General features: G+C 43.2%; 10 protein-coding genes across 34 annotated transcripts in view; 4 read left to right on the top strand and 6 right to left on the bottom strand.

Annotated features, from left to right (window-relative positions):
* LOC118112639 (protocadherin beta-1-like) overlaps positions 1-560 on the top strand; it is a 1572-nt gene extending 1012 nt beyond the window's left edge. Inside the window, exon 2 of the mRNA XM_047340497.1 lies at positions 509-560. Within this exon, the coding sequence (XP_047196453.1) occupies positions 509-560 (52 nt within the window). The remainder of the gene's footprint in view (positions 1-508) is intronic.
* Positions 561-28724: 28164 nt separating this feature from the next.
* On the top strand, positions 28725-32360 carry sqstm1 (sequestosome 1). 2 transcript variants are annotated; one of them, XM_035160763.2, is made up of 8 exons: positions 28725-29063; positions 29465-29560; positions 29836-30101; positions 30495-30699; positions 30779-30847; positions 31014-31132; positions 31752-31926; positions 32000-32360. In XM_035160763.2, the coding sequence occupies exons 1-8, from the start codon at positions 28904-28906 to the stop codon at positions 32161-32163; spliced, it is 1254 nt and encodes a 417-aa protein (XP_035016654.1). In that variant the 5' UTR covers positions 28725-28903; the 3' UTR covers positions 32164-32360. The 2 variants fall into 2 exon arrangements, with proteins under 2 accessions (XP_035016654.1, XP_035016653.1); XM_035160762.2 differs by having other exon boundaries at positions 28726-29063; positions 30492-30699.
* Positions 32361-32414: 54 nt separating this feature from the next.
* LOC118111929 (MRN complex interacting protein) lies at positions 32415-37235 on the bottom strand. Of its 8 annotated transcripts, none has more exons than XM_035160764.2 (8): positions 36902-37190; positions 36567-36722; positions 36467-36526; positions 33641-33738; positions 33538-33565; positions 33339-33448; positions 33183-33227; positions 32415-32898 (listed from the first exon to the last, which is right to left on the bottom strand). In XM_035160764.2, the coding sequence occupies exons 1-8, from the start codon at positions 36959-36961 to the stop codon at positions 32592-32594; spliced, it is 864 nt and encodes a 287-aa protein (XP_035016655.2). In that variant the 5' UTR covers positions 36962-37190; the 3' UTR covers positions 32415-32591. The 8 variants fall into 8 exon arrangements, 7 of the variants coding, with proteins under 7 accessions (XP_035016655.2, XP_035016657.2, XP_035016656.2 ...); XM_035160766.2 differs by having other exon boundaries at positions 33207-33227; positions 36902-37174; XM_035160765.2 differs by having other exon boundaries at positions 33207-33231; positions 36902-37150.
* Positions 37236-37306: 71 nt separating this feature from the next.
* LOC118111927 (TBC1 domain family member 9B) lies at positions 37307-51981 on the bottom strand. Its single transcript, XM_035160760.2, has 23 exons — positions 51558-51981; positions 50560-50670; positions 50358-50476; positions 50049-50280; positions 49662-49920; positions 49057-49264; positions 47282-47479; positions 45726-45872; positions 45434-45584; positions 45135-45349; positions 44806-44923; positions 44521-44723; positions 44307-44389; positions 43967-44096; positions 43762-43860; positions 43614-43682; positions 41267-41507; positions 40219-40284; positions 39964-40032; positions 39698-39751; positions 39438-39482; positions 39258-39355; positions 37307-39160 (listed from the first exon to the last, which is right to left on the bottom strand). Exons 1-23 carry the CDS (start codon positions 51673-51675, stop codon positions 38561-38563), a joined length of 3633 nt encoding a protein of 1210 aa, XP_035016651.1. The 5' UTR covers positions 51676-51981; the 3' UTR covers positions 37307-38560.
* Positions 51982-53795: 1814 nt separating this feature from the next.
* Positions 53796-69845, bottom strand: rnf130 (ring finger protein 130). The gene is made up of 9 exons (XM_035161549.2): positions 68837-69845; positions 67689-67974; positions 61930-62121; positions 59465-59715; positions 58850-58921; positions 58469-58551; positions 56576-56672; positions 56278-56464; positions 53796-55597 (listed from the first exon to the last, which is right to left on the bottom strand). The coding sequence occupies exons 2-9, from the start codon at positions 67939-67941 to the stop codon at positions 55485-55487; spliced, it is 1248 nt and encodes a 415-aa protein (XP_035017440.1). The 5' UTR covers positions 67942-67974; positions 68837-69845; the 3' UTR covers positions 53796-55484.
* Positions 69846-71777: 1932 nt separating this feature from the next.
* tbc1d2 (TBC1 domain family, member 2) lies at positions 71778-82675 on the top strand. 10 transcript variants are annotated; one of them, XM_035161717.2, is made up of 18 exons: positions 71778-71951; positions 72615-72698; positions 72884-73919; positions 74074-74185; positions 74698-74818; positions 75043-75152; positions 75569-75759; positions 76007-76276; positions 76520-76648; positions 76722-76832; positions 76940-77112; positions 80082-80193; positions 80455-80655; positions 80760-80947; positions 81061-81181; positions 81283-81468; positions 81628-81749; positions 82039-82675. In XM_035161717.2, the coding sequence occupies exons 3-18, from the start codon at positions 72885-72887 to the stop codon at positions 82238-82240; spliced, it is 3384 nt and encodes a 1127-aa protein (XP_035017608.1). In that variant the 5' UTR covers positions 71778-71951; positions 72615-72698; position 72884; the 3' UTR covers positions 82241-82675. The 10 variants fall into 10 exon arrangements, 9 of the variants coding, with proteins under 9 accessions (XP_035017608.1, XP_035017607.1, XP_035017611.1 ...); XM_035161716.2 differs by having other exon boundaries at positions 72253-72698; XM_035161720.2 differs by having other exon boundaries at positions 71778-72698; positions 72884-73098; positions 73237-73919.
* A 4795-nt stretch (positions 82676-87470) lies between these two features.
* On the bottom strand, positions 87471-97569 carry slc44a1b (solute carrier family 44 member 1b). 3 transcript variants are annotated; one of them, XM_035161601.2, is made up of 16 exons: positions 97108-97569; positions 95816-95905; positions 93876-94018; positions 93603-93739; positions 92652-92745; positions 92340-92509; positions 91914-92003; positions 91656-91813; positions 91328-91514; positions 90959-91127; positions 89697-89853; positions 89529-89612; positions 89319-89456; positions 88883-89119; positions 88583-88678; positions 87471-87712 (listed from the first exon to the last, which is right to left on the bottom strand). In XM_035161601.2, exons 1-16 carry the CDS (start codon positions 97162-97164, stop codon positions 87689-87691), a joined length of 2031 nt encoding a protein of 676 aa, XP_035017492.1. In that variant the 5' UTR covers positions 97165-97569; the 3' UTR covers positions 87471-87688. The 3 variants fall into 3 exon arrangements, with proteins under 3 accessions (XP_035017492.1, XP_035017489.1, XP_035017490.1); XM_035161598.2 differs by having other exon boundaries at positions 87471-88678; XM_035161599.2 differs by lacking the exon at positions 97108-97569 and adding an exon at positions 96284-97084 and having other exon boundaries at positions 87471-88678.
* A 134-nt stretch (positions 97570-97703) lies between these two features.
* Positions 97704-121840, bottom strand: abca1b (ATP-binding cassette, sub-family A (ABC1), member 1B). Of its 2 annotated transcripts, none has more exons than XM_035161595.2 (49): positions 121738-121840; positions 120075-120199; positions 119574-119667; positions 116670-116811; positions 115851-115969; positions 113950-114071; positions 113376-113579; positions 112620-112709; positions 111311-111551; positions 110990-111129; positions 110785-110901; positions 110309-110503; positions 109713-109918; positions 109086-109262; positions 108775-108997; positions 108454-108675; positions 108161-108365; positions 107904-108017; positions 107610-107784; positions 107313-107444; positions 106815-107092; positions 106516-106736; positions 106369-106444; positions 106039-106289; positions 105908-105959; positions 105679-105795; positions 105327-105475; positions 105131-105255; positions 104932-105030; positions 104663-104852; positions 104488-104582; positions 104372-104404; positions 104192-104297; positions 103858-103932; positions 103512-103681; positions 103247-103424; positions 103060-103175; positions 102505-102649; positions 102308-102431; positions 102065-102194; positions 101808-101934; positions 101380-101442; positions 101061-101167; positions 100277-100418; positions 99994-100128; positions 99435-99538; positions 99231-99323; positions 98831-99074; positions 97704-98659 (listed from the first exon to the last, which is right to left on the bottom strand). In XM_035161595.2, the coding sequence occupies exons 2-49, from the start codon at positions 120138-120140 to the stop codon at positions 98510-98512; spliced, it is 6879 nt and encodes a 2292-aa protein (XP_035017486.1). In that variant the 5' UTR covers positions 120141-120199; positions 121738-121840; the 3' UTR covers positions 97704-98509. The 2 variants fall into 2 exon arrangements, with proteins under 2 accessions (XP_035017486.1, XP_035017488.1); XM_035161597.2 differs by having other exon boundaries at positions 106387-106444.
* Positions 121841-128584: 6744 nt separating this feature from the next.
* On the bottom strand, positions 128585-130736 carry nipsnap3a (nipsnap homolog 3A (C. elegans)). Its single transcript, XM_035161129.1, has 6 exons — positions 130603-130736; positions 129675-129882; positions 129437-129598; positions 129217-129366; positions 128986-129072; positions 128585-128912 (listed from the first exon to the last, which is right to left on the bottom strand). The coding sequence occupies exons 1-6, from the start codon at positions 130666-130668 to the stop codon at positions 128836-128838; spliced, it is 750 nt and encodes a 249-aa protein (XP_035017020.1). The 5' UTR covers positions 130669-130736; the 3' UTR covers positions 128585-128835.
* A 261-nt stretch (positions 130737-130997) lies between these two features.
* Positions 130998-134925, top strand: part of noa1 (nitric oxide associated 1) — a 7089-nt gene continuing 3161 nt past the window's right edge. For 3 of the 5 annotated variants that reach the window (XM_035161122.2, XM_035161126.2, XM_047340506.1), the window contains exons 1-4: positions 130999-131275; positions 132660-133601; positions 133838-134002; positions 134073-134183. In XM_035161122.2, coding sequence (XP_035017013.2) covers positions 131077-131275; positions 132660-133601; positions 133838-134002; positions 134073-134183 — 1417 coding nt within the window. In that variant the 5' untranslated portion in view covers positions 130999-131076. Of the gene's footprint in view, positions 131276-132659; positions 133602-133837; positions 134003-134072; positions 134184-134925 lie in introns of all 5 variants that reach the window. The other 2 variants (XM_035161123.2, XM_035161121.2) reach the window with 2 other exon arrangements.

The following is a 134925-nucleotide window of genomic DNA, read 5'->3' as shown; positions in this document are numbered from 1 at the left end:
CCTAACTCCTAACTCCAATCACTGTTCCCCTAACCTAACCCTAACCCTAACTTAACCCCTAACCCTAACCCTAACCCTAACCTCAACCTCAACCTCAATCCTTAACCCTAACCCTAACTCCTAACTCTAACCCTAACCTCTCAACCTCTAACCTCAATCCCTAACCTCAACTAACCCCAACTCCTTAACCCCAACCCTAATCCTAACCCTGATCCTCCTAACCCTAACCCTAACCTCAACCCCTCTAACCTCCTAACCCTAACCTCAACTCAACCTCAATCCTCTAACCCTAACCTAACCCTAACCCTAACCTCCTAATCCCTAACTCTAACCCCAACCCCCAACCTAACCCCCTCACCCAACCCTAATTCCAACCTCAACTTAACCCCCAATCCTAACCCCACCCTAACCTAACCTGTAACCAGGTAACCTCTAACTCCTAACTTTAACTCAACTCAAACCCTAACCCTAACTCTAACCTCACCCTAACTCCTAACCTCAACCTCAGTAACCCAACCTCAACCCCAACCCTTAATCTCAACCCGAACCCTAACCCCTAACCCTAACCCTAACTCCTAACCCTAACCCTAACCTAACCTTTAACCTTAACCCTAACCTAACCCTAACCTCAACCTTCCACCAACCTCAACCTCAACCCCAACCCTAACCCCAACCTAACTCCTAACCTCAATCTTAACCTCAACCCTAACTCTAACTCCTAACTCAACTCAACTCAATCTCTAACTCCACCTCAACCCTAACCTCAATCCTAACTCCTCAACCCTAACTCCTAACTCCTACCCTAACTCCTAACCTCCAACCCTAACCTCAACCTCTAATCCCTAACCCTAGACCTCAACTCCTAACCCTAACTCCTAACCCTAACCTGTCCCCTAACTCCTAACCTAACCTCAACTCTAACCTAACCTCCTAAAATTCTAATCCCAACTCAACTTAACCTAACCCTAATCCTCCTAACTAACCTCAACTCCCAACCCCCTGTAACCTAACTCCTAACCCTAACCTCTAACCCAATCTAACCCTTCCTAACTCTCAACTCCTAACTCCTAACTCTAACCTCAACCCTAACCTCAACCCTAACCCCAATCTCTAACTCTAACCCTAACCCTAACCTCAACCCTAACCCTAACCTAACCTAACCCTAACCCTCCTAACCCTAACCTAACCCTGAACCCTAACTCCAATCCCTAACCCTAACCCTAACCCTAATCTTTAACCCTGTAACTCCTCAACCCTAATCTTTAACCTCTAACTCCTAACTCCTAACCTAACCCTAACCTGGCTAACTCCTAACCCTAACCCCTAACCCTAACCTAACCCCTACCCTAACCTTAATCCCCAACTTAACCCCAACCTCAACCTCACCCTAACCTCAACCCTAACCTAACTCCCAATCCCTAACCCTAACCTTTTAACCTTAACCCTAACTCCTAACTCTAACCCTAACCCTAACCTCCTAACCTAACTCCTAACCCCAACTCAACCCTAACCCTAACTTAACCTTTTAACCCCTTAACTCTAACTTAACTCCTAACTCCCAACTCTGTAACCCTCAACCCCAACCCAACTCAACCCTAACCTAACTTTGCAACTCAACTCCAACTCCAACCTGCAACTGCCTGTCTCCTAACTCCTAACCCCAACCCTAACCCCGCTAACTCCCCCCAACCTCAACTCCTCAACCCTAACCTCAACTCCTAACCTCAACCTCCCACTTAACTAACTTAACCCAACCCTAACCCTAACCTAACTTCTAATCCCCAACCCCCAACCAATCCCCAATCTCAACTCCAACTCAACCTAACCTCAACCTAACCCTAACCTCAACCCAACCTCTAACCCCCAATCAACCTAACCCATCCTAATCCCTAACTCTAACCCCTGTAACCCTAACCCTAACCCTAACCCCAACTCTGTAACCCCTAACCCTACCTAACCCCCCAACCCAACCCTGTACTCTCTAACCTAACTCAGTCCCCTAACCTCTCAACTCCTAACCCTAACCCTAACCCTAACCCCTAATCTCACCGTAACCCTAACCCTAACCTCTAACCCTAACTCAACTTAACCTTGACTTTTAACTTTTGACTCACTTTACTTCAATTTTAATTTAACTTTATAATTTAATTTAACTTTAATTTGTTTTTAATTTTTAATTTAATTTAATTTTTAACTGACTCAACCCCAACCCTAATCCCTAACCTCAACTCCTAACTCAACCCTAACTCAACCTCAACTCCAACTCTAACCCTAACTCTAACTCCTAACCCTAACCTTAACCTCTAACTTCTAACTCTAACCTCCCACTTCTAACCCTAACCTTTAACCCAACCTCCCAACCCCTAACTCCTAATCCTAACTCCTAACCCACCCTAACTCTAACCTCAACTCAACTCCTAACCTCAACCTAACTCTAACCCTAACTCAACCCTAACCCTAACCCCACCTTAACTCCAACTTTAACCTCTGACCTAACCTAACCTAACCCTAACCTTAACCCTAACCTAACCCTCTAACCTCTAACTCCTAACCCCTAACCCCTGACTCCACCCCACCCAACTCCTAACCCCCTAACTCCTAACCCCTAACCTGTAACCCTAACCCTAACTCCTAACTCCTAACCCTAACCCTAACCCTTAACCTCTAACCTCCTAACCCCAACCCTGCAACCTCCCAACCTCCTAACCCTAACCCAACTCCTAACCTCACCTTAACCTCACTCAACTCCTAACCCTGCACCCAACCTCAACCCTAACCTAACCCTAACCCTAACCCCAACCCTAACCTCTCAACCTCAACCCTAACCCAACTCCTAACCTCAACCCCCAACTTAACCCCTAACCTTAACCCTCTCAACCTCTAACTAACTCCCAACCTCAACTCCTAACCCCTAACCCTAACCTCAACCCTCAACCTAACCTCAACCTCCAACTCAACCCTGCAATCTCCCAACCCTAACCCCAACCTCCCAACCCTAACCCTAACCTCAACCTCAATCCTAACCTCAACCTCTAACCCTAACCCTAACCCTAACCCCTAACCCCAATCTAACTAACCTAACTCACTAACTCTACCCTAACTCAACTCTAACCTCACCCTAACTCTCTCTAATCCCTAACCTCAACTCAACCCTAACCTCGAACCCTAACCCTAACCCTAACCTCCTAACCTTGAACCCTAACTCCAACCCTAACCTCTAACCCTAACCCTAACTCAATCCTAACCCCAACCTCTAACCCCTAACCCTAACCTCTAACCCTAACCCCCTAACCTAACCTCCCTAACCCTAACCCCTAACCCCAACCCTAACCTAACCCTAACCTCAACTCTAACCTCAACCTCCAACCTCTAACCTGTAACTCAACTTAACCCCAACCCTGCACCTCTAACCTCAACCTCACCCTGACCTAACTCCCAATCCTGCACCCTAACCCTAACCTTAACCTGTAACCCTAACCCTAACTCAACTCTAACCAACTCAACCCTAACTCTAACCTAACCCCCAACCCACCAACTCCAACTCCTCAACCTAACCTTAACCCTAACCCTAACCCTAACCCTAATCAACCTAATCCCTAACCCTGTAACCCTAACCCCAACCTTCCTAACCTCCAACCTCAACCCTAACCTTTAACTTCCTACAACCCTAACCCCTAACTCCAACCTGTAACCCTAACCCTCCTAACCTCCTCCAACTTCCTAACTCCTAACCCTAACTCCTAACCCTAACCTAACCCTAACCCTAACCCTAACCCTAACCTCAACCCTAACCTAACCCAACTGTAACCCTCCTAACCCTCAACCTCCCTAACCCTAACCTCACTTAACCCCTCTCTCAACCCTAACCTCAACCCCTAACCTAACCCCAACCTTAACCTCTAACCTCAACCCTAATCCCTTCCCTAACCTCAACCCACCTCTAACCCTAACCCGAACCTCCTCAACTTCAACCTCAACCCTAACCCCCTAATCCTAACCCCAATCCTAACCCTAACCCTAACTCCTAACCCTACCCTAACCTCAACCCTAATCCCCCAACCCTAACCCCAACCCCTTAACTCCTAACTCCTAACCTAACCTCTAACCCTAACCTCAACTCCAATCTAACTGCAACCTCAACCTCCAAGAACCCAACTCTAACCTCCCAACCTCAACCTCCTAACCCTAACTCCTAACCCTAACCTCAACCCCTAACTCCTAACCTCAACCCCAACTCCCCAACTCTAACCCCTAACCCTAACCCAATCTAACCTAACTCCCCTAACCCTAACCCTAACCCTAACCCTAACCTAACCCTAACCCTGCAATCCAACCCCAACCCTGCTAACCCTAACCCCAACTTAACCCTAATCCTCTAACCTCAACCCTAACCCTAACCCAACCTTGTAGAACCTCATAACCCTAACCTCAACCCTAACCTAACCCTAACCCCTAACCCCAACCCCCAACCTCCAATCCCCACCTCAACTTCAACCCTAACCCCCAACCCTAACCCTAACCCCTAACCCCAACCTCAACTCCTAACCCTAACCTCAACCTCCTAACCTCCTAACCTCCTAACTTAACCTAACCCTAACTCAACTGGGACCCTAACTCCTAATCGCTAACTCCTAACCTCTAACCCTAACTCCTAACCCCCTAATCCCTAACTCAACTTAACTAACTTAACTCCTAACTAACCTAACTCCTAACTCTTAACCCTAACCCTAACCCCCTAACTCCTAACTCCCAACTAACCTCAACTCCTAACCCTGTAACCCTCTCTCACCCTAACCCTAACCTAACCCTAACCCTAACTCAACCCTAACCTACCCCACTTAACTCTAACTTAACCTCTAATCCTCAACCCTAACCCCCCTCTAACCGCCAAGCAGGGGAGTCATCAGATATTTTTCTAACCCCAACCCAGCCAGAGCCATCGACGGTCTGTGTGCTCTCTTGAAAACCGATTTGCCTTACCCCTTCCGTAAAACGTTTGGTTTCTGCAGCCAAAGAATCAAGATAAGACGAACTGATGGGCACACAAAGGAGAAAAGAACAGTCCAAGACCCAAATCTACAAAACAAAACCCAGTTCAACTAACAACGATACTTCTAAAACCACAACATATAAGCTGGGAGCAAAGATCAGAACCAGCAGATTGTGGTCACAGCAGGAGACAGAACAAACTCAGATCTGAGCTCTGCCCTCAACCTGAAAAGATGGAAAATCATCTTCAGAATATCAGACCACATCCAGACTTACTGAGGTCAACTTTTAAAACTAATCTCTAGAGGACATAAATAATACTATAATTTATTATATGGAAAACTTCATATAAATAAGACATATTTATAAGACCCTGACCTATATATAGGGTATTAATATAGCAAAATTCCTCTTTCTTCTTCCTCTTTTCCTCACTTAGTGAGGGAGGAGTAAAGTGGGAGACAGAGTCCACAGCCTGTCCGGCGCGTGGGAGGGTTTGACCCGCATAAAATTTCCTGACTCTGTTTCTCATTACAGATTACAGAAAATTAAGAATACATTGCTTTATCATTTTACAAATTTAGAATTAACAGATAATTTCAGTGGAATAATTAACTAATAAATTGATTATTTAGTAAGGATGGACCCTACTTTAATCTTACTCTAACATTTGATTAAATTCTTATGATAAATAATTTTTGATGACATTACAGTTATGTTTTAATCCTAATAAAGAGACCGCACCCACTGATTGGTCCATTACCCTAAAGGATGATGGGATTGGTTTATAAAAACATAAGCCTAGTCAAATTACTCTCCTCTTTATCTGTGTAGACAAATCCAAAACGCCTGTGAAAATATCACCAGAGGAATTTCTAATTTTAAGATTTTTAATGGTTTAATTATTTATTTATTTATTAATTGAATGATTATACTAATTTATATTAGTTTGTCAGACAAACACTACCCCCCACTGGGCAATACTACATAAGGAAGAGATACTAATTAAAACCACTCCTAACTGAATAAATAAACTCAATGTACGTAGATAATCCAAGGAGACCATTAACCAATTGATACACCATAGATGGGTCCCACCTTAATTCACTCTAATAGCTTGACTTGTTTTAGGTCACATAAACAGTTCAATTTTACTGTTGACATGTTTCTATAGACCTTTACCAGGTGACACTTCCTGCAATGCATTATGGGATTGTTTCCTTAACACACTTTTCTTAAAATATCTCTGCATATAAGCTACCCAAACAAAATTATAGATATTACCTACATCTCCAAGAGGGAGTTTTAATTACATCTTTTATAATATAAAATTCCAAACTCAGCAAAAACCATGAGTATGAGTGTACACACAGACTACACCTGCCCCACAGAGAATCAGTTTTGATCAATCTATGAGAAATTCAAGATGAGTCTGTTGTAAATAATACTAAAGCATGTCTGGCGGGGAGGACACAGAGCATTGCCTGAAGCTCTGAGTTAAGTGTGGTATGGGACACAGGGAACTTAGAGCCCATCATTCTAGTGAGGACTTTGAGCTTTGAGGTTTGAGCCACGGCGCGTGGCCTTCTCCAAAACCAACAGAAGGATGAACCATGTTCCAACCCCGACTGGGCACTGAGCAGATGAGTATGACTCAGTTATTTATCCAACTCCACCTTACTGAAGAGAACCAGAATTTGTAAAGGATGTCATCCCTCAGAGTCTCCACCTAGCTGAAACTCGTGAGCCAGAGCCAGAGGCCCCAACATGACTCCACCCTAATCTTAACCATTATCCTAACCCTTAATCAATACTTTAACTCTAAACCTAACCAGTTAATTTACGCCCAATCCAACCATAGTTACCCCCATGTCAAATCCCAACCAGACAACCCATGCCTAAACTCAACCTTAATCCTTTATACACTCCAATTTCTAATCCAAACCTAAACTATTTTATCTCACATTAATTCTTAATAATATAATCAGTTGATCCTTAATAAAAACCGTATGAATCCTTTTCAAATTATCTTTAGAATTAGATTATAATAAAACTTAGTTGGACACACCTGTTTGATCACTGCATGGGCCTTCTCGGGAGAGGGGTGTCTATGATGATGAATAAACACCTGATGATCCTGAGGTCCATCATTGATGATGTAAGGTTCCATAACAAAATTAGGAAATTAAAATAGTATCTATGAAATAATAGGTCCAACCAACTGTCAAAACCAAACAACCAATAATTCAAACAATGGTATGAGAAGTACACCGCGAACATTACCAGTAGAAATAAAAACAGAAAGCACTTACAATGAAAGATTAAAATATCAACAACTTAAATCATGTTTTTAATGGAACAATATTCCCAAAACAATAACGTTTGGTGAAAACCAATCATTTCAAAGCTATTTGTGGCAGGGGATAGTAGAACAGAGAGGTCAGATGACGTATGTAAGCGTGTATTGTTTTGGCTTTGTTCAAACTGCCTAGTCGTTGCCGACGAAGCAGGGGGAGTCATCTAGATATTTTTCTAACCTCAACTCAGCCAGAGCCATCGGATTTAACGTTTCTCTTGAAACCGATTTGCTTGCGCAATACTCTTCCAAAACGCTTGCTTTCTGCAGCCAGCAATCAAGACAAGGACGTGAACTGATGGGCGACACTAAAGGAGAAAAGAACCAGTCCAAGGACTCCTAAATCTTACAAAACAAACCCAGTCTAACTAATAACGACACTTCTAAACTACAAGAAAAGCCGGAGCAAAGACTGAACCAGCAGATTGTATCTACAGCAGAGACAGAACAACCCAGATCTGACTCTGCTCTCAAAACCTGAAAAAAGATGAAAATCATCTTCAGAATATCAGACACCATCTGTGATTTACTCTGAGGTCAACCTTTTAAAAACTAATCTGTAGAGGAAATCAAGCAAAATACCACAATTATTATATGGAAAACTCTTTACAATTATAAATAAATATTACTACATATAAATATCCCAACTCATATAAAGTATTTATTATATAAAAATCCTCTTTCTTCTCCTCTCTTTCCCTCACTAGAGGGAGTAAAGGGGGAGACAGAGTCCACAGCCCGGTCCGGGCGTGGGGAGGGTTTTGACCCAAGACAGGTCTTCCTGACTCTGTTTCCTCATTATGTTATCACAGAAAATTAAGAATACCAGTTTTATCATTTTTAACAGCTAAATTTAATTGTGATGGAATAATAACTAATAAATTATTATTTAGTGATGTAACCACTTAATCTATTTCTAACATTTGGATTAATTTTGAGGGCATTAAATAATTTTTACAGACATTACAAAGGTGTTTTTACAACTTTAATAAAGAGACTTGTCTACTGATTGGTCCATTACTTCCTAAAGGATGATGGGATTGGTTTATAAACAAGTCTAGTCAAATTACTCTCCCTTATCTGCAAAATAAATCCAAAAACGATCAGAAAATATCACCCAGAGGAATTTCACTTAAGATTTTAATTATTTAATTATTATTTATTTATTAATGAAGGATTACCACTTATATTAGTTTGTCAGACAAACACTACCCCTACTGGGTAACACCAAGGAAGAGATACTAATAAAACCACTCCAACTGAATAAATAGAAACCTAATGTACTTCGCAGATAAAATCCAAGGAGACTATTAACCAATTGGATAAACACTTATATATAGATGGGTCCTACCTAATTCACTTCCCATTGCTTGACTTGTTTGTGTCACATTTATTCAATTTTAAACAAGTTTGACATGTTTCTCATAGACTCTTTACCAGGTGACACACTTCTCCCTGCAATGGCATTATGGGATTGGCTTCTCAATATCACTTTTCTAAAATATCTCTGCATATGCTTGCCCAAACTTAAAATTACAGGATATTTACCATCCTAAGAGGGAGAGTTCTCTGTTCAAGATCCTTTTATAATATAAAATTCCAAACTCAGCAAAACCATGTGAGCAAGGAGTGTACACACAGACTACACCTGCCCACAGAGAATCAGCTCTTTAGATCAATCCATGGAGAAATCCAAGATGAGTCTGTTGTAAATACTAAAGCATGTCTTGTGTAAAGTGACACAGGCATTGCTCAGAAGTTTCCTGAGCTAAAGTGCATGGGACACAACGTAGGGAGCTCCATCATTCAGTGAGGACTTTTGAGCTTTCTTGAGGTTTGACACAAGGCAGGTGGCCTTTCTCCAAAACCAATAGAAGGATGAAACCGATGTTCAATCCTGACTACACTGAGCAGATGAGTATGACTCAGTTATTTATCCAACTCCACCTACTAAGAGAACCAGAATTTAAAGGATGTCATCCCCAGAGTTCCCACTTGTGGGGCTGAAACTCAGAGCCAGAGCCAGGCCTCAACACACCCAATTCTAATCTTAACCACATCCTAACCTTAATCACTTAACTCAACCTAACCAGCACTTACGCCTAAACCTAAACCAAAGCAACCCATGCAACAAATCCCAACCAGTTAACCCCCATGCTCAAACCTAACCTTTAACTTTATATTAATCTTAACTCTAATCAAACCCAACCATTTTATCCTTGACATTAATTCTAATACTAACTAGTTGATCCTTAACAAACCGCAGAATCCTTTTTTCTAAATTATCTTAGAATTAGATTATAATAAAACTTAGTTGAGACACACCTGGGCTTGATCAATGGCATGGCCTCTCGGGAGAGGTGTTCCAGGATGAGGGTCAAACACCTGATGATCCTGAGGTCCACTACTGATGATGTGTTCCATAACAAATGGGAAATTAAAATAGTATCTATAGAAATAATAGTCCAAAACCAACTCACAAAAATCAAACAACCAATAATTCAAACAATGGTATGAGAAGCACAAATCATGAAATATCAATACAGAAAACAAAAATAGAAAGCACTTATAAGCAGATTTAAAATATCAACAAACTAGTTTACTGAACAATATCCCAAACAAAAATAATGTTCATATATTAAAAACCAACTCATCAAAAAGCCATTTCAGGCAAAGGGGATATATGAGAATGGAGAGTACTGAAGAGGTATGGGCCAGTGTGCATTGCCTTGGCCTCCGTTCAAACTGCCCAGTCATTGGACGGGTTAGGGGAGTCATTTGTGATATTTTTCTAACTCAACTCAGAGCTATCGGACGAACGTTTTTGAAAACCGATTTGCCTACTCTTCCAAAACGCTACTTCGTACAAAGAATCAAGACAAGGACGTGAACTGATGGGCGACACAAAGGAGAAAAGAACCATCTGGCGACCCCAAATCTTACAAAATAAAACTTGTCTAATCTAATACCCATAATTTCAACCACAAGAAAAGCTGAGCAGATTGGGAACCAGCAGATTGTATTCCACAGCAGGAGACAGAACAAACTCCAGATCTGAGCTCTGCCCTCAAACCTGAAAAAGATGTGGAAAATCATCTCTTCTAGAACATCAGACACATCCACTTTCACCTGAGGTCAACTTTAAAACTAATCCTAGAGGAATCATGTACATACTACAATTATTATATGGAAACTCTTACAATTATATAAATAACATACTATAAATATCCCAACTCATATAAAGTATTTAATATATAAAAATTCCTCTTCCTCTTTCCTCACTTGCAGTGAGGGAGTAAAGGGGAGACAGAGTCTCACAGCCTTGGTCCGGGCGTGGGGAGGGTTTGACCGCATATAAGGTCTCTCTCCTGACTCCAGCCATTGGTGTTATCACAGAAAATTAAGAATATATATCGTTTTATTCATTTTTAACAGCTAAATTTAATTAACAGATACTTCAGTGAATACTACCACAAATTGATTATTTAGTAAGGATGGACCCTACTGCATCTACTCTTAACATTTGGATTAAATTTTTATGATAATATAGTAAAGGTCAATTTTTTAGCAGACATTACAAAGGTGTTTTAACTTAATAAAGAGACTTGTCACATGATTTTGGTCCATTACTCAAAGGATATGGGATTGGTTTATAAAACAAGCTCAGTCAAATTATCTCATCTGCAAAATAAACCAAAACGATCAAGAAAATATCACCCAGAGGAATTTCACACTTAAGATTTAATTATTTTTTTAATTATTTATTTATTTATTAATTGAATGATTGAGTACCACACTTATATTAGTTTGTCAGACAAACACTACCCCTACTGGCAATACTACAAGGAAGAGATAATAATTAAAAACCCACTCCTAACTGAATAAATAAGAAACCTATCACTACAGATAAATCCAAGGAGACTATTAACCAATTGGATAACAATTTATATGTAGATGGAATCTGTTCTTAATAGTTTGACTTGTTTTAGGTCACAATTATTCAATTTTTAAACAATATATGTTTCTCAGACTCTTTTGCATCAGGTACACACACTTCTCCCTGCAATGCCACATAGATTACTCTTAACATCACTCTTTCTTAAAATATCTCTGCATATAGTTTTTCACCCAAAATCTCTAAAATTGAGATATTTACCATCCTAAGAGGAGTTCTCTCTTAATTAAGATCCTTTTATAATATAAAATTCCAAACTCAGCAAAACCATGAGCAAGGAGTACACACAGACCACACCTGCCCTACAGAGGAATCAGCTCAGATCAATCCATGGAGAAATTCAAGATGAGTCTGTTGTAATAATACTAAAGACATATTCCTATGTGTGTAAGTATAATACACAGATTGCTCAGAAGTTTCTTGGGAGTTGTGCGGTGCATGGGACACAGGAACTTTTAGGAGCTCCATCATTCCCAGTGGAGGACTTTTGAGCTTTGAGGTTTGAGCTTCACGGCGTGTGGCCTTCTCCTCCAAAACCAACAGAAGGATGAAATCCGATGTTCCAACCTGGATTGAGCAGGAGTGAGTAAGACCAGTTAGTTGTCCAACTCCACCTACTGAAGAGAACCAGAATTTAAAGGATGTCATCTCAGAGTTCCACCAAATGAACTGGAGTTTAGAGCCAGAGGCCTCATAACATGACCTTAATTTAATCTTTAACCACATTCCAACCAATCAATTAACTTCAGTAAACTCTTAACTAGCATCACACGCCTAAATCTTAATCAGTTAATCATGCCAAACCTAACCAGTTAACCCTGATGTTTAATCCAACCTTAACTTTATATTAATTTTAACTTAACTAAACCGTAACTTATTGACCACACACTTTAATATCAACCAGATCTCCAATAAAACCGTGAATCCTTTTCTAAATTATCTTAGAATTAGATTATAATAAAACTTGCTGACACACCCTGGGTTGACTAACACAAGGCCTTCTCGGGAGGGCCTGCACATGGTCAAACACCATGATCTCTGAGGTCTTAATATTGAGGGTTCCACAAGGTAAATGAGAAATTAACAGTATCATAAATGGTTAGTCCAACCAATCATTAAAAATTAAACACAACCAATAATTCAAATAATGAAGAGAAGTACAAATCATGAAATATCAATACAGAAAAATAAAAATATAGGCACTTTGCTAATGAAAGATTAAATATTTAATAAAACTTAAACCAGTTTTTTTTAATGGTAAAACAAAATAACGCTCATATTAAAAACCAACTGGCATCGGAAGCTATTTCAGGCAAAAAGGGGACAGGGTGAGAATGGGAGAGTACTCGGCGACGGCGCGGGCCAGTGCATTGCCTTTGCCCTGTTCAAACCGCCCACCGCCGGACGAAGCAGGGGGGAGTCAATGTAGATGGTTTTTCAACTTCCTAACTTCCAGCTAGAGCCATCGACGAACGGCCTTTGAAACCGATTGCCTACTTTCCAAAACGTTTAAGAACTGCAGCCAAAGAATCAAGACAAGGACGGAACTGATGGGCTTACACAAAGAGAAAGAACCAGCCCAAGACGGCAAATTCACAAACAAAACTCCAGTCTAATCTAATAATCGATACTTCTAAACTACACAAGAAAGCTGGAGCAAAGATTTGAACTCAGCAGATTGTATTCGGGTAGAGTACAGAACAAAACCTGATCTGAGCTCTGCTCCTCAAACCTTGGAAAAAGATGGAAATCATCTTCTCTAGAATATCAGACACTATCCAGACTTACCTGAGGTCAACCTTTAAAACTAATCCTAGAGGAAATCGGCAAAATAATTACAATTATTATATGGAAAACTCTACAATTATATAAATAAATATTACTATAAATATCCCAACTCATATAAAGTATTTAATATATAAAAATCCTTCTTTCCTTCTTTCCTCATCAGCAGGGAGTAAGGAGACAGTCCACACCCGGTCCGCGGGGGAGGGTTTGAATCTGGGTATACAGGTCTTCCTGACTTGTTTCTATTATGTTATCACAGAAAATTAAGAATATATCAGTTTTATCATTTCAACAGCTAATTATCATAGAGGTTAATTTCAGTGGAATAATTAACTACAATAAATTGATTATTTTTAAAAGGATGGACCTCATTGATCTACTAACATTTGGATTAAATTTTGATAATAAAGAATTTTTAGCAGACATTACAAAGGTGTTTAACTTAATAAAGAGACCGTGTTCACTGATTGGTCCAATAATTCCTAAAGGATGATGGGATTGGTTTATAAAACAAGTCTAGTCAAATTACTTCCTCTTATCTGCAAATAAATCAAAACGATCAGGAAAATATCACCTAGAGGGAATTTCTAATTTAAGATTTTATAATTATTTAATTATTTATTTATTTATTAATTGAATGATTGAGTACCAATTTATATTAGTTTGTCAGACAAAATTACCCTAATGGGTACACTAAGGAAGAGATACTAATTAGAAATCCACCCAACTGAATAAATAGAAACCTAATGTTTCTCGTGATAACCAAGGAGACTACAATCAATTGGATAATAATTCATATAGATGGGTTCAATTTAATCTAATTTTATTGACAGTTTGACTTTGTTTTAGGTTGCCATAATTAACAATTTAAACAAGTTTGACATGTTTCTCATAGACTCTTTTTACCAGGTGATACACTTCTCCCCAGCAACAACGCACATGTAAGATTGTTTCAACATCACTTTTCTTAAAATATTCTGCATATGCTTGCACCAAACTTGAAATTACAGGACATTTACCATCCTAAGAGGGAGTTCTCTTAACAAGATCCTTTATAATATAAGCCCCCAAACTCAGCAAAAAACCATGAGTAAGGAGTGTACACACAGACTACACCTGCCCACAGAATCAGCTCTTAGATCAATCTGCTGGAGAAATCTTGAGATATGAGTTCAAGAACAATACTAAAGTATGTCTTATGTGTAAGTGTGACACAGAGTGACACAGCTTAGTTTCTGAGCAGCGGCAAAGGGACAGAGTTTTTAGGAGCTCCATCATTCCCAGTGGAGGTGACTTTTTTGAGCTTGAGGTTTGAGCCACGCAAGGTGGCCTTTCTCCAAAACTAACAGAAGGATGAAACCCGATGTCTCCTGCAATCCCCCATCAGCACTGAGCAGAGTGTGAGTATGACTCAGTTATTTAATCCAACTCCACCTACTGAAGAGAACCAGAATTTAAAGGATGTCATCCCCAGAGTCTCCACTAGGGGCTGAAACTCAGAGCCAGAGCCAGAGGCCCCCACACGACCTTAATTTAATCTTAACCATTATCCTGTAACCTTAATCAATACCTTAACTCTAAACCTAACCAGTTAATCCCACGCCAAACCTAACCAGTTAACCCCATGCTCAAACCTAACCAGTTAACCCCATGCCTAAACTCTAACCTTTAATCTCTTATACACTCAACTCTAATCCAAACCCAAACCATATTTTATCTCCACACACTTAATACTAACCAGTTGATCCTTAACAAAACCGTGAATCCTTTTCTAAATTATCTTAGAATTAGATTATAATAAAATTAGTTGGACACTTAAGCTTGACTGGCCCTGGCGGGCCTTCTCGGAGAGGGTGTCTAGTGATGATGGCTTAAACACCCGATGATCCTGGGGTGAGGTCTACTACTGATGATGTGTTCTATAATGTAAAAATTAGGAAATTAAAATAGTACGATAGAAATAGTCCAACCAATCCCGTCAAAATCAAAACAAACCACACCAAACAATGGCATGAGAAGCAATAAACCAAGAAATATCAATACAGAAATGCAAACAGCACTTACAATGAAAGATTTAAAATATCGTTAAAAATTCCTAAACCAGTTTTTTTTTAATGGAACAATATCCAAAACAAAATAACGTTCGTATTAAAAAACCAACTCAATAAAGGAAGCCATTTAGTAAAGGGGATAGGTGGAGAATGGGAGAGTACTCGGCGACGCAGCGTGTCAGTGCACGCTGCCTTTGGCTCCCCAGTTCAAACGTTCGAAGTCGCCGGACGAAGCAGGAGTCATCGGATATTTTTCGAATCTAACCCAGCGACAGAGCTATCGGATTTAACGTGCCTTCTTGAAAACCGATTTGCCTACCCTTCAAAACGCTTGCTCTCTGCACAAGAATCAAGACAAGGACGGGAACTGATGGCTAATAATAAAGGAGAAAAGAACCAGTCCAAGGACCCAACCACAAAAACAAAATCAGTCTATTCAATAACGACACTTCTAAACCACAAGAAAAGCCGGGAGTAAAAGATCAGAACCAGCAGAGATTGTATTCACAGTAGACAGAACAAACTCACCAGATCTGAGCTCTGCTCAAACCTGAAAGATGGAAAATCATCTTCAGAATATCAGACACTATCCAGACTACCTGAGGTCAACCTTAAAAACTAATCTCAGAGGAAATCACAAAATAATGCATACTATTATGGCGTGAAACTCTTACACTATATAAATAAATATTACTATAAATATCCCAACTCTATATATAAAGTACGTTTAATATATAAAATCCTCTTCTTTCCTCTCTTCCTCACTTCAGTGAGGAGTAAAGGGGAGACAGAGTCCACAGCCCGGTCCGGGTGGGGGAGGGTTTGACCTGTACAGGTCTCTCTCCCCTGACTCTATCATTATGTTATTGTCACAGAAAAATTAAGAATATATCAGTTTTATCATTTTTAACAGCTAAATTTAATTAATATATAATTTCAGTGGAATAATTAACCAATAAATTGATTATTTAGTAAGATGGACCCTACTTAATCTACTTCTAACATTTGATTAAATTTTATGATAATAAATAATTTTACAGACATTGCTAAAGGTGTTTAACTTAATAAAGAGATCAAGTTTCACATTGGTCCATTACTCCTAGCGATGATGGGATTGGTTTGTTGTTTCAGTCAAATTACTCTTCTGATTTTATAGGTACAATCCAAAACGATCAGACAAATATCACCCAGAGAGGAATTCTCTAATTTAAGATTTTTAATGTCAATGTTTATTTATTTATTAATTGTTACTGAGTACCACTTATAATATATTGTCAGACAAACACTACCCTACTGGCACACACTAAGGAAGAGAGAGATACTAATTAAAACCATCTAACTGAATAAATAATAGAAACCTAATGTACTTTAGATAAATCCATGAGACTAACTACTGGATAAATAATTCATATAGATGGGTCTCACTTACTCACTCTAATAGTTTGATCGAGTTTAGGTCACACTATTCAATTTAAAATGTTGATGATGTTTCTCATAGACCTTTTACCAGGTGACACACTTCTCCCCCTGTAATGCATTATGGGATTGCTTCTTAACATCACTTTTCTAAAATATCTCTGCATATAAGTCACCCAAACTTAAAATTAGGATATTGTCATCCTGTATAGGAAGCCTTCAATTAAGATCCTTTTAATATGAAATTCTAAACCCAGTGAAACTATATGAGCAGGAGTGTACACATGACTACACTGCCCACAGAGGTCTGTTTGTGGATCAACCATGAGAACGTAAGATAGACCTGTTGTAACAATATAAAGTATGTCTTGCGGTGTAAGTGACATGGGAGCATTGCTCAGAAGTCGGAGCAAAGTGTATGGGACACAGGAATCTTTAGGGAGCTCCATCATTCTGCAGTGAGGACTTTTGAGCTTTGAGCTGAGTTTCATCGCCACAGGCCTTCTCCAAAACTAACAGATGAAACCGATGTTCCCAACTCTCAGATTGGGCACTGAGCAGAGTGAGTATGACTCAAGTTATGTTTGATTCAACTCCACCATTTGAAGAGAACTAGAATTTCTAAAGGGAGGGTCATCCTCAGAGTTCTACTAGGGGGCTTGAACCTGAGAGCCAGAGCCAGAGGTCAACATGACCTTAATTTCACCTTAACCATTATCCTAACCTTAATCAATACTCTAACTCTAAACCTAACCAGTTAATTCTATCACCAACCCAACCAGTTAACCCTAAGCTTCAACCCAACCAGTTAACCTCCATGCTCAACCTAACTCTTTAACTTCATGTTAATCTAACTCTAACTAAACTCAAACCATTTATTCCACATTAATTTAGACAACTATTGATCCTTAACAAAACCGTGAATCCTTTTCTAAATTATCTTAGAATTAGATTATAATAAAAACTATAGTTGACACACCTCTGGGCTTGATCACTGGCGTGGCCTCTTCTCGGGAGAGGGTGTCTAGTGATGATTGAAACACCGATGAGATCCTGAGGTTCATCATTGATGTATGGGTTCATAATGTAAAATTAGGAAATTAAAATAGTATCTATAGAAATAATATTAGTCCACCAACTCGCCAAATCAAACAACCAATAATTCAAACAATGGTATGAGAAGCAAATCATGAAATATCAATACAGAAACAAAAGACAGAAAGTACTTATAATGAGATTTAAAATATCAATAAAATTAAACCAGTTTTTTAATGGAACAATATCCCAAAACAAAATAATAACGCCTTTACATACAAAACCACAATCATACTGCAGTTACCAGGCAAAGGGGGAAGAATGGAGAGTACTATGACGGCGGCTGCATTGCCTTTGCCTCTAGAATTAAACTGCTCATTGCCGGATCAAGCAGGGGAGTCGGTGATATTTTTCAACCCAACTCCCACCAACCCCCAACCTAACCCCAACCTCAACTCCTGTAACCCTAACCCCAACTTTAACCCAACTCTAACCTCTAACCTCCTAACTCAACTTAACCTGCAATTTCTAACCCTAACCTCAATCAACCTAACCTCTAACTTCAACTCCAACTCCTCACCTTTCAACCCCCAACTCTAACCTCTAACCCTAACCTAACTCCTGTAACCCACCTCTAACCTAACCCTAACTCTAAACTTCAACTACAGTTAACCCCCATGCTCAACCTAACTGTAGTTAACCCCACGTCAAACCTTAACCTTAATCCTTTTTATATATTAATCTTAACCTAATCCAAACCAACCATTTTATCCCACACACTCTAATACTAACCAGTTGATCCTTAACAAACCGTGAATCTTTTCAGCAATTATCTTAGAATTAGATTATATTAAAATTAGCTGGACACAATTCTCCTGCTTTGATCAATGATGTGGGTTTCCTCTCGAGAGGTGTCGATGATGGACAAAAAACACCTGGCGATCCTAGTCCAAGATGATGTGTTCCATACTGTAAAATTAGAAATTAAAGATATATCTATAGAAATAATAGTCCAACCAACTCGCACAAAATTAAAATAACCAATAATTCAAACAATGGAATGAGAATCAATAACCAGAAATATCAAATATGCAAAAATAAAAACAGAAAGCACTTACAATGAAAGATTTAAAATATCAACAAAACTTAAACCATGAAGAACAATATTCAAAACAAAATAACGCTCATATTAAAAAACCAACGGCTCCTAGTTCAAACTGCCCAGTCGTCGGACGAGCAGGGAGTCATCGAGATTTTTTCTACCTACCCTCAACCACCACCCTACCACCCTACCCTACCTAACCCTACCCTACCCTAACCCAACCCTAACCCCTAACCCTAACCCTACCCTAACCTAACCCCTAACCTAACCTAACCTAAACCTAACCAGTTAACCCCATGCCTAAACCTAACCAGTTAACCCCATGCCTAAACCTAACCTTTAATCCTTTATATTAATCTTAACTCTAATCCAAACCCAAACCATTTTATCCTTAATATTAATTCTAATACTAACCAGTTGATCCTTAACAAAACCGTGAATCCTTTTCTAAATTATCTTAGAATTAGATTATAATAAAACTTAGTTGGACACACCCTGGGCTTGATCAACCCTAGCGGGGCCTTCCTCGGGAGAGGGTGTCTAGTGATGATGGCCGAAACACCCGATGATCCTGAGGTCCACTACTGATGATGTGTTCCATAATGTAAAATTAGGAAATTAAAATAGTATCTATAGAAATAATAGTCCAACCAACTCCGTCAAAATTAAACAACCAATAATTCAAACAATGGAATGAGAATCAATAAATCATGAAATATCAATACAGAAAACAAAAACAGAAAGCACTTACAATGAAAGATTTAAAATATCAACAAAACTTAAACCAGTTTTTTTAAAGGAACAATATCCCAAAACAAAATAACGTTCATATTAAAAACCAACTCATATCAAAAGCCATTTCAGGCAAAGGGGATAGGTGAGAATGGAGAGTACTCGATGACGTGCGTGGGCCAGTGCATTGCCTTTGGCTCCCTAGTTCAAACTGCCCAGTCGTCGGACGAAGCAGGGGGAGTCATCGAGATATTTTTTCTAACCCTAACCCCCTAACCCCCTAACCCTAATCACATTAATCACAGGGTGGCTCATTCACCATTTCTAAATGCCCGAAAAATCCCCATTTTCTATGTATATTGTTATTGGAACGGAAAGATAAATGACAGAAGGCGGATATATACATCTAACATTTGTTTTTTTATTGATGACAAGTCCAAATGATAGTTATTAAGATTGAAAAATAAAATCAAACAAAAACATACAACACCATAATTAAATGTGTCTGTCTCTTTGCTTTGCCTCTGAGCAAACAAAGGATGATGTTATTTAGAACATTTTTTTATCAAACTCAAAGAAACTTTATCCAAAACAATTGGGGCATCTTAGACTTTGCTCTTTTTTAGCAAATATAGGATGGTTGAATAAAACTTGTTTCTTTTCTTTTTAAATCAAACAAACAGCCAAACATTTACACAATTAAATGTGAATGGGAAATCTGAATCTGAGCCCATCTAAAAAGAATGAGTTCCCAGTTCCGTTCATGCAGATGAAGATAAACTAGTTCTCATTTTATTGGGAGGATTCAGGTGACAAACGTCCGGTCGTGTGTTTGGTTCTGAGTGGATGAGTCGGATCGTGTCTGCGTGTCGCTCATTCTAACACTGAGTCCTGACTGAGCGTCTCGTGTTGAACTGAACATGTTGACGAGTCATTTTCATGATGTTTCAATGAGTCTGATAAACTGCGGAATCAAACCAACACTCAGTGACTTCCTGTGCTGATCAGGTCCTGAGAACTAGTGATGAGTGTGTATTAGTTCCAGTGAAGCCGAGTGGAGGAGGACACAGAAACTCCAGCTCGGTACAAACCAGCTGCAGCTTCTGCTCTGATCCTGAAGCAGTGTGATCGGGCACATGTATAAACTCAGCCTGAGTACAAACAACAGACTTTATAAACTTAGTAAATGTATGTAGAGCCGGAGGAGATGGTGTCGCTCCATTTGGTTTGACGCTGTTGGCGCAGCGCACAGCGCGAATGACAGAGGAGCGGAGCGGCTAAAAACTTAAAAATAAAAAAATTTAAAAAACTTTTCACGGCCCAAACATGTATGGAAGACTCCAAATTAACACTGTAAGTGGACTTAGTGGAGCTGTGTATGGCTCCCTGGTGTCTACCGCGGACTTGGTGTCGCTGTGGCCGGGCTGTGCGCCTTCTCCCGGCTGTGGAGCGCTCCGTGATCTCTGCGTCAGTATTCAGGGACTGTTGATGCTTATTTATTGCAAGTCATATCGTCATCGATATATTAACAATGCTATCGCATCTTTGTGAAGCCCCAGTGTGAATAATAAAATAATTTAAAATATTTTTTTCCTTGATAGGTAATTGGTGCAGAGACGGTTGACGGTTCCTCTGAACATTGTCCCACAGGCTCTGTAGTAAATGGTGAGTATTCAAATGCTTTTATTGATTGAATGGACCTACAGTATGTAAACTTGATTTTGAAGACATTCAAAATACCTTGGTATGACAATGTTGCTGTCAATTTCTGAATATTAATCTGTAACATTTTGCATAATGTATGCTAACATTGCAGGAGTATACATATTTTCTGATTTATTAGGTCAAATTAATATGAGATAATGTGTATGTGGGTTTAATTTTTTTTCCTCTCTCCCTCTCTCCAGTGAATGTGGCAGTGTAAGGGGTGTTCAGTTGCAAGTAGGTCTGCACTACTTAACCATTATAAACTCAAACATCCACATTTTGGGCACACCATTCGCTATCCTTGTACATATTCAAATTGTCCATGCACATTTACAACTTGGGAAGCTTTAATTGTACATCAAAGTAGAGTGCATTCCACACAAGTTAGTCGGACTCAAAAATAATTATCTACTTTCAGCTGTCACGTTTGTAAATGCAAGAATTTATCTAATGAAAGGGAGTACTTTGTTCATATCAACACACATGTGAGGAGAAATGAAAATGTCTCTTGCTGGTTTGTTGGCTGTAGTTTTCAAACCAGTATTTATGGAACCTTTAGTCTCATAAGAGTCGCCGACACACACCTCACAATCTAACTGATTTTAAACCTGGTGATAACAACTATATTAGCATCACAATCATTACATGATTCGTTTGCTGATTGCCAGGACGAGGAGTGTGTGGAAGAGGAAGTTGTTGGTACATCCCTAGATTGGAAAGGCCAACACAACTCACCCCCAAGTATTGTTGAGCAGCAGCTTGCCGCAGCCTTGTTCAAGTTGGAGTATTTAGTGCATGTGCCAGATACAGCTATCGATGAATTTTTACAAGAACTTTACTACTTACTAAGCTCTGCATCAGTCCCACTATCCAGAGGTTTTGTAAGTGAGATCTTTGAGCGTCATAACCTCCAAGTTGGTGACTCTGTAGTTACTGAAATCACCACAGCGGTTTGCTCATCTAACCCAGTTCATAGAGCAATTGAGAAAGGTGGCCCTCTTAGCACTTCATATCAACGTAAACAATATTACAAAAAAGGGTTAGGGTTAGGGTTGTGGAACCAATTACCTACATACTTGTTCATTAAAAAAAACACACCTTTCAGTATGTCCCACTGTTAAAATCTTTGCAGCAAATATTAAATTGCAAAGTCATTCTTGATAAGATTATTGAAAATCATAGAGGACAGCAGGACATTGAACTTGACCCTTCGTTTGAATTCAGGTACCCTGAAGATGGTTTGCATTTTAATGAAAACAGCTTTTTGAATGCTGAGGAATTACGAATATCTGTGCGTCTGTATGTGGACGATTTTGAAACCTGCAATCCCTTAGGCACCTCTCGGAAGAAACATAAGCTTTGTGGTGTTTATTGGGTACTAGGTAACCTGCCACCAGGCTCTCACTCATCTTTATCATCTATTTTTCTTGCAGTACTTTGCAAAAGTGTTGATGTAAAAATATATGGTTATGACAAAGTGATACCTTTTATGCAAGATCTTAAAACTCTGGAGGACCTTGGTGTGTATGTCCCTTTGTTAGGCAAGTCTCTTAGAGGTACAGTGCAGAGTGTTGTCGCTGATAACTTGGGGGCGCACAGTATTGCAGGCTTCACTGAAAGTTTTTCAGGTGATTTCTTTTGTCGGTTTTGCACTGCAAAAAGTTGTGATATTAGGTTTGACTGTGTTGCATCTGGTGCTTTTAGTCTAAGAACTAAAGAGGTTTACGCGGATCATTTGAAAGCTGCTTTTGAGAATAATGCCCATTGCTTTGGAGTTAAAAGAGAGTGTGTTTTAACCAAAAATCTGTCTCATTTTCATGTTGTCTCTGGTTTTCCTCTTGATGTTGCTATATCAAGTGTGTCCACAGTACCAGTTGATGTACTGAAAGAGGAAGTGGTTCAGGCTGTTAGGTCAAGATACCCCAACACATCTGAAGTGCATCTTGCCAATAATGCATCAAGTAGTGACAGCCTACAGCAAGGGTATGATAGTTGCCCATGGATCAGCAAGTGGGTTGCCAGAGTTTGCTGAACTCATTCAGATATGTGTTATAAATGAGGAGTTGTTCCTCATTGTGAAAGTGCTGTGTGGGTGGTACACACTACAGAGCCTTTGAACTAAGCTTGTCACCATCAAGAGAAATAAAACTTGTGGCACTCAGTGATCTCACTGACACCTATCCATTGGCCGATTATATGGTTGGATCAAGCTGCATGGTGACTTTAAAAAGGCATATCCTCATAAAAGGTGAGTTGACCTCCAAAACATGGTGCATAATATACATGATGAATTACAATTTTTATGGCCTCTGCCTTTGCAGTTTGACACATTTCGGTTTGTATTTGTTGAACCATATTGTCTGTGAGTTTTTGCCTATTGTCCTAATCATGATATGATTCACTACATCATAGGTCACTAACAGCCGTCCCGTACGGACCCGGACCTACAGCCAAAACAGAAGGTGATGATTTAAAACCTGACGCTTCTATTTGTAACCGGCGCAACTTTTGTAGTCTTTACGGTAGTGGTTTAGCGGATGAGGAAATGCACAAACCAATTGCATGCGAGTTAAGCCATCCCACGTGATACTACTCAGCCAATCAAGTCTGTGCATTCCAGGCGGTAAACATTGCGACTCTACAGTGCAGATGAGAGTTAGAGGCAAGTTACACATGAAAAGACGGTAGAAAGAAAAAGACAGATGGCGATACAGGTAGAGAAAACAAAGGGAGAGATACAGAGGAGTGAGACGGAGAAAGGGAGAGAAACAGAGGAGTGAGACGGAGAAAGGGAGAGAAACAGCAGACAAAGTGGGGGAGTGGGATATAAGAGGGGAAGAAAGTGATTCTAAAACTGTTCAATTGTTGAGATGTGTTGAGATTTATTATCTGTAAAATTAGTTGAGACTTTTGAGTCAAGATGTGAAACAGAAAAAGGGAAATTCAAGCTTTTGCTCCCTTTATTTTATTTTTCTCAAGTTAAGCCCTTTATTTGAACATGCACAATTTTCACATTTTATTTATTTTCTCTTATTTTGAAATGCAGCCCTACTTTATCACAGGGTCTCTGGCGGGTCTTAGGGTTAGGGTTAAAATATTAAGGTAATAAATAATAAATAATTTTAGCAACAATTTAGGACCTTAAAAAGTATTAATTACCATTTTATGAGTTATATAAGTAGAATAGTCTTTACATAAGGAAAACTGCATCTTAAGATAAAACAATATGCAACAACCTTTTAAAAATTGAATCTTTTTCATCCTCTTCACAGACCAAGACGTAGAAGGATGAATTCCCCAGCCATTCTCAAAGTAATCCTGGGTGACAACAGCAGCCAAAGGTTGACTTTCCAAAATGGACTTTCTGGATCCGTTGATGAACTTGTTAGCGAGGTACAAAGACAATGTGGTCGTGACTGTGACTTCAGACTTCAATTTATGGATGCACTATTTGGAAATGAGTTTATGAATCTAACTTCAATGGATGAAGTACAGGATAGAGGGACCATCAGAGTAATCCCCTTGACAGAGGCCTCAACTCCCCAGTTTGCCAATAGCCTCTCCACCTCAGCTACAGCTCATGCTCTTGAAGAATCCTCATCCCTGTCTAGTGGGTGTGTTGACACTGACATACTCTCCTCACCGGAGTCATCCGGTTCAAGGTCAGTTTGGCCCAGCATCTTCCCTGTTCCTCATTTTTGCTATGATGCAGAGCTGAAACTTGAGCAGGGTCATGCAGCATACAGGGAAAAGGGTACCTTGCTTACTCCAGATCCTAAACTGAGGTTGCACATTCTCGAAGGACTGGTGCAAGAAATAGTTCGGTACAAAGTTTATGTCACTGATAAGCAGTTTAACATGGTTGGAGAAGCACTCATCTCAAAGCATCCCTGCCTGACTGAGAGAGGCTCCCTCACTGGATATGCTGGGTGGAAAGCTAGTTTGAAGAATAAACTGGCGATCTACCGCACTCACTTGAGAAAGCTGGGGTGTCCTGAGGTGATGGTAAACTCTCTCAAGCAGAAACCAGAGGGCAAATCAAGTGCTGCTTTTGGAATAAAAAAACCAAAGCAGTCAGAAGTGAACTACTGCCCACCTTATCCTATTGGAGAATCCGACGTGAGCCTTGAGAGTCTGAGAGTGGAACTTCTTTCAGATGTTAAGAAGAGGAATAACAGGGAGGTGGTGAGGATGAAAATGGAAAAGACGTTTGCATAGAGGAGATATGAAGTGGTACGTGACACACCGATGGTACAAGACTTCCAGGCAAGATGGCCAGAGCTCTTTGAAGTAAATGAGGTATGTGATTTATGAAATTTGCTTGCAATACAAGTGTATATATTTATTTAAATATGTTGATAGTGCAGTGGACGCTTTGGGAAAAAGATTTTGGGGCTCAGAATTATGCATTGTTCACATATTTGGCCTTGTTTGCATGCTTTTTATTGCTGCCTGGGACATGTCCCTTCACCCAAATTCCACTTGGTCATGTTTTTATCTCATGTCTTTATGAGTATTTTGGCAAAGTCTCAAATAGAAATCATGAAAACATTTCGCATCAGCATTGGTCCTCATACTGTTGACCCAGGATTTTAAATCACTATAAAACATGCATTAACCAAAATTATCTTATTGTAGCAGAAAAACAAAATATTGAGTGGGTTAAATGATATTGTAAATGACTACAATGGTAAGATCATTAGAAAATGAAGTGATCAAATACTAAGTATTGCCCCTGCAATCCAAATTTCTCTCACAGCTGGATGTGCTATCTGACAAACTTCTGAGGCTATTTGAAAAGAGAGGAGGACAGATAGGCAAGCGTCTACAGGGCATTTTGCGACACATAACTCAAGTAAGAATGAATTTTGTGGAAAGAAAATACTGAGTTGATCGTGTACATATTTGATTGAGGACCAAATGTCTTTTCTCTCTTTATCCCCCTTGACTTAGGATGATGATCTTGACATATTGCTTCAATAATTGCTTATTTTAGTTCTCAACATAACTAAAATAAGCAATTATTGAAGCAATATGGAATAGCCAGCCAGTTGATCAGATATCAATATGGTAGTGATCTTGAATTAAAAAAATTATAATAATATTTCCATTGTATACATTCATTGTGTTTTGTTTGTGACTGTGCACTCTGCAGGCAGAGGACGGAGCCATCATCGAAGGAGCCATCGAGGAGACGACGGTGGGAATATACGTTGTCAAACATGATGCCACCAGTCAACCAGAGGACATAGGGATTGTCCTGGAAGGCCAGCAGATATTGCATGATCTGCATGAACAACGTTGCATTGGCTGCTGCCATGTTATTTGGCCTAATGTATGCGATGAACCTGAACTATCCTCCTGAACTACAGTACACTTTCGAAGTGCTCCAGAAAGTTGTGATGGAGCAGGACGGAAACACACTCTCTAAGAAAGCCCAAGTTTTCAAAAACAGACTCTGTGAGTGAGCTTTTGACATGGACCATTGTTGCTCTTTAACTACATTTATCCTGGACTTTGGACATGCACTTATGCAACTCCCTTGCACTTCCTTTATGAATGCTTTTTGCAGTATTTACCTATTGTATGTTGTTGTTTTTCAGAAGATTGTTTCTCCCGGGGTCATGTGTTCCCAAATGTACCTCTTGCATCAAAGTGCCTTGTCAGATTTGCAGATTTCTCTTAAACTAATGAAGCTGCTACAAAAGGTCTATTTTCCCCCTATATAAGGATTCTGGGGTGTTTTGATTTTTGTATGTTCCTTACTGTGAAATGTTGTGGTGAAAAACCAAGCTGTTATCCTTTAATTTCAGTGCCGTTATAAAATACATGCCAGCAGTAAACCAGGGGAAATTTAACTAGCTGCTTTCAGAAGATTGTTTCATGTGTTACAAAATGTACTTCTTGCATCTAAGTGCCTTGACAGACTAGCAGATTCCACTTTAACTTTGTTTCCTGTTATCATTTTTTACACTGAAATATAATTGTGAGGAAGAAGGCCATTTTTACTTTTGCATTTCAGAGCCCTTTGGCACAGTCAAACACTGTCTATTTTTGTCCGGAGAATAATTGTTTTCTCTTAAACTATCTAACAATAGTGGATGTTTAGTGGGCTCTCCTGACATTGGGTCCTGCTTTACTTCCTACAAATTGCCAGTCAGAATTATTTGCATTTAACCAATGTGGAACATCTAAGGATGTTTTTTAAATTTTTTTATTGGAAGCTGTTTTAGTGATTGTGTCAATCTTAGCAATTAAGGTGTTTATGCACTCTTGAGAATATGGTTTACACGTGTTCCTGTGAAGAAAAAACGTGCTATGTTCTATCAAGTGGGTGATGTGCTTGTATGTTTACATATACATACAAGCCTTACACACGTCTGTAGTTTAGTGTTAAAGTTTAAAACTTTGAGAAAATACAGTAACATTGTGAAAAGGTATTTGTTTTTCTTTATTCCTTATTTGTTTTGAAAATGTTATGATACTAGCTGTAGATGAGAGATTAGGATGGCTCAGATAGAAGGATGTACAAAATGCCTTTATTTACATAAAAGAAATTGGTGCACAGAAATAATCTTATGTGTAATGGATGTGCAAATTATGCATATGCTTTATAACTTAATAATGTAAGACTTACTTGAGCAGGCTAGGTAGATTTAACAGAGATTTAACAGAACAGCAATGCATGTAGGTTAAATAAATAACTCCTGTTGCTTTAACAGGTACTAATTGAATATACTGAGCATGTAAAATGCTTTAAATTAACATCAAAAAGTCATGTTGGTTTAACATAGGGAAATTGAATATACATAACATATAATAATTATATTAAATGAACATAAAAAAGTCATGTTGTTTTGACAAGAAATAATTCTGTATATTTAACATAATTAAATAGTTTTGAGTGAACATGATTTTAATATGTGCAACCGATGTACATATTTTTTTCATGTAAATCCAACAGACTTTTTTTTTCAGTGTGGAGGATGGAACACGGTACGGGAGGCGACACCCGTCTCCGTCAGCGCACCTGGGACAAGGGATCCCCCTGGGGGGAGGACAGTGCACCTCCTGTAGCCTTTAATAGGACACGGGCTCAGTTCACCTACCCTAACCCTGATATCTAATATTTAACCTGATTGTGTTCTGTTAAAACTTTCATCACACATGTAAAATGAAAAGCCCCATTAACAGATGGAAGAATTAACATTTACAATATCTCTTCAATGCATGACAGAAAAAAAAAGCTTGATTTATTTGACTGAACCATAGATGCAATCACCTGTTCTGTAAAGTGCATAAAGTTTCATCAAGACTAGAAAAGATTTATATGAATAAAGATAATAAACTGTTTGTTTTTTTCTCCTCAACACTGATGTAAACTTTGAAAAACAAATATCATCTGTCCGCCATCTTGTCTCATGACGATGACTCATCTGAACTTGGATGAATCCGATTGGTCCGCTGAGGGGAAAGTCCCTCATTGGAAAGTGCTGAGTCATTTCTCCGTGTCACATTGGTCGAGTGGGTGGTACTTCGTGAGGGGACCAATGAGAGGCCGTGTCAGCGTTGACGTATCAACACGACGGAGACGTCAACTGCGGAAGTAAACATTAAAGTGAGGATTTGACGCTGCGTCACAAAGTTTGTCTCTTTAGTGTCAGACGCTGTTTGTGTGAGTTTAGTTCAGTTAGTTCAGTTAGTTTAGTCAATCTTCCAGTTACTTTCAGTAGAGTTAGTGTTAGTTAGCGAGTTTAACTCAGTTAGTTAACATGTCGGTGGTCACGGTGAAGATTTACCTGCTCGGTAAAGACGAGGCGGTGAAAGAAATCCGCAGGTTCACGATGAATCAGGACGTTTCCTTCGAGCAACTGAACCAGAAAACTGCGTCAGTTTTCACCAACCTGAAGAACTTCAATATGTTCTACAGAGGTGAGACACGTTTATACTATTAATGATACATGTTTATATGTTTATACTATTAATGATACATGTTTATATGTTTATACTATTAATGATACATGTTTATAAATGATACATGTATATGTTTATACTATTAATGATACATGTTTATACAATTAATGAGACATGTTTATATGTTTATACAATTAATGATACATGTTTTATACTGTTAATGATACATGTTAATATTTATACTATTAATGATACATGTTTATATGTTTATACAATTAATGAGACATGTTTATATGTTTATAAATGATACATGTTTATATGTTTATACAATTAATGATACATGTTTTATACTGTTAATGATACACGTTAATATTTATACTATTAATGATACATGATGAAGATGATGTTGAACATTTCAGATGAAGATGGAGACCTGGTGGCGTTTTCCTCTGATGATGAACTGACGATGGGTTTGTCGTGTATGAAGGACAACACCTTCCGCCTCTTCATCAAAGGTACATGCACCTTGTTAAGATCTATGAGAAAAAATTGTGATCTGTGAATATGGGCTATACAAATAACGTGACTCATTGATTGATGTGATCTACTCACCCAAAACTCACCTGTTTACACCACATGACCACTGTATGTGAATAGTCATGTGATTTATATTGGTAAGATATTAATCATCTATAATCTAAACAACCAATAATAATTGCTTTTAATCATCAGGTTAATTAAAATTGTCAGTGTCTCTTTGATTTAATAAAGTTTTATTTACATTTTTTAGAGAAAAAGGAGCACCGTCGAGACTTTCCTCTCCACGCCTTCCCCCCCTTCACCTTTGCCCCCCCTCCTTCCCACCATGCCCCTCCCCTTCACCTGGCCCCGCCCCCCGCCCTGCACCCTAATGTCACCTGTGACGGCTGTGAAGGTCCCGTGGTGGGAACTCGTTTCAAGTGTTCGGTTTGTCCAAACTACGACCTTTGTTCCACCTGCCAGGCCAAAGGGACTCACACCGAGCACGCTCTGCTGCCCATCTGGCACCCGCTGCAGGTGAGGTGCATCATGGGAAAGAAATAACATCCAACTCTTAATTCTTAATGTTTTATTGGGAATGTTTCTACTAGAGTGGTCATGTCGGTGTGGCTTTGACCACCAGAGGGCAGCAGCTGACTTTAGATCAACTGTCTGTCAATCACAGCATGAATACTAAATTAACACTTGAGTAATAATTATTGATTAGTTATTATTATTCATTATTAGTAAAGTTTTGTTATTTCTTTGCAGAGAGACCATTTGTTCTCGTCGGTTTTTCTGTTGTTGATTCTATTTAAAGTCAAAATGATCACTTTGACCAAATGAGAAGGAAAAAACCTGACCTGATCCACAAGGATGAACCTGATCCAGGACGTTTGTGAGAACTGTTTTTTCTCTGTCTCTCAGCAGTGGTTTCCTCGGGGGATGTTTAATAAACTTCATAACATGAAGAGGATTAGATGCATGTGGAACCAGACCCAGATCCAGAACCAGGGTCAGACCCATAACCAGGGTCAGAACCAGGACCAGACCCATAACCAGGACCAGACCCATAACCAGGACCAGACCCAGGACCAGACCCAGGACCAGACCCAGGAACAGGCTTCTGACTGTGGTCAGTGTCAGAACCAGCAATTTAATCAATATTGATATGATCATTGTGACCTTTAATGACCTCTGACCTCTGTCTGCAGCTTCTCAGGCCAGCGTGGACTTCCTGAAGAACATTGGGGAAGGAGTGGCGGCCATGTTGAGCCCGCTGGGTGAGTGATGTCATCGTTCACACTTGAGAAGAATAAAGCTTTTCTGATTGGTTCTCACTCAGGAAGTGATGGTCTTTTCGAAGTAAAAGCACAGTTGAAGGCCTAAAATGGCCTACAATGGCTTCGAATGCCCTTAAACAGGAAGTGCTGTCATGTGTGATGTCAGGTATTGACGTGGACATCGACGTGGAGCACGAGGGTCAGAGGTCGAAGGTGAACACTTGTCAGAGTTCAGGTGGGTGGGGTGACGTGGAGATGGACGGAGTCGGCAGTGAGGGGTCAAAGGTCAGTTCTTCAGAAACAGCTGAGCTTTGAGTCGGGTTCAGACGTGTTGACCCCGACTCCATCTGCTGATTAATCACTAACAGAAAATTCATCGATTAATTATTCAATTATCAACGAGGACACTGAGAGCACATTATATTTGGCTGATTAATCACTATCACCATATTATTGAGATCAGACCAGGATCCGCACTACATATCACATGTTCACAGATTTTAACTCTTTATACATTATATATAATAATAATAATATTAACTCTGAGGATTCCTGAATCATTTCTTGACAAATTCTAGAAAACTAACCCTATAAAAGTTTAAGAAAGACATAAAAAAAATTCCTTGATCCAGATCTGCAGCGGAATTTAATGAGTTTCTTTCTGAGCTATAAAACATCAGGTTTACTGGAAATCTGTCCATCCTGTTGACAAATGTACATGAAAACATAAGCTAAATATTTACCTCTAAATTTGTCAGGTTCTTCCATGAGACAGACAGATCCGACACAAGACCCTTAACCGAGCCTGAATCTGACCCGGGTAAGATTCAGGTTCAGAACCAAGTCACATTCTGACTTGGTTTACGTTCAGAACCGGATATTGAAGTGACTGTGTGGTTTTCAGATTGGCAGAGAATCTGATGAGGAGTGGACTCACCTCAGCCCCAGAGAGGTTGACCCCTCCACTGGAGAACTTCAGTCCCTGCAGCCTGGGGAACAGGACCAGGACCCCTTTTCAGGAGGAAAGCAGGGGCCAACAGGTTTGAGGGAGGCAGCTCTATATCCTCACCTGCCTGAAGGTGAGACCACATTCTGCTCCAGTGTCTGATTAGTCCTTATGACCCTGCTGACCTCTGACCCCTCCCTCACCAGAGGCGGACCCCCGTCTGATCGAGTCTCTGTCCCTCATGTTGACCATGGGCTTCAATGATGAGGGGGGGTGGTTGACTCGACTCCTTCAGGCCAAAAACTTCGACATTGGAGCCGCGCTCGACGCCATCCAGTATGCCAAGAAGCCCCGCCCACCTCAGCCGTGATTGTGCCAACATTGTGATGTAATCACTGACATCACCTGTTCTTAACCAATGGCATAACTACAAATCATTTATTCTGTAACCTAAGATTATCTGTCAGATGATTAGTTATTCAAAACTTTAACTTGTTAATCAATACTTAAGCTCATCGATTAGTGTTTGTTTTGTGATAATCAACAATAAAAACATGAAGAACTGAATGTCTGGATTTTTTGCGTTGATCTGTTTATAAATAAACCAGAAAGTTAATCAGCTGATTTTAATAATTTTTTTAATACAATATTTTTATTGATCAAACAGAAATATATCTTATCGCTGACATCAACCTGAAACTATTCAGGTTTTTTCATTCATTAAAGAGAACAACAACAAAGAAACAGACGAATGTTAGTAGATTTAACACCGTTAAATCGTTGTCAAGTTTAATTTTTCTAATTAAAACTCGTCAAAGCTGAAATCGTCTTCAGTCTCAAACAGGGAGGAAACAGGAAGTAGTGGGCGGGAGCTGGTGATGATGTCACCACAGGACAGAGATGTGTCCCCACCCACTTGTTGACACCCCCCATTGACAACTGGGTCACGTGACTCCTGCACCTGAGAGTCACACCCGAGGAAACAAGTCCACCTCGAAAAATGGCCGCAGCTCCCTTTGTTCTCATTTGGTGACCTGGAACGGGCCCGACTGGACTCGGGGGGACTGCTGGTTCTGGCTGATGGTTTCTCAGGGTTCCTGCAGAACTTTGAAAGAGAAGGACAGAAAGTCCAACGTTGATAATTATACGTAAACAAATAAAATCTAAATTTCAACAAACATTAAAAAACTTAATTAAAAAAGAAAATTGTATCAATCATTTGAGTTAAAATCAGGCTTTTATGTGGAAATGATTCAGGACACAAAAAAATCATCCAAATAGATCCACATTAGTCCAGAACCACCTTCATTCACAACTGTTGGTTCTAGATCACCTGAACTCAACTGGACTCGGCATCAACAGTGAAAGCAGAAAAAGTGTTGGTTAAACCTGTTGGTGATGTCATCATCGTACCTGCTCGGGTGAATCTCTTCTCTTCCTGTCAGGAAACAGAGGTCAAAGGTCTTTCTACACATGATATAAATGTATTTATATATTTACTAAATGTTTCCAAATTTTGTTTTCTTTTAATAAACAACGTCACACCTGTCAGTCATGTTGTTGCCATGCAGCTGCTGTTCCTCCTCTAGCTCCGCTTCCTCAGGTGTTTCCATGTATTTGCTCCAGCGACTCACCTGAGTCTGTGTCACTGTCACCTGTCAGAGCAGAGTTCAAAACCTGTTACCTGTTGACAGGTGTGTGTGTGTGTGTGTGTGTGTGTGCGCGCGCGCGCGCGCGCGGTCACCTGGTCGTTTTTCTCCTCCTCAGGTTCCCTGGTAACAAACACACACAGATGAGAATCCTGATAGCAGACCAAGCTGCAGTGTATTGTGGGACAGGTTGGTTACCATGGTGACTCCTCCTGCTCCTCCACCACGGCTCCTATCATGGCGTTCAGTTTCTGAACATGACGTCTGCAGTCCGCCCCGGAGCCCCGCCCAAACTCCTGACAATGAATGAATCAATCAATCAATCTGGTACATTTCTGTGTCTGTCATGACTTTACATTCTTTATGATCAGGACATGAAAAGTTCTGACAGGAAGTAGAAGAGGATTAGGGGGGTTAGGGTTTACATCCTCTTGTGTCTCTATCGTTTGTGCTGTGCGCTGCGTCAAACCAAACGACACCATCTCCTCTAGCTCCACATACATACTTTACCCAGACTGAGTTTACACGTGTCCGATCACACTTTGTGAGTGAGTGAGTGAGTGAGTGAGTGAGTGAGTGAGTGAGTGAGAGACACACACACACTGTGTGTGTCTGTGTGTTAATTCCCTCAGGTTCTGGGATCATAAATAAGCTACACAACTATTATATATAATCAACCGCTCATATTGATGAATTTAACTCGGGACAAACGTGATCTCTAGAAGTTTCCAGAGCAGAATTTAGTTGGAGGAGGCAAAACGAGATCTAATCTCTGTTTTCAAATTCTCTTTTATTTTCTTCTTACAATAACGATTCATTGACAGAAAAACCTGTCAATGATCGGAATGTCTTTAATTTATCATCTAGGCCAGCAGGGCTCCATCTGATTGGCCAAATATATTGACATGCAGAGCATGAATGCGCTGCGCATGGAACACCATTTATGCAGTTTTTGCCATCTATTGCGATACGTATATCGTACAGTAATTTTATTAAATGAAGTCTATTTAGAGCTGCTCGATTGTGGCAAAAATCGTAATCAAAATAACCAAAAAATAATTATATTTTGGTTGAATATTGTAATCACTCATGTGTGTTGGCTCCTCACATAAAACACCTACAAGCTCCAGACTAACTTTTTTTACCAGGAGCACTGTAGCCCCATACTGAAAATTTTAGGAGCACAAGCAGAAAATATAGGGGCACACCTTATATCGTACTGCAATGCAATTATTCACATTTCCCCCCATAAATAGACAACTTACAGAAATTACAATATCAGAGCTCCAGACTAACTTTTTCCACTAACACTGGTTTTAGGGGCACCAGCACAAAATGTAGGCGCACCACTTGCGATATACAATGCAACGCATTCATATTCTTTCATTCTTAACTGTTGTACTGATAACTGTTTTGGTAATAAATAGAAAATGTACAAAATAACTACCACAACAAAACAAGTAAACAAGCAACTTCTCTTACAGAGAGCCTCTCCCTCCCCCTCCTTTGGAGCACATGCCCCTGAGGACCACTTGGACCTGGCTCCTCTGAAAACCTTGTTTATGGGCCTTTAGCTCTTTAGCTCTGACTGAACCTCGTCTGCTAAGCCTCCTCGGCATAAACCTCCTCCAAGCTCGTTCCCTCAAGACTGATTCTAATCAGGTCCTCCACTGTGTCCACATGCAGGGACCCTCATCATATCTAATCCTCATCTGTGCTGAAAGGGTTCGGGTTCACAAGGTTAACATTTCATTCAATATTGATTCAGTTTAGGCTATTTCAGTCTGCAATAACAATTTTGCTTGGATATGAAAGAAATTATAAGACAACCAAAGCTGTAAACTGAACAAGGAAACCTTTAACTTGGTGCATTATTAAAAATATTAAGGTCTATCATGACAACAAATTTTGTTGGATGATATATTGAACCAGAAATTATTGAGATAAATGATATTGTCATCGTTTGGAAAATATTTCATACCACTGACATTTTTTTAATATTAGATCATAATCCTGCAAGTAAAGCCTTTCAAAGCGCAATGAACTTTCAATTCTTAAGAATATTCAGTCTGACATTTGAATTAGAATTTAAAATATTATATATCCTCAATAAATAAAACATAAATAAAACAAACCACACAACCAAAACAACAAATAAAATGGACTCTGGCTATGTTAACAAAAATTGCTCTTGAATAAATATTAAACATTTGACACAGGATATATGTAACCAGCTCAGTAAACAGGATGGTTATGATTTAGATGACAAACTTACGATCATGTATTTAGTTATTAATCTATGGTGTTGTATCATGTATCTGTCGCTATATTCACTTTTACACTGAGCCCTGACTGTGCGTCACGTCTCATGCGTGTGCGTGTGCGTGTGTGTAGACTCCACCCCGCTCTCAGTCTAAAGAGGAGCATGTGACAGCAATGTTGATTTGAACAAAAAGCAGGAGGGGGGGCATATTTGCAAGTCGCAGTTGTTGCAGCTGAATACCCCTAACCCCCCCCTTCCAAACATGAAAAAGAACCTGTGGCAGCTTCAGTTGTCATAAAAACTCAAAAAGGTTTAGTTTGTCCAGTTTGGGCTACTGTAAAAAACATGGCGGCCTCTGTAGAGAGGACCCGGTCCTGATGTAAATATAAAGTATTTAAATATAAAGTATTTAAATATAAAGGGCACATTTCAGAGTAAAGAAAACAACAATTCGTACAATTTAGATGAAACACACGAGTGAAAACGCCACTAGGATTTTTTAATATAAAATCTTCCACTTGAATATTACACACGACTTTTAAATAGTTGATATTATCCAACAGATCAGTTCTGTCTCCGTGCAGACTCACTGTGGTTCTCGAGTCTCAGAGAGTAGAACAGGAGTTGGAACCTCAGGCTCTTCAAGTATGGAACACGCTTTACATTTAAGATTTCAAACTTTCTTCTGTGATGAAGTTTAGATTTGAAACTGCCTCAACAGTTTAATGTGAACTGTTTAAAAGTAATATTAATATTCTGACCTTGAGCAGGGACTGTTTCTCTCCACAAACTTTACAGCTCCACCTGGTCGCCTTCTTCACCTGAGGGACAAAGAGCAGGGCAGAGAGTGACCTTCTTCACCTGACAGACACGGAGCAGGGCAGAGAGTGACCCTCTCACCTGACAGACACGGAGCAGGGCAGAGAGTGACCCTCTCACCTGACAGACACGGAGCAGGGCAGAGAGTGACCCTCTCACCTGACAGACACGGAGCAGGGCAGAGAGTGACCCTCTCACCTGACAGACACGGAGCAGGGCAGTTTTTAAACCAATGAAGTGGTTTGTATTTATAAATATCTTTTCTAGACACACACGCGCACGCGCCGATCTTCTGGTTGGAGGACGACCGCTCTACCCCCTCAACCACAGCCGCCCCACATACAAAGTGTGTGTGCGTGCGTGTGTGTGTGTGTTACCTGTTGAACCTGGAACTTTTCACAAGTGAAACATCGAACGACATGAAACTCCTGAACCATGACGTCTTCAAACGGGTCTGATCCTGGGTCTGATCCTGGTTCTGGTTCTTGTTCTTGTTTTGGTGTCGACGGTCGAATACCGAGGGATTTTTCGCGGGACTATTTGCAGCGTGATGAAACGTCACAGTTTACGTCGAGGCGGGATCGATGAGCATTTAAAGTCAGAGCGCCCCCTAAAGGCCGGAGGAACTTCGTGGTACTTTAAAAAAAAAGTACAAAACAAGAAAGTACAGTCCTTGACGTTGGAAATTATTTTTACTGAAGAATGAAATAAGATAATAAACGAGGAGATAATTTTTTTAGATCTAATTAAAAGTGAAAAATAAAAAAGGACAGCACAAAGAATCAGGATGAAAACATTTTAATAATCTATAATCAGTTCAGTGACATCAAGTCAAACACATTGAAGGAAGAGTTTGTGTCATTCCACTGACGGATATGATATCATTATTAAATAATGTTTATATATTATATTTGTGAACAATGTTGACATCCAGATCCTCAAGAACAAAGAAATGCTTATTTTCCTTCAGAATGAGAATCAGAACAGAGAAGAATGAAATGTTTATGTCTCTTTTCTGATACAAATTAAAAATGAACACATGAAATGAAAAGGATTTGTTTGTCATCACACATAGATTTCAGCAAATAAATGCATAATAATTCATGAATTATTAATAACATGACTTCTTTTCTCTCTGGAACATTCTGACATGGATCTTTTTCGGTCATTAAGAAAATAAACATAAAAAAATTACAAATTAACTCCTACTTTGGCGTCGTCATGATGTCGTAATATGACGTACAATGTTGTCTCTTTAACCAACTGGAGTCTCTGCTGCTTCAAACACTGTCCTGAAGGAGGCGCTAGAGAGAGTCAGTCTATAAATCGCATCTGTTCGTTTAAATTAATCATTGTTTTATTTATTAGAAACTTTATTTGTAATCAGTCATTAAGTCCAGTCACTTATTGTTCATAGTTAATTAGTTTTTAATGATCAATAATTTGACATATTGATGAACACCTTTATCAAAACTAGAGAAAAATAAACAGTGATTTTACTTTGTTTTCATACAATAAACATTAATGTGAAGATTTTAATATTTGTGTGAAAGTGTAAAAAAACAAACACAAACATAAAATATTAAACAATAAAAATTATCAGAAAATAAAACTTCATATTTTTAGTTTTAAATCCAGGGGACACCAAAAAAGAAGTAGTGTTTATTAGAACAATACAGAACACGATTGATTTAAAATCCTCTGAAATCATCAGTCAACAGGAAGTAAACAGCGTCATCACACACATCAAAATAAAAGGTGTGAATTCACCCGGTGAACGATTTGTGACTTTATTGATCTGATGATTAATTTAAGAAACTGTCAATAAAAACATTGAACACCAATTTTATTTCCTCTAAATAAAGTGACCTTTATTATTTCTCACTTTATATTCCTAAACTTTCTGTTTCCTGTTTTTGACATCAACCTCCTGTGCAAGATTTTGTATTAATTGATGAGATGTTTGGACATTAAAAACTGTTAGTGCTGAGACTTTATTCAGGATTAACTAATCAATCAGGACAGATAAAGGCGAGTCAGACAGACTGCTGGGTAACTTCATGGTCGGAGTTGGAGCTAATCTGGCGCTCCACTGCCCGCTGAGTCTTACAGCTGACGATCTTGCTCTGGATGTCCACCTTCCTCTCAAAGTAATCAACAAGCGGTGGCTCCGTCAGCAGTGACGCAAGTACCTGCTCAAAGGTGATTGACCAATCAACATCCAAGACATTGCCCTGTCGCTGCTCTCCACCAATCAGCACTGTGTCGTCTGCGATGTCCTTGCACTGCAGCGAGCTGGAACTCACCACTGAGTATGACGACAGTGACATGTCATCTTTGGCTTCCTCGTCGGACATGTGCAGAGGTTGCGGCTCCAGGTAGGCGTCAGCTAGCGCCTCGCACAACCGGGACTCACCTGACCCCCCCTCACCAGGCCCCTCCTCCCTCTGAGAAGGGGGCGGAGCCTGTGCAGCAGCGGTCTCAATCTTTTTGGTTCCGTTGTTGAACTTCTTGCCGACCTCGCCGATGCGCAGCAGCAGACTGGCCACAGTGGCGATGGAGTGATAAAGCTGCTGCTCCAGAGGCTCCTCACTGAACATGTTGTACAGAGTCTTACACAACTCAATGAACTGCTCCTATACACACACACACACACACACACACACACACACACACACAAACGTTAACACATGTACACACCTCAACCTTAGCGAACACCTGACACGTTCTTACCTGGTTCATGCGAGGCAGGTCTTTGATGGTCTCTGACTTGGGTTCCTTCTCTTTGGCCCACATCCTCAGGTAGTACCTGTAGTCCTTCACCTTTTCCTCTGAAACACACCACAGGTCAAAGGTCAGGAACCTCTGAGTGGATGAACCGCCTGCAACATTGACCTAAACTTCATCATTTACCTTTCTTCTCCTCACTGTCTCCAGCTGCATCTTTCCCCTCCTCACCTGTTTACAGAGATCAATCAATCAATCAATAACAGTGTGAGTCACTGAGATGTCGAGTGTTCGTCATAATTCCTGTTCTGATCTTTGGCCTCTGGCCACGCCCCCATCATTGATGTCATATTGCAGGTATCACAGCAGGGCTGGTGAGCTCATTATATATGACATCATTGCCAGGGGAGCAACTACAGGTTTTGTCCAATCACAGCATCACAAACCTATGGTCACTTCCTGCTGACGCAAAGAGTCCGGATCAGACAGGAAGTGAGATTCTGGAGAAAAAAACCCAGATTAATGAATTACATCATACTTTATACATACATTAAAAAAATGTATTATATATATATATATATATATTTATATGTATATGTATATGTATATTGTTATATTATATTGATATAATAACGACTTTATATAAATATATGTATATTTACAGTGTAAATATATTAAACACGTGTTTATTTATATTTTGATCAGTTTTCACCTCGTTGTTTATCCTTTTTAAAGAAGTGTGTCGCCTCCAGAGCAGACTCTGCCTCCTCAGGACACAGAGCTGAAACACAAACAAACAAATATATAAACAAACACATGAGGACAAAAGACAAAGGCCAATAAACAAACAAACTGATAGATGAATAAACTGATGAAATTATTTGGTGTTCTTGGGTAACTGGTCAGACCAGACCACCATGTTTGATCCTGTGTCAAGGTCACATGTGATGTGGGGTCCAAGGGTTACCTGGGGGGAGGTGGAGCTTGTACAACAGTTTAAGTTTTTCCATCATGTCTCCATGAGACATCCCACCTGTAGAAACAGAGAGAACACATTAACTGAGAGAACCATGTTCTCACGTGTTTTTTGAAGCAGGGTTAACTTCATATTTAATTCACAGTTTTCAATCCTACAGACAACTCGGCCTCTGTCACATGAACACGCTCATAGCTGGATAAGAAAACTTTGTAGTTTAACTTACAAGGATAATGTTTTGATCAGGATGATCATATGATCTAGACCCTGTACTACGAAGCAGGATTTGTGGTTATCAAGGTAACATCATGTTTCATTTTCCGTCCTACGAACAGTGTTCTTCCAACATTTTCAATGTCAAACTGAGTGCTTTTTAAGCCCTTTGTAAGGCCTATAAGAACTTCCTAATGTTAAATATGACATTTCCTGTTACAGCTAGGGGGCGCTATGACTATAATTGAATATTATCATATGGATCTGTTCAAAGCAGGACATTTGTCGTACATGTGATGTTTGAGGCAGATTGGACAATATACATTGATGTTAAAAGCACTTCCTGTTTCAGAGCAAATCATTGAAATTCACAATCAGGCCACGGCCACACCCCCTGACTCAAACTCAGAAAGTCCCTCCATCACAAAAAATACATTTGAAGTCAATCGGATGAAATCTGTAGGAGTAGGATTTTGTAGCACGTGTCAAAACGCCCCAAATCACGCCAAATTTGCATGTTCAATCCAAAATGGCCGACTTCCTGATGGGTGTGGCCAGGGCAAGAGGATTATTTGTGCGTTTTGGGCATGATACACATGTGAGCCAAATTACATTTTTCTAGGCGAAAGTAATAGGGTTAGTTTCCGAGTATGTTTACATGCAATTTATTTTGCAACAGAAGAAGAAGAAAAGTATTCAAAGCAATCCAAAAAGGGTCCTTGCAGCCAATTAATAGATAATTAATATTATAAGCTATATCTGACACTATGGGTCCCTGGTAAGAGACATCGGAACCAGAACTAGGGTTTACAGGAAGTGGACTCACTGAGTCCGGTGACGAACTCTTTGAAGTTGACCAGTCCGTCCTGGTTCTGGTCCAGGAGTCTGAAGAGGCGGGCTGACAGAGAGGGGGTGTGGCTTCCACAGACCCAGGGGGTTAGCGCAGAGAACAGCTGAGAGAACTGAGCCAGGTCGATATGATACTGCTCCAGGTACGGAAGACTGGGATCATGACGTTCGGCTGCAGAACTGCTGGAGCCCCAGTAACAACTCGTCATGTGTTTGGACTGAAGAGAAACAAAACAAATAAATGTAACAAATAAACAAAAATAATCAACAAAAATCATGGTGGATCCTGATTATGGACTATGACAACACAAGACTTCTTGATACACAACACGTCTCCTCACATCTTCTACCATCAGGAACTCCTCAGTTCATCTGCTCCTTCATCTCCATCACACATTATGTAGAAACACTTTAAACATGAAGTTACAAACTGGTTCTTCTCATGTAGTGAATCCTGTTGTTGTGTTGATGTGTTCAGGTCCATCAGCATCTGTTGGACTTGTGTCCTGGGAGAGGATCCTCACATGGGACTGAGCTTTATTCACTGATCACTAAGTTTCTATTTGACTCTAGTTGAGTGAAGAACAGAGGAAGTTGCTCCTTGTTAACATCTATATATGATATATTATATGATATATTATTTATGAGACAACTGTGATTTGTGAATATGGGATATAAAAATAAAATGTGATTGATTTATTGATTGAAAACAAGTCAACACAACAAACAAATACAAATGTAAACAAATAAAGAAAAACTAACATGAACCCAAACAGGGGGCTCTTCCATCAAAGTAGATAAACTAATCCTGACTTAAATGAAAAGGTCCAGCTTGAATTAGCTTCAACTTCCACTTCAGGCTTAAGTTGTTCCACTAACACAATTCATTCAGTGTCTAATGAAGGCTGGTTCTATCCAGGCTGTAATAAACCAGGCTTTCATAAGCCTCGTTTTGGTCATGTTTATTCACCCCACAATAATCAACTGTAGAAAAGAGGACAAAATGTCCCTGCAAGACAAAAACCTGTGTGGTGTGTTTTTATGGAGCAGATCAACAGATGATCGTCGAGCTTGATGAAGAATTCAAACTCGTATTTACCAAGAAATGAAACATGTGGTGATCAACGAGGCAAAGGAGACGTCAGGACAGAAACTCTCTGACAGACTGAATGTGAGAGTTTACACAACAGATGAGGATTCTACGAGCACATGTGAAAATGAAGTGATGAGGGAGTGAAGCCACAGACAGAGGAGAGAAGATTCGTAGCACTGATCTCACAAAGTCAGCTAAATGTCAGGATTAGTATCAGAAGCTGCAGAATTTATTACAAACTCACACGTGCTGTTAATCTTCCTCCACAGCCGACATGTTTTCATTTAAAAAATGAACTGTCAGATCACTAGGGTCAGACTGTGGATATGAAGCTGTATAATATCAGATCTCTTTGAAATCAATACAGAACATTTACTGTGAATGAGCCTGATGAAGTTTATGTGAAGCCTCTGACTCACTGACCGAATAAACTTTATTCTGTCACATCCCAACAAACACAAACAAGATAAAGTACAAATACTTCAGAGTATGAGGTCGCCTCTAATGAAAAGTGAAGAGTGTATTTTAAACAGAAGTAAATCTGTAAATATGAATCTTTTAGCCATAAAAAGATGCCACAGCCAATAGAGGGCGACGTCCAGCTGAGCCTTTACAGCTGCAGAGGTGCTGGAATAGAGGGGGGGGGCTCTATGTCCAAGGTTTTGACTTGTTTAACTCCACAGGTTTGAGTCTGTGATGATCCTCACTAACACTTTATATCTCAGTGAGACATTATGTTCTTGCAGAGTCACAACATGCTGAAGTTAATTCATGATTTAAAATCTTCTGCAGCTACAGAACCACAGGAACAAAGAGTTCACACCAAACCAATCAGGTTTTACACACGTCTGCCTTTTTGAATTAGGTTTAACTTTGCATTTTACTGCAGGAGACGACGGAATCACTGCACTTTTCACGGCTTGAAAATAATAACTAATAAAAGATTCAACAAAACTTTGACAAACAGATTGTGACAGAAATTTAATTTTTTCATGAGTAAAAACTTTAGAATTATTTAGTTTATTCTGATCAAAGATATTAAGAGCATGAGTGTGACAAAAACTTTGCAAGTAACCTTTTTTTGACAACTTTTTTCCACCTGTCTGACTTTCTTTGAGACACATCTAAACAGAGCAAGACTGTAATCCTGGTACGGAGCAGGTTAGCTCAGAAGTATAAATTACAAGGGCCACTTTGATGCAATACACCGCTGAATGATTCTTGTTTTTACCTTAAAGAGACAGAAGAGGTCCTCGAGCTCGTCGATACTGAATGCTGACTCCGTCATCATCGCCCTCACCTGGACACACACACATGTATAAACACTCCATCTGCATTAGCATGTTAGCATTCTCTTTTAGCATGCTAACAGGACGTACCACACTCCTCTTGGCCGTGTCCTCCAGGGATTGGATGACCTTTAACCTCTGTTTAAACCTCATCTGCTCGATGACATCAGAGCGTAGGCTACCAAACTTCTGCTCAGAGAAGAAGAAACTGTCTCAGGAGACAGAAGCTGACATATGGTTGGACAGATGGACAGACAGAGGGATAGAGGAATAGATGGACAGACAGATAAATGACCTCATAGGACGACTTGATGAGGTCAAAGACGTCGATTTCAGGTGGGGGGACATCTCCGCTCGTCAGCAGGGCATGCAGGTGAGGGATGGGCGGGGCCACTGTCTGTTTATTCACAACATTATCCAGGTACCTGCATTCAAACACATTTTATTAGATTAACATGTCCACCTGTCCAATCTCTACCTGTCCACCTTTTCTCTACCTGTCCACTGTCTCCGCCTGTCAACTCTCTACCTGTCCACTGTCTCTACCTGTCCACCTTGTCTCTAGCGGTCCATTCCGTCTGTACCTGTCCACCATTTCTGCCTGTCAACTCTCTACCTGTCCAGTCTGTCAGTACCTGCCCAGGATGGTCATAGCTTCTCCCTCATCACTGCAGAACAGCAGGGCGTCCATGTTGTCATGGAGTACAGTCAGCGCCACCTGGAGGTAAATTCAGAGTAAGGAAGTAGTGTAGTTACAGGTGGCAGAGGTCAGAGGAAAAGAGAGATGCAACCAGTCAGTAACCAGTTAGTACTTAACCAATAAGCAGTCAGTAACTAGTGGGTTAGTACCTGGAAGATGACCTTGATGCCCTCGTAGAAGAAGCAGTCGACCAATAGGACAGCGCTGTCAAACGGCATCACTGACAAGAAGAGGGTGAGGAACCATGACAGGCTGATGGTGGAGATGACGCCCAGGTCCTGCATGTGTTCGTACAGCAGGGGGAGGAACGCCCGGGTGAGCTCCTCAAACACACCCTGATCCACCAGAGCTCCTGCAGGAACACACACTATGTCACACAGCGCCCCCTCTCATCTGAGAGCTGGTGGTCACAGAGGTCACAGACTGTTACTGACCTACAACCCTGGTGTTGTAATAGTCGGGCAGCATTCGCTCACACAGCGCCACCAACAGCCAGAAGGCTTCTTCCTCCGTACAGTAGAGAAGCAGGACAGAGGTGACAATGTTCATGGCCTGTAGGGGGTGCAGATAACCTCAGTCTTTATTCAATGAAGGGCCACGACTGACAGGTGTGTAACCACAGCCACTCCCTTCTGATTATTTTTTTAAGATCAAATATTTTACAATTTCTTTTAATGAAAAGTTGTTATTATTATAATACTTCACCTGCCGTTATTTTAATTGTTACCAGTTTTAAATAATATATTTAATGTGACATAATGACCTGACAGTATCCGATGCAGGGGTTGCGATGGGCGTAGGCGGTGAGGACGCGGCGCAGCGCGGTGATGCCCGTCTCGTTCTGGAACGCTCGGTGTTCAGGCATCGATCGATGGAGGTCGCGCTCGATTTCCTCTGTCGCCAATGAACACAGCCCCATGGCCTGCTCCACCAGGTCTCCATAGTAACCTGGGTGGGTCACCATCTCATTTTGTGCCCCTAAGTGAATGAATTAACGAATGAATGAATGAATTAATGAATGAGCTAATGAGTTATTGAATGAATGAATAAATGGACACTGACCAGAGAACAGTAACCACAGCTCTCCTCTCAGACATTCTGGGATCCCGTTGAGAACCAGTTCTCTGGTTCTTGATGTTCTGTACATACAAACTCCTCGACCAAACTCTGAGAAATGGATGTTCCACGACTCCTCCTTCATCTTCTCCTTCATCTGCAGGGGAGGTGAGGGGGAGAGGACGAACTTCATGTTACACATCAAGTTTTACTGATCAACATCTAACAGTTCTACTCAGTAACAGAACCAGAACTTCAGCACGGTACCACATGGATCCATTCTGGGACATGAACTCACGGCTTTGGGACCCAGGTCCTCTGGAGTGTCTTGGTAGTAGAGCTGCAGCAGACCCTGACTGGCTGTGGGCAGACCGGGGTGGTACTGGCGCCCCCTGTGGGCAGACTGAGATCCTCCAGATGAGGAAGAAGGGACACTGGAAGACACCTGAGGACAAAAAATCATAATGAAAGGTAAATTAAATCAACTCTTCTCTCTGATTGGATGACAGAGGATCAGGTTGTTAACAAACCAAAAGAAAAAAACACTGTCAGACACGACTCGGATCATTTTCTCTGTGCCAGTAATTACGTCATTGTCGCAGGGTTATGACGTAGTACAGTGGTGTCAAACTCAATCACAGAGAGGGCCAAAATTAAAAACTAGAACTACGTCGAGGGCCAAACCGGGTCAACATTTATTAAACAGTATAGACAGGATATTGGATAAAGTGCGAAAAGAAAACATATTTAGGTAGGCTACATTCCTCTTTTATGTACATTCATGTACATTCATGTACCAGAGCCAGATGTTTGGTATCTTTTCTTGGCTGCCAGTTCATTCATTTTTGGGGTTAGGTCCTGTGCTGTGGAAAAGATGGAGTGAAGGTGTGCATCAGTGAGACGACTCCTCTGGGTTTTTGTTCATCCTCATCACAGAGAAAAGCTGCTCACACAGGTATGCAGTGTTGTGCCAGTTCACACTTAAAATGAACTAGTTCACGTTCATTTGTTCAGTTTTTTATTGGGAGGATTCAGGTGACAAACGTCCGGTCGTGTGTTTGGTTCTGAGTCGATGGAGTCGGATCGTGTCTGCGTGTCGCTCATTCTAACACTGAGTCCTGACTGTGAGCGTCTCGTGTTGGACTGAACATGTTGACGAGTCATTTTCATGATGTTTAAATGCAGCCTCATAAACTGTGGAATCAAACCAACACTCAGTGACTTCCTGTGCTGATCAGGTCCTGATAACTAGTGATGAGTGTGTATTAGTTCCAGTGAGAGCCGAGTGGAGGAGGACACAGAAACTCCAGCTCGGTACAAACCAGCTGCAGCTTCTGCTCTGATCCCTGAGCAGCTGAGACCAGAGAAACTCTGTGTTTCACTTCTACAGAGTCACTGAGCGGCTGCTTCACGTGCACGAGCTCTGATCTCACTGCGGGTCTCTGAGCGAGAGGGGGTTGGAGCCCTCCTCTGGGAGACACACACACACACACACACACACACACACACACACACACACACACACACACACACACACACACACACACACACACTTTCTCTCGCTCATGGTATTTCAAATGATGGCTTGATAAAAAAATAGACGTTCACTCCAACGACAGTGAAAATCTATTTTCGTCTATTCAACCATTGGTTGTACACTACTTTTCACAGTGCATTGTGGGAAAAAAATTTGAATATGAAAATTACTATGAGGGTAGGGCATGAAAATTAAATAAACGTAACATGTGGACACCAGAACAAAAAAAGGACGAACTCACTAAATAGTGATGAGTGAGTGGCCACTACTTTACAGACTTCATGTCTGAAAACTGCTTATGACAATGAGTGACATACCGAGTGACCAATCAGAGACAGCGGGCTGGTGTTGCCCCAAGCACTGTCAGGTGTTCGCTGTAGGAAGTCGGAGATGCGTTGAACCAGGAAGTCTCTGTCTTTGAGGTTGGCAAACAGGAAATTCATTTTGTTCTTGGTGCTGATTGAGACAGGGCATGGTAAGACACTGCTGCTGTCTGCCTTCTCCACAATGGACACCTGAGGAGCAGAGGATTATGGGTAAAATACTGGAAACATCAACACTCAACACATACAAATCAATCAATCAATCAATCAATAAGATTTATTGTTAGATATATGTTTCTATTAAAATAATTTAAACTCATGTTGGCGCCAAACAAAATCAGGGGCCTGTACTATGAAGTGAGTTCAACTTACCCAGGATATCTTTCAGTTACCCAGCTGAACTTAACCTAAGAAACACAGTCAGGCTAAGTCAGGGGTGGGGAACCTTTTTTCTGTCAAGGTCCATTTTAATTTTCATGACATCCTTCGAGGGCCACACTAAATTATTGCTTATTATTAATCGATTCCGATTCACAAGGTCTTGATTCGATCTGATTAAATATCTATTCAGGTAAGGGTATTTCCTTGTACAATACCAATTTTGCTTGGATATGTAAAACTGAACAAGGAAACCTATAACTTGGTGCATTATTAAAAATATTAAGGTAGGCCTGACACAATAACAATTTTTGTTGGATGATATATTGGCCCAGAAATTATTGTGATGAATAATATTATTGTCATCATTTTGACACCATTTCATACCACTGATATAATGACAGTTTTATAGCATAATCATGCACGTTAACCCTTTCAAAGAGCAATGAACCTAATTCTTACAAATATTCGGTCTGACATGTGGGTTAGGGTACATTCAAATATTGAAATATCCTCAATAAATAAAACATAAACGACAAACAACCAAAAACAATAAATAAAATGGACTCTCTGGCTCTATGAACAAAAATTGCTCTTGAATTAATATTAAACATCTGGCACAGGATATATGTAACCAGCTCAGTGAACAGGATGAGATGGTTATGATTTACATGAGCTTGTGTGTGTGTGTGTACACGTGTCTCATAAACTCTGGAGTGAATCAAACAAACACAAAATTAACTTCAGTACAGCTCAGGTCCTGATAACTTGTGATGAGTGTCGGTTTATAGTTAAAGTGTAAAGTAAGTGCAGGTCAGCAGGAGTGTGGAGGACGACACTCAGACTCTGACATGGCACAAACCAACCACTGCTTCTGTTCTGATCCTGAAACAGTGGCGCAAATAATCGATAATTTCTCTGTCGTGGAAACCTTGTATTCACACTTGTTTTTTAAATTATTCTGATCACAGGCATTAGAGTGTGAGCGTGACAAAAAAATGTGCGGAACTGTCTTTCGACAACTTGTTTCCACCTTTCTGACATTCTTTGAGAGACAGCTAAACATAGATAGACCGTAATCTTGGTACAGAGCAGGCTAGCTCTGAAGCATAAGTTACCATAGTGCCTGAGCAGGAATTAATTTAAGACAGAGTCATGGATCTCTCACCTAAATAAGCCAGACTTTTCAAAGTAAGCCAGGATTAATGTTGAGCCACTTTGATGGAAGACCCCCCTACTCCGGAGAAGGTTAGCCGTTCAACATAAGTTACCATGGTAATTTACCCCGATAAGAAGTGAATGAGCTTTGTAGGACTGAAAACAACCTGAAGTTACTCCAATAACCACAAATTCTGCTTCGTAGTACAGGGCCAAAGGACATGATTACTTACCTCTCTGAGTGGAATGATCAGCTGACACAGATCTTCTTCTCTGCTGTTGAAACAGATGTAGTTGTTGGAAATAAACAATTGTCCGACCACGTGCATCTTGGCGAATGGTGTCCACAGCGTACAGTCCGTGTGTCCGTCCAGACGCTCGTCCTGCACAAGACGAAACATTGCACGGTAACGCTCGTTCTTCGCCCGAGCATCCAGATCCCTGCCAACAACCAAACACACATAAAAACCATGCAGCATCTATTGTACTTGTGTCCGTCCTGGGAGAGGGATCCTCACATGTGACTCTCTCAGGTTTCTATGGTTTTTCCTGTTAATAAAGTTATTTTGGTACTTTTACTCTTGTTGAGGGTTAAGAACAGAGGATGTTGCTTCTTGTTAAGATCTATGAGACAAACTGTGATTTGTGAATATGAGACTATGAAAAACAGACAAACAACAAAAACAAACAAAAAACAAACATCACAAACAAACAAACATCACAAATAAACAAATATCAGAGACAAACAAACAACACAAAAAGACGTGCGCACACACTGTACATATGATAACAGGTGAACCCTGTAATCTTGGTGCACGATTACTGAGCTGAGTGAGACCTCTTCAGCGCAGACACGTTCTTCAGTGTCTTGCAGGGTCTGGGCAGCGAACAGTCGGCAGCAAACGCCTCGTTGTCAAGCAGCTGACGCATGGCGATATTGGCAAGCTGCTCCATCAGCTTGAAGGTGTCGTTGATGTTGAGGAACATGGAGAAGAAATGTTCAGTGTGACGAGTGCTGACACGAATGCTCTCTGGGAACAACAAGGTGGCGTTCTTCTCTAGCTGGGTCACCTCTGTCCACGGCACCACCAGGGACACTGGGGGGTGGGACAATAACAACAACAATATGGTACAATAACATCTCTACATTAATATTAAGAGTTTCCTGTTCTACACACACTAAAAACTTTGGATTAAACTCTGGCCTGTGATTGGCCGCTCGTACCCTCCTTGCCCAACAGGAAGGAGTAGAAGCACAGGTGGTTGACGGACAGGTACAGCCAGCCCTGCCGTGGGACTCTTCCTTTCCAGTAGCTGCAGGAGTAATAATTCACCAGCTTCTCTTCATCAGGCATCCCGAACAACCTCCTCATCTTCAGCTCTGCCTCCCGAAACTTCCCACAATCCTCCTCCTGCTCCGCTCCCGGCTTCAGCCGGTTTTCCTCCGCAATGATGCCCTGTGGGAAGTGACATCACTCACTGACAGGTACACAGGTAGAGGAACAGTGAAGAGAATAAGGAAGGAATGACTTACAGAGATCTTCCCTTTGACAAAGGTGGTGACGTCTTCATCATTGTCAAAGATGGAGATGGTCTGCAGAAGGTTGGACTCCAGCCAATCCCAGTGCTCCGTGATCTCCTTCCTGGACGAGCCTGCAAGACACAGCCGAGGGTCAACAAACACTCAGCTACTCCCACTGCTGCCACTCTGCTCCGGACCAGTCCAGTGGACTCACCACAGGCGATGTTCCAGTAGATCTGAGATTCTGACGTCTGTAACAGGATTCTGTAAGGAGCCACTCGAGCACTTGAGTCCAAAACCACATCCAGAGTCCCAACCAGGAGACCTGCACACACACAGACAAGTACAGACAGACAGACATATACACAGAGACAGACAGGTACAGACAGAGACCAGTTCAACTTATTTTTTAAATACCTGTTTCACTGAGCTGAACAAGTAGTCACATGACAAAATTGAACACACATGTACACACTGAAGTCGAGTTCTTGACTCAGGAGACAGAATTTTCTGAGGAACATGTTCATGAACAGTTAAACAGGGTTTTCCTGAGCATGCTCACATAAAGGGGGCGCTGTTTGCAGCATCTGACCAATCCCAATCATAATGAGTCTTCAGCAGCAGAGTTTAAATCACTCCTCGATGCGGAGAAAATCTGACTTCACTTACTCTCAGCATATTTATTCTATGAACTTTATTGAGACAGTAGATACAGACAGACAGAAAGGTGCTCTGTGCTGTCGCCCAAATTATTATATATATATATATATATATATATATTATTATTATTATTATTATTATAGGGAAATTTACTGTTTTAACAGAATGACACTTACAGAGGAAACATGTAACAATCAGTTAATAGAAAAATTAAATAAATAGATTTGTTTCCTCTGCTAAAGGAGATAAGTTAGGAAGCAGTGAAGCTCCTTTCCTCCTCAGGGTTAGGGTTAGGGTTCACACAGTTGCTGCTGAAACACTTCAGGTCATTTCACTCAGTTAGGAAAGTTCCTAAGGAAAATGGACGATCTGAATGCAGCCACGTGACATAACAAAGTCCGTCTCCATAGCAACTGAACTGATGATGGCCATGTGATAATGGTCGACAGCTCAGGGGAACTGGATTTTTATTCAGGACCAGAACCTCAGTGCATCGGATTTAGACCCCTGGATGTCTGGAGGGGTAATGCAGCCTGGACCTCAGGTACTCACCGGACAGCCCCCCCCCACGGCCGTGCCCCCTCCTCCTCTGCAGAATGAAGAATGGGTTGGCCCGCTCCCAGACCCAGAGCGCCCCCACCAGGAGCACCTCCTCCGGTTGGATCCACATCGCCCCCTGGCGGAGAAGGCCGACAGTTACTGCCCCTCCACCGGAAAACACCGAGTTACTGCCCCTCCACCGGAAAAAACAAAGAGTAACTGCCCCTCCACCGGAAAAACACCGAGTTACTGCCCCTCCACCGGAAAACACCGAGTTACTGCCCCTCCACCGGAAAAAACAAAGAGTAACTGCCCCTCCACCGGAAAACACCGAGTTAGTGCCCCTCCACCGGAAAATAACGGAACAAACACGGAACTGCTGATGTTGTTTTCAGAGACGTCAGAAGAATGTACATCACTTCCGGGTCTGACGACACAGGACACGCCCTCTGCGAGCACTGCATCATGACGAGACAGAAAACGTCATCACGTTGTTTGAGATTCTGTTTTTCTGGATATGAAGCGAATCATGTTTGATATTTTATATTAATGTTAATATTATATCATTGATTATTACTTCTATACTGATGTTCTAATATCTTTGATTAATGATTTTATTCTAATGTTAGGGTTACATCAGTTATCATTAATTCTATACTGATATTTATAATAACAATAATAAATGTATTTATACAGCACCTTTCATACATAAAATGCAGCTCAAAGTGCTTTACAATAAAATCAATAAAATGAAAGACATAAAATAAGAGATCAATAAGAAAATCTTAGCAATAAAACAAAGACTTAGGAAAAATAAAAAAATAAATGAAAGAATAGAAATAAAACAGATAAAATTAATTAAAAGCAAGATTGTAGAAATATGTCTTCAGTTTTTTCTTAAAACTATCAACAGAAGAAGCTTGTCTGATGTGTGGTGGGAGTTTGTTCCAAACCTTTGGTGCATAGCAAGAGAAAGCTGCTTCCCCAAACTTTTTATAGTTTGTTTTGGGGATTTTGAGCAAGCCAGCGTTAGAAGACCTGAGGGAACGGTTTGGAACATATTCCAATAAACAGTCAGCGATGTATGAGGGTGCTGTACCATTAAGAGACTTAAAAATAAGTACAATTATTTAAAAATCAATCCTCAGTGACACTGGAAGCCAGTGTAAATCCTGAATATAGTGCATTACAGTAGTCCAGGCAAGAAAGTATAAAAGCATGAGTCACCTTTTTGGTATCTTCCAGAGTGAGGTACGATCTTACTCTTGCAAGGTTTCTGAAATGATAAAAGGCAATCTTTGTGACATTGTTTATGTGTGAATTAAAATCTAGTTCTGAGTCAAGTGTAACACCCAGGTTCTTTACTTTTGATTTGTTGTGATGCGCCAGACTTCCAAGATTGCTAATAATGTTTTGTCTCTGATCACCAGTACCAATTACAAGAATTTCTGTTTTATCTTCCTTTAATTTGAAAAAATTGTTGCTCATCCAGTTTTCCACGCTGAAGAGGCAATTTATAACTTGGTTCGGAGCATCATAGTCATCTGGCACTATGGATAGATATAATTGAGTATCATCAGCATACCAATGATAGCTGACACCATGGTCACTAATAATTTTTCCTAGTGGTAGTATATATAGGCAAAATAATAATGGACCAAGAATGGAACCTTGTGGAATGGCGAAAAAGGTTACCATGCTTTTGTGAGACTAACAAAATATGTCCTGCCAACAAGGTATGTTTTGAACCACGTTAGAGCTGTGACACCGTCCAGCTTTCTCGCCTGTGAAAAGGATCTTTTGATCTACGGTGTCAAATGCAGCAGATAAGTCGAGGAGCATCAGGATAGATGCATTTTTCTTATCTGCGCTCACTCGAAGGTATAGTGTATATATTAAAGATATTTGTATATCTCTGATTAATGATTTATATTTACATGTTATGATTATATAGTTGATTATTTTAAACTAATATTTTTATATATTTGATTAATGATTTTATATGAATACATCATTGATTATTCATTTCATAGGGTTAGGGTTATTATATTCTAATATCTTTGATTAATTATTTTATTTTAATGTTATGATTATGTAGTTGAGTATTACTTCTATAATGATATTTTTACATCTTTAATTTTTCTATTTAGTATTGATATTTGTATGATTTTGAAATGAATGGGATCCTGTGAACAGACTTAACCCTGTAACATGGCATCAATGTTGAAGTTCAAAGTTCAACAGACAGAGTTCATGTTAATGACACTTTAATGTTGAGGCAGTAAAGACACTGCAGTGAGGGAGAACACACTCTTCACCATCACCTTCATCATTACCATCATCATCATCACATTGTTACCATGATTATCGCGGTCATCATCTTCATCATTACCATCTTCATCATCGTCATTACCATCATCTTAATCATCGCATTGTTACCATGATCATTGTCATCACCATCTTCATCATTACCATCATCTTCATCATCAAATTGTTACCATGATCATTGTCGTCACAATCATCATCATTGTCACCATCTTCATCACCATCATCTTCATCATCTTCATCATCAGTACCACATGACACAGATGAGTTCAGGTCACTTCAGAGATTATATTGATCGATCGATTGATCAGGTTATAGATTGTATAATGCTGTTTACATCTGATTATTAGACACTGAGTAATTCAGAAGCTATTAAATACATTTTAAAGTAGCAGTCCGTCACATCAGGAAACACAAAGGAGACGTGTCCAGGACTCATCGTGGGTCACCTGACTTGTGAGCCAATAGGAAGAGAGTGTGGTGTAACAGAGAAGGTTTCCTGAAACAACTGTTTCTTTAAATCAAATGTCTCTTTGTTCTAAGAGTCAACTACTGCAGGGGTCACATGATTGTTTCCTCCAGAGGATCAGGGTTCGGGTTCAGGTCCAGGTCCTGGTTCCAGGCTGATGATAAACAGGTCAATCAGTATTTACAGACAAGGAGTTCTGATCCTGATCCAGGTCTTCAGAGAGTCCAGCAGTGTCTGATGTAATCATCAGTCAGCCAATCAGGAGGTCCAGTGTTATGACCGTCTGCTCTGGTTCTGGTCAAAAAGTTCTCAGAATCTCTAAAAAGCTGAGAAATATTTCCAGGAACATTTCAAGGAACAGGAGTACAGCAACCATTTTAAGACATCAAGAACCTTTCAGGCACTCAGCAACTTCTCCAGGAGCGTTCTAATGTTCTAACCCCTAACCCCTGAACTTGGATTTTCTTTTCAGAAAAGTTTCCAGAATCTTAAAGCACCAAAAACCGAGGGAACTTTTTTTAGAGAATTCCTGAAAACATTTCCTCATAATTTTGGAGCTTTTTCCAGGAAGCATTTTAGGAATTTGAAACCAGGAACTCTTTTAGGCACTCAGAAACATTTCCAGGTGAAGCATCTCATCTGATGCAGGAACATATTAGCCAGTTTTCCAGGGACCAAAGATCCCTTTTAGAATCCAATAAACACTTCAAACATTTATAAGGGGGTTACAAAGTTTTCAAAGGAACCCTAAGGAACTCAGGAACCTTTTAAGGACCTTTAAAGTAATTCACAAAATTTTGTAGGATACTTTTAGAAACCAGGAACCCGATGAGGAAACCTATTACGAAGTTTGGGATTCCAGGAACCTTTTCCTAGGAACACTGGAATTATTTTAGGGTTAACTGAACTTTTTCAGGAACAACATGACTCAGGCTCTACCAGAAGAACCCAGTTCAGGTTGTGGTTCCTAAGCTCAAGCAGTTCAATTAGAATATCGACCAGCAGCTCTTTATTTTCTTCAGGAGAAATAAAAAAATGAAAGATTCAGGTCTGAACTGAGTCAAGAATTGATGCTGATCCAGGATGTTGTTATCAGACTCCTCCCTAACGGTGGTGGTGGGGGGTTGTAAACATGACGATGGGCCTCATGACTTGTTGTCGTCGTAGAGGTCCAGCGAGGCCTGAATGTCCGGCAGCTCCATCTCACTGACGATGCTGCGAGGAGACATCGAATTCCTGTTGAAGAAGTGCCCGCCGCCTGAGGAGACGGAAAAAGGGATTCGTTAATTTGTCATCAAAACAAAAACAATTGATTATTTCATTAAACACAGTCATTTTGATCACGATGCACAGAGCTGAAACAAATGTTCCAATTATTGATCATTTGAATCACATTATATCATAACAAATTGATTATTTAGAACAATATATTTGATAAAAGCTTTGGGGGGGTCATGAAATGCATCATGGGAAAGGTTCGAAAGAAAACATTTTTTTGCTAAAATTCAATCTTTAAAGTAGGTTAAAGTAAAGAATCAACTATCGGTTTCATTATCAATCAATCAACTCAAATTTTATTTGTATAGCCCATATTTACAAATCATAATTTGTCTCATAGGCTTTAACAAGGTGTGACATCCTCTGTTCTTAACCCTCAACAAGAGTAAGGAAAAACTACAAAAAAATAAACTTTTAACAGGGTAAAAAGAAGGTAGAAACCTCAGAGACACATGTGAGGATCCGTCTCCCAGGACGGACAGAGGTGCAATAGATGTCATTATTCACCTTAAACACATTTAATCATTAGAAGAAGATGAATGATCATCGATTAATCAATCAACTCCACATTCAATGATTAGCAACCACTGCTGTTCGTGTTCAATGAACATCAGTGCAACTACAACTATTCAAATGTTCAGTATTGAGCTGTGGTCTTACTGGTCACGGCAATGGTGATGTCAGCAGGTGTTCTGGGTGTGGCCTCAGGGTGGGGGGGGCTGAGTGGCTCCAGGCTGATGGATGGCTGGTTGCTGTCACCCAGCAGCGTCCTCTGGCTGCTGGACGCCTGACTGACACCCAGACGCTCCACGTCCAACACCACGCTGTCCACACAGGGCAGACTGGTCTGAGAACAGAGGAAAGGGGTCAGGGGTTGGTTGAAGAGGTTCACAGAACAGGTGACATATCAGTCACATTCAGTCCATACAGCAAGTTGTTAATGTTATCTGCGACTCACCATGATGCCGAGCGCTTTGAGGATGTTGAGCTTACACATGGGACAGGTGCAGTGTTCGTTCAGCCACGGGTCCACACACATTTTATGGAAGACGTGTCTGCAGAGACACAGAGACATGTCTGAGGAGACGGACTGAAAACACATTATGTGACCAATCAGAGCATTACATTACATTACATTACATTACATTTCATTTTATCCAAAGCGACTCACAATAAGTGCATCAACCATGAGGGAACAAACCCAGAACAAACAGAATCAAGAAAGTACAATTTTCTTCAAGAAACCGTCAAGAAAGTGCTATAAGTAAGTGACATATAAGTGCTACTAAATCGCTACTTTTTTAAATACATTTTTTTATCCAAAGTGTAGTCTGAAGAGGTGTGTTTTTGGTTTGCGGCGGAAGATGTGTAGACTTTCTGTCCTGACGTCCATGGGGAGCTCGTTCCACCGTTTAGGAGCCAGGACAGCAAACAGTCGTGATTTTGATGAGTGTTTAGCTCGCAGTGAGGGAGCAGCTGATTGGCTGATGCAGAGCGGAGTGAACGGGCTGGGGTGTAAGGTTTGACCATGTCCTGGATGTAGACTGGACCCGATCCGTTCACAGCACGGTACCAAGTACTAATGTTTTGAAACGGATGCAGCCACTGGTAACCAGTGAAGGGAGCGGAGGAGTGTGAGTGAACTCAGGTTAACGAGCAGTGGAACTGCTGCTTCCTGGATGAGCTGCAGAGGCCGGATGGCAGCAGCAGGTAGACCTGCCAGGAGGGAGCAAATGACGATGTCCCACAGATTGTCCTGTAGAGTAATCGTCCCAAGGTGGCTGGGGTCAGCAGGGATGGTGTTTGTTCCGGCCCGCGAGGCAATTCATAGATACAAAAAAACATACGCACAGGCGAGCAAAAATGTGAAGTGTGACTAAACTTTTTCTTGCTCGCACTAGTGCGCATCTGTGCCTCAAACATTGAACTGGTCTCTCTCTCTCATCTACTCTGGGGGGGAGGCGGAGTTTACACTCACACATACAGTCCACGGACCGGCCCCGCCCAACTCGCTCACAGGGATAACAGACAGTGAAGCGGAGATGATGGAGGAGAACTCGTTATTGAGAACGAGAGGTAAACACAAACATTCCTAGGTGAAATGCTGGAATACTAACCTAATAAAATACAAACCTAAAACCTCATGTAAATCATGAACATCCCATCCTGTTAACAGAGCTGGTTACATATATGCCAAATGTCTCATATTTAATCCTTTCTCAAATCCTTGAGAAAATTGTAGCCAATCAGCTGTGACTTTCTCGAGAAAAATTATGTAAATGAAGACTTTCAGTCGAGGTTTAGAGCTCGTCATAGCACGGACACAGCCTTGGTTAAAGTCACTAATTACCTTCTCATAGCTTCAGATGTTTGTCTGTCCTCGTCCTGTTGGATCTCAACACTATCGATCATCACGTCTCACTACAGAGACTAGAACAGTTCACGGGCATTAAAGGAACCATCCCAACCTGTTTTAAATCCTATTTATCAGAACGCACTCCAGTTAATGATGAGTCATCTGTTCGCACCAAAGTTAATGTTCCTCAGGGTTCTGTGCTCGGCACAATTTTATTCACATTATATATAATTCCACTAGGAAATATTATCAGGATAGGTTTACAACCTCACCTGCACTTAATCAAGTACATTTCTTGACAAACAATATTTTTCTAGAAAAGTGTATATATTACGTACATATTCTATACATCTTCTTTTTTTAATTCTCCTTTCTACCTCATTCTGCTGTAACAAATGAATTTCCCTGGTGAAGGATCAATAAAGTTCTATCTTATCTGATCTGATCATCCTACAGAGCATCAGTAAACTTAAACTCTGATGTTTTCAGACTCACTTGCAGGGAAGAATTCGAACAACATCGTTGAGCTGGTACGCTTCAATACACACGGCACAGTGGTTAAAGTCCGGATCAGTTTCCTACAACAACACAGACACACAACACAGATGGAGGAGAACACGTTAACATCAACAGCTTCACTCTGAAAAACTCATTTTCCTTTTGTCTCTTGGGTTTGAGTCTCTGATTCATCTTTTCACCTCTGTCCTGTTAATCTTTGCTCTTCGTGTGACCTTTGACCTTTTGTCAGAGTGGTCGTCCATCCCACCTACAGCCTAAAGGTCAACATCACAAACACCTGACCCTGTGGGTCCGACCTCCCACCAGGCTCAGCAGCGTTATGACTTAACAGTGAAACAAGGACATTTCAGCGTTTACCTTGTCTCCTTTCTTCACCGTCCTCGTTGTCAACTTCCCAATGGCTTTTTTTGCCGCATCACCGAGACGACGCTGAGAGACATAGAGCACAGATATAGATGGACAGAGTATATATATATATGAGAACATTTAAATAAAAAAAACTTTATAGACAAACATCAAACACAAATGTTTTTGTTCATGTTAATGATAAAGTCTGATCATCAAGTCAGGTGATAAAGGTTGTTCTACAGAAGAGAGGAGGTGTGTATATTACCCTTTTAGCTGTATGTTAGCCTGTTAGCTGTATATTAGCCTGTTATGTTAATATTAGCCTGTTAGCTGTATATGGAGCTGTATGGAGCTGGAGGAGATGGAGGCGCGCGTGGTTTGGCTCTGACAGAGCAGGTAAAAACAAATAAATAACTTTATTAGGGTCCAAACATGTATGAAAAGACCCAAAATCAACACAATATCCGGTTTTCACTATATTTTTCTATCTTATATAGACATTGAAGTTATAGTGTGTGCGTAGCAACCTGCAACCTTCTGTCAGTGTCAAACAGGGGTGGGGGGGATGGCATCACGATGTTGGCTAAACATCAGTCATCGTCCCAACCGTAGTTAGCGTGTTACCTGACTGCGGTCCCTAGCGCTGGTGTAGCGGATCTTCTGGATGAAGTAGAAGATGAGCCAGGCCGATGAGATGATCATGAGGACGATGAAGGAGATGGAGACAAAGACCAGCGAGCCTCGGTTGATGTTCTTTGTGGGACCACGTTGACCCACAACCACAGAGACCAGGACTGTCAGGTTCCTGTCCAGGTGAGCCAAAATCTCTTTACCATACATCTCTGTGATCATCACCGCCACCGTGTCACCAGTACCTGCACTCAGAACCAGAACCAGTTACAAGTACAGGATCAGGACCAGGTAGGACAAGAATCTTTTTTTATTCATCATGTAAACTGTATAAAACTGCAACACAATGTCGGCCTGCCAGACTCCTGGCTCACCGTGCAAGCCAGTCATACGTCTCACGTCAAATATCTCAAATACAACTTCAGCTTCCCTGGTTACTGACGAAAAACTAATTAAAGACATATTTGCTGAATATTATGGTATATTATACACATGTGGCACTGATCTTGATTTGGTAGATTCTTTTCATGAAGAAGTGAATTTGTCTAAAGTTACAGACACTGAGAAGTCTCATCTGGACAGCTCTTAACAGCAGAGCAGGCTCAGGGAGTCATCAACTGTATGCAGTCTGGGAAATCACCTGGGTTTTCAGTGGAAATTTAAAAAAAGTTTCTGAGTGAACTTTCCCCATTGATCCTGAAAATACTGAATCCCTCTCAGCTGGTCGGTTACCACAAACACTGAGGCAACCTTTAATATAGCTGAGACCCTCTGCTCAGACTCGTTCACAGAAAGTCTGGAGGCTCTCATGCAGACATTTGCATTCACACATACATCTCTGCAGTTTCTCCAGAGGATCTCTGGAGTTCAGTGCATGTCTGAAAGCAGCTTATGTCTAATACCGAAAAAGGATAAAGACAGACTCATTCCGCCCAATCAGTCTCCTGAATGTGGATTGTAAAAATGTTTGCAAGATGTCAAGCCAACCGCCTTGAGAGGGTTCCCACGGCCCTTACATCTCCTGATAAAACAGGATTTGATTAGGGAAGGAGCCCCTGCTCTAAAACACATAGACTTTTAATATAATATACACTTAGTCTAGCTCCCCAGAGACTATAGTTGTCTTGGATACTGAGAAAGCTTTTGACCAAATGGAGTGGGGCTTCCTTTACACACCCTTTCTAGACTTGAGTTTGGACCCACTTTCTTCTCCTGGATCAAATTAATATTTGACAATCCCTTGGCATCTGTTCGGACAAATGAGATGCATTTAAATTATATTTCTCTGCACCGGGGAACAAAACAGGGATTGCCCCCCGGCCCCATTTAGCATTTGAGCCACTCGCCATCTCATGTGGTTCTTTAAGGAAATAATCAGAAGCGACGGGGTTCATAAGGTGTCATTATACGCCAATGATCTCGTCCTTTATATAACTGACACTGTATTGTCTCTTCCACCTATTGAAGTTGAAGTTGCATGTAATTAAGGTTTTCCATTTAAACCCTGCTGCTCTTCCTCTTCTTCGATGTTTCCTTAAGGAATGGGACCTCAAACTTCCGACACTTGGGTTACTTGCTCTTTCGTCGATGGCTGGGCCTATCGACCAGATTAAAATGAATATTGTTCCTAATCTTTTTCAGAACATTCCCATACTCAGTCAAACTGACAGGATTTTTTCTAACTTTATCTGGGGTGGCAGACAGCTTTGTGTAGGTAAAGTCTTCGTACAAAGACCCAAAACGCTGGAAGGGGTGGCTTTGACAACGTCCTCCATTACTACTGGGCTTGTAACATCCACAAGTTTGTCATGCTTGATGCATGATATCATGCACACACACACACAACCTCAGACACACACAAACAAAAACTCACAAATGAGGAGCTATTGGGGAGAGTGAGAAAGAGGCAAACTGTAGATTTCATTGTCCTCATTGTTTTTAGTGAATGAATGAAAATAACTCACAAATCACAGTGAGAGTGGGTGTGGTGGCGATGCAACACAGAGTGTAGCTGCTTTGTGCTCATTTCTGGTGACCTTTACATTGACATGTTGTGCACACGTTTTAATACATGTAGGCTGATTATCATTCGGTGTTTTTAGCGTCTCAGCAGATCAGGACCGGCCTGTTTCCGGCTTCTGATCAAGCTCAATGGGTGTGACATCTAATAGGCGCTGGAAGCAGGCGACCAATCACAAGAGACTGGACCTGCTCGCTAGTCAGAGCAGACTGGGCTTTCTAGTGGGGGGGCAGGAGCTGAATCTGAGCGTTTGAGCTGAGAGCTTCTATTGCAGCTGCTGCAGAGGAAGAGTATGAAGAAACTAAAGAGTTTTCGGAACATTGGAGCCTGTAAAACTTTTCAAGTAGTGTCCCAAATTATATTTTTGAACAACAAAAACTATCAGAATATTTCCCCTTTAAACACTTTGCTAACACAGTGACAGTAAAATGTCTCTGACCTTCATGTCCCATCTTGACCGTCTTGTCGGTGGAGTTGTTGTAGATGAGGACAGCCGTGGCATTGTAGGCTGCTGCCTTCAGTATCTTCTCTTTAAAAGTGCAGTTTCCTCTCTGCAGCAGTGCCACCCAGTGGACACTACGAGGAGGAACCAGGAAACGAGTGCTGGGGTCGCAGCCCTGCCGGTCCACCACTGCGGAAGAGATACAGCATTACCATGGTTACCATCACTTTGCTCCTAAAATACAGGTTATCTTGTGGCTCTAGAGTCTGTAAGAGTAGAACAGGAGGTAGAACCTTCAGCTCCCAGGTTCCTTTCCTGTGGAACCATCTCCCACTCTGGGTTCTAGAGTCAGTAAGAGTAGAACAGGAGGTAGAACCTTCAGCTACCAGGCTCCTCTCCTGTGGAACCATCTCCTACTCTGGGTTCTGGAGTCAGTAAGAGCAGAACAGGAGGTAGAACCTTCAGCTCCCAGGTTCCTTTCCTGTGGAACCATCTCCCACTCTGGGTTCTAGAGTCAGTAAGAGTAGAACAGGAGGTAGAACCTTCAGCTCCCAGGCTCCTTTCCTGTGGAACCAGCTCCCACTCTGGGTTCTAGAGTCAGTAAGAGTAGAACAGGAGGTAGAACCTTCAGCTACCAGGCTCCTCTCCTGTGGAACCAGCTCCTACTCTGGGTTCTGGAGTCAGTAAGAGCAGAACAGGAGGTAGAACCTTCAGCTACCAGGCTCCTCTCCTGTGGAACCAGCTCCCACTCTGGGTTCTAGAGTCAGTAAGAGTAGAACAGGAGGTAGAACCTTCAGCTACCAGGCTCCTCTCCTGTGGAACCATCTCCTACTCTGGGTTCTGGAGTCAGTAAGAGCAGAACAGGAGGTAGAACCTTCAGCTACCAGGCTCCTTTCCTGTGGAACCAGCTCCCACTCTGGGTTCTGAGTCTGTAAGAGTAGAACAGGAGGTAGAACCTTCAGCTCCCAGGCTCCTCTCCTGTGGAACCAGCTCCTACTCTGGGTTCTGGAGTCAGTAAGAGCAGAACAGGAGGTAGAACCTTCAGCTACCAGGCTCCTCTCCTGTGGAACCAGCTCCCACTCTGGGTTCTAGAGTCAGTAAGAGTAGAACAGGAGGTAGAACCTTCAGCTCCCAGTCTCTTCTCCTGGGCACCATATCTACATTTAAGGTTAAACTTAAAACGTTCCTCTTTGATGAAGCCTATAGTTCTGGATCAGGTCCTGAACCATCCCTTAGTTATGCTGCTATAGGTCTAGACCGCTGGGGGAACTCCCATCATGCACTGCACTTCACTATTATATTAACTGTTGCTGCTCATTAATAACATCTTTACATCTGTAATTATCACTCTTATTATTTTCATTATTACAACTAGTCCCTATATATTTTGTCATTTAATAACTTTATATGACAGTGAAGCAGAGACAGGAGACACTGGTCGGACGGGGGGTGTCGAACCAGCGACCAGCTGATGGAGGTGAATTCTATGGATTCGGTTTCATCGATTGAAAATCTGTTCACTGCATCCTGGGTCAGGTCAGACAATATGTTGATGTCTTGAGCTGCAGCTGAAACTGATCTCTGATCAGATGCTCATCATTACGAGCTGCAGCTGCAGTGTCCTCAATGTCCGACAGAAATCTGACACCAGAGCAGAGACACTGCGACCTTCAGCTGCTGGAGCCTCCGCAGTGTCTCAACACAACACACTGCATGCACCACTACACACTGCACAATACCAATACACAACGCACGTACTACACTGCACACACTTCACACACACTCAGTACATCTTCAGGAGTTGTGCTGCTCGAGTTTGTTAAAAACGTTTCACCGCTGTCGTTGTCATGGTTAAAGTTTAACGAGCAGGTCGTTGTGTCCTCAGGTGTGTGCTGTGTCCTCAGGCGTGTGCTGTGTTCTCAGGCGTGTGGTGTGTCCTCAGGTGTGTGCTGTGTCCTCAGGTGTGTGCTGTGTCCTCAGGTGTGTGGTGTGTCCTCAGGTGTGTGCTGTGTCCTCAGGTGTGTGCGGTGTCCTCAGGCGTGTGCTGTGTCCTCAGGTGTGTGTTGTGTCTTTAGTTGTGTGTTGTGTCCTCAGGTGTGTGTGCTGTGTCCTCAGGTGTGTGTTGTGTCTTTAGGTGTGTGTTGTGTCTTTAGGTGTGTGCTGTGTCCTCAGGCGTGTGTTGTGTCTTTAGGTGTGTGTTTCACTTCAGGTGTGTGTTGTGTCTTTAGTTGTGTGTTGTGTCTTTAGGTGTGTGTTGTGTCCTCAGGTGTGTGCTGTGTCCTCAGGCGTGTGTTGTGTCTTTAGGTGTGTGTTTCACTTCAGGTGTGTGTTGTGTCTTTAGTTGTGTGTTGTGTCTTTAGGTGTGTGTTGTGTCTTTAGGTGTGTGTTGTGTCCTCAGGCGTGTGTTGTGTCCTCAGGCGTGTGCTGTGTCCTCAGGCGTGTGGTGTGTCCTCAGGCGTGTGCTGTGTCCTCAGATGTGTGCTGTGTTCTCAGGTGTGTGTTGTGTCTTCAGGTGTGTGCTGCTGTGTCCTCAGTTGTGTGCTGCTGTGTCCTCAGGTGTGTGTTGTGTCTTCAGGTGTGTGTTGTGTCCTCAGGTGTGTGCTGTGTCCTCAGGCGTGTGTTGTGTCTTTAGGTGTGTGTTTCACTTCAGGTGTGTGCTGTGTCCTCAGGTGTGTGCGGTGTCCTCAGGCGTGTGCTGTGTCCTCAGGTGTGTGTTGTGTCCTCAGGCGTGTGTTGTGTCCTCAGGCGTGTGCTGTGTTCTCAGGTGTGTGTTGTGTCTTCAGGTGTGTGCTGCTGTGTCCTCAGTTGTGTGCTGCTGTGTCCTCAGGTGTGTGTTGTGTCTTCAGGTGTGTGTTGTGTCCTCAGGTGTGTGTTGTGTCCTCAGGCGTGTGTTGTGTCTTTAGGTGTGTGTTTCACTTCAGGTGTGTGTTGTGTCCTCAGGTGTGTGTTGTGTCTTCAGGTGTGTGTTGTGTCCTCAGGTGTGTTGTGTCCTCATGTGTGTATTGTGTCTTCAGGTGCGTGTTGTGTCCTCAGGTGTGTGTTGTGTCTTCAGGTGTGTGTTGTGTCTTCAGGTGTGTTGTATCCTCAGGTGTGTGTTGTGTCTTAAGGTGTGTGTTGTGTCTTAAGGTGTGTGTTGTGTCCTCAGGTGTGTGTTGTGTCCTCAGGTGTGTGTTGTGTCCTCAGGTGTTTGTTGTGTCCTCAGGTGTGTGTTGTGTCCTCATGTGTGTATTGTGTCCTCAGGTGTGTGTTGTGTCTTCAGGTGTGTGTTGTGTCCTCAGGTGTGTGTTGTGTCTTCAGGTGTGTGTTGTGTGTGTTGTGTCCTCAGGTGTGTGTTGTGTCTTCAGGTGTGTGTTGTGTCTTCAGGTGTGTGTTGTGTCCTCAGGTGCGTGTTGTGTCTTCAGGTGTGTGTTGTGTCCTCAGGTGTGTGTTGTGTCCTCAGGTGTGTGTTGTGTCTTCAGGTGTGTGTTGTGTCTTCAGGTGTGTGTTGTGTCCTCAGGTGTGTGTTGGGCCTCAGGTGTGTGTTGTGTCCTCAGGTGTGTGTTGTGTCCTCAGGTGTGTGTTGTGTCTTCAGGTGTGTGTTGTGTGCCTCAGGTGTGTGTTGTGTCTTCAGGTGTGTGTTGTGTCTTCAGGTGTGTGTTGTGTCCTCAGGTGTGTGTTGTGTCTTCAGGTGTGTGTTGTGTGTGTTGTGTCCTCAGGTCTGTGTTGTGTCTTCAGGTGTGTGTTGTGTCTTCAGGTGTGTGTTGTGTCCTCAGGTGTGTGTTGTGTCTTCAGGTGTGTGTTGTGTCCTCAGGTGTGTGTTGTGTCCTCAGGTGTGTGTTGTGTCTTCAGGTGTGTGTTGTGTCTTCAGGTGTGTGTTGTGTCCTCAGGTGTGTGTTGTGTCTTCAGGTGTGTGTTGTGTCCTCAGGTGTGTGTTTCACTTCAGGTGTGTGTTGTGTCTTTAGTTGTGTGTTGTGTCTTTAGGTGTGTGTTGTGTCCTCAGGTGTGTGCTGTGTCCTCAGGCGTGTGTTGTGTCTTTAGGTGTGTGTTTCACTTCAGGTGTGTGTTGTGTCTTTAGTTGTGTGTTGTGTCTTTAGGTGTGTGTTGTGTCTTTAGGTGTGTGTTGTGTCTTTAGGTGTGTGTTGTGTCCTCAGGCGTGTGTTGTGTCCTCAGGCGTGTGCTGTGTCCTCAGGCGTGTGGTGTGTCCTCAGGCGTGTGCTGTGTCCTCAGGTGTGTGCTGTGTTCTCAGGTGTGTGTTGTGTCTTCAGGTGTGTGCTGCTGTGTCCTCAGTTGTGTGTGCTGTGTCCTCAGGTGTGTGTTGTGTCTTCAGGTGTGTGTTGTGTCCTCAGGTGTGTGCTGTGTCCTCAGGCGTGTGTTGTGTCTTTAGGTGTGTGTTTCACTTCAGGTGTGTGTTGTGTCTTTAGTTGTGTGTTGTGTCTTCAGGTGTGTGTTGTGTCTTCAGGTGTGTGTTGTGTCTTCAGGTGTGTGTTGTGTCCTCAGGTGTGTGTTGTGTCCTCAGGTGTGTGTTGTGTCTTCAGGTGTGTGTTGTGTCTTCAGGTGTGTGTTGTGTCCTCAGGTGTGTGTTGTGTCTTCAGGTGTGTGTTGTGTCCTCAGGTGTGTGTTTCACTTCAGGTGTGTGTTGTGTCTTTAGTTGTGTGTTGTGTCTTTAGGTGTGTGTTGTGTCCTCAGGTGTGTGCTGTGTCCTCAGGCGTGTGTTGTGTCTTTAGGTGTGTGTTTCACTTCAGGTGTGTGTTGTGTCTTTAGTTGTGTGTTGTGTCTTTAGGTGTGTGTTGTGTCTTTAGGTGTGTGTTGTGTCCTCAGGCGTGTGTTGTGTCCTCAGGCGTGTGCTGTGTCCTCAGGCGTGTGGTGTGTCCTCAGGCGTGTGCTGTGTCCTCAGATGTGTGCTGTGTTCTCAGGTGTGTGTTGTGTCTTCAGGTGTGTGCTGCTGTGTCCTCAGTTGTGTGCTGCTGTGTCCTCAGGTGTGTGTTGTGTCTTCAGGTGTGTGTTGTGTCCTCAGGTGTGTGCTGTGTCCTCAGGCGTGTGTTGTGTCTTTAGGTGTGTGTTTCACTTCAGGTGTGTGTTGTGTCTTTAGTTGTGTGTTGTGTCTTTAGGTGTGTGTTGTGTCTTTAGGTGTGTGTTGTGTCCTCAGGCGTGTCTTGTGTCTTTAGGTTTGTGTTGTGTCCTCAAGTGTGTGCTGTGTCCTCAGGTGTGTGTTGTGTCCTCAGGCGTGTCTTGTGTCTTTAGGTTAGTGTTGTGTCCTCAAGTGTGTGCTGTGTCCTCAGGTGTGTGTTGTGTCCTCAGGTGTGTGCTGTGTCCTCAGGTGTGTGCTGTGTCCTCAGGTGTGTGTTGTGTCTTCAGGTGTGTGTTGTGTCTTCAGGTGTGTGTTGTGTCCTCAGGTGTGTGTTGTGTCCTCAGGTGTGTGTTGTGTCTTCAGGTGTGTGTTGTGTGTGTTGTGTCCTCAGGTGTGTGTTGTGTCTTCAGGTGTGTGTTGTGTCTTTAGGTGTGTGTTGTGTCCTCAGGTGTGTGTTGTGTCCTCAGGTGTGTGTTGTGTCCTCAGGTGTGTGTTGTGTCTTCAGGTGTGTGTTGTGTCCTCAGGTGTGTGTTGTGTCTTCAGGTGTGTGTTGTGTCCTCAGGTGTGTGTTGTGTCTTCAGGTGTGTGTTGTGTCTTCAGGTGTGTGTTGTGTCTTCAGGTGTGTGTTGTGTCCTCAGGTGTGTGTTGTGTCTTCAGGTGTGTGTTGTGTCTTCAGGTGTGTGTTGTGTCCTCAGGCGTTTCCTCTCACCTCCGTGATGCGGTGCAGGTGCGATGACGACCCCCCTGGTGTCCACTTTGGGTGAATTCTGTCCATACGTCCCATCGTCACTGCTCATCATGTGGACGGTGTTTCCTCGTCCGTCCAGCACTGTGGCGTTTACAGTGGCGCCCACGTACTCCTCAGACACCATGTTCCTGTCAGAGCGAGCTGTGGACACAGAACCCGTCAGGACCAGGACCAGGACCAGTGAAACCGGGAGATAAGTCCACCTGAGGGACATGATGTTGTCTTCTCAATCCTCTTTACATCCAAACTGTCAGGAAACAAAATGAAACCTTTAGAACAACACATGCTGTCCTCCTGTGTGTTGTCATCATGTCTCTTTTTAAAATAATATTTTAATATAAATTTGTCTTTGTCTCTCATCCATGTCTTCAAACTGTCTCAATGTATTCAATTACGTCTTTATGTTCATGAAACGTCTCTTATGTTTCTGTTTGTTTACATTAAAATGTCCTGTGTGCTGTGTCTAACCCTGTCTTGAGTCCAAAAGTCTTTTAATGTTTTTACTCTGACATATCTGTCTCTGCCTCATGCTTCTTATGTCCTCAGTGTCCTCCAGATACATCAAATTAAAACGTCCCTTAAACTCTCTCTCTCTCTCTTTCCTCTCAAAGTCTTCCATAAAGTCTGACTGTATGTATTTAAAAAAAACTTTTTATTTCAGTCTTCACGTCCCTTCGTCTTACTTTTTGTGTCTTCATATATCTTTATCTCTTAATGTCCCTTTTGTCTTTATGTAACTTCATGTATGTGTGTCTTTCTGTCTTTGTGTCGAATGATGTTTTGCTTTGTTAAGAAGGCTCTGTATTAATAAAGTTTATTATTACTGTCTATGTGTTGTCCAATCCTAATCTTAGTTAATGTCCTCTGATTATTGTTGTTTGTCCATTTTAAAGTTTGCGTTCTGTCTGTCTTCTCTCTCCTTCATCCTCTCTTGTCCAACTGAAAATGTCCCCGATGTTTGAGTCTTGGTAGCTTAAGCTTTTTTATTACTTACTGTCCTCAATATTTCTAATGTCTAATGTCAGTTTCTGTCCTTATAAGAATATTGACTTGTTCTTTTTGTCTTTTAAGTCCATCTTTCTTTAAATTCTTATATTTTAATGTCTCACCGTTTGTTAACCTTAATGTCCTGATTTGTCGGTGAATGTCTTCTTTAGACTGATTTGTAAAATGTCTTGATGTCTCTTTGTCCTTCGATATTCCAGTTGTTTATGTCCTAAAAAACATGTCTTAAAGTCCTCCACATGAAAATGTCCTCCAGATGCTTGTGCCAATGTGTGTCCTTCAGATGTTTCTGTCCCTGAGAGTCCTCCAGGTGATTCTGTCGCTGCGTGTCCTCCAGATTTTTCTGTCCTCCAGATGTTTGTGTCCTCCAGATGATTCTGTCTCTGTGACCTCCTGATGTTTCTGTCTCTGAGTGTCCTCCGGATGTTTCTGTCCTTCAGATGTTTGTGTTTCTGTGTCCTCCTGATGTTTCTGTGCTCCAGATGTTTCTGTCTCTGAGAGTCCTGCAGATGTTTCTGTCCTCCAGATGATTCTGTCTCTGTGACCTCCTGATGTTTCTGTGCTCCAGATGTTTCTGTCTCTGAGAGTCCTGCAGATGTTTCTGTCCTTCAGGTGTTTGTGTCTCTGTGTCCTCCTGATGTTTCTGTGCTCCAGATGTTTCTGTCTCTGAGAGTCCTGCAGATGTTTCTGTCCTCCAGATAATTCACCCCCGTGTTTCCTGTTGTGTTCTCGGACAGTTAAACCCTGGGTTCAGACTGTCAGGTGCATGACATCAGATCAGGTCCACATCTGGACACCGTCATGTCTCTGTCCTCTCCGGTGTCTCCACGACCATGACTCAGTGTTTAAACGGTGAGAAGCAGCTTTGTCTCACGTTCTGTCGGCGGACAGACAGGCGGACTCCCGCTCTACCGACCCCGCCTGCCTCCGCTCTCCTCCGGGTCTCTCCAGGCTGCTGCTCCGGTGCTGCTCCGGTGCTGCTCCGGGTGTTCGGCGGGGGGATGCTGTTGATGATCGGGTCTTTGTTCCGGTTCAGTTCCGGTTCAGGTTGGACCGTGAAGAGGCTCGAGCCTCGTCGCTGAGCTGCTGCATTGCGCATGCGCAGTATGGGGGGGGGGACCTTCATGTTAGGTGGACGAGATTTAGACCAAGTGTCGCGATAACCGACGATACTCACACACACACACACACACACACACACACACACACAAACTCACACTCTGAGATCAGATAACATCCAAACATTCTCACGCTGATACTAAGTGAAAAAGACCTTTATTGTCGTTCAGACTACACAACAAGAAGTGCACAGCAGAACAAACCAGCTGTAAACAAGCTCCTCTGTTATAGAGTTGGAGAAACAGGAAGCTGCAGAAAAACTCAGACACAGAAACAAGGAGTTGCAGAGAAAAAAGGAAGAAAAGAAGAAGACGAGGTTGTGTTTGTGACAGTGGTGTTCGTCTCTCTGCTGTTGTTGATCTGTCTCTGACGATCAGTGTTCTTGCACGTCCATACGTAAGTCTTCTCGTCTTCTAACTTTGAGATTTCTGTGGGTCAGTTTGTAATCTTAGTCTCTGCAGGTCTACATACAAATGATGTGTCCTGGGTTCTGGTCTCTGCAGGTCTGCGGGCACTCAAACTCATGACCACCTGTAATGTTAATACTCTGAAGGAGAACCAGCTGAAGGAGATCCAGGCTCTGTCCGGTTCCTGCCCCATCTGTACCTGCTGGCGTTCATGGTGGGTCTTCCCTCCAACCTTCTGGATCTGTGGTTTCTGGTGTTCAGGACCAAACCACTGGCGTCGACCATGCTGTTCATCAACCTGACGGCCGCTCACGGCCGCTGACTGCCTGCTGCCATTAGTGCTGCTGTTTTGTCTCGTGTTCCACCTCAGGAGGAACCACTGGGACCCGGGTGAAGCTTTCTACCGCGATGTCACAGCGATGTTTTAATGTCTGAATCAATGTTGTGTCTGGGGCTCGTGGCTATGGATCGAGACCTTGCTTTGGTCCCAAGACCCTTCGCAGCCAACTTCTTCTTGCAGTACTTCACCACCTTATTCTCCATTTGCTTCCTGCTGCCTTTTGTGGTCATCCTGTTCCACCATGTCGCCGTGCTGTGTAGCCTACTGGACGACGGGAAGCGCTATGGTCACGCCATGCAGGTGACAGTTCTGGTCCTGCTGGTCTTCCTCGGGTGTCTGCTACCCAGTAAGATCCTCCCTCAGGAGACAGAGCTTCCTCTCTGGGCAACAATGTATCATACTCCTCATTATCATCAGGCCGGAGTTCAAAGGTCACCCTGCTGTCCAAGTCCAGTCAGCGGGGGACATCAGAGACGGCGTTTCATTTTATTCACAATCACACAACCGTTTAACAAGCACCTCCAAGTAATACAATGTAGTGCAGAGTAATAGGGTAGAAGCACTTAGCATTTCTCTGTACTACACTGTACTACATAGTGATACAGAGTAGTAGAGTAGAAGTAGTCTGTAACTAAGTTGAAATCAGAATCTTTGGCCAGTTTGTGATGCAATAGGTTGATTATTGATTATTAAAGAAGAACTAACACATTGTTTTATGATATAAACCTACATGTAGGAGCAGGTGTCGCCCTCTGCTGGTCTCATAGTTCCATGAATAAGAAAGTACCATATGTTTGATTGTAAGCAGCTGTTACATACACTTTATTCTGAAAAGCTACTTTAAAACCCTCTCTTATTTTGAAACCAAAACCAAAAAAACGGACGTGGTGTGTGTTGAGCAGAAAAGAGCGTGAGCGGAAGGAAGGGAGGAGAAGGAAGAGAAGAGAAGAGAAGAGAAGAGAAGAGAAGAGAAGAGAAGAGAAGAGAAGAAGAAGAGGAAGAAGAAGAAGAAAGAAGAAGAAGAGAAGAGAAGAGAAGAGAAGAGAAGAAAAGAAGAAGAGAAGAAGAAGAAGAAGAGAAGAGAAGAGAAGAGAAGAAGAAGAGGAAGAAGAAAGAAGAAGAAGAGAAGAGAAGAGAAGAGAAGAGAAGAGAAGAGAAGAAAAGAAGAAGAAGAAGAGAAGAGGAAGAAGAAGAAGAAGAAGAGAAGAGTAGAAGAAGAGAGGGGGATCAGGATAGACCGGAGGAGGAAGGGAAGAGAAGGAGAAGAAGAAGAAGAAAACAGCTGCTGTAGCTGTCAATCAAACCGGATCCATTCCCAGCCAGGTGTGTTCATGTGACGCCCCCTTTGCTCAGGTGAGACAAAGTACATTTACTCTGTTTACTACACCTGTACAACATGTACCCAGTACCTGCAGGTACTCACTACTTTACAGAGTACTTAAGATAAGAAGTATTTTATTAGTGCCACAATGGGGAAATGTGCAATATAAACTTTATATGTGTGTGTGTGTGTGTCTACGTTTTTTGTTTGAGTTTGTGTGTGTGTGTGTGCGTGTGTGTACGTGTTTTTGCTTGTTTGAGTTTGTGTGGGTGTTTGGTTTGTGTGTGTGTGTGTGTTTGTGTGTTGTTTGTGACCAATGTCTCCACATTGAAGACACACCATATCAAACTGTCCCTCATGTGGAACACGGAAGGAACCATCCAGTGACTGAGACGAGAGTCCAGAAACATAAAGACTTGGACATGTTTCACTTTCATGTCTTTACAACAACATTTAACCGAGCAGAAAACACTCACAAACTTCCCGAAGCGCCTGAGCTCTCGCTCCAGAGCTTCATTGGGAATGGAGGGACGGAGGACATGGTGATCCGGGTAGAGGCCAGTGCCAGAGGGGAAACCTCCTCTGTGGTGAACCTGTTCTCCATGAGACACAGTTCTGATCTGTAAAGAAAACCACCAGAGCTTTTTTCATCTAGAAGCATAAGAAATGTTCCTGTGTCCGACCTGCTCTCCCAGGGCCGACAGCACCTGTTCCACTGTGGAGCTGAGGCACCATGACGCCATGACACACGGGAAATACACAGAAAAACTACACTAACAGTACGTATTATGAAAAACCTCTTCGCTCTTCTCCACCAAACCTCCACCACAGAAGAAGAAGACCTCTGATTCTCTCATGCAATAAAAAATAAATCAAGTTTATTTGTGAGATTAAAAACATTGTGATGTTTTCAGATTAAATGTCCTCCATAAAACTTTTTTTCTTCTATTTTCTTTTCTTCCAGGATGGATGGAATTCAAGAAAATCGCAGCAGTGCCTCGTCCCATTCACTTTCTGGCCATGTTGAAGATGAGACGAAGGATGGAGACCAGCAGAGCACAAAGTCCCAGAAACACCAAAGACCAGCTGAGACTCCACGGACTGAGGAGGAACCAGACCACCAGGAGGCTCGGACCAGAGCACAGAAACCAGAAAGTCCTTCTGGTAATCTAACACCAGGTAGATCAGCTAGAACCAAACCAGATCAACCAAAACCAGATCCTTGTTCCACAGAGCAAAAAAACCCAGGAGATTCTCCTGTAACAGATGAACCAAAACCAGATCCTCTTAAATTACACTTGAAACATTCTCGTACAGAAACACAGGAACCAGAAGACTCTCCACATGAACCAAATCCACAAATACTACCTCCAACTACACCAGATCAACAAAAACAAGATCCTCATCCCAAAGAGAAACACAACCTGGGAGAGTCTTCTGCAACAGATGAACCAAAACCTGATCAACCAAAAACAATTCCATCAAACCCAGACCCTCTTTGGCAAGAACAACCAAAATCAGATCACTCTCAGGACCAAACCCAGGTCCCCCCTGAGCCCACGAAGGATTTAACTGTCTTCAGTATATCATTCGAAAAACAAAACCAGAAGGAGCACAAGTCCAGAGACCAGCAGGACCCCCATGATTCTCCTCCTCCTCCTGTTAACGATCAGACCCACCCCACCAAAGCGCCAACACTGGCTCCACACGTTACCATTGAGGTGTTCTGCGACCAGGTGAGACCCCGTCCTCAGGATTCTTCCTCAGGTGAGCCCAAATTGTGCAGCTTCCTGCAGAAACAAGGGGGGCCCCTGAGGGCCTGGAAGGACCGGTGGTTCACATATGAAGACAAAAAGAACCAGCTGTTCTACTACCGAACGCCACAGGATGTGATGCCGCTTGGCCGAGTGGAGCTCAGTGATGCTACCTTCACTTATCCACTAAAGGCAGAGACAGGCACATTCCACATCAAGACACATGAACGAACCTTCACACTCAAGGTAGGGTTAGGTCACTGTGTGAATGTGTGTGTGAATGGGTAAATGGCAAAAACTGTAATGAGCTTTGAGTGTCATCGAGAGAAAAGTGCTATATAGAGATCTTTATAAATACAGACCATCCTCATCATCGTCTCACAGAGACCCCTCCCCCCAGGCGCAGACTCAGGAGCTGATGCTCTATTGGCTGCAGCAGCTGCAGGTGAAACGTTGGCAGCACAGACAGACGTCCTCCTGTCCAGACTCGACCAATAACAACAACAATACAGGTGAGACACGCAGTCCTGCCACATGACATCATTCAACTACTGTATAAACATGTATGTAAAATATATATTAAATGATTCATACTTATTCTAAAAATCCCAAATGAAAAAAAAGTTTATATTTAACACATGATAAGTAAAATAAATAATGTTTTTTTGATTTACATACAAACAGTTCAAATGGGACTGAAAAACATTTCCTCTGAATTTTAAAGATTACAAACTTAATGTGAAAATCCGATGGTTCAGGAAACGTTTCCTGTGATCAGCTGTTTGTGAGTTCAGTGCGGAGGGTTCTCACCTGGTTCACCTGGTTCTCTGGAATGTGATCGTGTCCTGACGAGTCAGAAAGAAACAGGAAATGTTTTTAGAATCAGACGGACTCAGATCAGATACTTCAGTTTATACACTAATAGGAAGTACATGAACACTTACATCTAGTACACTTACACAAAGTAAACTTACATGTAGTACAAGTACATGTTGTAAAGTAATTCTGTTTCCTGTTTCTCAAGATGACTTCCTGCCGGTGCGGAAGAGCCCTCTGGGTCTGGTGGGGAAGGATGCCGCCAACGCTTCGTCACAACGAACGCAGCTCACAAATGTGTCAATCAAACATCCGCTGATCGAGCTGCAGTGAGTGACCTCAGCAGGTTCTGTGACGTTTTAAGTGTTCTAGAGGTTTCTTCTTCTTTCTTCTTCTTCTTCATCTTCTTCGTCACTGAGGTAAGAGATGTGTTAGTCGAGAGTCCGATGACACTTCTGTCATTCTGACAAGAAACCTCTACATTTCCCATGAGCTTCAGCTTTGTGTGTCGTTTGTGACTATAAAAAAACAAATGTAGTATTTCTTTGTTTAGAAACTCGGTCCACAGTCTTCGTAAGAGATCGTCTCAGGAGTGGAGTCAAAGTGTGTTTCATGTAGAAGCTCCACCGTCGACCCCAAACCCTGCACACATTAACACTACCGGTACGTACTGTACTACAGTTAACTACAGTATTCTTCTACTGCAGTACTACTGCAGTACTACAGTGATAGGATACTAACTGCACATAATTATAGCTCAGATATAACAAAAAAAGGTTCATTTGGAGTAAATAAAAGTAATTAATAATTCTATAAATTTACTGGTGGTGAGACTCTTTAGATTAGTTTCTGGGTCCTGATGCATCTTTAATCGACTAATGACTTGTTGGAACTTGATTCAGGACTTGACTCAGGACTTAAGAATATTGACTTAGGACTTGATTCAGGACTTGTTGATCCTGAATCAGGATTTGTTGATCTTGAATTGGGACTTGTTGATCTTGATAATTACTTTGTATTTATTGCCATGTAAATAACTTCTCACATGTCACATGCTCCACTCTCATTGACTGAGCCAGCAGGTCCAGTGTTCCCATCAGAAAGTAGGGAATCCTCGTCCCTGCCTGACAGTCGTAGCAGGGAGACGAACAATCTCAGCTTGTCCACCATGCCGGTCCTCCGCAGAGACACTCCATCCTCGTCCTCAGACCGTACGTCCCACCAGAAGCAGAACAAACAGATGCTGATCGAGGAGGTCAAAGCTCAGAAGGTGATCAGATAAGTAGCGGTTTTATTCATCTCCCCTTCACCATTCTATTCTAGAATAATCCGGCACTGTAAATAGTCCCCAACAATCGTTCTTCTGTTTGATACAAACTATACTGTTACATTAAAATTAAAATAGTGTAGATTTGACCTTTTTCACGTTTTTAAGGATCAATGCTTCATTGTTTCCAGGTTTATTTTAGTCTTGACTCACAGTCAATGATGTGATAGTGGTTCTGTGTCTCTTCCAGGAATTAGTCTGGATCCTCCATAAAGCCTTGGAGGCGTCTCAGCTGGAGAAAAGAACCTGTGCAGAGTTTTTGGCGGCAGAGGGTGAGCAGAAACGTCTGGAGCTGCTTCGACACCGAGAGCGGCAGGTGGCTGACCTGCAAGGTCGACTGGAGGAGTCGAAGACGGAGGCGGAGGTAACGAGGAGGAGTCTGGCTCAGAGAGATGTGCAGCTGGCTGAGCTGCAAGATGACGTCAGGATACTGATGGACAAGAACAACGCCAAGCAGGAGGTTAGATCACACCTGAGGAGGAAGCACAGGGGAACCAGATGTGGAGTCATTCACAGTTGTCGTCCCTCTGTTCTTTATTCTCTCATGATTTTTACATCTGAGATCAGGTGACATGTCATCATCAAACAGCTGAGTCTGATTAATGTGATCAATCAATTATCATGAATGAAAGAATGAATGTGTAGAAAAACAACAAATGATGATGAGTGATGTTCGACTGACATGAACCCTGTTTCCTGTCAGGTGATCATTAAGCTGTCTGATCAGGTGACCGTCTGTATGTCCAACCCGCCGTGCTCCGCCTCGTCCTCTGGTGGCGGTCTAGACTCTCAGGCTTTCAAACAGCTTCAGCAGGAAAACGAGAACCTGAAGGTGTGTAATCTGTAATCCAGTATTAGTGGATTCTACAGTAATCTGTAATCTCTGTGCGTGTTCTCTCCTTCAGGACGATATTGAAGCGTATAAAACCCAGAATACATTTCTAAACTCTGAGATTTATCAGCTGACGAAACTGTGGAGGAAAAGCTCAGAACAAGAGAAGAGTCTGATGGTGAAGGTGGGTCAGAACAGGAACCTGCACCCAAGTGTTATTCAGTTGTTTTCCTGTTAATCAAACATCACAGGAGGTGACCTCTCTGTGTCCTTCCCTCTGATTGGCTGCAGTGTGCCTACCTGGAGGCCAGTAACTGTCAGTTGGAGAGCCGTTACCTGGGTGTCCTCCAAAAGCTGCAGGAGACCAAATCTCTGGATCCGGTCCAACGTGGGGCCGTTCAGAAGATGATTGAGGACGCTCTGAAAGTAGAGCTGAAGAGCGACACCAAGATCAACACCAACAGGTAAAAACAATCCTCATCATCATCTTCATCATTCTTTGAAGGCACTTTACATATTAAGGTTAAGACTTGACAATATTACAACCAGATTACAACCACACTATAATAACAAATATTATATAAACTATAGAAGCGGTTGTGTATCATCATATTTAAGCTCTGTGAGACTGGCTGTTATAATGAAAAAAATTAGAGTCATATTTATAGATGTAAAGATGTTATTAATGATACCAGCAACGTTCATTTAATAATAATAATAGTAACAATAATAATTAATAATAATTGTTGAGTATTATAGGGTTAGGGGTTAGTACTAGACCTACTATTGGTGAACAATAGATGGGCCTACATGTGTATCCAAAGTCAGTGCACATGTTGTCTTCAGAACAAAGGAGAGCTTCCAGAACTCAGTCTCCCAGTGACTTCACTTCTTCACACCTCGGTGTGAAACCTGCCCCTGGACCCAACTTTCAACCACCATTGGTCAATAGCCCCATACACCGCTGGTATTAACATGTGGCCCCACATGCGTCTCGTGATCAGATCTCAGATCTAGACGCAAATAGACACGTAGATCGTTTCTGTTCACGAAGACCAAGTAATGTTGTTTTTACGCAGTCTGAGTACACAAATGTGTACACAGTACACAAGTGTTGATGGAAACATGCTCGTCCATGTATAACATTCCTTCCACAAAATAATAATCAAGCTTTCCGACCATCAAGGCCTTACAATGGCTTTTCGGTGAAAACAAACAACCTGTAGACCTCGCTAACCCTGACCCTATCCAGCAGTTTGAAATATGACTCTATGTCGCCCCCTCTGGCTCCAGGAAAACATTTGACTGTGATCGCCAGTGTCGCTAACTTCAAGTTTCTCAGAATAGAGTCGGAAACATGGACATGTTGGTGGCGAACCGGGAGCTTCGGTTTAGGGTTAGATAAATAGATATATATATATGTATCTACAGGCTATGGTTTAGGGTTAGATATATATAAGTATATATATTTATATACAGTCTATGGTTCAGGGTTAGATATATATATTTATATATATTTATCTACAGTCTATGGTTTAGGGTTATATATATATAAGTTCATATATTTATATACAGTCTATGGTTCAGGGTTAGATATATATATTTATATACAGTCTATGGTTTAGGGTTAGATATATATATTTATATACAGTCTATGGTTTAGGGTTATATATATATTTATATACAGTCTATGGTTCAAGGTTAGATATATATATTTATATATAGTCTATGGTTTAGGGTTAGATATATATATTTATATACAGTCTATGGTTTAGGGTTAGATATATATATTTATATACAGTCTATGGTTTAGGGTTAGATATATATATTTATATACAGTCTATGGTTCAGGGTTAGATATATATATTTATATACAGTCTATGGTTTAGGGTTAGATATATATATTTATATACAGTCTATGGTTTAGGGTTAGATATATATATATTTATATACAGTCTATGGTTTAGGGTTAGATATATAGATTTATATACAGTCTATGGTTTAGGGTTAGATATATAGATTTATATACAGTCTATGGTTTAGGGTTAGATATATATATTTATATACAGTCTATGGTTTAGGGTTAGATATATATATTTATATACAGTCTATGGTTTAGGGTTATATATATATTTATATACAGTCTATGGTTCAAGGTTAGATATATATATTTATATACAGTCTATGGTTTAGGGTTAGATATATATATTTATATACAGTCTATGGTTTAGGGTTAGATCTATATATATTTATATACAGTCTATGGTTTAGGGTTAGATATATATATTTATATACAGTCTATGGTTTAGGGTTAGATATATATATTTATATACAGTCTATGGTTTAGGGTTAGATATATATATTTATATACAGTCTATGGTTTAGGGTTAGATATATATATATTTATATACAGTCTATGGTTTAGGGTTAGATATATAGATTTATATACAGTCTATGGTTTAGGGTTAGATATATAGATTTATATACAGTCTATGGTTCAGGGTTAGATATATAGATTTATATACAGTCTATGGTTTAGGGTTAGATATATAGATTTATATACAGTCTATGGTTTAGGGTTAGATATATATATATTTATATACAGTCTATGGTTTAGGGTTAGATATATAGATTTATATACAGTCTATGGTTTAGGGTTAGATATATAGATTTATATACAGTCTATGGTTTAGGGTTAGATATATAGATTTATATACAGTCTATGGTTCAGGTTAGATATATAGATTTATATATGTTTAGATATATTTATCTACATCAGGCTCACTGAACAGGGGAGTAAGAGGGAGAAGCCACCATTAGCTGCTAAAGCTAAATTGCTAAGCTAACACCAGACAGGAGAAGTGAACTATTCACTGACTGTGAATTAGTGAGTCGCTGAGAGAGGGAGAGAAATGAGTGTGAAAATCAGAACTAGTGTAGATGTGACTCCAGATTATTCTGTATGAACAGCAGAATTAATAGAGAAGATCAGAGGTCGACCCACAAACACCGAAACCAGAAGTGACACAAAACACTCAGCATGTCAGCACCAATAGAAGTTTGAAGGTAACTTTAATATCAATTAATGTTCTCATGTAATATTAATATTGAATATTTTCTGGGGTAACACAACAGTAGTATCACATCGTGAGTCGGAGAGAGAGAGAAGTGCTCAGTGCATGATGGGAGTCTCCCTTTGTGCACGATTGGCAGCGTTGCCAGATGGGAAATGTTGAAGTATCGTACCAGAAGCTTAAAATTATCGTATTTTGAGTAAAACTATCCTACGCCTCCAGAGTCGGAATGAGACGCAAAAAAATAATTATCCTTTTCAAGGCACAAGGCCCGGTTGAGAGATTATTGATCTTCAGTCTATTGATCCTTTTGGTAAACTGATTAATCCCATGTGGATGAATTTGTGGTGTATCCTCAGGGAACAGGATGAGTACGGCTTTAAAATTATCCCCGACTACGAGCTGGACGATATGAAGCTGCTGGCAAAGATCCAGGCGCTCGAAATCCGATCACACAACCTACTGCACCAGGTGTGAACTGTCCTCTGTTCACCTGTCCTCTAATCACCTGTCCCCTAATCAACTGTCCTCTGTCCACCTTTCCTCTGATCACCTACTCTTTTAAAGTTTATTGATCATTTCATTGATTCCACTGATATTTCCACTGCAGGCGGCTGTCAGGTCACCTGACCCATCAATAAACAATTCATTTCTTAATCAATAAACATATCAGTTGTTGCCTCAGTGTGTTGGAGCGACGCAGCAGAATCAGGATTGACCTTTTCCCTGCAGGAGGGGGTTGAGCGCCCCCTGCTGAGCCGCTGGGCTCAGTACCTGGCCGGCCGGTCACATGACGACCTGTGTCCATCTCCGGAGCTCAAAGGTCTTCTGCGTGGTGGTGTTCCTTACGAGTACCGACAGAGATTGTGGCACTGGATGGTCCAAGCCCGAACCAGAACAATCAGAGACTGCCAGCCCCGACATTACCAACAGGTAAGCACCTGTCCTCACCTTTACACACCCGTAACCACCCGTAACCACCTGACCACACCTTTTTACACCTGTAACCACCTGTATGTACTGTTTTGTGTCTACAGCTGTGTGAGAAGAGTCACACATCTTCTCATCCAGCCTCCAGACAGATCCAGCTGGACCTACACCGAACTTTGACGTCCAATCAGCACTTCTCCTCACCCTCCAGCCCCGCCTTCCAGCAGCTTCGTCGCATCTTATTGGCCTTCTCCTGGCAGAACCCTGCTATTGGCTACTGCCAGGGTCTCAATAGGTACACACATGTGCAGGTGTTGTACTCTATCTGTACTTGTACACGTAAACCTGACTCTTCTGCAGGAAATGCTAATTTACAGTTTGTCAGAATTGCTAAAACACTTCTCTCAGGTTGGCTGCTATCGCTCTGCTCGTGCTCCAGAGTGAAGAAGACGCCTTCTGGTGTCTGGTTTCTGTGGTGGAAACCATCATGCCTCAAGACTACTACACCAAGAACCTGGTGTCCTCTCAGGTCAGAGGACACACTCATTTATCCACCTGTCCTCTGTCCGTCTCTCCTCAGCCTCTCTGATTGATGTATTTATTTATCAGCCTCTCTGACTGTGTGTCCAGGCAGACCAGCGGGTGTTCAAGGATTTCCTGGCAGAGAAGCTTCCTCGCCTTGCGTCTCATTTTGATGACCACAGCGTCGATGTGTCTCTGATCACCTTCAACTGGTTCCTGGTGGTTTTTGTGGAGAGTCTGCCCAGTGACATCCTGTTGCCGCTGTGGGATGCCTTCCTGTATGAGGGCACCAAGGTACGTCATACGAACGCACCACAAAATCATGACAGATAGAGGGCACCAAAATCCGGAAACAAGATCTACACTATAAAAATTAAGGGTGATATGCTTCCCTCACACTCTGGAGACAAACCAGGTGTGTGTGTTACCGGTCTGTTTGTGTGTGAATTACAGGTGATCTTCAGGTATGCTCTTGCTCTCTTCAAATACAAAGAGGACGACATCCTGAGGATCCACGACAGTGTGGAGATCTACCAGTACCTGCGCTTCTTCACCAAAACCATCTCTGACAGCAGGTACCTCCCTGACCTCCAACATCATAGGCCGTGGTTCAGTCCAGTGATAACTCAACCGTGTGTGTGTGTGTGTGTGTGTGTGTGTGTGTGTGTGTGAGTGACTTCATCACTTGTCAGGTTTCAGACGGTGAGAAACAGGAAGTGACAGAATCTGTTACTAGTTAAATGAAAAAACAATTTACTATATATTGATCATTATTATTATTGATCCTGATAGATCACTTTCATTTCACATGAATCAGTAATCAAGCCATTGTTATTGAACCATCTGGGTCATGTATTTGTTCAGGAGGCTGACCAGCATCGCCTTCAGCGACATGAACCCGTTCCCTGGCCGCCTGCTGAGGAACCGGCGAGCACTTCACCTGGAGCGCCTGCAGGGGGAGCTGCGAGAGCTGGAGAAGCAGCAGAGGGAGTTCGTAACGGAGATCATCGAGCACAAAGACAAAGAACTGGACACCATGGTGAGCGAGGAAGACGACGAACTGTGACCTCACGACTCAGCATGCTAGCTCAACATTACAAGAGTTTGACATCACAGTCGTCAAGGTAACAAAGATGAGGTTAGAACGTGTCATTCCAACAGAAACAGTGAACAAAGCTGTTTAAGATCTCAGTCATAAAGAGTCACAATCAATACAAATCAACAACTGGAACAAATATCAATGATTGATTACAAACTGTTACAATCAGCTGGTGACTAAAAGCAGCAGAGTTAATAAATGTCTGCACAGTAACTAAGTAGATGAAAAACTTTATCTGTTGAGTTCAGGTTAAATGTTAGTTTTTTACTACAATTGGTTCACATTTTTATATATATATATTTTCTTTTTCTTCTGTTATTGTTCCATAAATATTCTGTCATGTAAACTTTTGTTGTGGATTTTCTTGATGTTTGAAGTCAATAAAAAGTCTTTTGAACTGGACTTGGATGAAACTCACCATAAAAATAATCCACAGATGATTTAATCATTTTTCGTTGCTGCTCCAACCAACTTCTTGTTTTCATGTGAAAAGTTTCATTAAAATGAAAATGTATTTTCTAATGTGGCTTCAGAAAAAGTAAGACAACAGAGATTTAAACTTTACATTTTATTTTTCTTATAAAACAAAGATACATAAGAAATGATAAATATAAAAAATGGACCCAGAAGAAAAGAAAAACTTCTTTAGTTTTAAAGTCGACACTTCAGATGTGAACGTTTGCTCGTGAGAGGAGAAGTGGAGGCGTCCATCATTCAAACTTTATTCACACTGTCCCAAGATTACGAGCTGCGATGCAGCTGGAAGCAGGTTTATTAACATGTGGTAACCATGACGACCCAGAACAAAAGTTAAACAAATGAATGTGGTAAATAGTCTGAATATATCTTGATCTTTTCTAGTCCTGATGACCAATCGAAGCACTTTACAGTTTTACATTCACACATCCACACAGTGCATCTATGGGCAGTTTGGGGTTCAGTATCTTGCCCATTAATAACCACATTATTAATGTTTTTGGCTAATGCTAATGATATTATATTAGCCAATGTTATTAGCCAATGCTAATAGCACCTGCAGTTTCCCCAAATGCTTCGCAGCCTCAGAGTAACAAGCTAACATGTTAACAGGTTTGTTGTTTAAACGTTAATTACAAAAAATATTTAAATTGAATCTCAACAATCAGAGTAAAATGAATCTGTTCAGTTTGAGTTTCTTTCTTCACAACACTTTGTTTAATCTGAGCGAATCAAACTCATGATGAAACGAATTGTGTCGTAGAACTGATGTTTATTTGTCTGTGATTGGTTCATGACGTTACTGCTTGAACTTATTAACAAGTACGAATACAAAACTCTGTACGATGTGGTAACGTGACTCTTCTACCACATCAATTGGTTGGAGCGTCCCTCACCTGTGACTCACCTGCCAACTAGGCAGAGCTTCCCCTCTGCGTGCTGATTGGTTGGTAAATGAGGCAGTTTATTGGTCAGCAGGAAATAAAGAGTTCAATTCAACAATATAAACAATATTTTCTCAACATCCGTGTTTTATAAAAACTTAATCGGGACAAATAAATAAATGTAATAACGACAAAAAAATATGCTTACGTTAAACTGACTGAGCCAAAAGTTTGACTACCTCTGAAATAACAGAAAAAATATTTTATTTATTAAATAGTCTACTTAATAGTCTATTTAATATTCACTCGGATCTAAATCTCTAAGAGCCAATGATGCACTGAGAACTTCTTTGTATCGTCTTCTTCTCCTGAGCTGCACGATCCAGATCCAGATAAAAACTCAACTATTATATCAACTGGTGCTGCTATCATTTCTAATGCCATTACATCTATAAACATTACTCGTATTATTTAGATTGTTAACAGTCTGATAGAACTTAAATATCTAACTGTTTTGTTTCTCAGGTCTTATATAATATATAAATAATAAATCATATATAAAGATCCTTCACACAGGCCACGTACACACCTGGTTTTAACATGTTGTATTAACATGTGGTTTTAACATGTTGTATTAACATGTTGTATTAACATGTGGTTTTAACATGTTGTTTTAACATGTTGTATTAACATGTGGTTTTAACATGTTTTAACATGTTGTATTAACATGTGGTTTTAACATGTTTTAACATGTTGTATTAACATGTGGTTTTAACATGTTGTATTAACATGTTGTATTAACATGTGGTTTTAACATGTGGTTTTAACATGTTGTATTAACATGTGGTTTTACCATGTTTTAACATGTTGTATTAACATGTGGTTTTAACATGTTGTATTAACATGTGGTTTTAACATGTTGTATTAACATGTCGATATCAACACTGATCAGCTGATAATGATTCATACTTTCATTAAACTGATCAAATCTTTTTTTCACAGATTCATTCTGACTCTCTTGACTCGTCTCTCTTCCTCTTTCTGCTTCTTTTGGTTTTCGTGAACAGAAATGATGTGTTTGAATTGAGCCGAGGTGAGATCGGATCACGAGACGCGTGTGGGGCCACATGTTACTACCAGGTGTGAACAAGGCCATGATGTATCTTGTGATTTGATGATATAAAAATAAAATTGAAATGTTACTAAACACACCAACGGTTGTGTTACTAACTGACAGAGGTAACATTAGCTTGCTAATGTCTGACCTATTTATAGATTGAAGAGTAAATGAGACACCGTGTTTTTTTTATCTTAATGCTTACGATGTAAGCATTCACAGAAACACTAACAACACCAAAACATGCTAACGTTAGCCAGACTACATGAAAAGTAGCATTGCTTATGTCAGCTTAATCAGATCTGAGATAAAAAACTATTACATGAGTTAGAGTTCATTTAATAATCTGTGTCTTGCAAACATTACAGTTGTAGCTACGCTGATTCTGTAACACAGGTTTTGATTGGATGACTGCAACCATCTTTGACAATCAGTAAACATGTCACACATTTTATTGTGGCAGATTAAAATGACTCGTTTCCAACTAATGTCCGTTCACACAGAGTAAAGGTTGTCGTGAACACGTCTATTTTAAAGGTTCATTGTGTAGAATGTAGTGACATCTAGTGGTGAATTGTCATGTTGCAGCTGAACACCCCTCACCTCACACCCCCCTTCCGAACATGAAAGAGAACCTGTGGTAGCTTCAGTTGTCATAGAAACTCAAAAGGTTTAGTTTGTCCACTTTGGGCTACTGTAAAAAACATGGGTTCCCGATGTAGACATAAAGTATTGAAATATAAAGTATTTAAATATAAAGGGCTCATTCTAGGGTAAATGAAACAATTTGTACAATTTAGATGAAACACTAGTGAAATCATCGCTAGGATTATTTTAAATTCACTTTCTGTCAATAGATCCTTTCACCTGAATCGTACACACAACCTTTCAACCTAAAATCATGAGTTGATCAATAAACAAACATTTATTTTGATATTTAATTGAAATTATTTCATTAATGCTTTTTTAACTAATTTACAGGAGCATTTATTAATTATGGGATGGATTTTTGAATAACAAAAGTCAAAGGTCATTTCCAGACCTTAAAAAAACAAACATTCATTATGTTTATCTGATGTTTGAATTAAACTCTTTTCTTCCTGCTGTGAAATCTGCCTGACGACAGGAGTCACATGATCCAAATTAAAGAAGATTTGTTGATTTGTTTTTTCAGGAGCTCGAACATGAATGTGTGTGTTTGTGTGTGTGTGTGTGTTTGTGTTCTAAATACTAAACTACTTGAAACTGACGTCAGTGTTGAATGAATTCATCTTTAGTGCAGTTAGTGAATGTGCTCGGGGTCATGTGACCTCCGTGTCAACGACATGAACACGTGTTCACCACAATAACGTGATTCATGTGAACAAGTCTCAGATCAGCTGTGAAACAGGTGTCAGATGTGTCACCCTCACTCAGCCATTAGAGGGGGGTGATGGGAACAGTCGCGGCCTGAAAACCATCACATTAATGTCTCCTGCAGAGCTGATCAGCTGCGGCCAATCAGCTGCAGCCAAAAGTCAGAACATGTGTAAACAACTCCTTCATCAAACTGAATCCAAACATCCACAAACTCACATTAAAACATGAAGTGAGACACATCTCGTCTTCTGCTCTGCTGCTGATGACCAGCAGGTGGCGCAGATCATCCAATCACTGCTGCGATTCTTGGATTATAATAATTATTCTGAGACAATTGGCTTCCCCAGCTGTAAGTCTCAGAGAGTTCTGGGAATTGTTTTATATGCGAGGTTATAAAAATCAAACACTGAACATTGATCTGTGATTTAACACACGTGATTGGAGCAGAATCAGCCAATCAGCTCATCCGTGGTGAGGTTTGTACACAGCTGGTGGGCGGAGTCTGGAAGGTGGACACCTGGATTCAGCCTGAATCAGAGGTCGTCCTTCAGGATTCGTCAGGATCTGACTCCTGCCACTCAAAGGTTCACTTACTGGATTTCTTCTAAACTTTCAACTGAACATCAGGAGACTCTGATTGGACGATCTGGTCAGTCTCCTTTGTTGGCCAATCAGAGATGCTGAACTCTGTGGAGTCACTGACACATCATCGACCTGGAGCTTGTCGATGAAACAGAAGCAGGAAGACTTATCGTTGTTGTTGATGATGTCACATGATGCAGTTTGTGTTATTGCTCAACTCAGCTGTCACCTCCACAGGAAGCTCCGCCCACACACTCTCTGCCCCACCTGAGGACGAGAGGTCAACAACCTCTGGTGGAGGCGGAGTCTGCCACAGATGTCCCTCTGAGGTCAACGACCAATCACATTTCACTTCATTCTTCAGATTTAGTTTCTGTGGCAACGTATCAGCTGATGAATCAGACGCATTTACGATTCATCCACGTTTTTAGTTTTCAAGTAGTTTTCAGGTACTTTTACTTGAGAGTTGACTATAGTACTGCAGTAAAAATACCTTTATGTGTAGTACTTGTACAATCTGGTATTAAGATAAAAGATAAGATATTATGATTACTTTTACTACTTGTGAAGATTGTGACATCAAACTGACGGCCCAGTCTCATCTAATGATTATTTATCTGTATCTATCCACCAATAAGACGTGGAGCTTTATGGCTGCAGGTCCTGTGCACAGACTCCGCCCCTCTGATGACATCACAACGCTCCAGATCCAACATGGAGTCCAGGTGTGTGTCAGCAACCCGCAGGTTTCTCCAGAACAAAATCAAACTGTGAGCAATGAGTTCAGGGTGAGTTTATAAAAAACGACATCACTACGAAAAAATGCATCAGCAGGTTTAAAATCTGCAGCGCTTCGGTATAAAGTGCGTCATCGTTACGTTTTTACAGTTTCTTATTAAAATATTGTTTTCCCTGGAGTGAAACCATAGTAAACATGTTACACCTGGAAAAATAAACTTCTGGAATGTCTCTCGTTTTAATTCCCTCTGATTTTGGTCAAGCTGAACTCGTCCCCGGAGCCTGAAACACAAAACACCAGGCCACAGTTCATCACAGCTGGTCGTCACGGCAACAGGGGTGAGAGCAGAGCATTATGGGTAGTAAGGTGTTTAAAACCAGCAGGACTGAAGCAGGGGGTCATGAGTCCAGCATCACACCAGAGAGGTCGTGACCTCTTGACCCCATGACTTCAGCCTGGACGTATTTTAAACATGAGGAGAAGCTGAGACGCAGCAGAATCTTGATCGATACTAATCAGCTGCAGACAGAGCGCCCTCCGCTGGACCTCCAGATGATGACAGCGACTCAGTGTTTTTCCACCAGAATCCGGGAAGACCGACCAGAGTTTTTCATCTGCTGCGTCCTTCCTCTCTTTAAAGCACGATGGTGAGAATATATGCTCAAAGACACAGGAAATGGAATTACAAAATAAAATGTGAAAAAATAAAGGATATAAAAATAAAAAACACTAGAAACAGAGTCAGTGATGAAGATGATAATGAAGGGTTAGCATGCATCAGTGTTCATCCATTCATCTGTTAGCATGCATCTGTTAGCACACGTCTTTCAGCAGGCGGCGGTGACGGCGGCTGATTTGGCATTGTTGGCAGAGGGGGCGGGGTTTGGTGTGTGCAGCAGGCTGACGAACAGGAAGAGGGTGGAGGTGGGCAGGTAAATGCAGAGGAAGAGGACGACGTCCTCGCTGAGACAGAGGACGATGCCCCTCTGCTCTGTCAGCACCCAGTCCACCAGTATCCCCACCAGCAGGTAGTACACCTGGAACTCCTGAAGCTCCTCCCATCCCCCCCCACCCCCCTCCAGCCCTACCCCCACCTCCTCTGATGAAGTCCTCCGCCTGGCCGCGCCCCCTCGATCGCCACTGTCACTCACCATGGGCTTCATCTCTGCCCCCTCAGACACCGCCTCCTTCACCCGGCTCCGCCCACGCTCCACCCGCTCCAACCTCCGGCTGCTCTCCACGAACTCCTGCAAAGGGGGCAAAGAGAGGGAGTCCCACAATTCTCTTCAGTTCAGATGATGACAACGTCGGCTCATGATCACGAGATGAAAATGGAAAACAAAGATGGCAGATTTTTTTAATAAACCTGGTTATTATAAATTATTCATCATAATAACATGATTAATAAGACTCTGCTTCCTGTTACATCACATCATGTGGGACGTTCTCACCATCAGAGCTTTGTCCATGAAGAACTCTTTTCCTGGAGTTCCATCGTTGTACTTGGTGTCGATGGCGAAGCAGAGGAACAGGACGTCCACCACGATCTCAAAGATGGACAGGAAGCAGTGCGCCACCAGGAAGGAAAAGAGACACACGATGATGAGCGGCAGAAGCCACTCGGCATAATCCCTCTGGTAGTTGAGGAGGAGGACGCCGGCGAATGCTGTCGATGTCACAATCAGGACCTGAGACCAGATTTATGACATGAAGTGTTGGTGATCTCAAAGATGAACTGACAACAAACCAATCAGAGCGCTCATCTCAACCATTTATCTAAAAGAGGGGCGGAGTTTATGACAGAGTATATTCTGTCATAAACTCCAAGATGCGGCTGCTGTGAAACCAACTGCACAAATATTTTCAGTGGACAAACAAACTCCTCACCTTCCCAAGGAAGAGCACAAAGTCTCCTACGGCGTTGATTGTGGCGACACGCAGAGCGTTTTCCACCAGGATCACGAAGGCGTCGCGTGCAGACGTGCAGAAACTGGTGCTGTTGATCGCTGTGGCTGCATATGCATTCTGGGAAATAAGAACCCAGGTGAGAGAAGTGAGAGCGTGACATTAAAACCAGACGAGCTGGTTGGTTCTTACCTGATTGAGATAGTTGAGGCACTTCTCCAAACACCACAGACAACAGATGCACGTCTTCAGCAGACAGCGAGCGCAGACGTTCTCCTAAAGCATCACATGAAACAATCAGATCAGAGTGAAAGTCAGTCAGCGTTTCAGCAGTTTGGTGTAAGTAAAGTTGATTTGTACCTTTCCTTTCAGCTGGTTGTGGATGTACATGAGGATGAGTCGAGGGATCTTGACCAGCGTGATGATGAAGGATCCTTTAGCGACGGTGCCCAAGTGGTACCGGACCAGCCTCACGACAGACGACAGGATCGGAGTCATCGGGAGACGGTTCTTGTCCCTGAAACATAAAGTAGTCATTAATGCGGTTTGTTTCTCAGAGACTACAATTTCCCATCAGCCCTATGGTTTGATGTCCCCCTCGTTCTCCTGCCCTGACAGAGAATTGTTTGAGTCAACTAAATGTTACAGGTGTGTTACAGGTGTAGTGTAGACATCCAACTCTCCCTTACTGCCAACATTACTGCAACAACCGACTCGTGTAGACACACGACACAACATCAGGAGAATAAGGCCCCTTCTCACTCAGAAGGCGGCACAGGTTCTGGTTCAGGTTCTGGTCGTCTCACACCTAGACTATTGCACCTCCCTCCTGGCTGGTCTACCTGCTGCTGCCATCCGACCTCTGCAGCTCATCCAGGAAGCAGCAGCTCCACTGGTCTTTAACCTGAGTTCACTCACACCACTCCAATCCCTTCACTGGTTACCAGTAGCTGCTCGCATCCATTTCAAAACCCTAGTACTTGGTACCGTGCTGTGAACGGATCGGGTCCAGTCTACATCCAGGACATGGTCAAACCTTACACCCCAGCCCGTTCACTCCGCTCTGCATCGACCAATCAGCTGCTCCCTCACTGTGAGGGACAGCTGTCACTCAACAAAATCACGACTGTTTCCTGTCCTGGCTCCTAAACGGTGGAACGAGCTCCACATCGACATCAGGACAGAAAGTCCACACATCTTCCTCCAGACTAAAGACACTTCTCTTCAGACTAGATCAGTCGTCCTCCAACCAGAAGATCGGCAGTTTGATCCCCAGTCTTCCCCATATGCATGCCGAAGTGTCCTTGGGCAAGATGCTGAACCCCGAATTGCCCCACATGGAAAAAAAGGGCTGCTAATAGAGACTCTGTATGAATGTGTGTGTGAACTGGTGAATGGCAAACTATACTGTAAAGAGCTTTGAGTGTCATCAAGACTACAAACAAGGTGCAACATCTGCCCTTCACCCTCAGCAAGTAAAGAAAAACTACTAAAAAACCCAAGTGTATTACAGATGTATTACAGATGTATTACAGCTGTAGAGCAGCTGTAGTACAGGTGTGTACAAGTGTAGTATACAGGTGTGTTCAGGGGTAGTACACATGTATTCCAGGTGGACTCACCTGGTGAAGTAGTATGTGACCACAGCTCCAGCCACAGTCATCTGCTGACAGGCCAGGATGAACTCACTGATCCAGACCAGACCCACGGCGTGGTACCAGGTGAGGTACTGAAGAGGACCTGTCAGTCTGAACTCTGTCAAACCCGTCTCCTCATTCTGGACCGGGTTTCCTGCAGAAGACCAGGACCCAGAGGGGACAGACAGTTCAGTCTGATCACCAGCAGAGGGCAGAATGTTTCTAAAATCATCGAGTTTACTGTTGTTCCCTCTCAAACAACAACAGAGAAAGTCAAGCATCATCATTAAACTAAATAAGAAGAATCTTTGTGATGTGATCTTAGCCATGTTTGCGACATGTGATGGTTCATACCAGTGGTTCCCAGGAAAAGCAGGACCAGGATCCAGTAGATCCAGAAGAGCAGGAGAGCGAGGAAGGTGACGAAGGGCTGCAGGGTGAGGAGGGGGAGGTGGATGAAGACTTTTCCTGCCACGTGGAACAGAGCGATGGTCAGCGCCACTCGTTTCCTCATGAAGAGCATCAGCAGCAGCAGGATGATCTGGAACAGTGTCGAGTGTAAGAGAGATGTCAACAAAGACTCCCAGGGTGCATTTCATCAACAACAGAGCAATCACAGAGCAGATGGAAGCTGAAGATGAGATGATGAGATAACCATTAAAATTGTGGCTCTGGGACATACGGTGAAGACAGTAGCGGCGACAGCGTAGACGAGCAGTGCCTGTCCGCTGTCTCTAGTAATCTCCCCCTCTTCTTTCGCCTCCTTCCGCACTTTGGGGGAGGTGTCGTTTCCGTACAGCCGGTGGTCGATGTAGAGCCACCAGAGGACGCTGGTTCCCGCTGACACAACAAACACAACAGTGACTCAGCGTTTGTCGTCTTAAAGACACAGAACATATTTAATACTGAATAGAGGAAGATCCATGTCATGTGACCTCACCGAGCGATCCGAGGACAACCAGAGAGGTGAGGATCCAGACGAGGACGGCAGAGATGTATCTGATGATCACCATGAGGATCATGGAGAGGACTGAAAGAAAGAGCTCAAAGGTCAGAAAAAAGGTCTCAGTGAGTCATATGGCTTTGTTTTTGAAACGCTCTCCATGACACGTGAAGTCACGTCCACGATTGTGATGTCACTTCCTGCCACTAATGATAAATGTCATTGTATGATACTTCACACAGAATCTGAATTACTATGATTAAAAATGTTTTTTTTAAATTTATCATCATCATCATCATCATCAATGAATATTGATTTATTATTGGCCTTATTGAAAACAGGGAAGAGACTACTGTCCCAATAATGAGGGAGGAAATGCTGATGAATGTGTCACTTCAAATGGACACGACCTGATGTCCTCACCAAGCGCTAGCACGCACAGTCCCACGATGATCTCTTTACTCGCAGCGACGCCAGCAATCAGTCGGTGCAGAAAACTGTTATCTCCCACAAACGTCACCACGGCCTCTGCAAACTTCGTATAACAGGATATATCCATCGGAGTGCAGCGGTTAAACACCGGCAACGGCTTACTGTGGAGAGAGAGGTCAGAGGTCAGAGGTCGTCTGGTAGACCTCTGATTCTTCTATATAGAGTATTTAAAAGAAACATTGAAAACACTGTGGACAATATTTAATGAAGTGTAGAGAGGTCAGAGGTCAGAGCTGGACACACCTTGGTGGAACAGGAAGTTTGGGACATTTAGAGAACCTCTCAGGTAGACCAGGATATTTATGAGCCGCTAACTCGTAGGAACACAGCTCAGAACCTGGAACAAACACATGGACACATTAGGCTCCACCCACACCGCCCATGACGTCATTTCTATTGAGCACCTCCAGAACCAATCACAAAGCTCGATCAGAGACGTGACTGAAAGTGTTTATAAACGTATGGATCAACATCATCATCCTCAGAGTTCTGACTGAATGAGTGTGACATCACTTCCTGATTATGTCATCATCTCTGATGTCATCCACCAAAACCAGATAAATCAGAACTTCATGTAGAATCTTGAGGTTTTTAAGTTTCCTCCAGTGTCAGTGATCCAGTTACAGTTTTCTGTACGTCACTGCAACGTTCCCTGCACGTTCCCTGCAAACTGAATCTGATCACAGTCAGTTCAGCTGCTTTTATTTTGAAACAAGCTGAAATAAAGCTCTCAGCTGACTTTGCTGAAGTAAACAAACTGTAACAGTGGCTCCTTTCATAAACAACATGGCTTCCAGAGAGGTCACATGACCAAGACGTCAGTCACGTTTCAACAGTGAACTGAGTCAAAGCTGACGGACGAAAAACGGAGCAGAGTGGCACCGGCAACACGACTGAAACACAGGGTGGCCATTGTTACTGTGTGTGTGTGTGTGTGTGTGTTACTCTGTGCGCGCATGTATATCTATAGTTACGAGGGCCTATTTTGGTTCAAAACCATCGTTATGAGGACATTCTGACTTGTTTGAGGGTTGAGACTTGGTTTTAGGGTTAGAATTAGGTTTAGGCATTTAGTAGTGATAGTTAAGGTTAAGTAAGGTTAAGACAAGTGTGTGTGTTACTGTGTGTCTGGGGGGTTTAGGGTTAGACGCGTCTTGTGGCGCCGTTTGAGTCATGCGACAGTGATGACCTCACCGTTGAGCATGGCGAACATCTTCAGGTCCTGGTACGTCTTCAGCTCATCGCTCGGACACAGAGACACACACAGGGCCATGGACTTGATTTTCCTCTGAACAATGTCCACGTTGCAGGGATCCAGGAAGAAGACAAACCTGCAGCAGAGAGCAAGGGATCACTAAAGGTCACTGGAAGTTGCATCAGGTCCCTTAATGACCTGTTTCACAATAAGAGCGTGAAGTCGTCACTGTCAGACTCAGAAAGTGAAATTCACCAAAATTACTTGCTTACTTCCTGTCGGTGTGGTCGAGGCCGCTAAGCCTTACTCCTTCGATCTGTTCGTTGCGTCGACCGCAGGTGTTGCCGTAGCTGTCATATCCAAAGACGAGGCGAGCGGCGCCGCCGGTGACGATGGTGAAACCGCAGATGCTGCCCTACGTGACAGAAAATCACCAAGTGTTAGTGACGACACTGATTTCACCACAGCAACAATCCAAACACAGGAGATGGGGGGTTAACCCCTAACCCTTATAGACTGTCAACATGTTTACATTCAATCATTAATACAGTTTAATCCACTCTGCATCACCGACTGGAACCTGATCAGTAACTGACTGATCGGCAACTGACTGATCAATAACTGACTGATCGGCAACTGACTGATCAATAACTGACTGATCGGTAACTGACTGATCGATAACTGACTGATCAATAACTGACTTATCGGTAACTGACTGACTGATCAATAACTGACTGGTCGTAACTGACTGATCAATAACTGACTGGTCGGTAACTGACTGATCAGTAACTGACTGATCGGTAACTGACTGATTGGTAACTGATTGATCAATAACTGACTGATCGGTAACTGACTGATCAGTAACTGACTGATCGGTAACTGACTGATCGGTAAATGACTGACTGATCAGTAACTGACTGATCGGTAACTGACTGACTGATCAGTAACTGACTGATCGGTAACTGACTGATCGGTAAATGACTGACTGATCAGTAACTGACTGATCGGTAACTGACTGATCGGTAACTGACTGACTGATCAGTAACTGACTGATCGGTAACTGACTGATCGGTAACTGACTGACCAGTAACTGATGATCAGTAACTGACTGATCAGTAACTGACTGATCGGTAACTGACTGATCGGTAAATGACTGACTGATCAGTAACTGACTGATCGGTAACTGACTGATCGGTAACTGACTGACTGATCAGTAACTGACTGATCGGTAACTGACTGATCGGTAACTGACTGATCAGTAACTGATAATAAACTGTATCTGGATCATTGTTCACTGCTGCATCACATGACTCATCAACATTACTCACATTAACCAGAACTGAATAAACACGGTTCTGTTTACACTGAAATTACAAGATCACAGTATTATCAGTACTGATCAATAACTGATAATATTATGACAGTACTACCACAGTATTATCAGTACTATGATGTTGTAATTACAGTATTACCAAAGTACTATGACATTACTATCTCAGTATAATCACAGTATTATGACAGATCAGCCACATCCGCCTGAGAGGTAGAGCGGTCGTCCTCCAAGCAGAAGGTCGGCGGTTCGATACCATCTGCTAAAGTGTCCTTGGGCAAGATGCTGAACCCCGAATGGCCCCCTAATAGTACTGTCATAGTACTGTGATAATACTATAATTACAAGATCATAGTACTGATAATACTGTGGTAGTACTGTGGCAGTACTATCATAGTTGCACTGTATGAATGTGTGTGTGAATGGGTAAATGTCAAACTGTATCACAGTACTATGACAGTACTATCACAGTATAATCACAGTACTATCACAGTACCATCACAGTACTATGACATTATTATCACAGTACTATCACAGTATCATCACAGTACTATGACAGTACTATCACAGTACAATCACAGTACCATGACATTATTATCACAGTACTATCACAGTATCATCACAGTACTATGACAGTACTATCTCAGTACTACAACAGTACTGACAGTATCATCAGAGTACTATCACAGTACTATGACAGTATTATGACACTACTATCACAGTACTATGGCAGTATGATCACAGTACTATGACAGTATGATCACAGTACTATGACAGTACTGTCACAGTACTAGGACAGTATTATCACGGTACTATGACAGTACTATGACAGTACTACCACAGTATCAGCAGTAGTAAAGATGGCGGGCTGTTGGAGGTTACCATGCCGACACAGAAGACGGTGAACAGGAGGAACCAGGGCAGGTCGGTGCAGCTCCGGTCCTCCAGCGGTCTCCACTCTCTCTTTGTCCGCTGAAACACACACAAACACGGTCACACTGAGCGCTGAGCCGGGCCCTGCAGGACCGGGCCGAGCCGGTCTACACCCCGCACACCCTCGGCCCCAGCCGCCCTGTTAGTTCGGTTCGGAACTGCACTGAACGGTTTGTTTACGGGGAGCCGACATGGCGGCTCCGGTACCAGGCTCCGGTACCAGGCTCCGGTACCAGGCCCCGGTGACCCGCCTGTCCCCGGGAGGAGCTAATTGGATTACGGCTCCTGGCTCTAATCCCAGCTCGGCCCGCTCTGCTCCCGGGACTGCTCTCCCGTTCAAACACTAACACGCACCGGTGATCTGCTGAAGGGCACCGGGGAGGAGTACCGGGCCGGGCCGGGCCGGGCCGTGCTTACCTCCGCGCTCCCGCAGCATCCCATTGCAGTCAGGGTGGACGCGCCCGGAGCCTCCCGGAGCTTCAGCTCAGCAGCAGCGGGGAATGCAGCCCGACAGGCGGGGGGAGGACACGGACAGCCCCCGGAGGCCGAGCCCGGAGCGGAGACGGTCCCGACGGTCAGACGAAGCGCTCCGGCCCGCTGAGCATGATACTGTCGGTGCCTCCTGGTACCGGAGCGGGATTAACGGGGATCAGTGTTCCCGGTGAGTCAGGTGCAGCGGCCATTCATCTCATTGCGCATGCGCAGTCCGTGTGGCTGCATTACCGGAAATGACCACTGCGTTGAGACCGTACACAAGTGGCGCTGTTTCTCACTTTGTGTCTGGACTTTTATTTTGTACTTTTTTTATTTCCGGTCAATAAATAAATGACTTTTACTTTGACAGTCAATAACACCTCCTCATTCTTATGTTTCTGAGTCTTTATTAGACAGGAAACACGCACACGCGCACACACACGTCTCTTTATAGTTTTATAGACCTAATACATTCACTAGTTCCTAACTCTGACATAAACCGGATTCTAACCCCAACACCAAGTCTTAACCTTCAAACAGCCCGCTGAAGTTGTGAGGACCAGACAAAATGTCCTCACAATGATGGTATTGAACCAAAATTGGTCTGTGGAACCGAATCCTGACACGGTGTTGATGCATCCTATGACTCTAACCATGATCAGGGGAAGTGTGGACACAATGGTCACCACTTTCTTCCTGGTTACCTCTGATCCAGGTCTGTCGACCTCATGGACCTGGAGCCTCACAAAGACACAAACTCACTTTACCTTTCTCCTGAGACGAATCTGCTGCTGAGAGCTTAAGGACAAACACTTTGGGTTCATGTTGGAGGGTCCAGAGGGGATGAGGAGGGTCCTGAAGGGTATTGGTAGGTCTTGAAGAGATTTGCAGGTTCGTGAAGGGTGTTTTGGAGGGTCCAGAAGGGATTTAGAGGGTCCTGAAGGGTGTGAGAGGGCCCTGAAAAATTTTGGAGGGTCCTGAAGAGTTTGAGGGCCCAGACGGGACTTGGAGGGTCCTGAAGGGTGTTGGAAGGTCCTGGGGGGGGATGTAGAGGGTCCTGAAGGTCCGGGTGTTCTTGTCAGATTGAGGACAGCAGCAACGACGTGGGTCTGATCAGCTGCAGACAGAACAGAGATCTTTTGTCCTATTGTTTATTGTTGTACCAGGCTGTGTGTGTGTTTGTTTGTCTGTGTAAGTCTGTGTGTGTGTGAAAGAGTTAAACCATTATTTAAAACAGTAGTTATGTGTATAACCTTTGATCCGGTTTTTCATTTACATTTCAAACTCTTTCTTCAAGGTAAAAAAAACATTGAGTCACAAAATTGGCGTCTCCATGGTAACGTTTCAGACATTAGAGACACAGTAGATTTGTTTCATTTTATTTTTTTCAGGGTCAGTAACAGTTTTTCCCCATCAGCCTCTGCTGTTACTTGAAGTAAACATGAACCATGTGACGACGAGCTCAGTGCAAACACAAAGTGCTGAAGACTGAATGATTCAGTGTCGCCTCCTGCTGGTCAAAACGAAACATGAAGGATCAGTGATCTGTGATCAATACAGATCGAGAAATACTGTGATGCGCTTTGAGGAGCTGATGAGGTATTTCACCATTTCACACCTGGATGAACAAATCTGCCCGTTTATCATCATTTCTTAAAAAACTACAAAATCAATCATCTCTTCCTCTCGTCTGTGGCAAGCACTCTGATTGGCTATTAAACACTACAGGAAGCAGTAATGCCACTTGGACTAATAAAACATCAAATTACAGCTACACTTATAAATAAAGGTTTGTCAGTTAAATTGGAATCATACACGTTTTTTAAAATGTGATTTTTGCAGTTGAGCCCTCGGCCGTTTGAAATGATTTGGATTCTTCGTTAGTTGAGAATAAAAAAAGACCTGATGAGGTCGTTCGAGGCGCAGCTTCAGTCCCACAAAGAAGGAAATGTCTGAGCTGGAACACATTCAAGGTTTATAACAGTCTGGTCGATGGCTGGCGAGCAGCACAGCGCCTCCACAGGAAATTATTTGCATTGACTGGCATGAGGCAGCAGTGACTCCGCCCACTACAAATCAGTATGACATCACAACAGGTGAGGGGGGGGCGTCCTCCCAGCTGCAGGGGTTGAGTCCAGGCTGAAGCTCCAGCCTCCTGACATCACACGGTCACATGACACTCTCTCTCAGAGCATCGCCGCCCTCTGCTGCTCCGGGGGCGGAGCTCAGCGTCGGGACCTCGATGGACACGTCTTTTCGTCTCACGGAGTCTTTGGAGTGATAGTCGTCACTCTGGTCCTTTGCAAAGTTCACAAACACCTGCAACGACAAACCGGAACTTCCATTAGCCCCGGTATCTTCATGCCCCCCCATCCTCATTTAGAGATCAACTAGCCCCGCCCAGACTAGGGAGTAAAATCATGTTAGAATGGGACATGTCACACTATTGAATGATGACACCACTGCTCAGATGCGTTCAGGACGTGTTACCTGGTCGAGCGTGGTCTGAGTGACGGAATAGTCTTCGATCCTCAGCGTCTCTTTGTTTTTGGCGAGGATGGAGAAGATGTGAGCGAGCAAGGTGAGCGATGACGGCAGCTGGTACTGCAGCATGTTGCGATGTTTCTCCTTCAGCGTGCTGCCGCTCAGCTCGCTCTCAATGAACTTCATGACAGGCAGCAGGTCAGGGTCGGGCCCCGCCACCCGCAGGATGATGGTGTAGCCGTCACCGAACCTGGGAGACAAAAATTAACCGTGACAATGAGCTGCTGTCCCACGACCGTCACGCTGTCCCCCCCAGGGGCTGTTTCAAAAAACTAATTTTTTGAGTTTTATTTCAATAGGTTTTATTTTGAAATTCAGAGTGAAGGTGCAAGAGTATGTGTATTACCTGTTCTTCAGGTGTTGGACGCTACCGAGACATCTGAACCTGCCGTTCACCATGATGGCCATCCTGGTACACAGAGCCTCACACTCCTCCATACTGAGCACACACACACACAGTTAATACACACAGACACAATCTGGAGACACAAACATCACACGTCTGTCCTGTGAGATTCAGGACACTGAGGTCACATGTCACACGCGTTACCTGTGTGAGGTGAGGACGACGGAGCGTCCCTCCTTGATGACGCTGTGGATGCAGTTCCAGAGCGCCCGGCGAGCTTTGGGGTCCATGCCGGTTGTGGGCTCGTCCTGTGACGAGGAGGACGGCGAGGTTGAGGTCGGCCCACAGGTGGAGGAGGAAACACAAAGAGAAGGTGAGGAGGAGGGGGAGGAGCATGGTCTCACATCCACCTGTCTGACTCTTCTTCTTTGACTTCACTCGTATGTCTCACGTCTTCTTCCCTTGTCAGTAAATGTAGCAGCTGCTGTTTTTAAGCCCCAGTGTTATAGAACTCCCCCCTCCAAATCCTGCTGAGCTGCTCTGTGATTGGCTGAGCACTCTGATGCTGTTGTGTAACTGTTAACTCGCAGCTGCACTGTAAAAACATTGAACTTTAAAATTGATCGAGGTCAACCTGTAGTTTGTTTCCGGAGCTTTCAGCCAAACATGCAACTAAAACATTTCCATGACAACTAAACATTGATGAAGTGAAGCTGAAACAATCAGTGAGTTCAACTGTGGAGGAAGAAGAAGTTGTTGTTACCAGGAAGACGACTGGTGGCGCTCCGATCAGAGACATGGCTGTGGACAGTTTCCTCATGTTTCCTCCGCTGTAACTTCCTGCTGCTTTATCAGCGTATTTCAGGAGACCCAACTTCCTGATCCCCCAGTCCGCCACCTGCCAATTAAACGAAAGCATCATCAGCATCATCATGAGTTTACAGTGTCACCTTTACATTTTACATTGTCAAGTTTACAGTGTAAAGTTAAAGTTTATGGTTTATAGTTTACAGTGTAAAGGCTATAGTATGTTTTATCAGACTCACATCACAGACTTCCTTCTCGGGGACTCCTCTCAGGACGGCGTACAGCTCCAGATGTTCTCTTCCTGTCAGCAGCTCGTTGATGGCGTCAAACTGAGGACAGTAACCAATGTTCTGATGGACCTCATCGATCTCCCTCAGGATACTGCAGACACGTCACAGACACGTCACAGACACGTCACAGACACGTCAGTACAGGTCTTTAGAAAATGTGACCCGAGTTCAGGTGTTAAAGGTTCAGTGTGTAGAATTTAGTGACATCTAGTGGTGAAGTGTCATGTTGCAGCAGAACACCCCTCACCTCACCCTCCACTTCCAAACATGAAAGAGAACCTGTGGCAGCTTCCGTTGTCATAGAAACATAAAAGGTTTAGTTTGGCCAATTTGGGCTACTGTAAAAAACATGGCGTCCTTCGTAGAGAGGACCCACTCCCGATGGAGACAAAGTATTTAAATATAAAGTATTTATAAAAGGTCCATTCTAGGGTCAACAAAACAACAACTTGTACAATTTAGATGAAACGGTAATGAAATTATCGCTAGGATTATTGTATATTCAGTTTCTGACAATAGATCCTTTCACCTGAATCTTACACACTGAACCTTTCAAGGTCCCAGAGCCGCAGGTTGAGAAACTCAATGCAGCTCAAAGTTTAACTCCTGATGATTAACGTTTCACTGCTTGTCATGGTAACAAGTTCAATCAGCTGCACTTTAGTAATAAACAACAATCATCCAGTGTTAAGGGTCACCTCAGGTCACAACCTGCTGTGACCTTTGACCTCACCTCTTCCCAGCCAGGAACGCCTCTCCGCTCGTCACTACCGTGTCTCCTGTGAGCATCTTAAAAGTTGTCGTCTTTCCAGCTCCGTTCACGCCGAGGAGACCGAAACACTACACACACACACACACACACACACACACACACACACACACACACACACACACACACACACACACACACACACACACACACACACACACACACACACACACACACACACACACACACACACACACACACACACACACACACACACACAGTGTTAAAGGGCTACTGACACGTCTGTGATATAGGTGGCGGTGGCAGGTCTGACAAGTCTCACCTCTCCAGGTGGAATCCCGACACATAGTCGATCCACGGCCGGTTTCTGTTTCCTCTTGAACACCTGCAACACGACACCAGTTCACACAACTCAAACCGATTAATTTGCAGTTAAAAAACAAAAAACACATGAATATATGCCTGAATATTATTTACTATAATTATTATGTTTTTTTTATTCAATTATTATTTCAATGGCTCAACTTGCGTGTCGTCGTCGGGGTGTGTTGTGTTTTAAACATGAATTGTAGACGAACACAACAGTACATATCTTGAGTTATGAATAAAGTTGATTTAAACAGGTTCTCCATCATATGTCGTCGGGGTCAAACTTTTCCTCTGCAGCCTGTGAGATCACTGATGGCACCGACACCTTTACCCAGAATTCTCAGTGACAGTGTGACATCCTGGTGTGGGGCAATGACGTACCTTTGTGAGCTGTCGCAGCTCCAGGATGTCTCCGTGTCCGTGGCCGTGGACGATCTTCTGTCTCTCTCGGGCTACGTCCTCGTCCTCGTCGCCAAGTGGAGCGAGTTTAGTGAGTTTACTGACGGAACTAGAGTCACACAAACAGAGGTTTTCCTGTTTTCATCCAGCTAGTCTGTTGCCCACCAGTGGACAAAGTCATGTACCACAACAGCTACACACTGCAGTGTGTCTGTTTAGGTGTGTGTGCGCGCGTGTACCTGGGCTTTATGAAGAACCTGTACTGGATCAGGACGGTGATGATGAAGAAGACCGCTCCCTCCACCGCCATGGCGAACAGGTTTTTTCCGACCATGTCCCACTCGAGAGGAGAGCGCAACCTGTTCTCACCTGCGTCACGACGACAACGTTCACACATCCATTAACAACCACACAGAAGAGGTTACAGGAGCGACCGCAGCATGCAGGACATCTGTACGTCACACAGGACGTGATTGTATTACCAAATCTCTCGAGGGCGTCGGCCATGGCCTGATTCTTCACCATGTCGATGAGTCCTCGACCGAGACAGAAGTGCGGGAAGATGAGGAGGACGTTCTTCAGGATGTCGTTGATTCCTCCGATCTCCTGTGAACGAGAAGCCATTAACCACAGGCGGGAGTTTGCCGATATGTGTTTACGTCTCTCTGTGATGACTAACGTTGTTTCCAAACAGCTCCATGACGAAGGTCGAGATGCTGCCGTTGATGCCGATGAGGATGTTGACGCTGGTGAGGACGACGTACGCCGTGCTCGGGATGGTGAAGAAGAAGGAGGCGGGGTACATGAGCGGCGTGATTGACCAGCTGCGAAGAAAACCAAACAGAGGAGGAGGAAGAAGATGAACAGTCAGAACATTAATAGTCACATTTGAGTGCAGGGTGTTCATTTCTTGTTTGCTAAAGAATATCAATAATGCTATAATGTTCAACCATAGTTAGTTTGTAGTAGTTGCAGTGTTTGATGCTTAGTTTCAGAAGTAATTAATAGTGTGGAACAGTCTCTGCTAAATATATAAGTATTTCTGGAGAACTAATTATATAATCTCTTTGCTTGTATTTCTTCAAACAGCCTTTACAGAGAAATATTGGAACAGGATTAATTTTGTCCATCTGTCTCACAGAGGACTTCGGTCAGATTTGTCTACGCCAGCATAACAATCTTTCACAACAGTGTATTATAGTGTAGAACAGTGTGGTATAGTGTAGTCTCTGACCCGTAGAGAAGCAGCAGCAGAGCCAGGGCCGGCAGGTTGGTGGCCGAAACGTAGGCTTTTTGTTGGAAACAGATGAAGATGAAGATGACGAGTGTCGCTGGTACAATGTAGTTACACTGTAGAGACACAAACACACATCAGCACACAAGCACACACTGTGAGAGGCAGAGCTGGTTTGGCTGCTTACCATGTCCCACGTGAAGTTGGCCACCCAGTAGAGCAGCGGCTGCACTCCGCTGATGAACTGCATGTGTTTAGCTTTATTGACTCTCTCCTGGATGAGGAAGACCACGAAGCTTGCCGGAACGAAGGACATGGCAAAGATCACACAGATGGACACCAGGACGTCCACAGAGGTCGTCACCCTAGAAACAAAGTGCAGGTGGAGTTAGATCTGTGTTTGGTTTAAGGTTTTGTGTCTCAGGTGCAGCTTGTCAGGTGTGTTCACTCACAGTGCGACCTGCGACAGCTGCTCCTTGGTCAGGTTCAGAGGATGGTTAAACGCCCTGATCCCAAACTTGCTGGGGTCGTGACCTCGGGGCAGGTTTGCTCTCAGGATTCCGTTATTCATCACGTTGATGAACGCTCCAATGCTGTGCCAGCCTTTGTTATTAAACCAGATCTGACAGGAGACGTTCCGTCATTATTATTAGAACCTGTAATCTACACACTCTCCACAGGTGGGCCATCAGTGGCCCCAGCCACAGAGTCACTAACAGTTTTTAAATTCAGCTCAGATGTAATAAAACAACCCCATAATGATAGAGCAGATGATCAATCACAGACTCCTCTTCTCACCTTGACGTTGTTCTTCGTGTCCAAACCGTTGATGAAACCTGACAAACTGTCGAGGAATCGATCGGCAGCAGCTCCCTGCAGGGAATGATCAATAAACTTTTTAATGTAGAAGTGTCTTCACGATGTTACAAAGTGATTTACAAAGCAGCTCTTATAATCAGACATCACTTCCGACTAGAACATTCTGCTCATTTAAGTTCGAGAAGATGATTCGGGATCAGTTTGGATCTTGTTCCAGATCTGGTGGTTTGACTAATATACAAAGTGAATCAAAGCTTAAGTTTGGATCTGTTTGAGGATGAGCTCAGGATTTTTTCAAGTGTCTTAAACTGACCTTCTGTAACTCAAAGATCTTTCTGACCCGTTCAATGGCGTCATCGATCTCATTGGCCGGTGGGAGGACCTGAGTGCTCCTGGCACCCAATGAGAAGCCTCCGTACCTTCAGAGAGAAAAACCTGATTACACATCAACAGACAGAGACGAGGATGGTCGCAGTACTTCAAAGACACTGACCTGAACTCGTTCACCCACACTTTGTTCTTCAAGCTGTGGAAACATACGACAGAAACTATGAGTTCATGCTCCAGGTCGTTTCCAGTTAAGTTTCTCTTCTCTGACCACAGACTCACCTCTTGCCAATGATCTGTGCGTAAGTTTTCACCAGGTAGTCGGAGATGTTTCGTCCCGTCAAGTTCTGCAAGGTGTCAGTGGCACTCAGCTTCATCTGAACAACAAAGGTCACATTTAAATCTTTGGCATGGGAAGAAACGACCGGTGTGTCACTGTAACGCCATGACCTCTGACCTCAGGTGGGGGCAGACCTCCAGCTCCTGGGGGACAGTCGGGAAGCATCTTCTTTCTGCCGTCACAGCTGCAGAAACACGCCGGAGACGGATCCTCCATGCTCCAGTTCCTGGAGCTGAACAGCTGCTGGACGCTCTCAGGGACTTCGGGGGTGTGCCAGTCCTCGTCTCCCATCGTACATGGTGCTTCTCTGAAGACGGGGGCGTTAATAGAGGGAGATGAAATGTAGTTCTCTGATATCAGTCTGATGACGTCAGTACATGTCTTACTGAATTGGATGTCCGTCCATGCAGCGAGTCCCGAAGCCTGGAGCGTCCAGCAGAGCATTTAATAAGCCTTGCATGTTGGCGTCTCTGGGAGCATCGTCACTGAGACACAGATGGAGAGGGACAGTCACACCTCGACCGACATTACTCACTTCATCTCTGACTTGGGACAGTGTGTAGGACAGTGTGGGACAGTGTCTACCTGATGAAGGTGACCTGGTCCTCATACATCCAGGGCTGCAGCTCCAAACTGGGATATTTTCCAAACGGAGGGACGATGAGACTGAAGACGAGAGCGATGCACACGAAGACGGCGGGAAGAACGATCTGAAAAAACAACATGTTAAAAACATGCAGGACGTGTTCCGTTATCGAGCGACGAGGTCACGTCAGCCTACCTGAGCGAAGAAGCCCTTCCTGGAGCGGCGAGCGTTCAGGAACCGTTTCCACAACAGAGCCACAAACTGCTGCCTCTTCAGGCTCCACCCCCTCACCTGATACGAGCCTTTACCTTCAGAACCGCTCAACCAGTCCGTCTCCCTGCTCTCTGATTGGACAACACACAGATGATGTCATTCGATTTCCTGTTAGAACTTGAATTTAAAGACATGACTGAGACACATCACCTGGGTTTTGTCTCCACAAATCAGAGCAGGTGTTCCCCAAATAATTCATTCACAAGAATATGTCTGACCTTCTACCCCTGAGATCTAACCTGTGTGTGCATGTATGTGCGTTTGTGTTGTGTACCAGGGTCTACATCGGAGTCGTTGCTGTCGTCCTCTGTTAACGGTCTCAGGCAGCTCTGGTGGTCTCCTCCTCCGAAGGCATGTGTCCTCCTCCTCCTCGGAACAGGAAGTGTTCCGTCTGCGCACACGCACGCGCACACACACACACACGCACACACACACACGTTAGGACAAAGTGATGAGTGACTGATGAGTAAACACTTATTTTGAAAGAACAGGTCCAAGGTCACCTGACGGTACTTCAGTGTCCACTCCATTATCTTCGGCCACTTTCAGGAAAATCTACAAAACAATAGGAAGTCTTTGTTCAGATCAGAACGTCACTTCTTCTTCTGCCAGATGAAAACAGTAGCTGTCTCACCTCCTCTAGTGTCGTGTCAGAGATGCCGTAGCTGGAGATGCTGAGTTCGGCCAACTTCTGGTCCAGGTTTTTGAACAGCTCCACGAAGGCTCCGTCCTTGGCGGCGTTGTACGGCAGGACGTAGGTCAGCTCGTGTCCCAGGTCCTCAACGAGGCGGGCGGCGGGGACGTGATGCAGGATCAGACTCGAGACCACAGACACATCCGGGGGGACAAAGGGAATGTCACAGACTGACGCCGCGGGGCCGGTATCTGAGGACGGACACAAGACATGGATCAGATCCACCTGAAGGTGATTGAATCAAATGCTCCACAGGAACAGAGAGCTCACCGATGGTCGCAGCCTCACTTTCATTCTCGCTGCCGAGTCCTGCATCACTGCTGCTGACGGACGCACACTCCTCCTCCTGCAACCCACAACAAACAACATGAAGTACTGATACTGCGCCCCTGAAAGTGGACTGTGAGCGTCTCAGACCTTCTTGGTGAAGGACACTGTGCTGGACGAGTTCCTGCAGGAGCTCAGCGATGGTTCTGGTTCTTTCTTGACTAGCGTCAGGTAATAGCCTGTCCCCAGCTGGTTCTTCAGGTACAGAGACGATCCCACACAGCACAACTTCCCGTGGGAGATGATGGCGATTCTGTCACCCAGGATGTCGGCCTCGTCCATGTGGTGCGTGGACAGGATGATGGTGCGTCCTGGCAGGAGACACGTGGTTCAGATAAACATCAGCTTCAGCAAAAAATCCAGCTGATTCCAACCAACCAGATTCTCACCTTGTCTGTACTTCAGCAGGAGATCCCAAATCCCTCTGCGGGCATAGGGGTCGACGCCGGCCGTAGGTTCGTCCAGGATCACGACCTTCGACCCTCCAACAAAGGCCAGAGCCACAGACAGTTTCCTCTGCATGCCTCCGGACAGCGTGCTGGTTCTAGCAGTGCGTTTGTGAGGCAGCCCAGTGTCCTGCAGGATCTGCTCGATCTCACATTTCACCTGCTGCTCTGACAGGCCTTTGAGCCTGGAATAGAACCAGATGTGCTCCTCCACCGTCAGCCTGCAGGGGGCGCCACACAAACATGGTCAGGGGGCGCCATGGTGATAAATGGGATGATCCACTGGAGCCGTTTTCAGACCTAAACTAGACATGATCCTGACATGTTCCTGTTGTTGTGAACCAGTCTGACTCGATTGTTGGAGTTGATGTGTGAAAAGGTCTTCAGTGATATCAGTTTGTCGAATGTTTGTCTGTGTTGTGTGAAGATGTTAACACTCACATGCTGAAGAGGACGTTGTGTTGTGGACAAACTCCAAGACTTTGTCTGATGGCGCTCAGCTCCGACCTGATGTCTCTGCCCAGGATGTAGGCCGTACCAGAGGTGGGAGGGAACAGACCAGTCAGGATGGACCTGCAGGGACCAGATCAGAGATAATTTACATCTAACACCTGTGTCCGAACCTCAGACTCACCTGTACAATGTCTGATTTTTATTTGGTCCATGTTCTATCTGCTAACATGGAGGAGGTTTATTTGCTATACTACTTTTTATTGACAGTTCATGTCCTTGACTTACATGGTGGTAGTTTTTCCAGCTCCGTTGTGTCCTAGGAAGGAAGTGATTTGTCCCTCGTAGAAGCCGAGCGTCAGTCCGTCCACCGCCAGTTTCTTACCGTGACGATAAACCTTCACCAGGTTCTCAATGTAGACACCTGGCTTCAGGTGAGCAGGCTCCTCCTCCATGCACACGACTGGAACAACATTCACCATTCATCATGTCTCACAGGTTTTCAATACTTTCATGTCTGACCGTTTTTTAAGTGCAGTTCTGTGGCGCCACATGGTGGTCACTGTGTTACAGCAGTCTCACCTCCTGGGTTTCCTTTCCGGCTCAGAGGGACATTGTTAGACTTTCCGTCCTTTTCTCCCAACCAGTAAGACTTGGTGAAAGGGAAGTACCAGGGCCGAGGAATCCCGTACTGACCTGACGAGATGCCGCCGAAACACCAATAAAAATCATGATCACAGATTTAATTTATCTGGGGTTAGGGTTAACCCTAACCCTTTATCTTCTTTTGTGGAAGTATTTACAGTTTTTACTGCCACCTACTGACCGTCATCACTCACCTGGAAACACGGCCTCGATGTACCAGGTAAGGACTCCGTATAGAAAGGAGTCAAAGTACATGATGATGATGGCGGTGCGCAGGCTGAAGTCGTCCTCCTCCAAAGGACTCGAGAACAGGTTGTTCCACTGGATCCCGACTCCCTGCTCCTCAAACAGAGCAAAGTACTCGCAGCCAAACCCGAAAGCCACCGGTGACAGGAGGCTCTGCAGGGGAGGAGGTCACGTGACTCACTGTCCAACCATGACACAACATCCGACAAACGACAAACTTATTCCAGGTCGACAAACTTACAGCAAAGACTTTGGCTCCAAAGCCGATGTAGTCCTGCCAGGCTACACACAGGACGTAGGGTAGGTACAGGGTGAAGTAGATGATTCCTCCGCAGGCCGCCGCCAGGTTAGCTCGTGCGAACGCCGTGCTGATGAGGAAACACTGCATGATGGTCACCACGGCAAAGGATCCAAGGAAGAGGAAGACCACGCCAGGGTCACTGTAGGGCAGCAGGTTCCCCTTCTGTAGCAGAAAGAAACAAGTCCGTCACATAAGATAAGAACAGAATCAACTTTAAATCAACAAGTGGTGAGGACATCCTGACGTGTGCGTGGTCTTCACCTTGAGCAGTAGCACCAACAGTCCGGCGCTGATCAGCAGAGGAATCAGGCTGCTGATGAACCAGCTTAACCACAGGATCCCGTTATCCAATCCCATGATCCTCATGGTCTCCTTCAGCCTTGCCTCTTTCTCATACACCACACTCTTCAGAATGATCGCCACCGAGTACATCCACGCCAACGTCATGAAGAGTGGCATGGAGCGACTCATCACCCGCAGGAAACTGATACACAGAACATGAGGACAGGTTAGAGACAAAGGACACGAGGAAGACTCATCTAAAAACCAGAACAGGGGAAACATGTTCATACATGTCGTCGACGTAGCAGGGATACGGCATCTGCTGGATGTAAACTCCCGTCTTTTCCTTGGTGCCCGTCACTGCTCGAATGATGCCTTGCTCAATAACGTCCTGCAGGTACGAAAATCCTCCCCAGATATACCGCATGTCCTCAAATGGGTCCGCACGAGGACCTGGGTCCCAGTACCTGAAAAGGAGGACAGACAAAGTCCTGTTGGCTTAGAGGATTCAGCGACACGCCCCTGTCATGTGTCGACATTCACATGTCCAACTCCTGAGGATGTCATACTAAATATTTTGGACTCAGCAAATGTTTTAGTGTGAGGATTCTAACCCTAACACTCTTACTTCAGTTCAACGTGACATCCTCACGTCTCGATTAGACCAAACCTACAGAGGTGACGAACCACAACTTTTATATTTTTAACATTTTTCTTAAGATGATAGTTTTATCATCAAAATTTACGAAGATTTTTTTTTAAAAACCTAACAAATTTCGCTTCAAAACGTCAAGCTCTTATTTGAACAAAGACCGTTTGACCGACAAACTCACTTGTCAGACCCCGCCCATGTTTTTATTCATGTAAATTCAGCCTTTCATCTGAACGTGTGTGCGTGCGTGCGTGCGTCTCCTCACGCGTCTTTGATCTTATTGGTCCTCTCTACGTTGTCGATGTCCATGCGGATCTTGTAGTTGAGTTTTGGCGGCAGCTCTGTGGCATTGGGGTCGACATCCGGGAAAACGATTCCTGCCCAGAACTTCCTGTCCTCCAGCAGCAACATGGACTGGTGGACCAGTCCCTCCTCCGTGGCAACGGGCTCCAGTTTGTCTAGGTTCACACACTGACACAAAAACACAATTGATCGTCATCCATCAATCACAGCCAATGAAGTTTCATTAATATCAGATAAAACCTTTTATTTATGAGTGAATGAAAATGTTTCTGTAAAAAATTATTATTGACCTGACTTTAAAAAGTTTTTATTGATGTGTGTTTTACAATCAACACGGACGAGCTTGTGTTTCACTTCACACACTTTGTTTCTCGGGACAGGAAGTGACACACAAACCAGAAACGCGAGTAAGTAAAACAGATTATCAGGAAATAAAAATATTTATATTAAAATAAGAATTACAGATGTTTCACAGTGCCGATCAACTGTCCTCATCAGTCACAGGTCTGTGTTCTTGTAAATATGATGTGAGGACAAAGTTCAGTTCTGTTGTCTGACCTCCATGAAGCGGGAGATGCTCATGATGGCCTGGTCTGTCTCGTTGAACACCTCCCTCCAGGTGAGGGCGCTGCCCGGTGGCCGGGGGTCTTCTGCCTGCCTGGACAGGAAGTTTGACACGTCGGACACGGTCCAGTCAGTTTGGGCCAGTTGAGCGTGGAATAATCTTGCGGTGACGTTGTTCTTCAGCAGAGTCTAAAAGACGAGAGAAGACTGATCTTTATCTCCTGAAGATGAACCAGTCAACTGCAGCAGTAAACATCTCCCTACCCCAACTCGTTAAATAGAACATTGTTAACAATAAATAAAGACTCATCAATACATAAAATCTTTGTTTTTAAGTTTGATTTGATTCTTTTTTACCTGTTGGATGTTGTTTTAAACGTGTTTTTATGGGTTAGGGTGTGTGAATGAGCAGAGTATTACACACATGAACGAGCAGGAAACAGGTGAGCTGGTGGGCGGAGCCTGCTTACCCTGATCAGGTCCATGTGTTGACTGTTCTCCATGAAGCTCCAGACTTTAGGTCTCATCTCCTCCCACATTCCTCCAAGGTCCCTGAACACACCAAGCTCCTGGAAGGTCCGGTTCACCTGAATGTGTCACAGGTCACATACAGGTGAGACACACTACGTCCCCTCCTGGAGGAACTAAGTGATGAGACAGGAAGTGATGTCATACCTCGTGGATGACCTTCTGTGTGGCGGGGGTGTGGGGGGTGTACAGGATCTTTCCCATCAGCAGCGGCTTCAGAGCCTGCCAGATCATCCTGGACATCGGGTTAGAGTCCATGTTCTTCACCAGACTGTTACAGTACGGAGCTGCAGTGCACACAATGCACATACATGAGCAACACACACACACACACACACACACACACACACACACACACACACACACACACACACACACACACACACACACACACACACACACACACACACACACACACACACACACACACACACACACACACACACACACACACACACGAGGACTCACTGGAGGAGTTGTCGTACAGCGACATTGGCTCATCCTCGCTGCTGTTGTGGTTTCCAAACAGAGCCTTGTAGTTGCTGTCTTCGTACCAGTTGAGGGATTTGATCTGCAGGCCGCCGCCTTCAGGGTGACCACACACGATCCTGGAGACCGCCTGGTACATGGTGCTGGGGGATGACGTGGCGTTCTGTGTCAGGAAGATGATCTCATTCCTCAGATCGATCCAGCTCTTCATACCGGCCAACTGGAGGTCACAGAGAGATGGGTTAGTTAGAGACCAGGAAGACCAGCTGGGAACCTGAACATGTGTCCAGGTGTGTCCAGGTGTGTCCAGGTGTGTCCAGGTGTGTCAGGTGTCCAGGTGTGTCCAGGTGACACTGATGTAGGTAAAGGCTGCAACAGGTTGTCAGGTGGTTCTGAAGGCTGCTCCCAAGGCCAGCATGTTGCCAGGCAACAGCTGAAATCGCCCCAGTGGTGTTTTTAGGTCATCCAGATGGTGAATGTTGTTTTTAGGTTCTTGCTTAGGTGGTAGTGTAAGTGGTGGTGGTTATATTGGTGGAGGTTGTTGTGGTGGTGCAGGTTGTATACAGTCTCATGGTGTTGTGGTTTTAAACGATGTTGTGCGTCAGGTTTGTTTTTGTTGGGCCGACAGGATGAGACATACAGGGTTTCCTCAGAGTAAACACAGGGACACTGTTCTTTTAAATAAAAGTTTGATTGAAAAGTGTAAAAACTGTCACGTCATGTGACGGACACACTTCCTCTTTGACAAGAATTTCAAAGTAAAGTTCAAACTAAGTTCAACTAAATGTCGAAAAACATTAAGCTTGACGCGCACACACACGTTCCTGAGTCAGCACCCACCAAACTCAACAGTCACATGTTTTCAATTTAACGCAGTGTGTGTGTTAACCTCTGTGTGAACAACAAACTGGGTCAGTCTCACACTGAACCTCGCTTTACCAGACTATTTCCTCAGGTAGTGTGTGTGACATGTCCCAACATCTGCAGGCCACACCTGAAGGCTGAGGCACCTGAAGAGTAAATGTTCACATGGCATAGTCATATGACGCCTAGTCACATAATTGCTTTTAACTTCAGCTACTGTAGCGTCCATCACAGCGTCTCTGCAGGACACGGAGGACGAGGACGGACACTGAGTGTTTGTTCAGATGAAGTTTGTTCAGCTGGACGCTTTGATCTGCTGTGAACCCAGTGACCTGCTGGAACCAGGACCGAGACATCTCTACTGGACCACAGGTCTGTCAGCTACACCGACTCTACTGGAGGGTCATGTGATCAAGTTTCTTACCTCCACCGCCAGAGAACCCAGACTGTCCAGGAGGTTGTTCGTCGCCCGGGAAACCTGTCTGACGGCCTCTGGGTCAGACCTCACATCCCTCTGAAAGACATGAAGACCCAAAAACCTTTAAGTTTGAAGCTGCAGGTTTAGGATCAGGAAAGATATATTTAAACCAGATCAGTTATTAAAACCAGATCGTCAAAGTAACATTATCAGTCTCTTGTCGTCTCTTTGTTTGACAACTAAAATATTTGAGGCTTTTCTCTGTGGTTGAAGCAGTTAAGTGTTTCCTTGGAAACGTTCACACTGACTCAGTTTGTTTCAGGTTCAGTAGCTCGTATATTTCAGCAGACAAAGAAGTCAAGGCATCTTGTTTTCAAACCAATAAAACTGGTCTCCAGGCTACGAAAACAGTGTAAAGAACCGAGACAGGCCGAGACACGCCTCCTCCCACACACACACACACACACACACACACACACACACACACACACACACACACACACACACACACACACACACACACACACACACACACACACACACACACACACACACACACACACACACACACACACACACACACACACGATCAGGGTCACACTAAACTCAAGCTAAACTCACCTGAGCTAAACTCAGGCCGCGTCAATCTTCAGGATCTCACTTCATGTTTTAATAATTGATTCATTACTTAAATATTTTTAAACGTTTTATAATTTCCACCAATCACAGCTCTGCCATGTCTCCTGTTGGCAGTGTTATTACCTGGATGGGTTTGAGGAAGTCCAGGTTGTTTAGGAAGTGGTCCTCAGCGAGGTCCAGCCAGGCTGGTGGCGCCTGACAGATGACATCCTGAACCAGTATCGACACCCGAGGGTCCGAGATCGTCACAAAGTCCTCCACACTCCGCTTACCCCCCTTCCTGAGACACATGTCCCTCAGGTGGACTCCGAAACCTCTAAGGAGGACCTGAGACCGATGGCAGAGACCAGAGACTAGATATCTGAGGACAAAGACCAGAGACCAGAGGAAAGAGACCAGAGGACAGAGAACAGACGAAAGAGACCAGAGACCTGAGGAAAAAGGCCAGAGGACAGAAACCAGAGAACAGAAACCAAAGACTAGAGAACAGAGACTAGAGACCACAAGACAGAGACCAGAGAACATAAACCAGAGACCAAAGAACATAAACCAGAGACCAAAGGACAGAGACTAGAAACCAGAGACTACAGACCAGAGGACAGAGACCAGCGGATGGAGACCCTGTTCTGGTCTCTGTGCTATGATCTCCTTCGTGTTGTGGTCTCTGGTCTAAGAGTGTGTGCAGATGTGTCCTCACTGTCTCTAGGTTGACGTCTGCGTCTCTGATCTGTTGGATGTCGTGTTCAGGGAAGGAGACGTTACTCCGCAGGAAACTCGACAGAGTCTCATTGTCTCGTAGAAAATTTTTCAACTTGAAGCCTGAAGAGAAAACAGAGTCAGTGTCGTAAAGGGTTAAACTAGGGAAATTGTTTTGTCTCTCAGGCTCCAGAGACTCTGACACCTGTCCATTTGCTAATGATCAATATTGATAACAGATTGATTGATAATCGATGCAACAGATGAGATGTGACGCCGTCTCTTTACCTGTGTCCAACAGGTAATTTTCTTTTGATTGTCAGTAAACGTGTCAGAAACGTACACAGCTGATCTCACTCACACCAGCCTCCTGTCAGTCACGTGACTTCAGAGGACACAGCTGAGAGACCCGACAGCTTTTGTCATGACTGCAGGTCGTCACATGTCTGAGGACAAACTCATATATTTACATTTTCTAAGGGACAATACCGCCGCTCGTTCCGCGAGCCTTTTCCTCTTCAGGTTTGAACTTGTTACCGTGACGACAAGTCTATGACTGATCCTCCGCTTCAGAGAGACACTGATGTAGTTGCAGAGTCTCCGTCCTCCCTTAACCAGAGTCAGTGAAAACTGTAAAAGCTCAATTGAATAAATCCAACATGGTGTCTAAACAAACACGCCACAAGTTATTACAGGGCTGCATCACTGTGGTCACGTTTTATTCTGAATCATAACGTAAACCTTTTTATTTACTGAGGTTTTGCAGTAAAAACAGGATTTTTAACAGATGTTTAACAATGTTGAAGTGAAATCATGTCCTTCCTGCTGTTCTTGTGTAGACACTCGTCACCACACAGAGGACGGAGCGTGGAGACGCCACATCAAGGCCTCGCAGGGACAAACAGGAATAACTGTTAGTGACGGGTCAGAAGTCTGACATCAGCGGATCGCACTGATGTGATTGGTCAAATGAGGAATAGTTTCCAGCAGAGAAACATGTCGACTTCAATAAACTTTATTCAGCGACGCAGATGACAAACGCATAGGGAACATTTCAAACAAGGCTTCGGATGGGACGCTGAAATATGACCTCATCATTTTCAAGCTGACAACTCAAGGTTCACTTCTTATTCAAGTTCTTTTGACCGAATCACACAGTCGTTAGAGTTTCAGAGGAGAGACGGCGTGTTCCCGATTAAAGGACCTGACTTGAACTGACCCAGGTTCAGATCTGGTCTCAGACCTCCTCCTGTGTTTGTTCAGCTGCAGCGCCACATGTCTGAACTCAGTGACGCTCAGCGTGACACTGCTGAGGCGGGCGCCAGAAAACTCAACGTGACAGAGGGACACCATTAGAGGCGAGCACTGACCCTCACCTGCAGTGGTGGGGCACAAAGAGAGACTAAAAACCGCCACAAAAAGTGAGTGAGTGAGTGAGTGAGTGAGTGAGTGAGTGTGTGTGTGTGCCGCCCCAAAACAGGAAGCAGGTGAGATCACCTGAGATGCCTCTTAAAGTGTGAACCTGCCGCAGCTCGTCTCCCCGCCCCCGCTCACATTGCAGCGCCTGCTTTAAAGTGGTCAGAGGAGGACGGGGGGGGCAGGTCGGAGCAGGTAGAGAAAAGGAACGCCCCCCCGCAGGGATCAAATGAAAACTCAAAGGAGGAAAATTCTTTTTGTTTAACGAGGCAGAAAAATCCACCAGAAACTGCAGCAGAGACATGATTCTGCTTCAGTGGATCAATCCATCCATCCATCAATCTACCTTCAGCTTCTCATCATCTTTTTAAACCATAAATATTATTACAGCTGTTTTTCTATTATGTGACCTAAATTTACGTTTCACTTCCTGCTGCCAGGTCGGGGCTGCAGTCTCAGTTACCCAGCATGCTCAGCGTTTCCTACCTGATCGGCTGACCTGCAGCGTCCGCAGAGCGTGAGCGAGCTCCTTGAACCCATCCAGGTTCTTGTCATTTTGACTGTAGAGAAGAATCTTCTTGGCATCGGAGAAAAGACGAGAAATTCTGTTGACAAAGATTTAATTTAAACATCAGATTCTACAATTTCTGACGGAAAGTCAAACAACCAGCGTCACTGACCCTGTAATGTCACAGCTGACCCTTGACCGACAAAATATCATCACGTCATCTTATCTGATTTGACCTTTGTTTTAAAAAAGTCAGAATTATTTCTCACAGAGACTTTGACCTTCGACCACCAAATTCTAATTAGTTCATTTTTGAGTCCGACTGAATGTTTGAACCAAATCTGAAGAAATTACTTTGAGTCTTTTCTGAGACGTCACGAGAACAAGACGACCTGATCACATGACCCACACACACAAAAAGGCAGTGTGTAAAGATTAAAGTGCACAGGGATAAAGGGAACAGGAAGTGAAGTGAATACATCACTATAAGTGAAACTCTGCAGGAAGTCAAGGTGTCAGTTACTATATAAAGAGATGGGAGAACTCAAAGAGTGAACTGTCAGCTGATTGGTCAGAGGTGAAATCACAGAAAAACGTTTAAGATTTATTTTCCATTTTATTTATTTATTTAATTCGGGCCCGAGCACTAACAGTGTAAGGAAACTGTTTACTACATTATATTTTTGAAAGGTTGTCCCTAAATATTAGGTGAAAAAACTTAAAACATAAACAAAACTAATTTCTGAACTTATCTCAGAAGGCTTGTTGGACTCTGGTAAATTAAAGTTTGGTCTCACATGGAGTCATTGAAGTTGCCGACGACACCCGGAGACTCGCCTGGCGTCAGTTGTCGGAAACACGGGTTGTTGGCGTTGCAGAGGATTCCCTGGAGCCAGGGCAGCGTGCCGGCTGACGGCATCGCCTTGTTGGGAAAATGACCTGTAGTCAAAAATAAACAGGAAGTCACTCAGAAAATATGTTACCAAAGTAAAAGCATCAAGATGACAGACCACAGCTTCATGTTCTCCTACAGCTGAGGCTCATGTAGGTGTGAATCATTGATAATTAACCCAGCAGTAATAAGTAAAAGGATTCTCTCACACACACACACACACACACACACACACACACACACACACACAGCGCAGCAGATTAAACTTTGTGCTGAAGAGAGCGTCCACACGGTGCAGATGATAACCTGTGATTGGTCTGTTATCACCTGCAGCCGAGCATCTGCAGCTTCATCAGCTGCTGCTTCAGGGTTAGGGTTAGAGATTTCTTCACTGCGACCTTTACACCCCCCCCCCCCAGTGAAGACGCTGCTATCAGAGAGCCACGTGGCCTCAGTCTAATCAGCAGAGATAAGATATGAGGCTGCAGCTCCTCAGGATCAATCTCTGATCAATAACAGTATTGATCAACAGTAACATGTGTCAGCTGCAGCAGAGAAGAACCAAACTTCACACTTCAGCTTCACAGAGACAAGCTACGACTCGTCTGAGCTGCGTGAATTAAACATTCCTCAAACCGCCGACTGAGTCACGTCCTCACAGCTTCTGCTTTCAGAGGGAAACAGGAAGTCGACCACACGCTTCCTGCACCTCATCAGGGTTAATGTCGGTCGGATTCTCACTGAGCTTCAGTCAATCAAACCTTTTCTTCTCAACATTAAATAAATGAACAAGTAATCATCAGGTGATGAGGAGTCACCATGGGGGTATCTAAAGAACAGGTCTGAGCTTCCTCAGTGACCACAGAGCATCACAGTTTAAGTTCTGAGGTACGAATGAGGTGAGTTCAGGAATCTCAGGTCACCGATGAATTCAGAACTTTGAGACAACATGGTAACCATGATGTCACCAGAGCCGTTTTCAGACCTGCAGGTGGAATCCAGAGAATCGTCTCCAGAGCTTCTCCAGAGTTTGTGTTTCACAGCTGAACAACTCAGCAGCAGGTTTTCTGCACAGACTCGTTCACAACATCAGATCCTCCTCATGGTTCAGGTGAGAGGGGGGGGGGCAGCCGGGTGCAGCAGACAGAGACAGGAAGTGACGTGTGACCTCTGCTGCAGAGGTCATGTGATCATGTTTACATCACCTGACACCTTCAGCTCTGATCACCACAAACTCTCTTCACATCTTCGTCTGTGTCTTCTTCGTGTGTCAGCACTTCTTCACCAGAGAGATTTGTTTTAGTTTCTTCATGTTTGTGTCCCCTGTTAGAAGCTCCTCACCCCCCACTCAGTGGAGGATCCTCTGCTGTGTTCACACTGCTCCTGGATTTAGACTTTATACAGGAGCTCAGGAGGAGGAAGACAAACTGAGTCTGATCCTCCAGAGAAGATCCAGAGAACTGAGGAGCTCAGGTCTGAAAACAGCTCTTGATAACATGGTAAACTTGCTCCTGATTGGCTGCTGCAGTTAATAGATTCATTTCTTCTGTTCGCTGAACGTAATCAACTGCGAGGACCTGGAGGTTGACTTCCTCTGGACACGTTGGTGCTGACGGAGACTTTCGACTCGTCCATGTTCTTATGTAACCCTGTAAGGAGCTTATCGATGGGAGCGGAGCACGGTGACCTTCAGCAGGTCTGATAATGGCGTTAGAGATAACGAGTCATAAACTGAGGACGAACCACTTCATTAAGACCTTTAATTTGAAATCCTGCAGCTGTAAACACTTCCTCTGTATTTCCTTCACCGCACATCAATCAATAACAGATGGTAAGGTATCAATCAGGTAACTGATATCAGACGTCCTTAAAAAGGTACAAGGTTCTGAACGCTGCTGATAATCACTCCCAGCATGCACCTGGATGACACCTGAAATTCAGTGACCTGACCCCTGCAGCTCTGACAAAATGATGTAGAGAGTGACATGACCTCCTCTACAGGTGATCATGTGAAATTGATGCGTCCACACAGAGCTCCTCCCAGAGACACAGCCGAACTTCCTTCTGTCACCGGGCGCTCGTCAGAGTCTGAACCAGGACCAAACATTCATGATGCTCCGAACACGTGATCTGAGGCCACGACGGTGATGTCAAAGGAGACACCACATGAAGAGTTGTGATTGGCTGCTGGTGTTCTCGTGTTTGTGACGTGTTTGTGACGTGTTTGTGACGTAAAGACGACAGGACGTCTAAGAGAAGAGAAGTTGTCTTCATGTGAACACGTGACACACAAATGTGGAATTTCTGCTGCTGAAAAAAGTCCCCGACAAAGTCACCGCTGCTTGAGGAGAACGACAGAGGAAAATTTACCAAACTTTGATGTACGAAGATAAGATTTATTCACTTAAAGCGTGAACAACTTATCAACAGATCAAATTAGAATTTTACAGACTTTACTTTTATTTTACAGTTTTGACTGAATCAAATCAATTTTATATATTTAATTTGATAACATTTTGTTGGTTTGTCTTTTACCATAAAATGTTTTTAGTAAACAAATTAATAAACTAAAATATATTATATTTAATATATAACATTATAAATATAATATATATTATATTTTTATTAAATGACTTGATTAACCAGTTGGCTTATCAGTTTTATGATAAATGGTTGCAGCTCATAAATAAATAGATAAATGTCATGCACACACAAATATATAAATATATATATATATAAAAATAAATGTGTCAAGTGACACAGCAGCACATTAGCTCTGTCGAGCTAATAAAGGTTTGTTTGAACTCACACTCATGTTGTTCGTACGGCGGGTAGTTGAGCCTCACAGCGATGAGGATGAAGAAGATGAAGAGCGGCCAGACGATCTCCACCAGGAGCTGAGGCTGAGAGACAGGAAACATTAACGAGTCACAGCGCCGCTAAGAGCCTTGGACGGGAAGCAGCTGCACGCGTTTATCGATTAATGAGTCAATCGATGGAAAACACAGAAACACACGTTCACACTTTCATCGCCTTTATTCTCAGAGACGTGACGGAGCCAAACATCAGAGATCACGTCTCAGCTGTCACTGACATGCGACTGTCAGATTCTAATAGTTAAGTGAAGATCAATAAGATGATTGATCATCTTTGTTTCTAAGTGGATGACAGGAAATCAATCAGCATCAACAAGCAGACAAAACAAAGAGAGGACGTGGCATTTTTACTGTTGTGATTATTATAGATAATGTTGTGATTGATAGATGGTTGAAGAGACAGACTTGTTGAGTGAAATCATCATGTGACTGACCGTCTGTCGTCGTCTGTACGTAAAGTTCTTCCACAGCAGCAGACCCAGCTGCGTCGAGACAGACATTTCCACCAGCCGTCGCTCTGCCGTCGCTCTGCCTCAATGATTCTCAGCTGCTGCTCACTCTGCAATAAACAGATGCAGCTTCAGACAACACACAGCTCAAAGGTGACGGGGTCAAAGGTCACAGCAGATATTGATATGCTGATCTCTCACTCACAGTAAGTTGTTTAATTAGAACACACACACACACACACACACACACACACACACACACAGAGACTGTGTGGGGGGGAACACATTAATGACCATGAGCTTCGACTCTCTGGTCACTCACAACACAGGAAGTACTCTGAATAATGGGGGGGGGGGGTAACGACAACCCCCTAACACACATTAAAAAACACTGTGCATTTTAATGTGTGCATGTTTTTAATGTGTGTTTGAATGTGTGTTACTTTACTGTGACGTGAACTTCACACACCCCACCCCCACATTCCTCTAAGGTGTGAACTGTGTGTTAATGTGTGTGTGTGTTATCAGCTGATTATATAAAAACTGTAAATATTGATTACTGATTAAATAATAAAATCCAGTTAATTTAAAAACACATGAACTTATTTTTCTCAGTTTTACTAAAACAACACATGTAACATGATCAATACTTTAATTCGGTTAATTATTAATCAGCTGATCACTCAAATGTCTTTGAACTGATCAAAGGTGAACAGTGGATTTCTATCGATCAGCTATGATCAGTTAAGAACGGCTGTTTCTACGTGATTATTGATGATCAGAGTCTTTACAACACGTTCACTTTGTTTTGCTCAATAAACATCGCAGATACAAAATGGCGCCTCCAGCGGCGGATCTCACAGTGCAGCTTCACAACCTGAGCGGCTCCATCTTTTTTATTTCTACAATAAATTTACTTTAATATCAACTTTGACCTGAGAGACACTCAGGTGAGACAGAATGAGACAGGCTGAGAGAAAGTGAGACAGACTGAGACCAGGTGACACAGAGTGAGACAAAGACAAAGTGAGACCGACTGAGACAAAGTGACACAGACTGAGACAGAATGAGACAAAGTGAGACAGACTGAGAGAAAGTGAGACTGACAGAGACCAGGTGAGACCTGGTGAGACAGACTGAGACAAACTGAGATAGAGTGAGACAAAGTGACACCAGGTGACACAGACTGAGACAAAGTGAGACAGACTGAGACAAAGTGACACAGACTGAGACAGAATGAGACAGAATGAGACAAAGTCTGAGACAAAGTGAGACCAGGTGACACAGACTGAGACAAAGTGACACAGACTGAGACAGAATGAGACCAGGTGACACAGACTGAGACATGCTGAGAGAAAGTGAGACTGACAGAGACCAGGTGAGACCGAGTGAGATGGACTGAGACAAACTGAGATAGAGTGAGACAAAGTGACACCAGGTGACACAGACTGAGACAAAGTGAGACAGACTGAGACAGAATGAGACTGAGACAAAGTGAGACCAGGTGACACAGACTGAGACAAAGTGACAGACTGAGACAGAATGAGACAAAGTGAGACCAGGTGACACAGACTGAGACAGAATGAGACAAAGTGAGACAGACTGAGACAAAGTGAGACCAGGTCAGCCCGGGGGGACAATGTCTTACCTCGTGTCGCTCCTCCTCAGCACTGATGCTCTTCAGCTGCTGCACGAGACTAAACCTCCGACTGTTATTATCCCACAATTCACCCACACACACACACACATACTTCCGCTCTAACACTTCAAAATAAAAGACGCCCAAAATAATTGAATTACAGACCGGAAGCAGAAGAGGAGGAGCACGAGACAATTGCAGATTACATCCGGTAAATCAGACGACAGTTTCAAAATAAAAGACCAATCAACGGATGTTTCAAATTAAAACAACAAATAACTCAATAACTTACAGGGATAGTTCACCCAAAAATGAAAATTGCCTCATCATCTACTCACCACTATGCCGAGGAGGGGGGGTGAAGTGTTTCAGGGGTAAACAGCCAAGGCGACCTCTTCTTCAGACGTAATAAAACAACAGAAAACAAACACAACATGCCTCCCCACTGCTCCTGTGGTTCCATCCAAGTATCTGTAAGCCCCGACATGGTCATTTACACCCTGTTTTTAATCGAAATGTCCTCTAACGGAAGAAGTGATGTTTGCAGACATAGCGATGCTAACGTGCACCGCTGCTCCAGAGGAGGCTAAAGAGACGTTTAGGCTTTAAACATGAAGCAAATGACACCGGTTTGAGTCGGTGCTCACAGACACCACAGGAGCAGTATGGAGGCATGTTATGTTTGTTTTCTGTTGTTTCATTACGTCTGAAGAAGTTGTCACCAGTTACTTCAGTTGTATATGTTTTATTTCACTGCTGTCTGATCAGTTACCGAAATGACGGTGAGAGTTCGAATCTGTTTCAAGGTTGAAAAACATATTTAGCTCATTAGCATTCAACCTGTTTAATATTAAAATATCAGAGATCAAATCTTGGACAAATTTATTTTAGACTGGATGTTATTAATGTTACGTTAGATGTTCTGTCTTTTTTACCACAGAAATATTCAGGTTATTTCTCATTCTGTTCACTGGAACATGCTTCTGTGGAACTTCCAGACTGAAACAATTGTGTTCCGGACAAGCACTGATATTTTAACATCTTTTCCCAAACAGTGATGTTAGCAAGGAAGTGGTTGAATGCTAATATTAGTTGCTTTCTAATGTTAGTTAATGAGCTATCAAATAAGTTTATATATGTTTAACTTGATGGTCTCTGTTGATTTGAACTGTCCTATACACTGTAAGTAGCTGGTGCAATGGGGCAAATTTATAATTTAATGACTGAAGCAGCAATGTTCAACATGTATGATTACATTTCTTTGATTAATCGATAATCATCGTTCGACTTGCTAAAATTCCATTTTTGTTCAAATGAAGATGCCGACTTGCTGCCAGTTGCTTCATTAATTGCCCCAAAGGCAACATGCTAATCTGAAGCTAGCGGCTAATGGTAACAGCTGCATGTTTTGTGCAGTCACATCATGTGTTGACCTTCTTCTGAAAAATCAAGTTAAGTTAAGTTTACTTGACTATTCTGCCTGAGACCTACGAGTTAGAATGTAGAAGAAATAATTACAGTAATTCTGTAGCAAGCTAGCTCATTAGAGAATGTGGTAATTGGAAGCTAGCATGCTAGTTTGTTTGCATTTTCTTCACTCTTCATTTTTCTTTCTTTGTCACGTTGAAATTTTCTGATCTTTCCTCCTACGTCAAAACACTTGGAAAGGGACAGAGATGGTTTCTGTTTGAAAACAATTTTCAAAATAAAACGTAGTCGTATGGATCAATCAATCAATCAAATTGTATTTGTATAGCCCCCATTCACAAATCACAATTTGTCTCATAGGGCTTTAACATGGTGACACATCCTCTGCCCTTGCATGAAGCGTCAGGGAGGGAAGATGTGAGGTACAACTCTTGCGCTGCGTAAAGACGGACACTGACTCCCAACCTGCTCCTGTGGTTGACGCTGTGTTCCTTAATGTACAGCTGTGTTCCAGATGCTGAATCCTGGTACTGCAAATACTTACCAGGACTATGCAGACAGTGTCTTTGTCCATATGCAAAATCTAAGCTTGAGAAGACAAGCTGTCCTAATATCATCTTGGCTGTCTACATCCCTGACAGAAGGCAGAGGGAATCCAAGCAGTGCAAAGACTTCTGCGTGTTGATTAGAAGAAAAGCGAGCTGTTTAGATTCAGCCGTGAGGAACAACCTGCATGAGAGATGAGGAAGGCTTTCCCTGAAGTGACCAATGCCTTCAGTGAGCTCATGCAGTTGCCAGGTGATGTGAGTGAACTGTCCAAGTCCCTGTTGGAGCGCTTTGTGGTGTTGATGTATGAGAGGACGAGTGGAACCATGGAGGTGAATGAAGCCAGAAAACAGCTCTTCACTTAATCCTCTATTGCACTGGTCAAAAAACCCACGAACATCTGGATTCTGTCTGCAGTGTGAATGGAATCCGCCTTCGCTCCCAGGCAGTAGACGCAGGGTTTAATCGGCTCCGATCGGCAGTGATGGAAATGTGACTGTGGAGGTGGAGGTAGCTGGGAGAGCACTTTCACCTGCACCGGAGGATCGATCAGAGCAGGTGAGAGCTGTTAGCTGACTGATCCTCAGGTTGAAAAGGCAGCAGCTGACCTTCCTCAGGAAACAGGCAGAGACAAAGACAGTCAAGGACAAACACTGAGGAGTGGGACACGCGGAGAGACATCGGCACATGAGAGACTCTGAGCTGCAAAGTTCAGGACGTTAAGTTGACTTTGATTTATGTTTGTTCACCTGTGTGTGTGGTGAAGACGTTAATAAAGATGCTGCAAAGCGACACCCTTGTCTCTGGCTGTGTGTGTGAGAGCCCTGTGGGTGAACAGGGGAAAAGACTCCTCTACTGGAGATGGGAAAGGAGTCAAGTCATGAAGCTGGCCACCTATCAGGCCAACATCTGGAGCGATGCTGAAAGACCCTGAGCTACCAAGCCCTTTTGATTGGAGCTGGGTGAAGGACGCCACTGTGCAGCAAGAAAGGTTGTTATAGACACTGTGTGGTCACATGACCATATTCAACTGTCACTCGATGGGATCACAGACGCAACAACAACATTGCACCATCACAGCACTGGGCAGCTCCTTCAGCACAGACTGATCAGTGTCTGAAGGAGAGGTATCGCAGGTCGTTCCTTCCTGCAGCAGTAAGACTTTACAACCAGCTCTGCTCCCAGTAAAACTACATGCACCACCACTATGGACTGTCACTTTAATATTCTCAACTGTGCAATATTCACTGTACTATATTCATTTTTTTCCCCTGTGCAATATAAACGGTTATGTGCAATCCATTTACTGTACATATTCTGACACATGATATATTTCTTTACACTGTATATACCGGTTTAATAACATTTATATTTATTCTATATATTGTTGTATATTTCTATTTCTTTATATTCCTTCACCCAAGTACTGCATGCTGCTTATGTGATGTCTTCTGCTGCTGTAACATTGCAAATTTCCCCATTGCAGGACAAATAAAGGACTTGTTATCTTATCTTATCTCAGTCAAACTTCAATTCTTCAATCTACTTTGTGTGAAGTCCACATTGAGGCTTTTTGTGTGTTCTTCATATTTTATATTATTAGAACAGTTTACAGCAGGTCGGTGCATTCTGTGTTATTCCTGCACAAAAACATAATTCATTCTGCCTTTATACCAATAAAATGTTAAAAACTAAATAAATGTTTCAACCGGACATTTCTTCTTCCTCTACCTGAGAGGTGCAATATGAAATTCCTCTGTCAGGTTCCCCGTGATTGGCCGAGAGCCTATTCAGTCCCCAGCTGACTAAGATCCCAGACACAAGGACGCACGCTACAATATTATTGAAAAGAAGATACCTTTGTAAAAGAAAAAAATAGAACAAATAACAAATAAAAAAACGACGACATTTAGTTCACCCACGAATCCTTTTGAATAATTTTTGCAAAATATTCCTGTTCTAAAACACTGCAGCTCCTTTCCACAACAGCCAGTACTGAGGCCAGTATATTATTATGCCAAGTGTAAGGACATTGTTATGAGCGAAAATGGATCGTTTTGTAACTCGACCAAAAAACTCCACAAGCACAAGAGAGATACCCTCCACCTCAGAAACCACCGGGGAAATGCAAGTGGCGAGGCGGCACCTGCTGCTGATGGAGCAAATGAGAGAAGACCCGAAAATACACAGATAATTATCTGAAGTTTGGATTTACCTTCAAGGAGACAGATGTCATTTGCTCTACTGTGCTGTCAAACGAATCCATGAAGATTTAATATTGCCTTCAGCAACTGACATGTGTAAAACAATGTATGGGAATGATATTGACATTAATAAACTGAAAACTATTCCAGTGTCGGACACAACCATTGCTCGCCGTATTGACGAGATGGCATCTGATGTGAGGGTGCAACTGATAGAGAAGCTGAGGTCGGCAGATGCATTACATTTGGATGAACCAACAGATGTGTCAAAGGACGCCCAGCTTCTGGCGTTTGTGCGCTTTGTCGATCAAAAGGAAATGCAGGAGGAATTTTAGTTTTGAAAGCGGCTTCCTGAACGCACAACTAGTTCTGAAATCTTCAAAGTGATTGATGTTTTTTTCAGAGAAAATTACATTCCATGGGAAAAATGTATTGCGCTGTGCACCGACGGTGCAAGAGCCATGGCTGGTTTAAAATGTGGACTAATCGCGCTTGTAAGGATGCGGCTCCGCAAGTGACTTGGACGCACTGCATGATACTCAGGGAGTCACTTGTACCCAAAGACATGATGTTGTCAGATGTCATGGACTCGGTCGTGAAAGTTGTCAATATAGTCAAGAAGAGTGCTTCTCTAATCTGCTGAGGGAGAAGAACACACCATGTGTACTGTCCCATTCTGAGGTTCCATGGCTTTCACGTGGAACAGTGTTGTCACGTGTGTTGGTACGCACAGAGCTGGCTGCACCTTTCAGTGACAATGTCTGGGTCACCAAACTTGCATATCTTGCTGACATTTTCGATGAGCTGAACAAACTTAACAGTTCTATGCAAGGTCGCAATACACCTGCCATTCAGCTGTATGACAGAACGGAAGGCTTTCTCAGAAAAATCACAAGATGGAGGGAGCGCGTCGGGGGGGGGAATGTTTTGGGAGATGCTGCTGGGCTCTCGCCTCCCGTAACACGCGCAATTCTTGCGCACTTGGAGGCGCTCGAGGGACAATTTAGGAACTACTTTTCTGAGGCTGACTCCTGGCGCAGGGACAAGACATGGATACAGTTTCCATTCAGATGTAACGCAGCAGACGGCACGCGCCTGACAGTGACAGAGGAGGATCAGCTCATCGAACTATCCACTGACAGTACGTTCAGAAACATATATGAAACTAAACCACTCACCCAGTTCTGGATCTCTTGCCAGAAAGACTTTCCACAATTGGCAGCAAAAGCTATGACGAGCCTTTTGCCCTTTGCAACAACATATCTTTGCGAAAGTGGATTTTCCTCACTCACCTACCTGAAAAACAAATACAGGTCAAGACTGAGGCTGATACGACCTTCGGCCTGACCCCCTCCATCCGTCCAAGGTCAGATAAGTTGTGTGCTACTCATCAGGGTCAGACATCTCACTAATGTGGGAGTATTCACTGTCCCTTCTACATGTATGTTTAAAATATAAATATTAATCTGTGAGTTATTTTAATAGCTCGATGTTGTATGCAAGATGTATGTTTATTAATGGCAGTGGCACGGCCACCCTGTACCTTGCACATGTTTAAAATAAAAACATGAATATATGAACCTGTGTATTATTTGAATAGCTTAGTATTGAATGCACAATAACAGGGTAGCTATGTTTATACATGGCACTAGGCCCAGTTTAATATAAAACACTATTTTATACAATATATATAGTCGGGGTCCCTGCTCCATTTCTCCATCAGTTTGGGGTCCTTGGCCTGAAAAATGTTGAAGACCCCTGATGTATCGTGTTGGCATCCGATCGTGATGGTGGATCCTGATCGTGTTGGTGGATCCTGATCGTGGTGGATCCTGATCGTGTTGGTGGATCCTGATCGTGGTGGATCCTGATCGTGTTGGTGGATCCTGATCGTGGTGGATCCTGATCGTGTTGGTGGATCCTGATCGTGTTGGTGGATCCTGATCGTGTTGGTGGATCCTGATCGTGTTGGTGGATCCTGATCGTGGTGGATCCTGATCGTGTTGGTGGATCCTGATCGTGTTGGTGGATCCTGATTGGGGATCCTGATCGGTGATGTGTTGGTGGATCCTGATCGTGTTGGTGGATCCTGATCGTGGTGGATCCTGATCGGGTGGATCCTGATCGTGTTGGTGGATCCTGATCGTGGTGGATCCTGATCGTGTTGGTGGATCCTGATCGTGGTGGATCCTGACCGTGGACTATGATCACATCAGGACTGCTTGATATATAATATTTCTCCTCAGATACTCGACCATTACCGACAATAATCCATCAGTTCATTGACCTTCAGTTCTGCTACAAAGTGTTTATTCTTTCTGATGTTCTCTGTTCCACGTGACATCTGTTCACTTGTGTCCGTCCTGGGAGACGGATCCTCACATGTGTCTCTGAGGTTTCTACCTTCTTTACCTGTTAAAGGTTTTAGTAGTTTGACTCTTGTTGAGGGTTAAGAACAGAGGACGTCTCACCTTGTTAAAGACCATGAGACAAACTGGGATTTGGGAATATGGGCTAGACAAATAAAACTTGAACCTTTGAATATTTGAGCTTCAGTTTCAGTTTGTCAGATTCTCTGTGTTTATATGACGTAAAAACCTGGATCATCATAAACATGATTCAGCTGAACATCGGTCTGACTGCAGCTGGAAGAGAACGCAGACATAGAAAGTCGAATGTCAAGTTTTTCAAAAAGATTTTATTTTAACGTATTTTTCATGAACGTCATGTTTTACACATGTGAAGGTATGAAATAACGTGGTCACCATGACAACAACAACACAGACACAAATTCTGCTGCAGTCAATTTTTACTGTAGCTGTAAAACAAAGACAAGCTCCGCCCCCTTCAACTTTCACAACACAGGATTGGACACTGTCACTCACAAGTGACAGAATAACTCATGTACAGTTGTCATGGAGACAGGAATTTACTTCATCGGAGAAAAGGGACACGGAAACATGAGTTTGTTCTTCTGAGAGTCGAGATGGACGACACTGTCTCTGACTGAGAGAGAGATTATGATTATTGAAATGATTGGTCTGCGTGGATTATTACTGATGATGTCACAGTGTCTCACCTGCAGCGACTAATCTGGAGTCAGTGTGAGATCGGTGTCGAACCTCAGCTCGATGGTCGGCGCTCTCAAACCACTGAAGGGTGTGAACTGAGCGCCACACCGGACACACACACACATCGGGCACACACACACACACACACACACACACACACACAAGAAGTTGGATGACTGTGATGTCCAGAATCTTCTGTGATAATAATTTTGTCTGTGTGTTATTGTCGTTTTTTTCACCTCTGTTCAGTTTTCCAAATTCGCTGTGGAAAGCTCCCAGCAGCTTGCCGTATCCTGGTGCATCATGGGAAGTTACAGCAGCCTGGAAGGCATCGGCCCAAACCGCTGGACCACCAGGACGCATGTGGTAAGAAACCAGCTCGTACACACCTGAAACACACACCTGCTTTAAAAACACATCGTCTTTGTTACAATGTGTGTGTGAGGGGGTGGGGCATACCCCCCTCCTGTGGCGCCCTCTGCAGGTGGCTCCAGGGAACGTGGTAGGTGACCTCGTTGTCCTGAGACGTCAACATTGGTATCGCTTTGGAGATGTACTCTGAGATCCATGAGGGGTCGTGAGCGAGCGCCGCCCGAACCGCCGTCCGCTGAGCGTAACTGTCTGATGGACGAGAGACAAGGTCACTTACACGTTAAAAACCACGAACAAGAACCCGACCACAAAAGAACGCACTTACCATACTTCCATATATGGAAAACCTGGTTCAAGCCACCATACTCAACACTCCAGTAGCCAATCAGTTCGGAGTGGGCGGTGCGCAGGTGGACCTTCTCATTGGTTAGTTTAAGGAAGGCGGCGTTCTGCTCTGGACGGATGCAGTAGGTGCGGAACTCGTAAAAAGTTTTGTGTTGCTGCTGGGGACCAGTGGAGAGACGCACACGAAGCTGCAGAGAAGAGACAAGACAGCAGAGGTCTCACTCTGATGGTAAAACTGAGCCTCAGACTATGGGACCTGGACTACAGACAGGTCTTGGACTACTAACTGGATATGAACTACAGACCAGATCTTGACTACAGACTGGACCTGGACTAAAAACTGGATCTGGACCTAGACTACAGACGAGATCTGAACTACAGACTGGATCTGGACTACAGACTGGACCTGGACTACAAACTGGACCTGAACTACAGACTGGATCTTGACAACAGACTGGACCTGGACTAGAAGACTAGATCTGGACCTGGACTACAGACAAGATCTGTGTGTGTGTGTGTGTGTGTGTGTGTGTGTGTTGTTTTCTCTGTTTAAACAGTTTAATGTTTAACTTCAGGTTTCAAGGTTTGACCTTTTCAAAGAATCAGAGACTGAACCTAAACCTAAATACACAACATGGTGAGACCAGGTCTGAAGTAGATCAGGTCTGTAGAGGATCTGAATAGGGTCTGAACAGGATTAGGTGTAATACTGGTGCAGGTGTGAACAGAACCAGGTCTAAAGAGGATCTGAACAGGATCAGGTGTGATACTGGTGCAGGTGTGAACAGAACCAGGTCTAAAGAGGATCTGAACAGGATCAGGTGTGATACTGGTGCAGGTGTGAACAGAACCAGGTCTAAAGAGGATCTGAACAGGATCAGGTGTGATACTGGTGCAGATGGACTCACCTGAGCAGCAGCAGGTGAAACCAGAGTCGCAGCTGATCTCAGTGAAACTTTCCTGATCGACATCATGTTGAAAGTGAAGAGACGTGACGGTGCAGCGATCCTCAGAGAACAGGAGTTCTCACTTCAGACGGTAGGTCGATACTTTCTGTGTCTGCCATAAAACTGTATTTATTGACACGTTTGTGAATAAACTTCAATCAACTGCAGAAAAACGTCTTTATAATTTAACATGAAGATTAATTCAAATATTCATATCATTATCAATAAAACATGCATCATTCAGTTTATATATAAAACTAAACTGATTGAACCATGACTAACATTGTTCCTGAAGTTGTAGCAGAGTGAGACCTCCTGTCGTCATTTGCCTCACTCTTTTTTAACGGAACACGAAAAGATTATGTGTGACGTCACATCCGTGTAGGAAGTGATCAACAGGCGCGTGTGTTCCAGCTCCAAGGTGAAACCGGAAGTATGAGCGTATCTCAGCTGTGTCAGGTGTGTGTCCGCCGGCCGCTGTGGACGTGTTTGACCCGCCGGGTCTCCGGACCCTCCGGACCCGGGTCAGTCCGAGGTCTGATCCGGCAGTGGAGCAGCAGAGACCGTGGAAGAGTCCGGAGCTGCACCGTGGACCCGAACCTGGAGGAGCAGTTCGTGTTTGTGGACTACACAGGTGAGACACGCACGGGGGAGACACGCACGGGGGAGACACGCACCTGAAGGATGAGTCTGAGAGACTGAACCTGATCAATATGTCACATGGGGCACACATGATGATGAGCAGAAGACCTGTCCACTTCATAGATGGATGTATAGATATCTATATAGATATATTATTTCATAAGCTCTCATATCTGATTATCTATACATCAAAACTACGGATAAGCAATTTCTTGGCTCTAGAAATATTTGGGAGTGACCGATCAATTAAAGGCCAATAAACAATTTAACGAAAGCTAAAACTGTTACATTTCAATATAAAAATTCTCATTTACTCTATTCTAAGTATTGTAACTTAATATAAGTAAGTATTGAAGATTTTATTTATGACGAAATGATGAGGATGAAAGAGCATCATGGTTATTTAATACATTTGGTCAATGCATTAGTAAATTAAATTGTCTATTAAAGCCTTATTTTTTGATAAATGGAGTTTTAATAAACTATGCATTTAGCTAAAAAGGTGTTTACATTTTCTAGGACAGCCGGGCCTTCATCATTTGTGCGTACACATGATCTGAGGAAGTTCTAAATGTGTTTGCAGAGTACAAACACATTTCGGTAAGAACACGTTGATGAATCCCAGACTCGGGCTTCAGACGTTCGCAGGAATGTTTAATGAGTCCTAATGTGATTTACATTCAGAGAAGGAGTCAGAGTTCGAGCCCAAACCCAAAAGGCAGGAAGGGGTTTCAGGTGTGATGAGGTCACCTCAAAGGGAAGAATAAACAGGGGGGGGGCAGGCTCCCACACAACTGTGGTATCAGACGTGTTCACAAAGAAAGGTGGGGGCTTACCACTCCTCCTCACATGTTACTGACGTGTTAAACCAGTTACAATAATAATACCATTGGTAAATGGTTTTGTATTTATACAGCGCTTTTCTAGTCTTGATGACACTCAAAGCTCTTTACAGTTTTACATTCTCACACACACACACACATTCACACACACACATTTCTCACACACATTCACACACACATTCACACACACATTCACACACACACACACTCACACACACACATTCTCACACACACATTCACACACACACACATTCATACAGAGCATCTATTAGCAGCACTTTCTTGTTCTATGAGGAGCAATTCAAGGTTCAGCATCTTGCCCAAGGACACTTCGGCATGCTGATGGAGAAGACTGGGGATCGAACTGCCGACCTTCAGGTTGGAGGACGACCGCTCTACACCTCAGCCACAGCCGGCCAATATATTATAATATTATAATATAATATTGATGATGATAAATACCTGTCACCTCCAGCGTGTGGCAGCACTGAGCTCCTCTATGTTACCTCTGTGCTCCTCTTTCTTCTGGTGCAGATCTAGAGGACGACCCACATCAGGAGAAGAAGCTGCTCGACCAACTGAGCTTCACAGCCCCCCCCCTTCCTGTCCCCCCTCAGAAATACCTGAGGTCTCTGGAACGTCAGCTGCAGGGGTTGAGGGGCGGGGCCCCGCAGGAGACGAACCCTAACTCTCTGATCCAGTTCCAGGACATTGACTTCCCACTGGATGAAAACCTGGTGGCTGCAAAGACCAAGAGGAAGAAGGCGGCGGCGGCGGCGGCAGGTAAAGGTGAGCAAAAGATCTTCGGGTCTCCGGATGTGGATGAGCCGGTCAGTGACACCTGCTGCTCAGGCTGCGGAGCCGTGCTGCACTGCACCGCCGTCCAGGCCCCCGGGTACTTGCCCAGTGAGAAGTACAAGGCCCTGCTGCAGGAGGGGGGTCTGCGTAGCGCCATCTGTCAGCGTTGCCACCTGCTCACCTACCACCACAAGGCGCTGCACCTGGAAGTGTCCAAAGACCAGTACCGGGCGGTGGTGCAGCAGATCCGACCCCTTCAGGTCCTGGTGCTGCTCATTGTTGACCTGCTCGACCTCCCCGACTCCATCATCCCCGACCTGCCTGAGCTGGTTGGTACCAACAAACATGTGGTTGTCCTCGGCAACAAGATCGACCTGCTACCCAGGGACTCGCCCGGCTACCTGCGACGAATCAAGGGTCAGCTCGCCCAGTACTGTCAGGTGGCCGGCTTAGGGGGCCAGGTCACCGACATCCACCTCGTCAGTGCCAAGACCGGGTACGGCATCGAGACGCTGATATCCAGCCTGCAGAGGTCCTGGAAGTACAAAGGTGACGTGTATCTGGTTGGGAGCGCCAACGCAGGAAAGTCGACCTTGTTCAACACGCTGCTGGAGTCCGACTACTGCAAGTCCAAGGCCTCCGAGGTCATCCACAAGGCCACCATATCGCCCTGGCCCGGTGAGCACCACACTTTCACTTTAATATAATCCAGTGACATCAGCAGGTCAGAGGTACGGCTACTGACGCAACGTCCGCTGATTCATATTTTCATCCGTCGCATACTTAATTTAAATTTGTATTAACCTGTTAAATATTCAAATTCAAATTCAAATCAGATATTTATTTATAGGATCAGTCAGACGTTGATCTTCTGTGTCATGTGACTGCGTGTTTTCCCACCGTGGTGTGTTCAGGGACGACTCTGAACCTGCTGAAGTTTCCCATCATCAACCCGACACCGTACAGAATGTTCAGGCGACAGAAACGACTGAACAAGGCGTCGCAACTGACGGAGGACGAGCTGTCGCATGTCGAGCAGACGAGAATGAGACGGTTCAGCAGGCAAGGCTACGTAGTGGGTAAGGAGTGGGGGGGTCTCATGTTCATCTGGTCACATGATTACATGTTCACCCGGTCACGTGTTCTCAGGTCGTGTTGGCAGAACATTCCGTGCCGAGGTCGGATCCGGACCAGGTGAGATCCAGTTTGATCCTGACAGTTTGGCGTTTGGAGAAAATGAAGACGGAGAACGGACGACAGGTGAGACAGGAACTCGGCTGTAGTGAGTAAACGCCGTTTACACAACTTTTTAAATACGACAAAGTGTTTACTCAACTTTTTATGGTGGTTTACTCCTTTGTTATTGTCCGGTTTTTAACTGATTGTCAACTGTCTGTCTGTCCCTCTCTCTTGTTGACTGTCTGTCCCTCTCTCTTGTTGACTGACTGACTGTCCCTCTCTCTTGTTAACTGTCTGTCTGTCCCTCTCTCTTGTTGAATGTCTGTCTGTCCCTCTCTCTTGTTGACTGACTGTCTGTCCCTCTCTCTTGTTGACTGACTGTCTGTCCCTCTCTCTTGTTGACTGACTGTCTGTCCTCTCTTGTTTGACTGTCTGTCCCTCTCTGTTGACTGTTCTTGACTGTCTGTCCCCTCTGTTGACTGATACTGTCTGTTCTCTTGTTGACTGACTGTCTGTCCCTTGTTGACTGACTGTCTGTCCCTCTCTCTTGTTGACTGTCTGTCTGTCCCTCTCTCTTGTTGACTGACTGTCTGTCCCTCTCTCTTGTTGACTGACTGTCTGTCCCTCTCTCTTGATGACTGTCCCTCTCTCTTGTTACCTGTCTGTCTGTCCCTCTCTCTGTTGACTGTCTGTCTGTCTCCCTCTCTTGTTGACTGTCTGTCTGTCCCTCTCTCTTGTCGACTGTCTGTCTGTCCCTCTCTCTTGTCGACTGTCGGTCCTCTCTTGTTAACTGACTGTCTGTCCCTCTCTCTTGTTGACTGTC

Source organism: Hippoglossus stenolepis, chromosome 7 (genome assembly GCF_022539355.2).
Source record: "Hippoglossus stenolepis isolate QCI-W04-F060 chromosome 7, HSTE1.2, whole genome shotgun sequence".
Taxonomy (NCBI): Eukaryota; Metazoa; Chordata; class Actinopteri; order Pleuronectiformes; family Pleuronectidae; genus Hippoglossus; species Hippoglossus stenolepis.
The sequence above is the reverse complement of the archived record's forward strand: the minus strand, read 5'-3'. Positions and strand labels throughout refer to the sequence as shown.

Coding starts and splice junctions, on each gene's coding strand:
- LOC118111927 (XM_035160760.2), bottom strand. CDS start 51,675: ATGTGGATCCAACCGGAGGAGGTGCTCCTGGTGGGGGCGCTCTGGGTC. Junction 50,477..50,559: donor CTACTGGAACATCGCCTGTG/GTGAGTCCACTG, acceptor TGTGTCTTGCAG/GCTCGTCCAGGAAGGAGATC. Junction 44,924..45,134: donor CCTGCATCGGATACTGTCAG/GTCATTATGTCA, acceptor CACCCCCTACAG/GCCATGAACATTGTCACCTC.
- abca1b (XM_035161595.2), bottom strand. CDS start 120,140: ATGTCTGTCTCGACGCAGCTGGGTCTGCTGCTGTGGAAGAACTTTACG. Junction 112,710..113,375: donor ACTTCCTCAAACCCATCCAG/GTAATAACACTG, acceptor CATGTCTTTCAG/AGGGATGTGAGGTCTGACCC. Junction 99,539..99,993: donor CGCCACCAGTCGTCTTCCTG/GTAACAACAACT, acceptor TCCTCGTCACAG/GACGAGCCCACAACCGGCAT.
- nipsnap3a (XM_035161129.1), bottom strand. CDS start 130,668: ATGATGTCGATCAGGAAAGTTTCACTGAGATCAGCTGCGACTCTGGTT. Junction 129,599..129,674: donor TTTCCATATATGGAAGTATG/GTAAGTGCGTTC, acceptor CTCGTCCATCAG/ACAGTTACGCTCAGCGGACG. Junction 129,073..129,216: donor ATTTGGAAAACTGAACAGAG/GTGAAAAAAACG, acceptor TGTGGCGCTCAG/TTCACACCCTTCAGTGGTTT.
- rnf130 (XM_035161549.2), bottom strand. CDS start 67,941: ATGTCCCTCAGGTGGACTTATCTCCCGGTTTCACTGGTCCTGGTCCTG. Junction 56,673..58,468: donor GTTCGAATTCTTCCCTGCAA/GTGAGTCTGAAA, acceptor GTGTCTCTGCAG/ACACGTCTTCCATAAAATGT. Junction 55,598..56,277: donor CATCACCATTGCCGTGACCA/GTAAGACCACAG, acceptor CCGTCTCCTCAG/GCGGCGGGCACTTCTTCAAC.
- sqstm1 (XM_035160762.2), top strand. CDS start 28,904: ATGTCGGTGGTCACGGTGAAGATTTACCTGCTCGGTAAAGACGAGGCG. Junction 29,064..29,464: donor CTTCAATATGTTCTACAGAG/GTGAGACACGTT, acceptor TGAACATTTCAG/ATGAAGATGGAGACCTGGTG. Junction 31,133..31,751: donor TCGGCAGTGAGGGGTCAAAG/GTCAGTTCTTCA, acceptor TGTGGTTTTCAG/ATTGGCAGAGAATCTGATGA.
- slc44a1b (XM_035161598.2), bottom strand. CDS start 97,164: ATGAACCCAAAGTGTTTGTCCTTAAGCTCTCAGCAGCAGATTCGTCTC. Junction 91,814..91,913: donor GGTTGTCCTCGGATCGCTCG/GTGAGGTCACAT, acceptor TTGTTGTGTCAG/CGGGAACCAGCGTCCTCTGG. Junction 89,613..89,696: donor ACAACCAGCTGAAAGGAAAG/GTACAAATCAAC, acceptor GTGATGCTTTAG/GAGAACGTCTGCGCTCGCTG.
- LOC118111929 (XM_035160764.2), bottom strand. CDS start 36,961: ATGGTTCAGGAGTTTCATGTCGTTCGATGTTTCACTTGTGAAAAGTTC. Junction 36,527..36,566: donor CCCTGCTCCGTGTCTGTCAG/GTGAAGAAGGTC, acceptor TTTGTCCCTCAG/GTGAAGAAGGCGACCAGGTG. Junction 33,228..33,338: donor GGCAACAACATGACTGACAG/GTGTGACGTTGT, acceptor CCTGACAGGAAG/AGAAGAGATTCACCCGAGCA.
- tbc1d2 (XM_035161718.2), top strand. CDS start 72,885: ATGGATGGAATTCAAGAAAATCGCAGCAGTGCCTCGTCCCATTCACTT. Junction 74,186..74,697: donor CAATAACAACAACAATACAG/GTGAGACACGCA, acceptor CTGTTTCTCAAG/ATGACTTCCTGCCGGTGCGG. Junction 81,469..81,627: donor TCCTGTATGAGGGCACCAAG/GTACGTCATACG, acceptor TGTGAATTACAG/GTGATCTTCAGGTATGCTCT.